The 144,179-nt window shown below is 46.4% G+C and overlaps 1 protein-coding gene across 1 annotated transcript; it reads right to left on the minus strand.

The window, feature by feature from the left end:
- Positions 1-53,814: 53,814 nt before the first annotated feature.
- Positions 53,815-54,207, minus strand: LOC129712227 (60S ribosomal protein L37-like). The gene has a single exon (XM_055660482.1). The coding sequence runs from the start codon at positions 54,150-54,152 to the stop codon at positions 53,859-53,861; it is 294 nt and encodes a 97-aa protein (XP_055516457.1). The 5' UTR covers positions 54,153-54,207; the 3' UTR covers positions 53,815-53,858.
- Positions 54,208-144,179: the final 89,972 nt, after the last annotated feature.

A 144,179-nucleotide genomic window follows, 5' to 3' on the forward strand; every position in this document is an offset into this window, starting at 1 on the left:
GGATCTTATAGAAACTAACAAAATTCTTAAGTGGTTGGACAGGCTAGATGCAGGAAGATTATTCCCGATGTTGGGGAAGGCCAGAACTAGGGGTCACAGTTTAAGGATAAAAGGGAAGTCTTTTAGGACCGAGATGAGAAAATCATTTTTTACACAGAGAGTGGTGAATTATTATCTAAATGGTGGCCGACTAGGAAAAGGGGAGATGCAGCGAGACTTGGGTGTCATGGTACACCAGTCATTGAAAGTAGGCATGCAGGTGCAGCAGGCAGTGAAGAAAGTGAATGGTATGTTAGCTTTCATAGCAAAAGGATTTGAGTATAGGAGCAGGGAGGTTCTACAGCAGTTGTACAGGGTCTTGGTGAGACCACACCTGGAGTATTGCGTACAGTTTTGGTCTCCAAATCTGAGGAAGGACATTATTGCCATAGAGGGAGTGCAGAGAAGGTTCACCAGTCTGATTCCTGGGATGTTAGGACTGTCTTATGAAGAAAGACTGGATAGACTTGGTTTATACTCTCTAGAATTTAGGAGATTGAGAGGGGATCTTATAGAAACTTACAAAATTGTTAAGGGGTTGGACAGGCTAGATGCAGTAAGATTGCTCCCGATGTTGGGGAAGTCCAGGACAAGGGGTCACAGCTTAAGGATAAGGGGGAAATCTTTTAAAACCGAGATGAGAAGAACTTTTTTCACACAGAGAGTGGTGAATCTCTGGAACTCTCTGCCGCAGAGGGTAGTCGAGGCCAGTTCATTGGCTATATTTAAGAGGGAGTTAGATGTGGCCCTTGTGGCTAAGGGGATCAGAGGGTATGGAGAGAAGGCAGATATGGGATACTGAGTTGGATGATCAGCCATGATCATATTGAATGGCGGTGCAGGCTCGAAGGGCCGAATGGCCTACTCCTGCACCTAGTTTCTATGTTTCTATGTTTCTAATCTGTGGAATTCTCTGCCACAGAATGTAGTTGAGGCCAGTTAATTGGCTATATTTAAGAGGGTTAGATGTGGCCCTTGTGGCTAAAGGGATCAGGGGGTATGGAGAGAAGGCAGGGATGGGATATTGAGTTGGATGATCAGCCATGATCATATCGAATGGCGGTGCTGGCTCGAAGGGCCGAATGGCCTACTCCTGGACCTATTTTCCATGTTTTCTATGTTCTCTATGTTTCTATGTTTCTATGTCATAGTAGGGGATTTTAACTTTCCTGATATAGGCTGGCACTGCCATACTATAAAGTGCTTAGATGGGATGGAATTGTCAAATGTGTACCTTCACCAATATATAGAGGGGAAGGGTAAAGTTTGATCTACTCTTAGGAAATTGAGAAGGACAAGTGATAGAAAATCTGTGGGTGAGCCATTTAGGACCAGCGATCACTGTTGTTTTTGCTTTAAAATAGTTGAGGATGAGGATGGGGCTGGTCCACAAGTTAAAGTTCTCTATTGGGGCAAGGCCAACTTGGATGGTATTAAACGGGAACTTGCAAAGGATGATTGTAGTAGATTGTTTGTGGGCAAAGGAAGGTCCGGAAAGTGGGTTGCTTTTATGAGTGTGATGATGAAAGTTCAAAGCGTGCATTTTCCGGCTGAGGTGAAGGACAAGGCTGATGGTAGTAAAGGGGTTGTCCCACTACGGCAACCTAATCTGCGAGTTTAGATGAGTATGCCCTCGGCTCAAACTCGCAGCGTGGTCAACACATGGTCCTAGGAGGTCCTATGAGTTCACTGGAACTCTTCTTCATGCTCAAGGGAAGTTTCTGAATACTCGCGGCCTCAGCTAGGTCACGGAAACATTTTCAGCAAGTTGAAAAATGTTTCCGCTAGTAAAAGTTGGTCAGCATGGTTCTTTTTAACTCGTAGTGCACTGGAGTGTGGTCACTATTTAGTTACAGGCAGTCAAGAGCAGCCATAGGCAATGCCCTTCGCTGACCGGGCATTTTGATTGGCTCATTGGAGTTTTCAGGACCCAGGAAAACCGACCAGTAGGTAAGATGACCGCTAAACTTTATTATCTATCTATCTATCTATCTATCTATCTATCTATCTATCTATCTATCTATCTATCTATCTATCTATCTATCTATCTATCTATCTATCTATCTATCTATCTATCTATCTATCTATCAATATATAAAACTCTCGTGCCATCCGACTGGCTGCCGTCCGGCTGCCTTTCTGCCTTTTGATCCGTTGACGGCTGCTCCTTCCTATCAGCTTCCAACACGCTTCGAAACAAAGTTGCAAGACAGAAACACTCTGAACTTTTCACTGCAGCAGCAGGCTGGGTAGGTGCAATTGGATTTTTTTTTTAATCCACTGCTGAGGGAGGCAGGGGAGTGCTGGAATCTTACATTTGGGAACAGCTTCAGTTCCGTTGGAGGAGACGGGTGCATGGTGGAATATTGGGTTGGGGGATCACACCATTGGGGGAGCAGACCCAATGGGTCTGCACTTGGTCTAGTTATTATATAAAAGTCTGTGGCTGCCGACTGCCGTTCGTCCGTCCGGCTACCGGCTGCCTTTCTGCCTTTTGATTCGCTTCCATCGTGTGATGTCACAATGCCCAATGCTCGCAGATGTCCAATCAGAATGGATCCATTTACATGGACGGCTGCTGGCTGCCTTTCTTCCTTTGATTCCCTGCAACTCCGAAACCAGACGCAGAATCGCCGACATCTCTTCCAATTCGGTAGAGATTTCACTTTTCTTTCTAAGTATCCGCTCCTCATTACATTTCGTCGTGTTTAAGTACACGTTTTTAATCCAATCCTTCTCCCCCCCCCAATATTTCAAAAATAAACTGGCTTCTAACCCATAGAGGCAGCACCAGCCCCAGCCCATGGTGAACGTTCCATCGTGTGATGTCACAATGCCTGTTGCTCACAGATGTCCAATCGGAATGGATCCATTTACATATGCCTTTGCAGGAGCCCCAGCCCATGGTGCACGTTCCATCGCTCAAAGGCATTGTTGCCATAGAGGGAGTACAGAGAAGGTTCACTGGGATGTCAGGACTTTCATATGAAGAAAGACTGGATAGACTCGGCTTGTACACGCTAGATTTTAGAAGATTGAGGGCGGATCTTATAGAAAAGTACAAAATTCTTAAGGGGTTGTACAGGCTAAATGCAGGAAGATTGTTCCAGATGTTGGGGAAGTCCAGAACAAGGGGTCAGATTCAGATTCAGATTCAGATTCAATTTTAATTGTCATTGTCAGTGTACAGTACAGAGACAACGAAATGCATTTAGCATCTCCCTTGAAGAGCGACATAGCAAACGATTTGAATAAAAAATAAATAATAAATAATAAGTGTCCGGGGTGGGGGGGTGATTGGCAGTCACCGAGGTACGTTGTTTAGTAGAGTGACAGCCGCCGGAAAGAAGCTGTTCCTCGACCTGCTGGTTCGGCAACGGAGAGACCTGTAGCGCCTCCCGGATGGTAGGAGGGTAAACAGTCCATGGTTGGGGTGAGAGCAGTCCTTGGCGATGCTGAGCGCCCTCCACAGACAGCGCTTGCTTTGGACAGACTCAATGGAGGGGAGCAAGGAACCGGTGATGCGTTGGGCAATTTTCACCACCCTCTGCAATGCCTTCCGGTCGGAGACAGAGCAGTTGCCATACCATACTGTGATGCAGTTGGTAAGGATGCTCTCGATGGTGTAGCGGTAGAAGTTCACCAGGATCTGAGGAGACAGATGGACCTTCTTCAGTCTCCTCAGGAAGAAGAGACGCTGATGAGCCTTCTTGATCAGAGTAGAGGTATTGTGGGTCCAAGAGAGGTCATCGGAGATGTTGACTCCCAGGAACCTGAAGCTAGAAACACGTTCCACCTTCGTCCCGTTAATGTGGATGGGGGTGTGCGTGCCGCCTCTGGACTTCCTGAAGTCTACAATGAGCTCCTTGGTCTTCTTGGAGTTAAGGGCCAGGTTGCTGTCAGCGCACCATGCTGCTAAGTGTTGGATCTCCTCCCTGTAGGCCAGCTCATCGTTGTTGCTGATGAGGCCAATCACCGTTGTATCATCTGCATACTTGATGATGGTGTTAGTACCATGTACAGGTGTGCAGTCATAGGTGAAGAGGGAGTAGAGGAGGGGGCTCAGCACACAGCCCTGTGGAACGCAGGTGTTCGGGGTGAGGGTTGAAGAGGTGTGCTTGTCTAACCTCACAGACTGGGGTCTGTTGGTTAGAAAGTCCAGTATCCAGTTGCAGAGGGAGGGGTCGATGCCCAGGTTACCGAGTTTGGTGATCAGTTTTGATGGAATAATGGTGTTGAATGCTGAGCTGTAATCGATGAACAGCATTCTTACATAAGTGTCTCTGTTGTCAAGGTGGGAGAGGGCGGAGTGAAGTGCCGTTGAGATGGCATCCTCCGTACTCCTGTTCTTGCGGTAGGCAAACTGATAGGGATCCAGTGTGGGGGGTAGGCAGCTTTTGAGGTGTGCCAGGACCAGCCTCTCGAAGCACTTGGTGATGATGGGGGTAAGTGCAACTGGGCGGAAGTCACAGTTTAAAGATAGGGGGAAATCCTTTAGGACAGAGATGAGAAAAACATTTTTTCACACAGAGAGTGGTGAATCTCTGGAATTCTCTGCCACAGAAGGTAGTTGAAGCCAGTTCATTGGTTATATTTAAGAGGGAGTTAGATGTGGCCCTTGTGGCTAAAGGGATCAGGGGGTATGGAGAGAAAGCAGGTACAGGATACTTAGTTGGATGATCAGCCACGATCTTATTGAATGGTGGTGCAGGCTCGAAGGGCCGAATGGCCTACTCCTGCACTTAATTTCTATGGTTCTATGTTTCCCTCTCCTCACTCCTCTCCCTCTCCCACCCATCCCTCTCTCCCCCACCCCCTTTCCCTCTCTATGCCACCCCCTTCCCTCTCTCCACCCACCCCCTTCCTCCTACCCCTCTGTACCTCTTCCATCACTTCCCCTACCCCTCTCCTCCTCCCTCCCCACTCTTCCACCTCTCCCCCTTCCCCCTCCACTCCTCCTGCCCACTCTTTCCCCCTCTTTCCCCCACCCCTCTCCCCCCTCCCTCCCTCCTCCCCTACCACCCCATTCTCCCCCTCCCCCGCATCTCTCTCCCCATCCCCCTCTCTCACCCCCTACCCCACTCTCCTTTCCCATCCAAATCTGTCCCGTTTCCACCTCCTCCTCTCCCCTCTTCTCACCCCCCCCCACCTGTGTGTTTGGGGGGTGGTTAATGTGAGTTTGATGCTGCAGCCCCCCTCCCCCCCCCCCCCCCCCCCCCCCCCCCCCCCCAGCAAACGCCATTGGGGAAACATTTAACTTGGTCTAGTACTTCTTAAAAGTGGCTCCACTCCTTCTCTCCCCCTCTCTCCCCTTCTCTCCCCTCCCCCCCTCCGCACGCTCTAAAGGACTTACCATACACTGTGCAGCCATGTTTCCTTCCTTTTCATTGCGGGTCTGAATTTCAGACAGCGCTCCCCCGCTTTCCCTGGCTTCCGCCTTGCGATGTGTTTGTGCGTGTCGGTCGATCCAGTTCGTGGTCTCAACGCTGACAGTCGATCCAGCTCCCAGGCAAATGCCCTCAAGCTTGATGGTCGACGACGTTCTTCCTAACTCGTGGATTAGGTCCCCACAGTGGGACAGCCCCTTAAGAAAGCCTGGACAATGGATGTGGGACGAGCCCACGGTTGGTGCCGGAGTTCAGGCAAGCCGCGCGTTTGCTGGAGGTTGGTGAGGATGCACCATCGAGAGAACAAAGTCGGACCCGATATGGCGAGGGGGGGGGGGGGGGGGGGGAGGGGGGGAGAGAGAACAAAGAACTACCATTGGAACCACATTGAACACTTTGCAACGTTGCCGGCGCCCTTTAGATGGTGACTCTTTACATACCCTGTGTACGGTGGCAAAACAAAAACCTTTCCCTGTGACATGTCACATGTGATAATAAAGTATCAATCATTCATGATGAGAGAAATTGGTGCTCTGGTTAGGAGAAATAAGGAAGTATGGGCCAGGTGTCGGCAGCTGGAATCCCTGGAGGAGTATTGGGCACTGAGGTGCACACTTAAGAAGGAAATTAGGAGGGAAAAAAGAGGGCAGGCTATCATTCTGGCAGATGAGATTAATGAGAATCCAAAGGAATGTTAGAAGTACATTAAGAGAAAGAGGGTAACTAGAAATAGAGTAGGAATCCTCAGTAGACAGAGTGGTAAGGATCTGCAGAAGATGAGCACAGTTCTCAATGAGTATTTTCCCTCTGTTTTTACCGTGGAGAAAGATATGAAGACTGGAAAACTTGGGACTATTAATGGAGATCTTGATGACAGTCCCTATTATGGTCGAGGAGATGCCGGTCGTTCTAAGGCACATGAAGTGAGATAAATCTACCAGCCTGATCAAGTGTACCTGAGGACACTGTGGGAAGATAGCGAAGAAACCGCAAGAGCTCTGTGGGAGATTTATGAATCATCATTAGACATGGGTGAGATGCGAGGTGACTGGAGGGTGGTTAATGTTGTGCCTCTATTTTAGAATGATTGCAAGGAAAAGTATGGGAACTATAGACCAGTGAGCCTGACATCTGTGGTAGATAGTTTACTGGAGAGGATTCTGAGGGATAAGATATATGTGCATTTGGAGACTGATTAAAGATATCCAACATGGTTTTTTTTTTGTGTGGGCGATTATGTCTCATGAATTTGATTGAATTTTTTGAAGAAATCAATGAAGACAACGCTGTCGATGGTATTTATATGGACCAATTTGATAAGGTTCTGCAAAGCCTTACATCCAGGAAGAGCTTGTTGCCAGAAGCTGGCAGTATGCCACCAGTGGCAGAGATACTGTTTGTATTGCACTGTGATGCTCAAAAAACAACTGGTTGAAGTTCCAGTTGCAAGGGGAAGTGGTCTTCTCCAATCCTCCTCTGTCCACAGAACAGAAAGACTCACAGTGGGCTCACAGTGGGCATTGAATATCAGGATTTTCAAACTGATGTGTTTTACTCTTTCTAGAACTCTATGAAACAGGATTAGCAAGGTTGCCAGAAAGCAGTGCAGATAAATGTTGAAGCCAGTGTCTGATAGTAACATCTAATGGAGATTTCCGCCAATATCCTATCCCCGATGCCCTGTTGGGAATCTTCCAGAACAACTGAACAGCATCACTATGCTGGTTCAATCCATCAACAAAGGTTACATTCCAAAGGTGAAGTGAGAGAGACTGCCCTTGATGTCAAGGCAATAATTGCTAGAGTGTGGTATCAAGAGTCACTGACAAAACAAATATCAATGAACATCGAGGGGGAAACATTACAGAGATTGGGTTTATAAATGAAGTAGGAGGTTGTGGTTGTTGAAGGTCGATTATCACAGCCCCCGGACTCTCTAAGGTTTCACCTTAAACCTACAATCTCTAGTTTAGTTGAGTTTAGTTTAGAGATACAGCACAGAATCAGGCCCTTTGGCTCACCGAGTCCACACTGACCAGCGATCCCTGCACATTGACACACTTTCCTACACACACTAGGGATAATTTTTAAAACATTTTTTTACATTTATACCAAGTCAATACAAACCTCTATATCTTTGGAGTACGGGAAGAAACCAAAGGTCTTGGAGACAACACAGGTCAGGGGAGAACCTACAACCTCTGTACAGACAGCTCCTGTAGTCGTGTTCAAAACCAGGTTTCTGCGCTGTAATGGGCCTGACCCACTCATGCGATTTTTTTCGGCGACTGCCGACACCCGTCATAGGTCGTTGCAGGTCGCCGAATATTTTCAACATGTTGAAAATCCAGCGGTGACCAGAACAAGGTACGACTGTTTGGGCGACTACTCACGACCTTCCTCCCGCGACATGTCGCCAGGGTGTCGCCTGTATGGCCGTGAGTCGTCTCCTCAGTCGCCCAAAGAGTCGTAACGTCTCTTTCTGGTCGCTGCTGGATTTTCAAAATGTTGAACATTTTCGGCGACCTGCAACGACCTATGACAGGTGCTGATAGTTGTTGAAAAAGTTGCATAAGTCTGACACGCCCATCAGGCAGTAGCTTTACCGCCACACCACTGTGCCACCCTAAAGTTTGTTATTAAACCTACCTTGGGAAAGAAAGTCTGTACATTCACCCTACCTTTTCCCTTCATGATTTTATATACATCTACAGTATAAGATCACCCTTCAGCCCCCTGTGCTCCAAGGAATAAAGACCTAGCCTGCCCAACCTCTCCCTATAGCTCAGGCCCTTGAGTCCTGCCAACTTCATCGTAAATCTTCATTGCACTCTAACCAGCTAAATGGCATCTTTCGCAGCAGGGTGACTAAAACTGAGCATGCTTCTCCAAGATCCGACCTCACCAATATCTTGTAAAATTGTAACGTAACATCCCAACTTCTATCCTCAGTTCCCTGACTGATGAAAGCCAGTGTTCCAAAAGCCTTCTGCATCCACCTATGATGCAACTTTCAGTGAACTATGTACGTGTACTCCTAGATCCCTCTGCTCTACAACATTCCCAATCAGTGGTAATCTCATCTAATACTCAAGAATTTAGTTCAAAATGTCTTATTTGGCTTTGAGGAGACAAAAGAGACGGCAAATGCTGAAATCCTGAGCTAAAAACAGACTACTGGAGAACTGAGTGGAACAGGCAGCATCTGCGGAAGGAAGTGGACAGAAAGTGCCATCTTCACCATCTCTCTTCATCTTCTGTCACCCTCATGCTTGTCTTTGTGCATTTCAGTGGATTTAGTGAACCAGTACGTTTAGTTTAGTTTAGAGATCCAGCGCGGAAACAGGCCCTACACCCACTGAGTCTGTGCCGACCAGTGATCCCTGCACATTAACACTATCCTACACACACACTAGGGACAATTTAGACATACACCAAGTGAAATAACCCTCAAACCTGTACGTCTTTGGAATGTGGGAGGGAACCGAACATCTCTGAGAAAACCCACACAGGTCACAGGGAGAACGTACAAATCCGTACAGACAGCACCCGTTGTCAGGATCGAACCTGGATCTCGGGCACTGTAAAGGGCCTGTCCCACTTTCAATAGGTAATTCACAAATTCACCCGAGTTTTCCCCTGATTCAAACTCGCAGAATGTTCGTAACGAGACCGTAGGAGGTGGTAGGATTTCGTAGATTTATTGTAGCGGCTCGTTATGCTAGCCGTAGGTACTTGGGGCATCAGGTAAGTCGGGACGTTTTTCCAGCCCAATAAAAAATGTCCATGAGTAAAAAAATAGTCGGGATGAAAGAATTAAGTTGTGAAAGTGGGACAGGCCCTTTAGGCAATAATTCTACCGCTGCACCACCGTGCCACCGTTATTATGCATTTGAATCTTGCCATTATTACAGCAATGATGTTTTGATGGGAAATGGTCTCAGTTCAACAGCTTCCTCTAAGGATAGTGAATCTGTTTTATTCCGGTGATAACTTCCATGTTGAACACGTACAAAAGCTGTTGTGGACAGAGCCAGACTGAGTGGAACCATGGTGGGGCTATCATTCTTGCTGACAGGAGTCTCGAGCAGAAACGGGCAGATAGGTTCCAACATGGAGACACAAGAAACTGCTAATCTTGGAATCTTGAGACAAAGACAAAGTGCTGGAGAAATGTATTGGAATAGGCAGCATCCATGGAGGGCGGGCACAGACAACGTTCCAGGTCGAGATCCTAATTCTACAAAGGGAGAGAAAGCTGGTGGAGAGGTGGGATGGGAGGATGGGACAAAGCCTTGCAAGTGATTGGTGGGTACAGGAGAAGAGGGAATGGCTGACTGATGGATGGAGTAAGTGACAAAGGTTAGAGTTGAAAAGGTGACAAAAGGTTGTCAGATAAGAAGAAGAGGTGGAGTGAAATGTAAAGCCAGTGGAAGGGATATGGGTGAACGGTACGGGGGGAAGGGTGAGAGCAGAGAATAAGGAAATGGGCACTCGGGATTGGGAGATTGTAAGAGTCCCAAGCAGAATATGAGCTGCTGTTCCTCCACTTTGCATTTGGCCTGACTCTGACAATGGAAGAGACCCAGGAGAGAAAGGTCAGTGTGGGAATGGGAAGGGGAATTAAAATGTTTGGTAACCGGGAGATCCGGGCTGAGGCAGATTGAGTGAAGATGTTCAGAGAAACGGTCGCCCAGTCTGCGTTTGGTCACGCCGATGTATAAGAGTCCACATCTTGAACAACGGATACAGTAGATGAGGTTGGAGGAGGTGCAAATAAACCTCTGCCTAACCTGAAAGGACTGTCGGGGTCCCTGGACAGAGTCAAGGGAGGAGGTATAGGGATTGGTGTTGCACCTCTCATTTCTTTTTCCCCTGACTCTCAGTCTGAAGACCCGAAACGTCACCTATTCCTTTTCTCCAGAGATGCTGCCTGACCCGATGAGTTACTCTAACTGTTTGTGTCTATCTTCAGTTTAAACCAGCATCTGCAGTTCCTTCCCATACACAAGGTCAGTATGGGAATGGGAAGGGGAACTAAAATGGTTAGCAACCAAGAGATAAAGCAGGCCATGCCTGGCCGAGCACGTGTTCGGCAAGATTGATAATTGCTCGTTCTAAGCATCCCCCCAGTCTAGTTTCAGTCAAAACACTGAATCAAGCACTTGAAACAACTAATCTTTATTTTTACAAAGCGCATTATAGTTCAAACTACTGTTCCTATCCCACCGCCGGTTCGATCCTCGCATCTGCCTGTTCAAGCCGCCTAAGCCTCGCTCAGACAGAGACACTCCAGAAGGTCACGCAGTCCCAAGCACTCTCCCAGAAGATCGACGCTGGACCTTGTGGTAGCGGACTTTTACATGTCCCGGGACCTCAAGGGGCCAAACCACATGGTCTGTTAATAACCCAATTACAGATATCGATTAACCTCATAATAACTGACATTTCCCTAACCCAATAATACAGCATCACAATACATTGTATTCAAAACGGACTTCGCAAGGAAGCCAACTTGGGAACATTTACCCTGATCTGCAAGAAACCCAGACAAGGCTCAATACCTCATCCAATCAACACTCGGCAAAGTAATAATAATAATAATAATAAATTTTATTTTCGGGCGCCTTTCAAAGTCTCAAGGACACCTTACAGAAATTAACAGAAGAGAAAAAACATATAGTCGGAGAAAAATAAATAATAAGGACATCACCAGTACACAAATTAAAGACAGAAATCGCTCCAAAGACAAAAAATCAAAAAACACAATGTGAAAGAGAGGGCAGCGGCATATAACGTGCGCCAGCGCCCACTCTCCCTTCCGACAGCCATCTTGGACTCTGCAACATTATTTACAAGGTGGATGTCTGGTTTGCAGCCATCCAATCCATTCTATGCATTTTGCACCTAATTACAGGGTCTGCAGATGTACTTATTATTTTCTTACAACGTCGTATCTAGGCTCTAGACACACTGGCACCACTCCGCAGCTTGGCCCAGCTCTGCAGAGAGCAATTCCAAATTGACCAATTCTCCCAGCAGCCCTGAAGCTTTTATCCCATTTTAAAGTCCTAGCCTCTCCAATTTGGCCAGGATTAACAAAATGGTGGTGCATTGTTCATTTGATCTCACTAATGTAAAGAAGGCCGGATTGGGAGCAATGAATGCAGTAGATGTGGTTTGAAGAGATGCATGTGAACCTCTGTCTCAGCTGGAAGGGTTAGTGAGGGAGTCAGTGGGTTCTTAGTACATGTCTTTCGATAGTGTGTTCCCTATGATGGTGACAGAGAGATCAAGAGATAAATGTGTCAGGGATAGTCCTGGTGAATTAGAGAGCAGGGTGGAAGTTAATGTTAAAGTAAAGGGCCTGTCCCACTTGCCGATTTTTATTGGCGTCATATCAGTGTCGCCAAAAGATTTTGAACATTTCAAAATCCAGCAGCGACAAAAAAATGTTGCGACACTTGAAAAAACCGCGTGTCATATGTCAACACGGTGCATCACCGCCGCTTCACGCTGCGATGTTTCGGTGACCTGATATTTCAATCAATGATGCCGGCAGTTGCCAAAAAAATCGGCAAGTGGGTCAAGCCATTAAATGAAATCAATGAGTTCTGAAGACAGTCCTGAGGCAGTCAGCGATATGGTAGAGAATGTGCTCTTTGAAGAAGGGTCTCAATCCAAAACATCGCCCATTTCTTCTATCCAGAGATGCTACCTGTCCCGCTGAGTTACTTCAGCATTGTGTGTCTATTTTTGGTGGAAAATGAGTCGGGCAGTTGGACCGGAATACTCATGGAACCATGAGTGTTCAATGTAAGCAACAAAAAGAGAGGCATAGCAGGGGCCCATGTGAATGTCCATGGCTACATCTTCGACTTGAAGAAAGAGCGGTGTCAAAAGTGAAGTTATTGAGGGTAAGGAGAGGTTCCGCCGGGTGTAGGAGTCGGTTAGTTGAGGGAACGAAGACACAATCTCTTTCCCCTTTCTTGATCTCTCTGTCTCCTTCACTGGGAACAGACTATTTAATGACGACGCCTCTAAAACCCACTTATTCCCACAATTACCTTCACTACACCTCCACCCACCCTCCCTCTTGCAGGAATGCCTTCTCTTACTTTCAGTTGTTCCATCTCCCGCACATCTGACACTCCAAGGCAGCACAGTGGCACAGCGGTAGAGTTGTTGCCTTACAACGTCAGAGACCAGGGTTCGATCCTGACTATTGGTGCCAAGTGCGGCACGGTTATGAAATGGTAGAGCTGCCTTACAGCGCCAGAGACCCAGGTTCGATCCTGTTCAATGCGGATCATCTGCTCCTAAGATGAAAGGTTCCACTCTAGGACATCCGAGATATGAATTACCTTTGTTGTAGATGGTTTCTCCCCCACTGTTGTGGATGGAGCACTCACTTGGACCTCCTCTGTATCCCATATTTCTGTGCTCATTCCTCCTCCCCTCTGATGGAACAAGGAAAGGGTTCCCCTAGAACTCACCTTACACCCCTGGAGCCTCGACATCCAACATATCATTTTTTGCCATTAAGGACGACATAGTGGTGCAGCGGTAGAGTTGCTGCCTTCCAGTGCCAGAGATCCGGCGCTGTCTGTAGGGAGTTAGTACATTCTCGCCATGACCGTGTGGGTTTTCTCCAGGATCTTCTGTTTCCTCCCACACTCCAAGGACGTACAGGTTTGCAGGTTAATTGGCTTGGTGTAGTTGTAAACTGTCCCTTGTGTGTGTAGGATACTGCAAGTGTGCGGGGTCGCTGGTCAGTGCAGACTCGGTGGGCCGAAGGGCCTATTTCCGTGCTATATCTCAAAACCTGAGTTTGATCCTGACTACGTTTGCTGTCTGTGCAGAGTTTGTGCTTTCTCCCTGTGACCATTTAGGTTTTCTCCAGGTTCTCTGACATGTCCTCCCACATTATGAAGACATGCGGTTTTGTAGGTTAATTGGCTTCTGTAAATTGGTCCTTGTGTGTAGGACATTGCTCGTGTACTGGCTGATCACTGGCCGGCGTGGTATTTGGTGGGTTGTCATGCTGTATCTCTAAAGTGAACTAAACTAAACTAATCTGCTCCCAAAATGAGGCTTTCCACTATAGGATATCCGAGATGTCCATTAGGTTTCCACCCCACTGTTGTGGATGGCACCCTAACATGGGTCTCCTCTGTATCCAGCAGTTCCGCACGCATTCCTTCTCCCCTCAGATGGAACCAGGATAGGGTTCCCCTGGAACTAACCTTGCACCCCTGGAGCCTCGGCATCCAACACATCATTCTCTGACATTAAGAGGGCAACACGGTGGCCCGGTGGTGCGGCGGCGGTAGAATTACTGACTTACAGCACCAGAGACACAGGTTCGATTCTGACTACGGCTGCTGCCTGTGTGGAACTTGGATGTTCTCCCTGTGACCGTGTGGGTTATCTCAGGTGCTCCGGCTTCATCCCACAATCCAATGACGTATGGGTTTGTAGGATAATTGCCTTCTATAAAATTGGAAATAGTTCCCAGTGTGTAGAATAGTGCTAATGTACGGGGTGATCGCTGGTCGGACTGGACACGGTGGGCCGAAGGCCCTGTTTCTGCATCTCTAAAGTTTAAATTTCCATCACATTTCCATCTTTCTCCTCCCTACTCCAATCAATCCTCCATTGCCAGAGTGAGAACAGCGGAAATTGGAGGAACAGCACCTCATATTCCACCTGGGGACCTTGCGTCCGGATGGCATTAACATTGAATTCTCCCAATTTTGCTAGCCCTTGCTGTCTCCTCCCCTTCCTTAACCCTCTAGCCGTCTCCTCCCACCCTCCCATCCGCTCGTCCTCGGGCTCCTCCTCCTCCCCTTTTCCTTCCTTCTCCCCCCCCACCCCCCATCAGTCTGAAGAAGGGTTTCAGCCCGAAACGTCGCCTATTTCCTTCGCTCCATAGATGCTGCTGCACCCGCTGAGTTTCTCCAGCAATTTTGTGTACCTTCGATCTTCCAGCATCTGCAGTTCCTTCTTGAACAATCTGAAGGCGGTCTCCATCTGAAACATCGCCTGTCCATTCCCTCCGCAGTTGTTGCTTTATCCATTGAGTTCCTCCACCACTGTGTATTTAGCAGTTAAATCCCAACATCGCCGTGTTTGTGCCAACATTAATATTTCCTCCCACATTGCCCTCAGCACACCATCTGTTGATGATTACTGATCATTTGGATCCTCACAGCGTTCTGGGAAATTTAAGATGATCCGTTTACATGTGTGACGGCAACTGACTGCTATTACCATATAGAAAAAGGCACAAAGTGCTGGAGTAACTCAGCGGGTAGGGAGCATCCCTGGAGAAGATGGACACGCGATATATTGAGCACTGATCCTTTTAATTTGGGTTTTGTTAAACGTGTTAGTTTATTTTAGAGATACAGCGCAGAAACAGGCCCTTTGCCCCACCGAGTCCGCACCGATCAGCAATCCCTGCACATTAACACTACCCTACTTACTAGGGCCAATTTTACATTAATACATTGATACCAACCCAATTAACCTACAGATCTGTATGTCTTTGCAATATTCAGGGAAAACAACGATCTTGGAGAAAACACATGCAGGTTATATCCATACAGGCAGCACCCTTAGTCAGGATCGAACCTGAGTCTATGGCGCTGTATGGCGGTAGCTCTACCACTGCGCCACCGTGCGGACCCTGTTAATGCTGCAGCATTGGTCACATCCTCCTTAGGAACAGTGACGCAGTGGTAGAGTTGCCGCCTTACAGCGCCGCAGACCCGAGTTTGATCCTGTGAAAGCTTTTCATCATATCACACTGTACCTTGGTACACGTGACAATAAACTAAACTGAAACTGACTACGGGTGCTCTCTGTTTGGTGTTTGTGAGAAAACCCCCGTGATCACGGGGGTTTTCTCTGGGTGCTCCAGTTTCCACCCACACTCCAAAGACATGGAGGTTTGCAGGTTAATTGGCTTCTATAAAATTGCAAATTGTCGCTAGTGTGTAGGATAGTGCTAGTGTACAGGGATCGCTGGTCAGCGCAGACCCAGAGGGCAGAAGGGCCTGTTTCCATGCTGTATGATTAAGGCTAAAGTCTAAAGAAGCAATAAGACCTGTTTAAACATCTGGACATGTGCAGGAGCCAGGGTTCTGGCTAGAACACAGCTGGAATAGTGTAAGCTGGTCTGACCTTTCTACCTGACACAGCATACAGTTGTCATGGAGAGAGACCACGTTACAGTAGCAGCACGGTGACACAGCTGCTTCAGAGTAGAGTAGCGGATACTACCTTACAGCACTTACAGCGCCGGAGACCCGGGATCGATCCCGACTATGGGTGCTGTCTGTGTGAAGTTTGTACATTTTCCCAGTGAACTTCGTTGGTTTTCTCCAAGGGCTCCGGTTTCCTACAGGTTTGTAGGCTAATTGGCGTGGTATAATTGAAAATTGTCCCTAATGTGTGTAGAATAGTGTTAATGTTTGGGAATCACTGGTCGGCATGGATTTTGTGGGCCGAAGGGCCTGTTTCCACGGTGTATCTCTAAATGAACTTAAACTAAACTAAACTCTATAATATAATTATTACTTTGGACTGAAGAACCATGGGCTGGGTAATGGGGTTGTCCCACTGTTCGAGCTAATTCAAGAGCTCTCCTGAGTTAAAAAAAAAAGAAACTCGTGGTAAGCACGTAGAATGTGTGTTGAGGGTACATCGGAGCTCGGGATGTTTCTTAGCGGCTCGTAACGCTAATGGCAGGTAGTTGGGAAATGCGGTAAGGTCGTGAAGACTCGTGAAGATGTTTCAACATGTTGAAAAATGTCCATGAGAGCCCCGAGTACCTACGAGCGGCGGAAATGCCGACGCTGCCCAAGCAGCTGCGGCTCACCTGCAGTCCGTCTGTCTTTCCTTTTTTGTTTGTTTTCTTTTGTCCTGTTGTTTAGTTTTGTTTATTTTGTTTACTTTAGATGTGTTTGTGTGTGGGGGGAGAAACTGTTTTTAGTCTCCTCCTTTGGGGGGGATGCGACCTTTTCTTGTCATATCCCCGTTTCCGTCTCCTTCTGCGCCGAGGCCTAATCGCGGAGCTGGCGGCTTCCAACTGGGACCGACCTCAAGGCTCCGGAGGCAGAGCCAGGACTTACCAATGCAGGGCTGGCTGACCTCAGGGCTTTGGTGGCGTTGCGGCTGCGGCGACCCAACTTCAGAGCATTGGAGGCTCGGCCGCGGGCCCAGTGGACTCGGCCGCGGACCCAGTGGACTCGGCCGCGGGCCCAGTGGACTCGGCCGCGGGCCTAGTGGATGACAACGTTTTCTGGAGCTTCCGCAACTACAGCTTCGTCCGTTGGACTGGAGGGTGACCTCTTCCACCACCCCCGGGCCGCGAAGTTTGAGCCAGCCCGTTCGTGGAGCTCGGATGTGGCTGCTGGACTGACCATCACCCGGCAGGGTCCCTATATCGAAAGCTGGATCGCCTCAACGCAGAGGGAGACGAGGAGGGAAGAGACAAGGACTTTAAGACTTTTCCCATTCCATCACAGTGAGGAGGTGCCTGGTATACTCACTGTGGTGGATGTTAAACTGTGTTAAGTGTGTGTTTTGTTATTTTATTCTATGTTATGACTGCAAGGTATACAATTTCGTTCAGACTGAAATGTCTGAATGACAATAAAGGATACTTAAACCTAAACTTAAATTACTGTAATTCTCTGAGTTTGAATCAGGGGAAACCCGGGAGAACTCTTGAATTAGCTTGTACAGTGGGACAGCCCCATAAGGCTGTCTCTGTTAATTAGTGCAGGAGCAGCTTGCTTGTCGCTACCTGCTCTGCATGAGTGACATAGCTCGGGGGTCACACTGATGCTCATTTGTTTGCGCAGGAGACGTGAAAACATGCATTACATGCGCCTGCTGCCAATTCACTTATCCAGCAGCCCCTGTGCATGAAATGCCTGTGCACAGAGTGTCCAGAAAGATTTCGTCAACTGTGTGACACTCAGAGAAATCAAAATATCAGGGTTTAAAATAAATGGATTTGCGCAATGCTCAGAAGCCTTGTTATGCACCAATGAATCTCTAGACTTTTATTGTGTAGCTTAAGTTTCAAATGATTAGAATGGCCCCACTTTTTGAAAGCAGTAAACTGCTGCATGAGATATTGCTTTAGTTAACATTCCGAGAATTGTGAAACAATGTATAAGTTAATAAGTGAATTGTGTAACAGTGATCTATGATTATAATATTTACAGTATAACATCAATCATCTTTTCCTATTACAGTTCTCTGAAGCGCCATATTACTTTATGACTAGGAGACCATCTTGGCCCATTAAGTCTATGCTGGCTGACATTATCATTCTATTCCCCCACTAATTTCCTATTCTCCTCACATTGTTATCATCTGGACTATTTTACAATGACAAATTAAACGACAACCCCACTTGTCTATAGGCTGCAACACACAGAACAGCCGTACGATCACAGAGAGAACATGCAAACACCGTACCAACAGCTCTGCTGATGGGACCCAGCTTGCAAACATCTACAGTTCGAGCGGCACAGTGGTGCAGCGGTAGAGTTGCTGCCTCACAGCGCCAGAGGCTCAGGTTTGATCCAGACCACTGGTGCTTGGCTGCACGGAGTTTGTACTTTCTCCCCATGAACTGCGTGTGTTTTACCCGCGGTCCCCGGTTTCCTCCCACACTCAAAATATTGTACCTACTGGTTTGAAGGTTAATAGGCATAGTATAATTGTAAATTGTCCCAAGTTTGTGTAAGATTGCAGGGCGCAGGGACCGCTCGTTGGCACACACTCGATGGGCCGAGGGGCCTGTTTCCACGTTGTATCTCTAAACTAAGCTAAACTAAACTAAAGGTCAGTATGTCTTTAAAATGGACCTCTTTAGTGAAATCCCCACCATCTCAGCAATTCAAAGATGTGGTTACGTTAGAGAGAGTGCAGAAGAGATTCACCAGGGTGGTGTCTGAATTGAAGGGTTGTTGTTATGGGCATAGATTGGAAAGGCTGGACGTGCTTCCCTGCAGTGAAGGAGACTGAGGGGCTAATAGAAGTATATAAGATCATGAGAAGCAATGATAGAAAAGCTAATCAGAATCTTTCTTCCCTGACAGAGGTATTACAAACAGGACTGCGCTGGTTTAACGTGAGAGGAAGGGGTTTTAAAAGGGATTTGAGGGGTATGTTTTTATACAGAGAGTTGTTGATACCTAGAAACCACTGCCAGATGAGGTGGTGGAATCAGATATAATTACCATGTACAAGTGATATTTAGACAGACACTTAAGTAGGTATCGGAAGGAACTGCAGATGCTTGTTTACACCTAAACTAATCTAATTTTCCCTCATTAAGATTACTTACATCAAGGCATCACTTATTTAGGTGAAGATCACACAAAATACCGGAGTAACTCAGTGGGTCAGGCAGCATCTCTAAAGAAAAGGAACAGGTGACGCTTTGGGTCGAGACCGATAATGGAAGAAGGGTCTTTACCCTATTCCTTTTCTCCAGAGATGCTGCCTGATCCGCTGAGTTGCTCCAGCATTTTGTGTGTATATTCGCCTAAGTAGGTGACGCTTTCATGTAAAAGGCCTGTCCCACTGTACGAGGTAATTCAAGAGTTCTCCCAAGTTTTCCCCTGATTCGATCTCGGAGAATGTCCGTAGCTGGTCCGTAGGAGTTCACGGATGTCTCGTAGCGGCTCGTACGAGTAAAAAGTAATAATGTTTTTCATCATGAGTATTTTTTCACTCATGGACATTTTTCACAGTGTTGAAAAAACGTCACGAGTTTACCGGATTTCCATAGTACCTTCCGTTACTCGTACGAGCCGCTACGAGACATCCACGAACTCCTACGGACCCGCTACGGACATTCTCCGAGTTCGAATCAGGGGAAAACACGGGAGAACTGTTGCATTACGTCGTACAGTGGGACAGGCCCTTAGGTAATCTTAATGAGGGAAAATTAGATTAGTTTAGTCTGGATTATTTTTGTCCCATGCACAGATACAGTGAAATGTTTTTCTCCATGCTATCCAGTCAAATCAAACTACACATGAGCACAAAAGGCCCTCTTCTGGAACAGCACGCAGAGAGTCGCCACGTTTTGCCACCATCTTGCAACTTCCATGACTCTGAAAAGTCTGATCTTGGCGCAAAGTGTTTGGAAGTTTGATATAGTCGTCTCACTTTAAGGTCCAATGTCCTGGTGGTGCTGAATCAATGAAATTGGGGTCGGCCTGGCTATTGCCTTGCCTTTAGCCCCTTCCTCACCAACTTGGAGAAGTTACCGCAGGCTTCACTCGATCGACTCACTCAGCCAGGGGCACTAAGGTCAATTCAGATTAGGGCAGATGGGCAGCATGGATGGTGTGGGCCGAAGGACCTCTTTCTGCACTGCAAAACTCTATTAATCAGGAAACAATCTTCCGCCAATCTGATTCACTCCATTTAGTATCAAAAAAAGAATCTGGAGACTGGTTTGCTCAGACCACAATGACATCCAAGGTGAAGATTTCTGCTCCATAATCAAAGGTGCCCCAAATGAAATCAAGTTTTATCGATTACCCACCTTTTGATGAGATCTCTTCTCATCGTTTCAATTGGTAGCCAATATGTGGGTTTGTGGGTTAACTCAATGTAACTCACCTATCCATGTCCTCCAGAGAAGTTCCTGGTCTGTTGAGCTATTCCACTTTACAGCGGCACAGTGGTGCAGCGGTAGAGTTGCTGCCTTAACGCACCAGGGACCAGTGTTTGATCTTGACTATGGGTGCTGTCTATATGTAATTTATATGTTCTTCCTGTGACCATGTGGGTTTTCTCCAAAGACGTGCAGGTTTGTGGGTTAACTGGCTTCAGTAGATTGTCCCTCATGTGTAGGATAGATCTAGTGTAGAGGGGGGTCATTGGTCGGCACAGACTTGATGGGCCGAAAGGCCTGTTTCCACGCTGTACCTCTCAACTAAACTAAATTAAGCACCTATTTATTTTTATATTCGTGACTGGTCTGCTTACATTTCTGGTCAGAGGCTGTTAAGAGCTAGATATTCTTTGAGTATCGTTCAACATACAGCTTGAGTGTACCTTGAATGCAGCCTAGTCCACTTGGACCTGGTCCATGGTAAGAGTAAGTTCTAACCTTTGGCGACAGAGACTTCTTCAAGGTTGTGGAGGATAAACAGTGGAGCACAAGGCTCATCCTTCTCCCTCACGTTGATGTTTCCATTCTCAATTACTTGGGTAACTCAGCAGGACAGGCAGCATCTCTGGATAGAAGGAATGGGTGACGTTTCAGGTCAAGACCCTTCTTAAGACCTTCTTCAGGTCTGAAGATAGGTCTCGACCCAAAACGTCACCTATTCCTTCTATCCAAAGATGCTGCCTGTCCTGCTGAGTTACTCAGAAGAAGTTACCTGAAGAAGGGTCTCGGCCTGAAATGTCACCCATTCCTTCTATCCAGAGATGCTGCCTGTCTCGCTGAGTTGCTCCAGCATTTTGTGTCTATCGACCTGGTTCTGAATATGTTCATATAATTAACGGCCAGCTCTAGCACCTCATCGCCGACATGAATGTCTTCACATCCATCCAGTTGCTACATATTTCTGTCTGGCCTGTGTGATGAGCTGCTACATTTGCACTGTTGCCCTGAGGACAATGACGGAGAAAGACCTGTAGTGAAGATGAATGAACAAGAGATTTGATTCACTGCTGGTGCTTTCTGCATAAACTGAAAGGACTATCACAATAAAAACTTCTGACTATCCATCCAAAATGATTGCATTGAACTTTCGAAACAGCAACTGAATGTGACCCAAGGACATTTACACATGGTATGATGCACTCAAATGCATATTACCGCAATATACTTTGCACCACATGTGATGATAATAGCTGAGAATGTAATGTCTATCCGTAATGGAGCATGAGTTTATTTCAGTAAGAGAACACTCACCATTGTCCCTGAATTCAGAGCACGTTTATGCCACAGGGCAGAATGGCATGGTGATGCTTTGTGCTTCCCACAATGACATTCTATCCTCAGCATGTTAATGTGTTCCAGAGACATTACCAAAGGGAGTTCCTCTTTTCTCGGGTCAGGATCTGACTCCCTCGGGTTACATAGCAGTGGAAATTTTTATCACCTTCCCATTTTGCAGCATTTCCCACTTAAACTCGATGTCCGCAGAGGTGAGCATTAATTTATGTTACATTATCCGCAGAGGGTTTTGGAGTCAAAGCTGACGGTATAGATTCACTGCATTCCTCTTGATTCCAGTCATCGTTGTCAGACTGTGAGGCCGACCTTCGTTGAACTTACATGCAACATCCCTGTTTGCCGAGATGGCACTTATGCAATATTAAAAACCTGGTCTTAATCTTGATACATTTGCAATGAACACAAATGGCATGGGAACTAACAGCGAGAGGGCATGTGGCTAGAATTTCAATATAAGGATCATAGCCTCCAATCTGTATGCACATTCGTGTCTGTTTTTTATCATGAAGAATTTTATTCTTTTCTAGTTCCAGTCATCAAGAGTATTTTTTTGGGCCCTGAATCAAATATTTGCTGTGCGGTGATCAGGCATTATGTGTAACAAGAGACTGTACACGGCTGGTATCTATTTGGAGGCAATGGAATATTCTCAAGACTCCCGAATGAACCTTTGAGATATATTCATTTTATGTCACTGGATCACTCAAGAATTAAGAATTGGGTGGCACGGTGGCGCAGTGGTAGAGTTGTTGTCTGCAGTGCCGGAGACCCGGGTGTGATCCCGACTACTGGTGCTGCCTGTATGGACTTTGTACGTTCTCCCTGATCTCCGACATCTTCAGTTTCCTCCCACACTCCAAAGACGTATGATATGAAGGTAAATTGGTGTTAGATAGTGTTAATGTGCGGGGATCGCTGGTCGATATGGACTCGGTGCGCTGAAGGGCTTGTTTTTGAGCTGTATCTCTAAACTAAACTAAACTAAGGTTCAAGAGTATTTAATTTACAAAAAAATGTCACTAAGTGCGGGAGTAATTCATCAGGTCAGGCAACATCCCTGGAGAACGTGGATAGGCAGCTGGCTGATGTTTTGGGTCAAGACTCTTCACACTGTTGACCAGTCTGAAGAAGTGCCCCAATCTAAAACTTTACCTATTCTTCAGAGATGATGCCTGACTTGCTGAGTTGCTGAAGCACTTTGTCCCATTTCTTGTAAACTGGCACCTTTTATATACACAATACCCAATACACAATACACAATACAATTTATTTGTCACTTGGACCTCATAGAGGCTCAAATGTAATGTTGTTTCTACAGTCACACACACAAGAAAAAAAGACCCAAGACACGACACAATTTACACAGACATCCATCACAGCGCATCTCCTCCTCGCTGTGATGGAAGGCAAAAAAACTTACCTCTCCCCTGCATTGCCCATTCCCCTCCCGATGTCAGAGTCAAAGCCCCCGGTGGGCGATGACAATTGTCCCGCGGCTGGGTGATGCAAGGCCGCGCTCCGGGTCTTGCAGTGGATAGACAGCCAATGTTGGAGTAACTCAGCAGGACAGGCGGCATCTCTGCATAGAAGGTTGTTTTGGGCTGAGTCCATTCTTCAGACTCAGGGGAGAGGGAGACATGGAGATATGGATGGGTAAGGTGTGAAAATTAGACATCAAAGTGGACAATGGTCAAGGAAAAAGCAGAATAGATTGTTAGTTATGGGAAGTTGACAATGAAGCATAAAAAGATAAAATATAATCTGGAAGTAGGATGAGGGAGGGATGGAGAGGGGGGAAAGCAAGGGTTCAAGTAGTCAATATTCATACCACTGCCCAAGCAAAATATAATGTGCTGTTCCGTTAAATTTGCATTGGGCCTCAATTGGACAGTGGAATGTTTATCTAGCATTGTATCTAGTCCGGTATCTAGTGTTTGACTATCATATGAACCAAGAACGGAACAATTAAATTCTTATTTGCTGCAAAGTACACAGGCCTGTAAACCCGACAAATATAGATAATACATTTTTTTTAAAATCAACAGATTAATAACCACAGTACCAGTACAAAAAAACCCAAAGTCCTTGTGCAACAGAGGCAGCACATGGTTGAGATTAGTTTTGTGTAGTGTTCAAAATCCGAATGGTTGTTGGAAAGAATGTTTTCTTGAACCGGGCTTTAATGGTTTTCAGGCTCCTGTACCTTCTCACTCAGGGCTGGACTAGAAAAGAGAGTGTGGCCAAAGTGATGGGATCCTCCATCCACTTCCTGGCTTTTCCAAGTTTCACCTCCCAATTTCAACCAATATTTGTGATGTGATGTTGCACTTATTTGGTGGGGAATTCATGGGGCATAAGCCATAAGGAGTAGGAGTAGAATTAGGCCATTCAGTCCATTAAGTCTACTCTGCCATTCAAACATGGCTGATCTATCTCTCCCTCCTAATCACATTCTCCTGCCTTCTCCCCATAACCTCTGATACCTGTACTAATCAAGAATCTATCTATCTCTGCCTCAAAAATATCTACTAACTTGGCCTCGACAGCCATCTGTGGAAAATAATTCCGCAGATTCACCACCCTCTGACTAAAGACATTTCTCCTCATCTCCTTAACAAATGAAAGTCCTGGGGTGGGTTTCATTGTTGAAATTTGTTGCCGATTACACTTGGATATTCCGCTAGGTTTGTCAGGCAACTAATAAAAGGTCTCACCAAAGGAACAAAGAGATCCGACAGTGATCCAAAGAAAGTTGAGATTGTTGGCCAAAGATCTGTTTGAAGAAGCAGAGAAGAGAAAGATAGCAGTAGGGAGATTAGTTTAGTTTAGGTTGGAGATACAGCGGGAAAAAGACCCTTAGGCCAATTGAGTCCGCACTGAACAATGATCCCTGCACATTAACACTATCCTACACACACTAAGGACAAATGTTTACAGTTATACCGTCAATAGGTCTACAAACCTGTGCATCTTTGGAGTGTGGGGGGAAACCGAAGTTCGAAGAAAACCAAACTCTGTCTAGACAGCACCCAGAGCCAGGATCGAACCCAGGTCTCTGGCGCTGTAAGCACTGTAAGGCAGCAACTCTACCGCTGCGCCACCGTGTCACCCACCCGAGATGTAGGGAGGGAGCTTTGGATCTGGAATTGATGGGAAGAAGAAATCAGTGGTGAGATGTTTGGTTTAAGGGAGGATTACAGACAATTAGACTCAGTTGGGAAAAGGCAAAACCAATGGTCAGAATGGGCAAGGGGACTTGTAGGTGTGGCCTTGGCCAACTACTGATGAGGTTTGAATGGAGATATCCACAGGAGTCAGTAGCAACGTGGGGGTGAATGGTCAGAGGGTTGGGAGTGAATCGTGAGCAAGAACGGGGATTGGAGTTGAATATGTAGGGTATCTTCCATAAAAACGCCTCACTCTCCAACTGTGAACCTTGGCTGAACCCTATACAAAGTTTCTGGAAGCTTTTATTGCTCAATACAAAACTTGGGTGATATTTTTATATTGAAACTGGGAGAAAACTGGGAGAAAGGGCACAAGTCAGGTGATCTTACAGAGATGTACAAGATCATGAGCGGAATAGATGGGGTTAATGCCCAGAGTTTTTTACCCAGAGTAGGGGAATCAAGAATCAGAGAACATAGATTTGAGGTGAGGGAGAAAAGATGTGGTAGGAACCAGAGGGGCAAGTATTTTGCACAGTGTGTGGTAGGTGTATTTAAGGAGCTGCTGGAGGAGATAATTGAGGCAGGTGCTTTCACCAAGTTTAGGAAATATTTATACAGGTAGATGGAGAGGTTAGGTTTAGAGGGATATGGGCCAAATGCAGGCAGGTGGGGCTAGTGGAGATGGTTCATGTTGTTTGGTGTGGGCAAGTTGGGTCTGTCTCCAAACTGCATGTGAATCTATGACACTATGAAAAATTCAAATCTTAAAAATTTGAAAAAAATTTCAGAAAAAAACTAAGCTAATCTTAGTTGAAGTCAGTGAAAGGATTGAGAAAAGACAGTCAGCCGTGGTTATGGTCCACGTTGTTTTCTGTGAATCTCAGTACCAAGTGGACAAGCAACACAACAAAGTATTTTGTTCATTTGCGTCAAACTGAGGCATTAGTAAGATTCCCCTTGACCTTGGTTCCAACTGAGTACTCCTGGTAGCACTGAACGAGTGAACCATTGGTGATTCAGTTTCAGTTTAGTCTATTGTCACGTGTACTGAGGTACAGTGAAAAGATGTTGTTGCATGCTAACCAGTCAGCAGAAAGACAATATATGATTACAATCGATCCATTTACAGTGTATGGATACATGCTAAGGGATTAATGTTTAGTGTAAGGTTAAACTAGGCAAAGTCCAATCAAGGATTGTCCAAGGGTCACCAATGAGGTAGAAAGTAGTTCAACACTGCTCTCTACTTATAGTAGGATGATTCAGTTGCCTGATAACAGCCGCTGAAGCGGGTTCAATAGAAACCCTCACACAGAACGTGATGGGTGTACAGAATGAACTGCCAGAGGAGGTAGTTGAGGCAGGGACTATTGCAACGTCTAAGAAACAGTTAAAGCCCTGTCCCACGGTACAAATTCATTCCAAGAGCTCTCCCGAGTTTGCCCTGATTCAAACTCGGAGATTTACGGTAATGGCCACTCGTCGGTACTCAGGGCTCTCATGGACATTTTTCAACATGTTGAAAAATCTCAAAGAGTCTTCCCATGCTTACCTGCCGTTAGCGAGTCTTCGCGAGTACCTCCTGTTAGCGTTACGAGTCGCTAAGAGACGTCTCCGAGCTCCGACCAACCCATTACGTTCATTCTCCATGCTAACCACAAGTTTGATCTTTATTAAACCCGGGAGAGCTCTTGGAATGAACTCGTACCGTGGAACAGGGCTTTAAGACAAGTTCTTGTACAGGACAGGTTTGGAGGGATATGGGCCAAACGCAGGCAGGTGGGACTAGTGTAGATGGGACATGTTGGTCAGTGTAGGCAAGTTGGGCTGAAGGCCCTGTTTCCATGCTGTATGACTATGACTCTTTTAGCTCTATTTGGCAAAATGAGTCCACGTGACCTCCACACACTAGCACTATCCTACGCACTAGGAACAATTGACAAATTTTTACTGAAGCCAATTAACCTACAAACCTGTGCGTCCTTGGAGTGTGGGAGGAAACAGGAGCACCCGGAGAAAACCCACGGGCTCACGGGAAGAATGTACATACTCCGTACAGACAAGCACCCGTAGTGAGGATCAAACTCGGCTCTCTGGGTGAATACACAACAGCCAAGGCAACTGTGACACTGCAGTGAGTGAGTTTTCAATTACTGGTTAAATGCAACCCTTTACTTCAAGGAGCTGCTGCTTGAAACAACAAACCATTCAAAGGAAGAGAGGAAATAAGGGCGTGAATGTTGGAATAAAAAGGAGATGCCAAAAGAGACATCAAATAATTAAATGAAACAACCAGAATGTCCGTGTTCCTACACCGATGTCTTGTTTAACCTCAGTGCCATCTTTCAATAGTATCTCCATGTGCCTTGATTCCTATTACATCTGAAAATCTCTCCAGCTCTGTCTTAATTATGCATGTATTTGTGGAGAGAACAGTCTGACGGTTTACCACTCCAAGTCTAGGAGTTGTTTCTCATCTCGGTTCTGGATGGCTGATCCTTATCGTGCCACCATCTTGCCGAGACATCGCATCCAGCGGAAACATCAAACTGAGATCATCCAATACAGAACAACAAGATTTTTACATGGTTAAATGAAATCACCCCTAACTCTTCTCTCAAGACAGAGTCTGCTTCATCTCTCTACATATGACCAACCTGCCATCCCAGGAATCAAACAAATAAACCTTAGATAGGCACAAAATGCTGGGGTAATTCAATGGGTCAGGCGGCATCTCTGGAGAAAATGGATAGATAACATTTCGGGTCAAGACCCTTCTTCAGATTGATGGAGTGATTTGCAGCGTGTGCAGTGTAGAAGGGATTGGTTTAAGTTGGCTTCATGTTGGGCACAAACATTGCGAGCCCAAGGGCTTGTCCCTGGGCTGCAGGGAGCTCTTTGTTCTATGTTTTAATAAATACACAACCTACTTAGAAAAAAAACAGTCTAAGACTGCAGCATGAAGTGCCCAGAATATATCTCACAGTGGTACTGAGTGGACTGAAGAACTTCAACGTTACGTTCCATCCTGGGAAACAATGCTTTCTGAACATGTAGCTCGGAAAAGGAAAACAGATTAGGGGGCACGATGGTGTAGCGGTAATGCCACTACCTTATAGTGCCAGGGACTCATGTTCAAACCTGACCAGCGGTGCTGATCTGTACGGATTTTGTACATGTTTCCCCGTGACCCGTGTGGGTTTTCTCCGAGATGCTGGGTTTCCTCCCACATTCTAAAGACGTACAGGTTTGTAGGTTAATTGGCTTGGTATTAATGAAAAATTGTCCCTAGTGTGTGTAGGATAGTGATAGTGTTAGTGTGCAGGGATCGCTGGTCGGTGCGGACTCGGTGGGCCTGTTTGGGCCTGTTTCCACACTGTATCTCTAAACTAAACTAAACTAAACTAAACTAAGATTGGGATTGAATTTCGAAACAAATATGCGAAACAAAAACTGCCTTCAATAAAGGTCTCCCTGTCTCCAACATCAGAGCACTCCCCCATGTAGCTCCATTTAGCAATCATTTATGTTGTATTTTTGAAATGGAAATGGGAAAGAAAATCAAAATGGGAAGTGGTGCAAAAGCCATTCCTCTATGAGGGAGCTGAGTAACTAACATTAGGCTTTTCATCTTTCCCCTTTGCCCGACCATCTGACAATCAAATGCACCCTCATCTCCATTCATCTATTGCTTGCCAGGCCATGTCCTACTCACAAATCGCTTCCAGCTTTCTCCCTGCCCCTACAATCAGTCTGAAGGAGGGTCCTGACCTGAAGCGTCACCCATCCATATGTTGCCTTCGTCAGAGAGTGGTGAATTTTAGTTTAGTTTAGACAATAGACAATAGACAATAGGTGCAGGAGTAGGGCATTTGGCCCTTCGAGCCAGCACCACCATTCAATGTGATCATGGCTGATCATCCACAATCAGGACCCCGTTCCTGCCTTCTCCTCATATCCTCTGACTCCGCTAACTTTAAGAGCTCTATATAACCCTCTCTTGAAAGCATCTAGAGAATTGGCCTCCACCGCCCTCTGAGACAGAGAATTCCACAGACTCACAACTCTCTGTGTGAAAAAGTGTTTCCTCATCTCCGTTCTAAATGTCTTACCCCTTATTGTTAAACTATGGCCCCTGGTTCTGGACTCCCCCAACATCCAGAACATGTTTCCTGCTTCTAGCGTGTACAAACCCTTAATAACCTTATATGTTTCAATAAGATCTCCTCTCATCCTTCTAAATTCCAAAGTATACTTGCCCAGTCGCTCCATTCTATCAACATATGGCAATCCCGCCATCCCGGGAATTAACCATGAACCCACTCTGCACTCCCTCAATAGCAAGAATGTCCTTCCTCAAACTTGGAGACCAAAACTGCACACAATACTCCAGGTGTGGGCTCATTAGGGCCATGTACAACTGCGGAAGGACCTCTTTGCACTTATACTCAACTCCTCTTGTTATGAAGGCCAACATGCCATTCGCTTTCTTCACTGCCTGCTATACCTGCATGCTTGCTTTCAGTGACTGATGAACAAGGACCCCCAGATCTCGTTGTCCTTCCCCTTTTCCCAACTTGACACCATTTAGATAATAATCTTGAAGAAATACGATTCCTCCTAACAGACAAAATAGACCAATTCCAAAGGACTTGGTCTCCATTTGTCGATTTCTTGGAAGCATCTGGTGCAATACAAACATAGAAACAAGTTGTTTCAGGACTGGGTGAATGGTGGTCAAGAATAACAAATAGCTATCTCTCCTTTATTCTTCTGCTTTCTACCTCTGCTTCTTTTCTCTTCATTTTCTTTCTTTTCTAATTTTCCTTTTCTCACTTTCTGATATCATACACTTTTCTATTTATTTTCTATTCTTTTTCTGTCTCCTTTTTATTGTTAAAATAAAAATAAGAAGAAGCTGTACATGAATTGTAACATGCCAATATATACTAGGTACCTATGGTACCATATTATTGTACTTACTTCTAATAAAAATAAAAATAAAAAAAAGATAATTATCTGCCTTCCTGTTTTTGCCACCAAAATGGATAACTTCGCATTTATCCACATTAAACTGCATCTGTCATGCATCTGCCCACTCACCCAACCTGTCCAAGTCACCCTGCATCCTCATAGCATCCTCCTCGCAGTTCACATTGTAGTAGCCATTTAGCTTAACCCAGTAACACTTAGCTTAACACTGCCATCCAGCTTTGTGTCATCTCCAAATTTGCTAATGTTACTTAAGTTTAGAGATCCAGCACGGAGACAGGCCCTTCGGCCCACCGAGTAAGCACCAACCTGCGATCCCCGCACACTAGCACTATCTTACACACTAGAGACAATTTACATTTATACCAAGACAAATAGCCTGCAAACCTGTATGTCGTTGGATTGTGAAAATGGGGTTTGGAGGGAAATAATAATTAGCCATGAACCAATGGTGGAGTAGACTCGTTGGGCTGAATGGCCTAATTCTGCTCCTATATCTTATGGTTCATCCATGTTCTCCAGAGATGCTGCCTGACCCACTAAGTTACTCCAGCACATTGTGTTCCAGGCAAGACTCCAGCATCTACATGCCCTTGTGTCTGAATTGAGAGGGAGTTTCTGTATGAAAATCCAGCTAACAGGAACACAGCAACAATCTCACTAAGATGGAAGTGACCTAGTACTTTTTCTAGGAGGAGAAGCAGACAGGTTATCCATTCCAGCATGTGACCTCCTTTTTATGAATCATTTTAAGTGTCCTGGGAGATGCAGTCAATTGTGTAGTCTGAGGGTTGAGTTATGTTTGTTTGTTGTTCCATTTGCTCCACTGCACAAGACAATCGCTCTTTATCCCGCACTGGCAGTCACACACAAGAAGGTTTCAAATACGATTATGTATTTTTTTAATAAACAGTATAAAATTCAGTGTAGGTAGCACAGAGTTATAGTGGCACAATGGCTTAGTGGTGGTGCTATTTCTATTCTTTCCCACTTTTGCAACCACTCCCGACACACTAGGGGCAATTTTACAATGACCCAGGCTCGATCCTGACTTTGAGCACTGTCTGAGTGGAGTTTCCATGTTCACTCTGTGACCACATGGGTTTCCTCCGGGTGCTCCAGTTTCCTCCCACCACCCTAAGACATGCAGGTGTGTAAGTTAAACGGCCTCTGTAAAATTGCTCCACAATGTTTGCGAAAGTGGAACAACATAGAAACATCGATGGTCAGCATTGACTTGGTGGGCTGAAGGGCCTGTTTTCATGCTACACCTCTAAACTCTAAACTAAACTGCAAACTAAATAATTTCCAGAAATTCGGGCCCTCGAACCATTACATTCATAACTTCTGACACTTTGTTAAAGTTACTCAAAGTTTCTTGATTCAGTTTTTGTATGTTTTGGAGATGGCATTTATTTGCAGCACAGTCACATACAGCCGCCTCCCATCAAACTCCCATTGTCAATAAGACTGAGATCTCCCACTCCCTGGAAGTCAGGCTTCACCACTGATGTGTGTGCGGCTGCTCCCTGCATGAGCTGAAGATCACTCCCTTTGCCACCTTCATAACTGGCTGGAGGTTTAGCTGCATCGTCAGTGGTCCGCTGTTGCGGCTGTCAGGATATAACACTGCGGCTTACTCATGCCAGCTGCCTATATTTATTTATATGACATTCACTTGAGAACTGAGTTCCTTTCACTGTGCATTGCATAATGCTGACTTTCTGACAGTAACCTTTCGGAGTGTGTTTTCCCGAGATTGTAGAATAGAGATAAGACATGCCTTAATTTGTTAGCATCTAATCTAATCATATGTGGGTGGCAGGGTGGCACAGCAGTAGACGTGCTGCCTTACCGCGCCAGAGAATCGGATTTGATCCTGAATATGGGTGCTGTCCATACGGAGTTTGTACGTTCTCCCCGTAACTGCATGGGCTTTCTCCAGATGCTCTGCTCTAATTAGCTTAGTAAAATTGTAAAATTGTTCCGAGTGTGTGTATGATAGTGTCAAGCCCCTGCCCCACTTAGGAGACCTAAACAGCAACTTCTGGTGACCTTGCCCGCCACCCAAGGTTTCCATGAGGTCACCGGAGGTTTCGGTCACTCTCCCTAATGGTCAAAAGTGGTTTCCGCGTGGTCGAGGCCTCATCTAGGTTGCTGCTATTTTTGCATCATGATTGAAACCGGCCTCGACTAAAAATAGGTTGCCGTTTTAAAAATCGATCATTTTTTAGTGGCAGGTCTAGTCAAAGCCGGTTTTCTTCATAGTCGAGGAAGGTTTTCAACATATGTGTGGGAGGTGGTAGGAGGTTGTAGGTCACCTTGACCTTGATTTTTTTTTGGGTGGCGGCAAAGTCACCAGAGGTCTCCTAAGTGGGACAGGGGCTTAAGTGTGCGGGGATCGGCGCGGACTCGGTGGGCTTGTTTCTGCTCTGTATCTCTAAACTTACCTCAATCTTTTAGCTCTGTCTCTGGCATCGCTGCAGCACTTTTAATGTAGAACTCAGGGCTTATTACAGGACAGTTTAAGACTTTAGACTTTAGAGATACTGCGCAGAAACAGGCCCTTCAGCCCATTGAGTCCGGGCCAACCAGCAATCACCCCATACACTAGCACTATCCTACACTCCAGGGGCAACTTAAAATATTGTTATCAAAGCCAATTGACCAACAACCCTGCACATCTTTGGAGTGTGGGAGGAAACCGGAGAACCTGGAGAAAATCCCACTCAGGTCACGGGGAGAACGTATAAACTCTGTAGAGACATCACCCATAGTCTGGATCGAACAGGCAGCATCTCTGGAGAGAAGATTGAGTGATGTTTCGGGTCGAGACCCTTCTTCAGACTAGTCAGGGGAAAGGAAAATGAGCGATATAGATGGTGATATTACTGGAGGGACTCCCGATCCAGGTAAACCTTAAGCTGCTTGACCTATATCCCTCCAAAACTTAATATCCGTGCATTTTAAATGCTGTTATAGCACTTGCTTCTACTGCCTCCTCTGACAGTTCGTGAATGCAAATGAACTTGGGATCAGGGTACTGGGATAGCTGCTTGAGGACAAGAATAGTCATTGAGTGGCCTCATCTGCAAAGTTTGTTTACCTGGCAATAAATAGTCTAGTTAATCAGGAATTGGTGCACTCAATGCTTGCCCTTTATCAGCCCAGTAACCCTCGGTGCTAGCCTTGAAAAGTGTTTTGGTTTAGTTATAACTTAGAAATACTGCAAGGAAACAGGCCCTTCGGCCCACAGAGTCCGCACTGACCAGCGATCCTCGAACACTAACAATATCCTACACAAACCAGCGACAATGTACGCTTGTACAAAGCCAATTAACCCACAAACGTGTATGTCTTTGGAGTGTGGGAGGAAACCGAAGATCTCAGAGAAATCCCACGCGGTCACGGGGAGAATGTACAAACTCGGTACAGACAGCACCCATAGACCTGATCGAACCCGGGACTCTGGCACTGCAAGCGCTGTAAGGCTGTAGTATAAATACGGAGAATAGTGCAAAAGAAATACAAAGCCCAAAGCCTTTAATGCAACCCAAGCAGTTTATAGATGGAGGTTTAGTTCTTAGGAGTTTGTGGTATTCAAGAGCCTGATGTTAGTTGGGGAGAAGCTGCTCCTGAACCTGGGCATGGTTTTCAGATTCCTGTACCTTCTTCCCAATGGTAGGAGTGAAATTAAAGGGTAGTGCCAGTGATGTGTGGGTTCTTGGTGACGTCAGCTGTGTTTTGAAGACATTACCTCCTATAGATCTCTTCAATGGTGGGGAGATCAGATCCCGTGATGAACCGGGCAGTGTGCACCACTTTTTGAAATCTCCATCGTTCCTGGGCGTTGGAGATGCTGAACCAGGACGTGATTCAACCACTCAGTATGCTCTCTACTATACACCTGTAGGAGCTTAAAGGGCCTGTCCCACTTAGGCAATTTTTAGACAACTGCCGACGACTGTTATTAACGTAGCAGGTCGCCGAAAAAACCGGCGACTGGATCCCCCTTCGACATAAAATTTGAAATAGAATCATTACTTAAACAACAAAAAAAAACTGAAGTCAGCACCGACAACAACCTACGTCACCTGGCGACAACTACGACAGCACCTACGTCAGGAGAGGTCAAGCTACGCTCATTGGCGTCAAACCCACTGTCGCCAACTGTCTCTGAAAACGTTTCAATTGTTGAAAATCCAGCGGCGACCAGAAAGAAGCAACAACTCTTTGGGCGACTGAGGAGACTAGTCATGACCGTACAGGCGACTGCCTGGTGACCATGTGGCGACAGCCTACTCACCTATAGTTGCCTAAGAAAATCGGCTATGTGGGACAGACCCATAAGAGAGTATTTGTCAACGTACAATCTAAGGCAGGGGTCAGCAAGCTATGGCCCAGGGGCCAGATACGGCCCGTAACCTGAAATAATCCGGCCCGCAGACATACACCCATAGGATCGAACCCGAGTCTCCGGCTCTGTAAGGCAGCTACTCTACTGCTGCGCCACTGTGCTGCATTTTTACCACAGAAGATTCCACAATCTCAGAACATTTACAAATGCTTTGTAGCCAGCATGTAAACTGCACTCACTTGCAATGTGAGAAACTGTGTTAAGCATTGTGTAGCAAGCAGAATGTTGGAATCATTGAGTTTAGAGTGCCAAATCAAAATTTAGATTCACTTTTCCAACTGGTGAAAATCCAGATTCCAGATTCAGGGACAGTTTCTTCCCAGCTGTTATCAGGCAATGGAACCGTCAACTATCTACCTCATTGGAGACCCTCAGATAGAGCTCTAGGGGCTAGTGGAGTCAAGGGATATGGGGAAAAGGCAGGCATGGGTTATTGATAGGGGACGATCAGCCGTGATCACAATGAATGGTGGGGGTGGCTCGAAGGGCCGAATGGCCTCCTCCTGCACCTATTTTCTATGTTTCTATGTTTCTATCTTTGATCAGATATTACTGGACTATATCTTGCGCCATGCTTTATTCATGTTATTCCCCCTATCATGGCTCGATTGTAATGATGTATTATCTTTTTGCTGTCTGGTTAGCACGCAACTAAATATGTTCACTCTACCTCGGCCCACATGTAACAATAAAGTAAACTCAACCTCAAAAATGTCACACTAGCTTTCAGAACAATGTTTCCAGCCTGTAGATAGACATAAAAAGCTGGAGCAGCACAGCGAGACAGGCAGCCTCTCTGGAGAAACGTCACCCATTCCTTTTTGCCTGGGATGCTGCCTGACCTGCTGCGTTACTCCAGCTTTTTGTGTCTATCTTCGGTGTAAACCAGAATCTGCAGTTCCTTCCTCCTTAGTGCCGGGCAGGCTCCAGTCCTGCTTTTTCTCCACAGCATGGCCGGAGTGTGTGAAGTCAGCATGCCTGAGTAACCAGGCCCCAGGTAGCCCTGAGCTCATTACTCACATATGAGTTAAAAACAGTTAGTCTGCAGCCTTACCTCACAAACTATGCAATTGCCACAACCTTTGTATCCTTTAGATTTATATGCTGTGTTCACTCCGTTTTGTTTCACTTCCATGAGAGGAATAGATCGGGTAGATGCACACAGTCTCTCGCCCAGAGGAGGTGAATCGAGGACCAGACGACATAGGTTTAAGGTGAAGGGGGAAAGATTTAATAGGAATCTGAGGGGTAACTTTTTCACACAAAGGGTGTATGGAACAAGCTGCCAGATGAGGTAGTTGAGGCAGGGACTATCCCAACTTTTAAGAAACAGTACATGGATGGGACAGGTTTGAAGGGATGTGGACCGGACGCGGGCAGCTGGGACACATTGCTCAGTATGGGCAGATAGGGCCGAAGGGCTTGTTTCCGTGCTGTGTCACTCTATGACTGTATGACTCCATATTTATTGGCTCAAATGTGTTTTTGTTCAACCCAGCCTCTCTGTCACAGAACACAAAGTACTGGAGTAACTCAGCAGGTCAGGCAGCATCGATGGAGAGCATGAATAGGCGACACAGGCTAGTTAGCTCGAAATGTCACCGGAGCACATGGAGAAAATTCACAGGATTCAGAGTCAACAACTGAGCTCAGGATTGAACCAGGGTCTCTCGCGCTCTGAGGCAGCAGCTTTACCCGATGCGCCACTATGCTACACATTGTGTTCTTCACAATATTCCAGCTTCCTCAGTTTCTAGTGAGCTGCAGGCACAGAAGCACAGCAGTGAAGTTGCTGGCTTACAACGCCAGAGATCCGGGTTTGATCCTGACTACGGGTGCTGTCTGTAGGGAATTTGTATGTTCTCCCTGAGACCTGCGTGGGTTTTCTCCGAGTGCTCCAGTTTCCTCCCACACTCCAAAGCCGTACAGGTATGCAGGTTAATTGGCTTGGTATAATTGTAGATTGTCCCTAGTGTGTAGGATAGTGATAGCGTACGCGGTGGGTCGAGGTGCCTGTTTCCGCGCTGTATCTCTGCTGCACCTCTAGTCCTATACATCAGCCCTATCCAATGTACACAAAAATGCTGGAGAAACTCAGCGGGTGCAGCAGCATCTATGGAGCGAAGGAAATAGGCAACGTTTCAGGCCAAAATCCTCCTTCACACTGATGGGGGGTCCTTTGCTTATTTTCTTTGCTCCATACATGCTGCTGCACCCACTGAGTTTCTCCAGCATTTTTGTGTACCTTCGATTTTCCAGCATCTGCAGTTCCTTCTTAAAGCCTTATCCAAAGGATGCCTAAAATGGTTATTCCCTGAATTTTCTCGGTAACATACTTGTTGACCTGGACACTACAGCCAGTCCCAGGTCTGCTCGCTTGTCCCAGGTCTGGCTTTAACGCCCAAGTTGCCTGCATGACCCGGGACTGGCTGCAGTTCTCAGGTCGCGAAAACTAATTGAAAAAAAATCCGACAGAGGGCCGGATGATTTCGGGTTACGGGCAGAATCCGCTCCGCGCGCCGTAGGTCGCCGGCCCCTGTCCTATATGTTAAGCCTCATTGTGTCCCTCCCCACGTGTTTCCACCTATTAACACACTAGGGCCAATTTTACAATTTTACTGAAGTCAGTTAACCTGCAAACCTGTACGTCTTTGGAGTGTTGGAGGAAACTGAGACACTGGGAGAACATCCATGCGGTCACAGAGACAATGTACAAACTCTGTACAGACAGCACACGTAGCCAGGATCGAACCCGGGTCTCAGGCGCTCTAAGGCAGCAACTCTCCCACAAGGCCCAAGCTCCTAAGTGTCACTCTCAATCTCTGCTGATCAATGAGAGTTGAGGAACTTCACTGCCCTTGGCTGACACATCGTATTCCTGCTGGCACTTTCTCCTCACAGTTATTACCGAGTTTATAGTGAGTGGGCTGACAGTTGCCGTAGAAAAATTAAATGATGCAAGCATGGCTGGGCACTCGTGCCTCACTACGCTTTCCCTCATCTAATTATGGACTGGTAAAAGGTGGCATACATTTTTAATAAGCACTTTGCAAAAAAAGTATCTCACAGATAATTTCTTTGTCGTGTGAAGCAGCTGTTTCAGGCAAAGCTCTCTGAGATAGACAAACCACCCAGCCTCAAAAAAACCTAAAGCTCTTGACAAAAGTCTTTTGAACACTTCGTCGACCAGAGAAATGTTCAACAACAACAACGCTACTTTTGATTCCAGTCAGCTATTTTAATTTACTTTAGGTCTGTGCATTGAAATAAAACATTGCCCTGAATCCTGACTTGCTGAGTAGGCAGTTACTACCAGTGCTGGCTGCTTAATTGGTTGGCTATGTTCATTTTCAGTTTGAAAGATCATTGTGCTTAGCTTGTTGTATCTGAATTCTAAATTGCCCCATTAACCTCCCTACTTTCTGACCCCTTGTCTTATTCCAGGTGTTTACATAATTTAACAAAGGCCACGAACATCGACATTGAGGATAGAATTCTTTAACACAATTCAGTCGAGTCTTTCAAGATTACAGGAGGATTTAGTAACACGTTGGGCATGGAGAGGCACGGTGGCGCAGCGGTAGAGTTGCTGCCTTACAGCGCCAGATACCCAGGTTTGATCCTGACTACAGATGCTGGCTGTATGGACTTTGCATGCTCTTCTCATAACCTGCATTGGTTTTCTCCGGATGCTCCAGTTCCCTCCCACACGTACAGGTTTGTAGGTTATTTGGTTTGGTGAAATTGTAAAATTGGCCCTCGTGTGTTAATGTGCGGGGATCGCTGGTCGGTGTGAACTCGATGGGACAAAGGCCCTGTTTCCACGCAGTATCTCTGTGTGTGAAAGATACATTGTCTAGATACGCTGGGACGCATCCTCAGTGATGTGACCTGGGGTCATCGGGTGTTTCGGGCCTCACAACATCAGACACCCTCGCCCAGGCGACCCAGCCGGGGTTGATCAGGCCCCGACTTGCATCCCAGCAGCAACTGCCCACGGATCAGCCCTCTTAATCCAAAGCCACCTAGTGGTTTTCTCTGCGGCTTCGCTTTCGGATTTGTAATCAGGAATATGTCAACTGGACAATCATCTGGACCGAAAGGTCTGAATGACAATAAAGGATCTATCTATCTATCTATCTATCTATCTATCTATCTATCTATCTATCTATCTATCTATCTATCTATCTATCTATCTATCTATCTATCTATCTATCTATCTATCTATCTATCTATCTATCTATCTATCTATCTATCTATCTATCTATCTATCTATCTATCTATCCCAGGAGCAGAGTTCACTGTATGGAAGAGATTCTTGCCTCTGCCTCCCTTCATCTTAAATGTATTCCACTCCTCCCTGCTGGGCTGCCTTGGCTAAGTATCACAGAGATGTTGAATTCAACTTCTTCAGTTATTATCTGAAGCAGCTCAGCATCATCTAGTTCGTTCCACAATATCCAAATGCCTGATTTTTTCACCTCATACATTTATGCAAGAGTTAAAGGGCCTGTCCCACTTACGTGTCCTTGGCACGCAAATTACACAACCTCATGGTCGCGTTGAGCCAAGACTGTCGAGCGAAGGTCGGGCACGATTACATGCGTACACACAGCCGTCTGGAGCACGTGACGTCATTTGCAGATGGACACAAAGCTGGAGTAACTCAGCGGGACCGGCAGCATCTCCGGCGAGAAGCAATGGGTGACGTTTCGTATAGAGACCCTCTTCAGTCTGAAAAGTTACTCCAGCATTTTGTGTCTATCTTCAATTTTCTTGGCCCCGCTATTTTTTTTTTTTTCCGTAAATGTTTTTTATTAGATTTTTAAACAAATGTACAATTTACAAGGGAAGGTAGAAAGCTCACACAATTTAAAAAATACTTAAACAAAATTATCAAATTAAAATATTAACATTTTTATCTATGATATGTTCAACCTCCTGTGGTGACCAGCGTTCACAGAAGGCCTCCACAGTCCCCGTTGTCACCGCGCGTTCCGTCTCTAGGGACACGCGGGCACGGACGTAACCCCGGAAAAGGGGCAGGCAGCCGACCGCTGTGCGGCCATCGACTGCCCGCTGCCTGGACCCACGAATGGCCATCTTGGCCAGGCCCAGGAGCAGACCGACAGGGAGACCTCCTCCTCCCTCCCGACCCTCCCCCCTCTGTACCGGGTGCCCATAAATTAATAGCGTTGGACTAAAATGTAGCCAAAACTTGAGGAGCAGCCCCTTCAGATACTCGAACAGTGGCTGCAACCTCTCACACTCTATGTACACATGGAACACGGTCTCTTCCTCACCGCAGAAATGACAAGCAGGGGAAGAGTCCGTGAACCGGCTCAAGTACCTATTACAGGCCACGGCTTTGTGCAACACTCTCCACCCCAGGTCCCCGATGTAAAGGGGGAGGACTCCCTTGTAGAGGGACCTCCACTCAGGACCGCTCCCCTCGTCAGGTGGTAACACAGACCGCCAGGATGTGTCTGGACGGAAGATGAGGGCGAGGAAGTGGAGAGTGTGCAAGAGCAGCCTGTACAGTACGCGCCTCTCCACGTCACAGAACGGCATGCTGGGCATCTCGGAAAGGCGGCTCATGTTGCATGGGGCCGGCTCTCGGGGAGGGACCCAGGCCGTGGGCCCTATGAACGATTCCGACTGAGCGGGGGTAAGCTCGTCCGGAATCGTTCCATGCACACGCCTCTCCTCAACACCCGCCGTCACAGCCACGACACCCCCCTCCCCCTGAGGAGCAGGGCCCTGGCTGAAGGTGACCAAATTCCTGGCCTTCAGGAGGTCACGGTAAAACCCAGGCAACTCCCGCCTATCCCGCCTAGCGCGTCGACTCATGCCCGCTACCGGGAGCCGTGAGCCCTCCTGAAGGCAGCGCCCCTGGCGGAAAAAATACGTCGCCAGCACGTGCCATTTAGGAGGGTAGTCTGAGTAGACGTACCTCCGCAGGGTCCTGAGTCGGAGAGCCGCCACCTGGGTACGAATACAGACCAGCGCCTGACCACCCTCCTCCAACGGGAGACTCAGAACCCCAGCAGAGACCCAGTGGTTCCTCTCACCCCAGAAGAAGTTGACCAATCTCCTCTGTAACATGGTTATAAAATAAGAGGACCGGACCATAGTGGCCATCCAGTACCACAGCAGAGAGGCCACCAGCTGGTTTATAACTACAGTCCTGCCCCGGTAAGAGATCACATCAAGTAGGCCTGACCAACGTCCCAGCCGGGCCACCCCCCCTCAACGGGACTCAAGTAAACCCCCAGATAGAGGAGTTGCGTGGTACTCCACGCAAAACCTGCCATCTCCTCCGGCAGGGAGTCCACCTGCCACCCACCCACCAAGAGACCAGAACACTTCCCCCAGATGATCTTGGCGGAGGAAGCAGCCGAGAAAACCTGCTGGCACTCACGCATCCTCCGCAGGTCAACAGGGTCGGTGAACATCAAAATGACATCATCGGCGTAGGCCGAGAGGACCACCTCCATCCCCGGCCCCGGTAAAGCCAGGCCTGTCAACCGCCTCCGGAGAAGGCACAGGAAAGGCTCGACACAGATGGAAAACAGCTGTCCGGACATGGGACATCCCTGACGAACCCCCATCCCAAAGGGAAAGAGGGCCAACAAAGAGCCGTTGACCTTAACAAGGCATTCTGCAGCAGTGTATAAAAGTCAGACCCAGGCCACAAAGTGTGGTCCAAATCCGAACGCCTGCAGAGCCCCCAGAAGGTAGTCGTGCTCCACCCTGTCGAACGCTTTCTCCTGGTCGAGGGAGAGAAAGACGACTGACAGACCAGCCCCCTGGGTCAGATGGATCAGGTCCCGGACCAGATGGATATTGTCTTGGATGGACCGGCCCGGGACTGTGTACGACTGGTCAGGGTGGATCACCTGGGACAGCACGGGGCCCAGGCGATTCTCCAATGCCCGTGCAAAAACATTATAGTCCGTGCTGAGGAGAGAGACCGGGCGCCAGTTCTTCAAAAGGCGGAGATCGCCTTCTTGGGCAGCAGGACAACAACTGCCCTGCGCCACGAGACGGGCATCTCCCCAGTCGCCAGGCTCTCCCCCAGGACCTTCATATAGTCACCCCCCGGGACATCCCAGAAGGCTCTAAGGTACTCCACAGTCAGCCCATCCAGCCCTGGAGACTTGCCCCCCTTGAGATACAAGATACAAGATACAAGATACATTTAATTGTCATTTGGACCCCTTGAGGTCCAAACAAAATGCCGTTTCTGCAGCCATACATTACAAACAAATAGACCCAAGACACAACAACACAACATAATTTACATAAACATCCATCACATCATTGTGCTGGAAGGCCAAAAACACGTATCTCTCCACTGCACTCTCCCCCCCCACGATGTCAGAGTCAAAGTCAAAGCCCCCGGCTGGCGATGGCGATTGTCCCGCGGCCATTAAAGCCACGCCGGGTGATGCGAGGTCGCACACCGGGTCTTGCTGTTAGAGCCCCCGGCGTGCGCTCGCAGAGTCCCGAGGCCATTCCAAGCCTCGCGGGGTGGTGCTGTAAAGGCCCCGCTCCAGGAGTTCTTCAACCCCGCAACTCGGGCGGGGGAAGTCGCCGTTGCGAGAGCCCTGAAAAGCGGTCTCCCTCCAGGGACCCGCGGGCACCTGGTGCCACCGTCCACAGACCTGCCGTTGGAGCCTCCGACTCTCCGGTAGCAGCAGCAGCAGCAGCAGCATCAGCGCTCCTCCACCGCTCCACCCGCTCCGGACTCGGCCAGCCCCGCGACGGCGACGGTGAGTCGTAGCACCAGAGTCCCCGGCTTCTTCCTGTTGGAGGCCGCTCCTCGTTGCGGCCCCAACGACAACGGAAACCCGACGAAAAAAGGTCGGGTCTCCAGTGCAGGGAGAGATTTAAAAAGTTTCCCCCCCCCCCCCACCCCACCCCCACCCACACACACCCCAAAAAAAAAAAAACAAAAACTACATTAAAACACAGACAAAAAAAAAAACCGCGGGACAGACTGCAGAGGCCGCTGCTGACGAGAGTCGCGCCGCCCACTCGGAACCACCGAGCTGGTGCAGGGCACCAGTCAACTCCTCCAGAGTTAGGGGATCATCCAGGTGTTCAGCCACATCATTGCACACAGCAGGTAAGCCCTCCCACAGGACCTCTTGCGCCTCCCCACTCGATGTGCCGGCCGAGAACAGAGTCTTGTAGAAAGACCGAACCGAGGCACCAATGCTCTCTGGATCTGTGACAGAGGAGCCATCATCTGCAAGCAACTCTGCAAGCTGCCTGCGGGCTCCTCGCCCCTTCTCCAGAGAAAAGAAAAACGGGGAGGCGTGGACCAGATCGTGCACCATCTGGACTCGCGACCTCACATACGCACCCCGTGACCTCCTAAGCTGCAAGTCCCTCAGTGCTCCCTTCTTCTCCTGGTATTCCTGCCACTCACACGAAGCCCCACCAGTCTGATCCAGACGTGCCGAGTCGAGCAGCTCTCTCTCAAGCCGTCTGATCTCGGAGTCCCGCCCCTTGGTCGACCCCCTCGCGTAGTCCTGGCAAAACAGACGGACGTAGACCTTCCCCACGTCCCACCACTGCCTTAGGGAAAGGAAACGCCCCTGCCTCTTTCTCCGCTTCGCCCAGAACTGCCTGAATGAATACCGGAATCTGCGATCCTCCAACAGCTGGCTATTAAAATACCAGTACGCGGACCCAGCCCGTGTGCGTGTTGGGATAAAATCCACTCGCACCAGGCAATGGTCCGAGCATGGTGCCGGCTGCATGGAGGCTGCCGAAACACAGGAGACATAGGCCTTGGACACGTATAAATGATCAATACGGGAACCACCACCCTCAAACCTGTACGAGAAGTCAGGATGGAAATTCCGCCATCTAACAGCTCAAAAGAGTCCACCATCTCCCTTAAAATCTTTACTGCACCCGGGTCACGCTGAACGCCAGAGCGATCTCTTGCCTCGAGGGCACAATTAAAATCTCCCCCAAGGAAAACACACTCCCCACGGTCGATAGTATTCAACAATGTGGTCACTTCCCTTGTTAAGCGCGTCTGCATTACGCCGATCTTGGGGGCTCTGAACCGGCCCTGCTGAGTGCCCCCACCCCCCATGGACTGTGTCCCTCGGATGGTCACGACACACAGCTTGTTTATTTATTTTACTTTTCTTTTTCATCGGTTGGAGCTGCATACTAAATCTCGTTGCACTGACGTGCAATGACAATAAAAGATATTATTATTATTAACGAAGTGTAATGGCACACCATCCAAGCACACGGCCAGATACAGCAAATGGCCTGGTACAATGTCCTGCACTTTGAGGATCTCTGGCTGGAAAGACGGGGCCAACATGAAGGCCACTCCACTGGAATTGGAGCTGAGATGACTCATGTAGACCCCCCCCTTCTCACTCCAGGAGCCAGGTGGGTTCATCACTAGCCACAGTGTGTGTTTCCTGCAGGAAGCTCACCGCATACCTCCCGTCCCTGAGCACTGAGAGATGGTGAAACCTACTACAGAGAGACCCCCTGCCCCCATTGATATTCAGGCTGGCTATAGTGAGCTTCATTTTGAAAGTACACTGGATCTTTTACCCACCCCCGGTGAAGGATTGGAGCCGCCCCTAACCTTCTGCCCTCTCTTTAGGGCCTTAAAAAGCTCTTGGAGCTGGCGCCTCTCATTTCTTATTAGCCCCGCCTCATTCCCCTTCTTCTGAAGGATGGCATAAATGGACTGCATGGGCGCACTCAGACCAGACCAGCGGTCGACAGCCAAATCCATCTTGTTCCTACTCCCTCTAGTGTCCTTTAAGAACTTCCGAAGTTCCCAGACTTCGACAAGTCGAGACACGGGGCCGCGGGTGGAGCAGTCCGTCAACTCACTGTCGGTGGACTCCGCGTACCCCTCCTCCTCGCACTCAATGTCCGAGCCCGAGTCTGTAAGGTTACTACTCTCAGCCGCCTCGCTCACCCCTCCCTGTGAGGTGGGCATTTCAGCCACATCACACAGTCCCTCCTCTGTCACCATCCCACCCCCAGGATCAGTGACAGGGGCAGGTACCAGTGCCTCTGACCGCGGCAAGCTATCTGACAATTGGCCAGTCTCCTGCACGCTCCCACCGCCCTCTGTAACCGGATTGGGAACAGTGAAGTCGGAGCAAGTCTCCGGGCCTTGCTGTAAGCGGGCCTGTCTGGTGTCTGACCGAAGGACACGATCCGAAACGCTCTTCCCCTCCTCCTCACCCAGGGTACCCGCCCCTGCACCATCACCCAGAGAGTCCCCGTCCCCCTCCACCAGGTGAATCACCTCACTGTGGCCCTCAGGGGGCGATGTTACTGGAGTCTCCCCTGCTCCCTCAACCAGTGGGGCATCACACCCCTCAACTGGGCTTGTAGCCTCAACAGGGAGCTCATGTTGGGGACCCACCCCCTCACCCAAGTCCTCCCCTTCAGGCTGCCCCTGGTCATCCACTAAGCTAGCAGACGCATTCTCTGGGGGAACAGCCCCCAAGAGTAATATATCGCCACTCTCTGGTGGTCCCTGACCTACAGAGGCATCCTCCCCCTCAGAGGAAGCGTGCCCTGGGTACTCCACCTCAACAGGAGAGGAAGGCTCCCCTTCAGGTTGCCCCTGACCTTCAGGGCCCTTCTCTGTATCAGAGGACCCATGCGTCCTCCTCTTCCAACCACTGGCGTGCGGTGGTATGGTGAGCTCCATTGCACAAGCCTCTACCTCCGCACTACCGTCTATCTCAGAGGTGAGCACAAAATGATCTGCTGCCAGGGGTCCCGCTTGGAGGTGATCATCTTCTAGGGGACCCGCCTGGAGATGTTTCTTCTTTTTCTTGACTTTCCTCCCCCGCTGTTGCTCCCAAACCTTCCCATCCACCCCATACACTTCTCCGGCATCCACCGCCACAGGTCCGGGACATGGGGATGGTGGGGGGATGGGGGTTGGGGTTAGGGGAGTAAAGCCTTCACGGGCCATTGTGGTAAAACCAGCAGCCCCAGATGGGCCAGTAGTGCTTTCCCGGGGCCATCATGGTGGAACTGGCAGCCCGGGTCCTGGGACAATTCCTGCGTAAATGCCCCACCTTTTTGCAAGCGTGACAACGCACTTGGCCCGCGTTCCAGAACACGCGATAGGAGAACTCATCCACCTCCACCTCAAAACTCCCCTCCGCGGCCGTCCCCTGTGCCAACTGTATTTACACGTGACGCTTGAACGTATATATATTATGCATCTCAGGATCGTCAAACCTGTACAACAGTTTGGTGAGCCCTGACCGCACCTCCCCCAGCTTCCTTACATGTGGGATCGGGAGCGCATCCGGAACAAAAGTGGGAACGTTGGACAGAATGACCGGCAAAACGGGACCCCCCCATGGGTCCACCGCCGCGAAATTCCCACCTGCTGTTACCTCCCTTTCCAGAGCCAGAGCCACCGCCTGTTCAGTCTTTAGTAGAACAACAACCTTCCCACTGACCACCGCGCCCGAGACTATGGCTTTCTTGCCAACAGCCTCACCCAGCGCTTCTAGAAAGGCCTTGAAGGGCAGGTTTCTCTGCATGTACATTTTTACACCATGTGTGCGCCCCATCAACTCGTGACCCTCAGTCTCGGAGACTGCCGACCGTGCGACAGCTGCGTAACTCTGAGGGGCCGCCATCTTTAGGGCGTGGCACAACACACAAAGTATCAGTACTTTATAATCCAAGCAGCCTTTCTGCTGTTGCTGCACCTCCACACTTTTGCAGCAGTTAAATAGTCCTGTGAAGGCTTTCTTGGCAAGCAACAGAAGCAGTCTCCTCCTGATAAGATAGGAATGTCCGTGTCAATCCTCCCCATTGTTAAAAATGGAGCTTCCGGAGGCTTCTTCTCCAGGTCTCCGTCGCCTCCCCGGCTCCAACGAAATCCAAGGCACTGTTGCCATTCTTACCCAGCACACCTGGACCGGGCAAGTCGGTGTAGGAGGGAGCTTTCCGATGTTACTGACCACAAACACCGCTCCAGGCTCAACTCCCACTTGTACAAGTGTAACTTGGCCTTCCGCCAACCACAGGGCGCTCCTACGACTTTCCAGATACACGGACAAATCCTCACTAATTAGAGGAATCTTTGAACAAAGAAAGTCTCTGCAGATCGACAAAGCTCTGAACTGCAAAGTCTGACTGCTTTTGTTTCTCTCCACTAAACAAATCCTTCCGAAAAGTTCATCAAATCCTCCCCGCCAGCAGAACAGCTCCTCTCCTGGCCCCACTCTGGGAGTAGAAGTGGGGGCGGATCCGGACCCCAACGGCCATAAACCCCTGGCCGAGATCAGCGATCATTTGCCTGCTTCTGCTGCTGTTGAAGGTGAGACGTTGCAATTCACCATGGTCTTGGGCCTGTCCCACTTTGACCGTCATAGTGGGACAGGCCCTTAAGAATACAAACAGTGACAGTATAAGGCATGTTTAGTTTAGTTTAGTTTAGTTTAGTTTAGTTTAGTTTAGTTTAGTTTAGTTTAGTTTAGTTTAGTTTAGCTTAGTTTAGTTTAGTTTAGTTTAGTTTAGTTTAGCTTAGTTTAGCTTAGCTTAGCTTAGTTTAGTTTAGTTTAGAGATGCAGCGTGGAAACAATCCCTCAGCCCACAGAGTCCTCACCGACCAGCAATCACCATGCACCAGTTCCATCCCACACACTAGGGACAATTTACGGGAGCCAATTAACCTACAAACCTGCAATGTGGGAGGAAACCGGAGCACTCGGATAAAACCCACGTGGTCTCAGGGAGAGCGTGCATTCTCTGTATAGATAGCATCCATAATCAGGATTGAAACAGGTCTCTGGCACTAAGTCAGCAACTCCACCGCTGTGCCATTGTGCTGCAAAATTCAAACAGATTAATTAATTGCATGTTGTTTAGTTTAGTTTAGTTTAGTTTATTGACACATGTACAGTGAAAAAGCCTTTTTGTTGCATACTATCCAGTCTTAGAACGGACTGTACATAATGACAATAAGGCCACCCAGTGTGTACAGAGACTGGATAAAGTTTAGTGCAAAATAAAGTCCAGTAACATCCGTTTAAAGATAGTCTGAGGGTCTCCATTCAGGTAGATGGCAGCTCATGATTGCTCCATAGTTGGTGATAGAATGGTTCAGTTGCCTAATATCAGCTGGGAAGAAACAGTCGTTCCCTTTAACCTCATATTCCTTCTGCAAATAAGCTACATTGATTTTCTCAGAAATTTAAAGGTTCAATTCACAATTCAAAGAAGAATACTGGAAAAGGTAAAGCATTATATGGAACTGCCCATATTGAAGAAACCATTCTTACATCTTTGTATATTCCTAACATCAACTGTAATATTTTACTGCCTCCTAAACTACATATATAATACCAAAGCTAATAAATCACATTCAAGCTGAAATCTATTTTGGCCTCTCTGATAGATTTGAAAATTCATCCAAGATTCTATTAATGTTCTCTCTGACTCATGTAACTGTGTTAGATTGGGGTGGCTATGTATGAAAACACATTTGAGTCAACCTTTTAGAATTAAGACAATAACCTGTCTGAAGAAAGAATCAACATCATGATAAAAACGATTATTGTGCAATGGAGTCAGTATATTTCTATTTTGGGTCTTAACACAGAAAAATTAGCTCAATCTGTGGGCGGTGAATCTGTGGAATTCATTGCCGCAGAAGGCTGTGAAGGCCATCAGATGGAGATAGGTTCTTAAGGGCCTGTCCCACTTTCACAACCTAATTAGCGACCTCTGCCGAGTTGGCAAAATTAGGGCACATGGTATTGGGGGTAGAGTGCTGATATGGATAGAGAAGTGGTTGGCAGACAAGAAACAAAGAGTCGGGATTAACGGGTCTCTTTCAGAATGGCAGGCAGTGACTAGTGTATTACCGCAAGACTCGGTGCTGGGACCACAGCTATTTACAATATACATTAATGATTTGGATGAAGGGATACAAAGCAACATTAGCAAATTTGCAGATGACACAAAGCTGGGTGGCAGTGTGAATTGTGAGGAGGATGCTATGAAAATACAGGGTGACTTGGACAGGTTGGGGGACTGGGCAGATGCATGGCAGGAATGTGAGGTTATCCACTTTGGTAGCAAAAACAGGAAGGCTGATTACTATCTAAATGGCATCGTTGGGAAAAGGAGAAGTACAACGGGATCTGGGGGTCCTTGTACATCAGTCTATGAAAGTAAGCATGCAGGTACAGCAGACGGTGAATAAAGCAAATGACATGTTGGCCTTTATAACAAGAGGAATCGAATATAGGAGCAAAGAGGTCCTTCTGCAGTTGTACAGAGCCCTAGTGAGACCACACCTTGAGTTTTGTGTGCAGTTTTGGTCTCCTAATTTGAGGAAAGACATTCTTGCTATTGAGGGAGTGCAGCGTAGGTTTACAAGGTTAATTCCCGGGATGGCGGGACTGTCATATGCTGAGAGAATGGCGCAGCTGGGCTTGTATACTCTAGAATTTAGGATGAGAGGATATCTTATTGAAACATATAAGATTGTAAAGGGCTTGGACACACTTGAGGCAGGAAACATGTTCCCGATGTTGGGGGAGTCCAGACCAGGGGACACAGTTAAAGAATAAGTAGTAAGCCGTTTAGAACGGAGACGAGGAAACACTTTTACTCACAGAGAGTGGTGAGCCTGTGGAATTCTCTGCCTCAGAGGGCGGTGGAGGCAGGTTCGCTGGATGCTTTCAAGAGAGAGTTAGGTAGGGCTCTTAAAGATAGCGGTGTCAGGGGAAATAGGGAAAGGCAGGAACGGGGTACTGATTGGGGATGATCAGCCATGATCACATTAAATGGCGGTGCTGGCTCGAAGGGCCAAGTGGCCTACTCCTGCACCTATTGTCTATTGTCTATTGCCCTCGACACATGGTTGTCACAAGGTTGTAGGAGGTTGTTGGAGGTCATAGGTAGGTCGTGATTCTAGTGGTAGCTACTCGTGGCATCAAGTAGGTTGGGCCGTTTTCCTAACCTGATGAAAAATGGCCAGGAGTAAAAAAGTTGTGAATTAGGTCGTGAAAGTGGGACAGGCCCTATAATTAGCACTGGTGTCAGGGGGTTATAGGGAGAAGGCAGGAGAATGGGGTTAGGGGGGAGAGGTAGATCAGCCACGATTGAATGATGGAGAAGACTTGATGGGTTGAATGGCCTAATTCTGCTCCTATCACTTATGAACATGAACTTATGAACTTTCACTCCATGGATGTGGCCTGACCTGCTGCTTATTTCTAGTGTTTCCAGCAGCCACAGATTGTTTAAACATTTTTGACAGGTATCGGGTATCCCCTGCAGACAGAAGATGATTCAGGAGGATGAAACGTTATTCTCAGGATTCACTCACAAGAGCAAACAGTGACCTAGGCCTTTGTTTTATAAAGCAAAACATCCTATACATTGGCAGCAAGCGTTATTTTTGGGTCACATCGAACATCGCTATGAGCACTTTTGATGGTATTTCCACAAGTCTGTCTCTGAGATTGATGGGTCGAGCAGAGAAATGGCAAAGAGTACTCTCTTCTTGTCTGATCAGAAGTTCCCTCAAACCTTATCATGTGAAAAGCCTGGCAGGTGGCAAAGGCCAGAAACACTGAAACTTATTGTACCAGGAGGAATGAAGCTTGTCAATGCTAAAATTCAATGGTTCCATGATTATTTATGATCGCATCCACAGACATACAGTGAAATATTTTATTTGTTTACAAATCAGAAAAGTATCCATCCCTCAGCCCAATTAGTGGGCGGCATGGTGGCACAGCAATATAGTTGCTGCCTTATAGTGCTTGCAGCGCCAGAAACCCGGGTTTGATCCCTCTAACAGCCTTGCTATTAACAACTCCATACAGAGACAGAGAAGCTTAACTCACTTGTTCATGCATCTTTTAATGTATAGTCCCTCACAGAGCCCACCTATTTCAGATGTGAGATGAATAAATCATCCACTTTGGATTGATCACTCAGGCAGTTAACTCTCAGAAGCTAATGGTGATCTCTTGAACAGAACCCATGTCACAGAAGTAGATACGTTGGAGGCCTTAAAACATTTGGCCGTTCGCACCGTGACCACGTGAAATTTTCCCGAGATCTTCCGTGCCTTCCCACAATCCAAAGACGTACAGGTTTGTAGGTTAATTGGCTTGGTAAATGTAAAAAAACGTCTCTAGTGTGTGTAGAATAGTATTAATATGTGGGGATCGCTGATCGGCACAGACCCGGTGGGCCAAAGGGCCTGACTCCACGCTGTATCTCTAAACTGTACTAAACTAAACCTTGAACCCCATTGAACCCCTGCCTTTGCCCCATAACCTCTGATCCCTGCACTAATCAAGAATCTAACTACAGTATCTCTGCCTTAAACATATCCATTGACTTGGACTCCTTAACTTCTGTGGTAAACAATTCTGCAGAGTCACCACCCTCTGACTAAAGAAGTCAGATGCTCTTCAGAGTATCAATTCGTGTCTTGAATACACCCCGGGATTCAGTCTCCACAGCCCGTTTGATCCACCACCAGGTGAACTACAGATAGGTGACCCAGTCTTTACCTCTGCTATTGATTTTTTGATTCAATTGCAGCTGGCAATGGAGCTCAAAGCAGGGATCAGCCTGTTCTACTGGTGATGCTGACAATTGTTCACAGTCAACACCTCCTGCGTTTAATTTCTCCTCTGATCCTCTTCACAACAGTGTCTTGCGGTCTTTCTACCTCAACTGCGCTCCTCTTTGAAAATGACAATGATCTCTCCGACTTGAACAGCTGGCACAGTTTGATAATCTTTTCAAGGGCTTTCTGCTGGGGTTGTTTTGACATGATTTCTTCAATGATCTGCAGTAACAGTTCTTGCTCAAGTTCAGGGAAGTCAGATCTCGCAGTGTTTTCTCAGATGTGTGCCGTGTTCGTCATTGTTTTCCTCGTGGCCTTTGCCCAGTGCAACTTTACACGTAGCCTCATGTCTCGCAGTCTGCTGGGGAGTGAGTATACCGTTGCTTCAGCTCCTGTGCTGCAGGTGATAATGTTTCAAGAATACCCTGTGGCTCATCACCTCCATAATGTAAGGGAGTGTCTTCTCCTATGTGTTATCTGTGATTCCGAACCCCGCCATTGTCTCTTCAAACTTGCAAACCCACGTCTCCCAAAGGGATAGAATCGCGGAGTGATGGTGAATAGACATCAAACGGCATGAGCTTAGTCATGGCTGCTAATGTCTTAACCAGATGTGACTGCACCATTTAAACACTGAATGCACTGGGCATTGGCATTTATTTATTTATTTATTTGTTGCTTTGGTTGGCCTGCACAGATTTGCATTAATTTATAATCTCTTCAACTGAGGTGGAGTAAAATGCAAAGTGACTCAGTTACAGACACAGCTTCACAGAAAAGCGGAGGCTGGGTGATCATTTTACCTGAACACCTTCGCTCAGTCCGCCTTGGCCTACGCAATCTCCCAGTTTCCATACACTTTAACTCCCCCTCCCATTCCCACACTGACCTTTCTGTCTTGGGCCTCCTCCAAGGCCAGAGTGAGGCCCAACGCAAATTGTAGGAACAGCAGCTCATATTTCACTTGGGCTGCTTGCACCCCAGTGCAATGAACATTTTCTCTAACCTTGTACCCCTGGCATCCCCTCTCCCTTCGTCCCTCACCCACTGCAGCCACCATTCTAGTTTCACTGTTGTCCTGCTGCATTACTCTGTTTGTGTCACTCATTATCACCTTCCCCACAGCCAACAATGGACCATTATGGGCTCCACATTCCCTTAATCTTCGTTTCTTTTTGCTTATCTTTCATTCATTTGTCCAATGTACCTTCTAAATCTCCCATTTCCCTCAGTCTGAAGAAGGGTCTCGACCCGAAACATCACCTATTCCTTTTCTCCAGAAATGCTGCCTGACCCACTGAGTTACTTCAGCTTTTTGTGTTTGTCACACATCAATAGTCAGACTTCACTTTGCAACCCAGCGGTATGAATATCTTTAACTTCAAGTAACCCCTGTATTTCCTCTCTATCCGTTCCCCTCCCAGCCAAGTCGTTATACCAGCTTCAAAGCCTCCTTGTTGAGTCTCATTGTCTGTAACTCATTTTCACCCAGCCCACAGCTAACAATGGCCTGTTCCCTTTATCAATGTTACTTCTCTACATATCTTTCATTCATTTGCTCAATATCTCACTATATCACCGTCAATATCTATAGTTTCTCTTTCTCCTGACTCTCAGTCTGAAGAAGGGTCTTGACCCAAAACATCACCTATTTCTTTTCTCCAGAGATGCGATCTGACCCGCTGAGTTGCTCCAGCTTTCTGTGTTCATCCCCCATGTACATTGTTCCCACCTGCCTGCGTTTGACCCATATCTTTCTAAACCTTTCCTATCCATGTACCTATTCAAATGCCTTATAAATTTTGTGATAGTACCTGTACCTGCATCAACTACCTCCTTTTGCAACCCATTCCATACACTCACCAACCTCTGTGTGAAAAATCCCCTCACAATCTCACACACTAATGGTTGTCATTAGTTTTTCCTCACACCATGCATTTCCGGTGTCTGCTATTACACTCTCTTTCTTAATCATCCGTTTGATGAGCCACATCAGGAAGACACATAATGCTGGAGTAACTCAGTGAGACAGGCAGCATCTCTGGAGAGAAGGAACAGGTGACGTTTTGGATTGAGACCCTTCGTCAGATATCGACCTGAAACACCACCCGTTCCTTCTCTCCAGAAATGCTGCCTGTCCCGCTGAGTTATGCCCCTGTCTCACTTAGGAAACCTGAACGGAAACCTCTGGAGACTGCGCCCACCCAAGGTTTCCGTGCGGTTCCCGGAGGTTATTTTCAGTCTCCCTACCTGCTTCCACTACCTGCAACCTCCGGCAACCACCTGCAACCTCCGGGAACCGCACGGAAACCTTGGGTGGGGCGCAAAGTCTCCAGAGGTTTCGGTTCAGGTTTCCTAAGTGGGACAGGGGCAGCATTTTTGGGTCGATCTTTGGTTAAAACCAGCATCTGCAGTTCCTTCCTGCACACAATGAGACACATCAGTTGGAACATAAATATCATGTTTTGAAAAGATTGGGACCCAAACTGATAGGACATAAGTGAACTCACGGACCATTCAGAACAATATTGGAGAATTAGAATCATTAATAACGTGCTGATGTTACACAGCAATAAAACACATGTGGCTCAAGTTGATCTGGGGAATAAATTGTAGAAGATGACAGATGTGAGAACAGAATAATTTGGAAACAATGATCACAACACAAGGCTAGGTTCAATATAAAACCAGTAAATGTCAATGAAAAACAAGGATAATTGTATTATATTGGGAAAAACATAAAAATAACATTCTCTGAAATGAAAGGGACCCAGAACGGCTACTTCCCCTCTGTTATCAGGCTTCTGAATGGTCTTTCCATATGCTGTAGTACTGTCCAATTCATGCGTAGGAAGGAACTGCAGATGCTGGTTTCAACCGAAGATAGACACAAAATGCTGGAGTAAATCAGCGGGACAGGCAGCATCTCTGGATAGAACAAATGGGTGACGTTTCGGGTCTAGACTTTTCTTCAGAATGTCCGATTCACCTCCACCCCGTTGCAGATATTGTGCGGAGGAGAAAAGAGTTAACATCTCAGGCCGACAACAATGCTGGAGAAACTAACATCTCGGGTCAGTGACACTGCATCAGAATGTTAGCAGCCATAGTTAGTTGCTGGAGTTACTCAGTGGAGTTTTTTTGTTGTTTTTTTTAACTTTCCAAATGATAGCTTTATTTGTTACATTAGTACACCAACAGTTTATGCAGTGCTGGAAGAAGCCATTCCAGCAGGTCTGGGCTTTGGGGTAGTGCCTTCACGGAATCCATTTCTGAACCTCCGAAACACCACCTTCAGGTGCCTCATGCAACCTGTGCCTGTTGTGTTTCTCCTTTTGGCTTTTGCACTCCAGTTATACTTTCTCTTTCTCTTGGCAGGGTAGGCACATTTACCACAGGTGGATTTCTGCCGGTGAAATGCTTTAGCTCCACACCGCCGGCAAAGAGTGTGTGTCTTGTTCCGCCTCTTACCAAATGACGATGTTCCCTTCATCATTTTCACAGCGCGCTCGAAAGCGTTACTCAGTGGAGTTACTCAGTGGGTCAGCAGCATCTCTGGAGAACATGGATAGGTGACTTTTCAGGTTGGGTCCCTTCTTCAGACACAGATGTTTGGCAGATGCAGTATAATGTGGATAAATGTGAGGTTATCCATTTTGGTGGCAAAAACGGGAAAGCAGATTATTATCTGGGGAGGTTCGGCGCCCAAGTCGGGGCGGCCCGGTCCGGGGGGAGAAACGACGCCCAAGTCGGGGCAGCCCGGTCCGGGGGAGAAGCGACGCCCATGTCGGGGCGGCCCGGTCCGGGGGAGGTTCGGCGCCCAAGTCGGGGCGGCCCGGTCCGGGGGGAGAAACGACGCCCAAGTCGGGGCGGCCCAGCCCGAGGCTGAAGACGGCACAGTACTCACGTGAGGGTGGCTGGGACGGTGTTCTGGTGGCGGTGGCCTGAGTCCGGGGTTCGGCCGCGGGCCAGCGGCTGTTTCTGCAGGACTGGTGGGCGGCAGCTTCAACCACCCCGGGCCGCGGTGTTTGAGCCGCGGGACTGTTCTTAACATCGCCCGGGGGGGGGGGGGGGGTATCGCCCCAGCGCAGAGTGAGAAGAGGAAGGAAGAGACTGCGACCTAAGACTTTTGCCTCCATCACAGTGAGGAGATGCTGGGTGGACTCACTGTGGTGGATGTTAATGTGTGTTTATTGTTGTTTTATTGTATTGTATTATATGTATGACTGCTGCAATTTCATTCAGACTTCGGTCTGAATGACAATAAAAGGCTATCTATCTATCTATCTAAGAGACCCAGCTAGAGCACACAGTATTGTGGACAACATATTGGCATGGGATGCAACTTGGTTGATGTATGGAGATCAAATTGCAGGAAGGACGGGCCAATTTGGGGTGGGATGGTTGTAATTATAGGTGCCACCAGAATCCATGCTGATCACCATCTACAGTGGGTGGCACAATGGTGTATGGAGCTTGTACGTTCTCCCCGTGACCACATGGGTTTGCTTCAGGTGCTATGGTTTCCACCACACACCAAAGACGTGCATATTTGTAGGTTAATTAGCTTCGGTAAAAATTGTAAATTGTCCCTAGTATGTAGGATGCCATTTGTGTACGGGAATCGCTGGTCGGCCCAGACTCGGTGGGGCAAAGGGCCCGTTTCCAAATCCATGGAGGTCACGGAGAGAATATACAAACTCCATACAGCCAACACCTGTAGTCAGGATCGAATCTGGGTCTCTGGTGCGGTAAGGCAACTTTACCTCTGTGCCATTGAGCCAGAAAAAGACTATATATAGAAGGACCTAGAAGGTGGCCTTGTACTGTACGTGGATCACAGATAGTTAATTGAAGAAACCAGAGTTTTCAAGAATATGTAAAAACAACAGTTGATCAGGGAATGAATGTGCAAGAATGTGGGAGACAGTTTCAGTGTGAAAGTGAGACAAACTAGGTGAAGAGAACACATCGCTGCAAGTGACAAGGATGTGGCAATGTGGGTGTGTTGGAAGAGCTGTCGAACTGGTGTTTGGAAGAATATCAGGAAACAAGTGAATTCCCATTAAATGCTCAAATTCCTGGTGATGAGACACTGAATGCTGAACTTAATCATGCTCCAAACAGATCTCTTTACACAGTGGCACAGCTGGTAGAGCCGCAGACTCACAATGCCAAAGACCCAGGTCCCTGACCACGGGTGCCATCTATGTAGAGTTTGCACGTTCTCCCTTTGATCATGTAGGCTTTCTCTGGGTGCTTCCATTTCCTATCACACCCTAAAGACATGCGGGTTTGTAGGTTAATTGTCCCAAGTGTGTAGGGAGTGCATGAGAAATTGAAATAGTATAGATAAGCGGGTGATCAATGGGCGGCCTGGACTCGATGGGCTGAAGGGCCTGTTTCCATTCTGTATCACTAGCATCATAGTGTCATAGAGTGATGCAGTGTGACAGAGAGGCTGGTTAAACTAAAACATGTATATGGACTTGTCTTTGTGATGATAATTATGTCTTTGAGACAAGCAAAGGTAGACAGACTCATAGCATTGTAGAGAGTGTCATGGAATCATAGAGTGATACAACGTGAAAACAGGCCCTTCAGCCCATCAGCCCAAGGAATAGAGACCCAGCCTGCTCAACCTTTCCCTGTAGCTCAGACCCTCTAGTCCTGGCAACATCCTCGTAAATCTTCTCCGTACCCTCTCCTGCTAAACTAAACTAAACTAAAGTAAAGTAAACACATCTAAACTAAGGATGGGTGGTGATAAACGTCTCTTCAGATTTAAGAAGGAACTGCAGATGCTGGAAAATCAAAGGTAGGCAAAAATGCTGGATACTCAACGGGTGAGGCAGCATCTATGGAGCGAAGGAAATAGGCAACGTTTCGGGTTGAGACCCTTCTTCAGACCGAAGTGACGGTGGGGGGGGGGGGGGGGGGGGGGGGGGAAGAAGAAAGGAAGAGGTGGAGTGAGTGGGCTGATGGAGAGCTGAGAAGGGAGAAGGGGAGGAGAAAGTGAGCACTACCTGAAATTAAAGAAGTCAATGTTCATACCGTTGAGGTGCAAACTGCCCAAGCGGAATATGAGGTGCTGCTCCTCCAATTTCCGGTGGTCCTTACTCCGGCCATGGAGGAGGCCCAGGACAGAAAGGTCGAATTCAGAATGGGAGTGGGAGTTAAAGTGCTGAGCCACCGGGAGATCAGATTGGTTATTGCGAACCGAGTGGAGGTGTGGGGCAAAGTGATCGTCAAGCCTACACTTGGTCTCATCGACGTGGAGCAGCTGACACCTAGAGCAGTGGATGCAATAGATGAGGCTGGAGGAGGTGCAGGTGAACCTCTGCCACACCTGGAAAGACTGCTTGGGTCCTTGAATGGAGTCAAGGGGGGAGGTAAAGCAACAAGTGTAGCATTTCCTGCGGTTGCAAGGGAAAGTGACTGGAGAGGGGGTGGTTCGGGAGGGAATGGACGAATTGACCAGGCAGTTATGGAGGGAGCGGTCTCTGCGGAAAGCAGACAGTTGAGGAGATGGGGAGGACATGGTAAGATGTGGCAAGTGGAGGGATCACGTTGTATGTGACAGCTGGTTAGGTGGAAGGTTAGGACAAGGTGGACTCTGCCCTTGTTACGAGCGGGGGGGGGGGGGGGGGGGGGGGGGGGGAGTGAGTCACGGGGTATAGAAGAGACCCTGGTGAGAGCCTCATCTATAGTAGAAGAGGGGAACCCCTTTTCCGTGAAGAGTGAGAACATCTCCGATGCCCTGGTGTGGAACACCTCATCCTGGATGCAGATATAACCATATAACCATATAACAATTACAGCACGGAAACAGGCCATCTCGACCCTTCTAGTCCGTGCTGAACACGTATTCTCCCCTAGTCCCATATACCTGGGCTCAGACCATAACCCTCCATTCCTTTCCCGTCCATATAACTATCCAAATTATTTTTAAATTATAAAAACGAACCTGCCTCCACCACCTTCACTGGAAGCTCATTCCACACAGCCACCACCCTCTGAGTAAAGAAGTTCCCCCTCATGTTACCCCTAAACTTCTGTCCCTTAATTCTCAAGTCATGTCCCGTTGCGGCGTAGACAGAGGAATTGGGAGTAGGGGATGGAGTCCTTACAGGAAGCAGGGTGGGAAGAAGTGTAGTCCAGATAGCCATGGGATTTAGTGGGTCCTTGCAGGAAGCAGGGTGGGAAAACATCCAACATCCACTATAACAATGGAGAAAACCCATGTGGTCACAGGAAAAATGAACAGGCAACAGCAACTCTATGTGAAATCTTGAAGTACCCTCTTTTTTTGTGATGAAAATCTCACTGCGTGTGAATGCAGAAATAAATCCTGCCTCAGATGATCTGGTGTGAAGCATTTGGCAAAAATATTTGGGAGACAGAGCATCTATTGCAAAGTTCCCATCCTGAAGCTGGTTTATTTTAGTTTAGTTTAGAGATACGGCACCAAAACAGGCCCTTCGTCCCACCAAGTCCATGCCAACCAGCGATCCCCGCACACTAACACTATCCTACACACACTGGGGACAATTTACAATTTTACCAAAGCCAATCAGCCTACAACCCTGAAGTTTGGGAGGAAACCAGAGCACCCAGAGAAAACCCACGCGGTCACAGGGCAAATGTACAAACTGCGGCCAGACAGCACCCATAGTCGGGATGAAACCTTGATCTCCAGCGCTATAAGGTAGCAACTCTGCTGCTGTGCCACGCAGAGGGTTGGAGGCGGGTACAATTACGCTCTTTAGAGAGGTATTCGTGCAGGGGATTAGGTAGGAAAAGCACTGAGAGATACAGGCCTAGTGCAGGCAAACATGATTCAACATAGGCACCACAGTTAACTTGGATGAGGTTGAGCAGATTTCTGTGCTGTGTGGTTCCCTGTAAAGACAATTGTGCTGTTTCCACACTGAACATATGTAGGAAGTTTAGATACCTTGAATGTAATAATTAGTTGCTAAGATTGATCATTTTTCCTGAAAACTCTCCTGTGACTCATTTGATAGCACTCTTGACTATGAGTCAGATGCCTGTGAGTTCAAGAACTGAATTTTTTTTTTTAAAGCTGCCAGAAAACTGAAATTAAAAAACGGAAAGTTCTGGAAGAACGAAGCGGGTCAGGCACAATCTGTCGAGAGAAACGGAGATAACATTTCAGGTTAATGGTCCATTACCCCTGAGTCAGAATCTTGTGAGTTTAAGTTCCATTCCAGATTCATGGGCTCATAAATATAGGCTGGCTTGTCGGATGCTGTACCGAGGCAGAGTTACTGTATAGTGTTGAAGGTGTCACCTTACTTCTGTGGTATGAACCATAAAATCTCTTCCCACCAACCTTTCACAACAGATAAAGGGTCCTGCAGCATAATTTGACTCAAAAAACGTGAAGGTATGTAGGTTAATTGGCTTGGCTATGTGTAAATTGTCCGTAGTGTGGGTAGGATAGTGTCAATGTGGATGGATTGCTGTTCGGTGCGGATGTGGTAGGTCGAAGGACATGTTTCCACACTGTATATCTAAACTAAATTAAATTAAACTAAAGAGGGATTCTCGCTCTCTGCTGTCCAGGTCAACTGTGCCAAAGAAAAACAAGGTAGTGTGCCTTAAGGATTACTTTTTGGTGGCCCTGGCATCTGCCATCATTAAGTGCTTTGAGAAACTGGTCATAGTGGATACAACTGCTGCTATCAGGCAACTGAACCTTTCTACTAACCATGGGCGGAAATCCTGGGGGGGAGGGGGGGGGGGTGGAACCAATGTTCGCCCCCTGCTTTGAGAGGTGGGCGACAATCCCCCCCCATGTTTTGTAATCTGGACTTGATCAGACACTTTCTAAGGGGTGAATCGGCCCATTCACGGAGCCTTTCATCGCCCGGAGCGGCTTAAAATCAAACTGCTGCATCAAGGCGATCGAGGCTCCCAATATTCAAGCCCCCACCGGCTGCGAACGGGCCGATTCAAGCCCCACGAATCGCAGGGGACGAAGCTGCTGTTGCTGGAGTTCGGAGTTGGTCACCAACCAGGTCAGCTCCTGATGTTACCGTCCACAGGGCCCACGGCCGAAGCCTCGCGTGTGTGTGCATGCGCGCGTGCAGCCGCCAAGAAATTGTGTGTCCCCCATGTTTTGATAGTGGCCCCCGCTCACCTCTGGCAGCTCTCAGGCTAAAAACATCTTTCCTGCCGCAAATCCTTAAATTCTGACAGCGCGATTGAGGTTACTCGGCTGTGGGAATTTAAGGATTTGAAGGAAGCGGCTGACATGAGCGAGCGGCAGGTGAGAGGTGTTCAGACGGAGAGCACTGCCAGAGGTTGGCGGGCCGGCAGAAGGCGCTGAAGTGGTGGCCAGTTCTGCTGTCGGGTCCGGGGGCCGCTCGCAGCTATCCGAGCTGCTTCTATCCCCGGCTACAATGCGGTGGCTGCACGCCCGGAGCGCCGCAGCAGCGGTGAGTGAGTGAGTTACTGGCATTATCCCCGACCCCCCTCCTTTTCAACACTCCTGCTCTCCCCGCAACTTTACCCCTGGCACAGACTCTCCACACGCTGTGAAAGAAACTCTCCCCCCAATTGGTCCCTTGAACAAGTGTTGTCATTCAATTAGATGACAACTGATTCAACTTTTCCCTGTGCTCCCGTTTTTCCCATCATCTCTCCACCTGCCATCACCCTTCACCCCCTCCACCCATTCAGTAATTCAGAATAAAGGTGACTAGGTAGCTTTGAGCAAATTGAATTGTTATTGTTTTTGTTTTTAGTTTTTATTTTTACGGAGAGAACAATCTGCGCATGTGCAGTTTACATTTATTTTAAAGCCGACTGACTGCCTACCCTGAGTAATTACTCATGGCACGTGCCTGCTACGGGTGCTGTCTGTCAGGAGTTTGTACATTTTCCCCGTGCCCAGCGTGGGTTTTCCATGAGATCTTCGGTTTCCTCCCACACTTCATAGACGTACAGGTTTGTAGGGTAATTGGCTTGGTATAAATGTAAATTGTCCCCAGTGTGTGTAGGATAGTGTTAGTGTGTGGAGATCGCAGGTCGGTGCGGACATGGTGGGTCGCAGGAGCTGTTTTCACACTGTTTCTCTAAACTAAACTAAACTAAAAATGCTCAACACGGTTGTTCAAAGTGGGGTAGCAACAGGCAGGATGTGAGGTAGCAACAGGCAGGATATGAGGTAGCATCAGGCAGGATGATACTGAGAACCTCATCCATTTGCCAGATGCACACAGAAGTTGTGGAAGGACCATTAGACCTCCTGGATGACCTGCTCACCCCACAATTCCTGCCCGACCTGTGACACAGTGTGTGGGCCGCCTGCACCAGCCTCTGTGGCCAACTGTGGCCTCCTGTGACAGAAAGTTGCCAACAGTGTGATGGGAACTATGGCCTGTGGGCGGCCTGTGACTATCATAGACCCTGTAACAGCCTGTGACATCTCTGTGATGGAACCCACACACCCCCTGATATAGACCCTGTGACACAGCCGGTGAAAGACCTGGGGACACACGTGGTGACACACCCTGTGACATACTCTACAGCCGTCTGTGACGGACACAGCGACAGAATCTGTAACTGTCTGTGATTGCCTCTGTGCCTGTGTGACTGAGTCTGTGACTGTGACTGACCCTGTGTCTGTGACTGAAGGGCCTGTCCCACGTGCATGCGACTGCATGCGGCAAGCGCAACCTAACATGGTCACTTGAGCCGTATGGCCTCGCGGGGCCGGTCCCACTTTGATCGCCGGAGCCGTATGCAGTTGTGCGGGGCTGGTCCCGACATCGCATGAGGCTCGAAAAACTGACACTGTCCAAAAAATTCCACGCAACAACGGCCTGCCGGCCCGCAGCCACATTGAGGCCGTACGCACCGCATCGACGGGCGTGTGCAGCATCTCAATGCCGAACGCAGCGTCTTGACGCCGTATGCAGCGTCTTGATGGCATAGCCTAGCGCAAACTTCCCGCGGACTTCGCTCAAACTTCACCTCAATTCGTACGGGATCACTCTACCTCCGCACGGCCCACGCTTCCGGTTTGGTCATGCTTGCCATATTCAGGCATATGCTCGTGGGTCAAGCCTTTAACTCTGTGACTAGCTCTGTGATGGACCCAGTGACAGAGACTGTGGCAGACTCACATAAAGAGTGTTGGGTGTATGGAACAAGCTGCCAGAGGAGGTAGTTGAGGCAGGGACTATAGCAACATTTAAGTAACAATTAAACAGGTACATAGATATCAGTCTGAAGAAGGGTTTCGGCCCGAAACGTCACCTATCTCCTTCGCTCCATAGATGCTGCTGCACCCGCTGAGTTTCTCCAGCATTTTTGTGTACCTTCGATCTACCAGCATCTGCAGTTCCTTCTTGAACACATGGATAGGATAGGTTTGGAGGGATACAGACCATCGCTGGCAGGTGAGACTAGTGTAGCTGGGACATGTCGTCCGGTGTGGGCAAGTTGGGCCGAAGGGCCACTTTCCACACTGTATCACTCTATGACTATGACTTTGAGTCTGTGTCTGAAGAAGGGTCTCAACTCGAAACGTCACCCATTCCTTCTTTCCAGAGATGCTGCCTGTCCCACTGAGTTACTCCAGCATTTTGTGTCTATCTTCTGTGAGTGCCTGTGTGTGCTGCCTGTGACAGACCGTGTGATGGAATCTGTGAGCCACCCTGGTCCGCAGAGGAGAGGGCGGTGAGGCAGGACAGAGAGTGAGGAGAAGACAGAGAACCAGTCACCCACCATCCCCGGGAGCAGCCAGTACGAAGCGCAGTGGTTTTGACAGAGGCCACACAGCAGGACACTTGCATTACTCTCCCTTATTGGCATGGACAGGGACTATAAGAGCAGGGAAATCTCACCAGAGTAGGATAAAAGACTCATCAGGCACTAGCCAGAGATACGTGTATTGTTTTGTCATGACGTTCCACGATGGATCAGATGGATCGGGGAGGCTGCAGACTAGACTTACCATGACACTGCCCGGCTGAAATATTATTGTTACAGTAAAACACTGGGGAGATAGTTTGTAGGAAGAGACTGCAGATGCTGATAAAAAATGCTGGAGTAACTCAGCGGGACAGGCGGCATCTCTGGAGAGAAGGAATAGGTGACGTATGGGGCCAGAACCATTCTTCAGACTCCAGTCTTCGGTCTGTTGAAGGGTTCCAAAGCAAAACCTCAGGACGTTCCTTTATGAAGGAGATGAGCAGGAATTAATTTAGTTAGAGGGTGGTGAATCTGTGGGGTTGACTGCCACAGATGGCTGTGGAGGCCAAGTCAATGGATATTTTTAAGTCGGAGATTGACAGATTCTTGATTAGCATGAATGTCAGGGGTTATTGGGAGAAGGCAGGAGAATTGGGTTGAGAGAGAATGAAAGAACAACCATGATTGAATGGCGGAGTTGCCTTGATGGGCTGAATGGTTTAATGCTGCTCCTAGAATTTATGAACGTTTGAACATTGCTCTCCATCAACATGCTGGGACAGAGATTGCTATGGAGCGTTGAAATACTGTGGCTACAAAATGGTGTAGATGTGAGTAGCCTGTGGCATGTGCTTCACCTCCTGATACCCAAAGCCCAAACAAACCATCCCATGGGGTGGCACCCATTCAATCCCCTTAAACATCCAGCCCCCACAACCACCAATGCACGCTGGTTCTAGATGGGACTGTCAACTGATTGCACTGCAGTTATCTGCCTTGGTGACTGCAACAGCACCTTCCAACCATGCAACCTCTACACACTGCCAGTGGGGGAGGTGAAGCCAGGTACCATTGAGACTTTATATTGTGACGTCCTTAGATAGGAACAGAATGTGCAAGGAATGGAGGGGTTATGGAATAGTGTGTCTTGATAACATGTTTGGCATGGACATTGTGGGCCGAAGGGCCTGGTCCCATGCTGTACTGTGCTTTGTTCTCCAAGAATGACAATGTCATCACAAGTGTGGGAACATCACCATTGAAGTCAAGTCACTTTTATTTCTATAGCACATTTAAAAAAACAACTCTCGTTGACCAAAGTGCTTTACATTGGTGGAGGTACTAACGTTATACAACAGTGGTTCATAGATTAAGTACTTACATAAATACACATACATATCGTCCTCCCTCAGAGGATGTCAAGAAAGGCTTGAAAGTAAAGATGAAGGCCATCTTGATCATTTACCATTACCTCCATTGAAGGCACGGTCAGGTCATTGACATAAATTGATGGTGTTCCCTGATCATTGCTAAATCCCGGATCTCCCCACTCAGCTGTGCTGTGCAGGTACCTTCACCAGAAGAACTGTAGTGGTTTAAGAAGGCAGTTCACCACCGTCGTATTTTCAAGCACAGGTATGGCACAGTGGTGCAGCATTAGATCTACTGCCTCACAGAGCCAGGGACCTGGGTTCAATCCTAACCTTGGGTGCTGTCTGTGTGGGGTTTGCACTCTGCGACCACATATCTCCTGGTGCTCCGGTTTCCACACAAATCCTAAAGGCATGCATGCAGCTTTGTAGGTTAATGACCTCTGTAATTTGCTCCTAGTATGTAGTGGGATGACTAGTGTGAATGGGGGATCAATGGTCGGCATGGACTTGGTGGGCCAATCAGCCTCTAAACTAAATAAGACACTTGGGTTGAAACAACAAACACCGACATTGCTGAAAACGCATAGACCATGGAACCTAAATGAAGCTTTACAGTCCAGTCTCTTCACCCATCTTATTTGTCAGGGGAGCTCTTAGTTTTTAGTCAAAATGACACAAAGTACAGGAGTAACTCTGCAGGTAAGGAGGCAGCATCTCTGGAAATCATGGATAGGTAACTTTTTGTGTCGAGATCCTTCATCTTCTCCAGGGATACTGCCTGACCCGCTGAGTTACTCCAGCACTTTGTGTCATATTATGTAAACCAACATTTGCAGTTCTTTGTTTCTACCTGGTTACTTTTTGTTTTTAAGTCTGGAGATACAGCATAGAAACAGGCCCTTCGGCCCATCGAGCCAATGCCGATCATTGATCACCCTTTCACACTAGTTCTATGTTATCCCACTTTCCCACCCATCACCTACACGTTAGGAGGAGGAATTTAGGTTTACAATCAATCTACAACCCCGCACATCTTTAGGATGTGGGAGGAAAATGGAGCACCCGGAGAAAACCCACGTGGTCACAGGGAGAACGAGCAAACTCCACACAGACAGTGCCCGAGTTCAGGATCGAACCTGTGTCTCCAACACTGTGAGGCAGCGGCTCTACAAGCTGCACCCTTACAAACAGGATAATGACCCAAGGAAGAAGAAGTACGATTGATCCAAATAGTTTTTTTGTCGGAATAGGCTGGATGGGCTGAATGTATGTATTGCTATGAATGCTGATGGTTCTCTGGTCTATATTCTAATCTCTCTTCCTTGTGGGGTGGGGGTTGGGTGACAAGCTGAAGATTTAAAGAAAATACATTCTCAAAACAAGAAAAATAAATTAAACTCAACTTTAAAATTAGCTTTGCACAAGTGTCTGTAAAAATAATTACATGCTCGAGAAACACCCACTCACTGTCAGCAGGAAGACAGCATTTATTCATAAAATGAACTGTTATATCTATCAAGTCCCAAATAATTGATGGAAATGATCAAGATCCTCCCATTTTTGCAACCCCAGCAATGCCTCCTACAAATCTCTTCACAACCTGGGAAGCATAATCAGTTGGCAGCGTTCTACGCCGTCACTGTCAGAGTTGAGTGTGTGAGACATTAATGAGGGAAGTTGGGGAAAGTTTATACAAGCAGCATCTTACACTGGAAGAGTCGCACTCTGATAGACACACTGGTTGTTACACACTGGCTCAATTACACACTGGCTCAGTTACATACTGGATCAGTTCAGCAGGTCAGGCAGCATTTCTGTAGAAAAGGGATAGGTGTCATGTTGTGTGTGCCATTTAGAAAGTCATCTATTTAATTACTTAGTATCCCCTCTCTCTGCGATTATAAACAAACGTGTTTTTTTTCCATTTTGCAGTTTGATGAAGAACTGATAAAGTCTTAAGACTTTACACTTTAGATTTTAGAGATACAGTCTCTTAAGGGGTTGGGCAAGCTAGATGCAGGAAGATTGCTCCCGATGTTGGGGAAGTCCAGGACAAGGGGTCACAGCTTAAGGATAAGGGGGAAATCCTTTAAAACCGAGATGAGAAGAACTTTTTTCACACAGAGAGTGGTGAATCTCTGGAACTCTCTGCCGCAGAGGGTAGTCGAGGCCAGTTCATTGGCTATATTTAAGAGGGAGTTAGATGTGACCCTTGTGGCTAAGGGGATTAGAGGGTATGGAGAGAAGGCAGGTACGGGATACTGAGTTGGATGATCAGCCATGATCATATTGAATGGCGGTGCAGGCGCGAAGGGCCGAATGGCCTACTCCTGCACCTAATTTCTATGTTTCTATGGTTCTATGTAACAGGTCCATCGGCCTACCAAATCTGTGGCAACCTGCCATCACTACAAGCTAAGGACAAGTTACAAATCTTACCAAAGCCAATTACCCTACAAACCTCTAAGTCTTTGAGGTGTGAAAGGAAATGGGAGCACACGGAGAAAACACACGAGCGTGTTCCACAAAAACAATGATCTGATCAAAATTTCGAGGAGATCACATTCTGAGGACCGCCTGCATTGTACTCCATTGGAAGAGGTGCTTCAGGTGGAATACCAATCATCACGGCAAGGAATGAGGTCAAAGGGCAGGAATTGGAGCTTCTGTAACTACGAGGAAGAGGGACATTAGAAGGGGAGTAGCCAGTAACAATGGAGGAGTGAAACATGGAGTTGCAGAATGTGGCCTTTTCAGAATCCTGAAAGGGGAGAGGAAGGTGTGGGTGGTGGTGGCATCCCGTTGAAAGTGGTGGAAATGACAGAGGATTATTTGTTTAGTATATGCCACCACGTGATATTATCAATTTATAACGAACATGCTGAATGGTGCACTGTTGAACAATATGCTTTTAACCCATAGAACGCACCTAACATTTCCAAGTAGGTTTTATGTCCAGTGTCTGTAGAAACATAGAAAATAGGTGCAGGAGTAGGCCATTCGGCCCTTCGAGCCTGCACCGCCATTCAATATGATCATGGCTGATCATCCAACTCAGTATCCTGTACCTGCCTTCTCTCCATACCCCCTGATCCCTTTTGTACAAATGCAGTAGAACCTCCCTGCTCCTATACTCAAATCCTTTTGCTATGATGATGACTCCAGATTAGTCCATTTACCACCTGTTCTGGATATTGTTTATTTTGCTTAAACACTAGCACCTTAGCTCTAATGGGAAGGTTCAAGTTAAGTAGCTGGTAATGCTGCTACTAATTTCCCAATTACTCTTGCCACTTTGCCGAATGGTTGGTTGATTGTTAACCATTAATTTGTTACAAGTTTGTGCCAGATACACTGACTCTACGTTTGGCAACGTTATAGACAAGTGGATTCAGTTAATTGAATACCAGTGAGTCCATAGTTGTGGATGGTGTCAACATCGATTTATCTGGATAGTATGACGGAGCCCAGGCTAAATAAGATTTTAGCTATTTCCCATGGTTTTGTCTGTCGTTAAATATCGTTGAGACATGCCATGACAATATGTTTCCTTAATAGTGTCAGGACTGGTTTGAATAGTTTGAAAACCGTTTTGGCTCATGTTTGATACATTAGTCAATAATTTATACTGCCATAGTTACCCCATCCAGGTACATTTTTGGTATCTCCGAAGATCTTATGAATGGGTACTGAATAGTATGCATCTTTTAAGTCGATGCCTACCATAAAGTATCCTAAGGAAATCCACGTTTGGCAGTTACAAAGTTTTCCATTAAAGTGTGTATACCTGGTGAAAAATATTCAAGTGGTCAAGTCAATGATGGTGTGATATTCACCATCTTTGGGTTTTTTGCTAAATTTTAATATGGTTCCAAAGGTTCATATTATGACTTCTTTATGACCCCTTTGTATGTCTTCTCTAGTTCAGCTTGTCCCTCATGTTTCCTTTTTAGTGGGAGGGAAAAATCCCTTTGGGGTGCATGCTGAACTGGTGGCAAGCTTTCTTAATTCAATTTCTGTCCTTGAATACTTTTGGTATAACTACCAAGTGTGATAGTTCTTCATGCTTCCAAAACCAGGTGCGCCCCCCCCCCCCCCCAGATAGCAGGATCTGTGGTTGTGTTCTCACAGTCCTGTGAATTTTTTAGGTTGAGGGCAGGTTCTATGACTTCCTTCGAGAGGTTGCAGATCGCATACTGTGTTGAACAGTAGGGTCAGGTGTTTTGCCATACTACCCTGCCCCTCTGGAATGAGCATGCGAAATGATAACCGACGTCAGGAGTATCAATATTGCAAATTAAGATTTTGGGTTTTTAAAAGCCCTGCTCAATGTACCCACAACAATGGTAGGCACTTCGAGCAGATGTAATTTTGGCGAGGCGTGATAAAGTCCAACGCCTCATGACTACCTGTCTTGGAGAGGTTTTTAGAAAGACAGGTAGTAAGCTGGCCGCCAGTTTAGGCTGTAATGGCCATCTCGCTCGTGGTGTAGTTACATAGCGGTACTCACACCCAGCAGCTCTTCCAGGTCCTGTACCTCAAGCATACTCCCAATGTTGTTCAGCCAGTGACCCCTCTTCTTGACCAGCCCAGCCCTGATCGCCATCGATCTCCTCGGATGAGGGAGATGTCCAGTGCTGTTAGTGCACTGGAGCGGGAGTGTTTGTGCTCCCTTGGCGAGCTGGCCCCAGCTCCCGAGGCAAGTCTCACTGGAGTTTTTTCCTCCATGACCTTTGTCTAAGGCTTGGAGACAGACACTTTCTCGCTTTCGGGCGGTAGTTTGAAGTGCCGGCTCTCTGAATGAGCCGGGCTGTCCGTCTTCCGTGTGTCTGTCTCCAGCCCGACGAATGGTTTCGAACTTTGCTCAAGCAGCTGCCTGTTCTCGGGCGGCGAGTCTCCTTGTCGGAGTTGCAGGGATTACCGGCCGATTTGATGTTGATTTCCCTCCAGTCCGCTGCTGTTGGTCAGGCAACTCTAGCGGCCTGGGCTGCGGCTCGGTGCCCGTGTCTGTGGACCGCAGCGTGTGCGGTCCAGGTGCCGCCTCTCGCCCCCTCCACTGATGGGACGCTCCTTCCCTGGAGTCGAACGGGGCTGTTTTTCCTCGGTGCTGCTTTGCTCTCCCCAGTTTTCCCCTGGAGCACAAAGAAGAGCAAAGTTTGGCAACTCGAACCTGTGGGTAAGTACTTACCTAACGGTCCGTTCTTTCAACTTGTAGCGGGAGCGCCCGTACTCCCGTTCGTCGCTGTTGCACTGCGTGAACGCTCATGTTGCGCATGCGTGCTGGACGGGTTCTTCACGTAGGCACTCACGTGACTCCGAAGTAAAATAGTAAGATTAAATGAGAACTTACCAGTTTGAAGTTTGATCTTTATTTTATGAGGAGTTACGATGAGGGATTACGTGCCCTCTGCTCCCGCCCTCTATTATAAAGGCCAACTGGTATATTAGTTATTTTATCTTACTATGTTTATTTCAATTACTATTACTGTGATTCCACACCGCTGCTTTGAAGAATGTCGCGCACACGTGCTGGCTGGGTCTTCACGTAATCCCTCATCGTAACTCCTCATAAAATAAAGATCAAACTTCAAATTGGTAAGTTCTCATTTAATCTTACTATTAAAAAGGACTGTGGACAAAATCCCCCCTTGTCTAACACCATTGTTAACCCCAAATGGGGCTGAGACCTATTGCCCCATTTTACTTGCATAATTCATTTAGTTTCGATTAGTTTAGATTTACAGCTCGGAAACAGGCCTTTCGGCCCACCGAGTCTGCGCCAACCAGCAATACCCACACTATCCTACACATTCTAGGGACAATTTACATTTATACCAAGTCAATTCACCTACACACCTGTACGTCTTTGGAGTGTGGGAGGAAACCAAAGATCTCAGAGAAAACCCACGCGGTCACATACAAACTCCTTACAGACAGCACCCGTAGTCAGGATGGATCCCGAGTCTCCAGCACTACAAGCGCTATAATGCCCCTGTCCCACTTAGGAAACCTGAACGTAAACTTCTGGAGACTTTCCGCCTCACCCAAGGTTTCTGTGCGGTTCCCGGAGGTTTTTCTTAGTCTCCCTACCTGCTTCCACTACCTGCAACCTCCGGCAACCACTTGCAACCTCCGGGAACCGCACGGAAACCTTGGGTGGGGCGCAAAGTCTCCAGAGGTTTCAGCTCAGGTTTCCTAAGTGGGACAGGGGCATAATTAAGGCAGCAACTCTACTGCTGCGTCACCATGCCACCCTGATGATTTAATAATTAAAACCCCTTTTAAGAGAGTCATCTCATGATGGTATTTACTGTAAATCACAATTAATCATTGCACCTATCCCTTTTTCTCCCTTCCTCAAATAACAATGCTTTCATCCCAGAGCTTATTGAATCGACTTTAGTTTACTGTAGGTTGCATAATTTATTTTGTTGCAGAAGCTAAGAATAAAATTCCCTTGCATTCAGCCCAAGAAATAGAACATCAAATTAACGTGGTGGGATATAGCTTTAATATTGAAAGGTGATAACACCCCAACAGGTTAAGATGTGTAACATATTCTATCCGAAGCAGGAAAACTATCCATTAAATTGTAATGTTGAGGTTTGAATTTAATTCACTGCCATGCACATTATTTATTTATTGGTAGAAACTAAGAGCAAACCTTAGTGCAACTCAGATCAGTGTGAGTAAGATTAGATGTCAGAAGGAGAAACTGCTGTGAGAGTCACTGGATGCTGTGCTGACTTCTGGAGCGCTGGGATCAAGGAAATGTGAGCTAGTGTTCGACTAATGATGAAACACCTCTGTAATCTGCCCATTGCCGTAGGAATCAGACGTGAGGAGATACCAGAGGGAAATCTTAGGACCCAGAGCCCACAGGTTAGGTCATCAGGTCATAAGGAATAGGAGTAGAATTAGGCCATTCGGCCCATCAAGTGTACTCTGCTATACAATCACGGCTGATCTATCTCTCCCTGCTAACCCCATTCTCCTGCCTTCTGCCCATAACATCTGACACCTGTTGATGCTTGCTGATGGTTAGAAACATGCGGCCCTTCGAGCCAGGGATTAATATGATCATGGCTGATCATCCAAAATCAGTACACCATTCCCGCTTTCTCCCCATATCCCTCGATTCCGTTTGCCCGAAGAGCTAAATCTAACTCTCTCCCCCAATTCCTTTGTCTACGTGGGAAGGATGTGCTGGCTCTGGAACGGGTCCAGAGGAGGTTTTCAAGAACGATCCCAGAAATGAGTGGGTTCACATATGCTGAGCAATGGGCCTGCACTTGCTGGAGTTTAGAAGAATGAGGGGACCTCATTGAAACGTGCAGAATAGTGAAAGGCATGGATAGAGTGGATGTGGAGAGGATGTTTCCACTTGTGGGAAAGTCTAGGACTAGAGGTCATAACCTCAGAATTAAAGGACGTTCTTTTAGGAAGGAGGTGAGGAGGAGTTTCTTTAGTCAGAGGGTGGTGAATCTGTGGAATTCTTTGCCACTAAAGACTGTGGAGGCTGTCAGTGGATATATTTAAGGCCGAGATAGATATATTCTTGATTAGTACGGGCGTCAGAGGTTATGGGGAAAAGGCAGGAGAATGGGGTTAGAAACATTGAAACATAGAAAAATAGGTGCAGGAGTAGACCATTTGGCCCTTCGAGCCAGCACCGCCATCCAACATGATCATGGCTGATCATCTAAAATAAGTATCCCTGCTTTTTCCGCATATCCCTTGATTCCTTTAGACCTAAGAGCTAAATCTAACTCTATCTTGGAAACATCCAGTGAATTGTCCTCCACTGCCTTCTGGAGGGAAAGGTAGATCAGCCATGAATGAATGGCGGAGTAGACTTGATGGCCCAAATGGCCTAATTCTGCTCCTATAATTTATGAATTTATGATCTTATGAAGGCCTGTTGCAGCTGTCACCTCCCCCTGAATTGTCCAGTGAACAGTCGCCCTCAAATAAGTTTGTAAACCTTATTGAGATATATAAGACTCTTAGAGGGAGGGACTGCATAACCGCTGTTTTGTTTCTCCCATGAAAGAGTGCATATCCAAGGGATCTTATGATCTTATAATTCTATGTAGATAGGAAAATGGGCAACCTTGCAGATCCATGCAGTTTCTTCAGTAGGTTTTTTTATGGAACTCACTTCCTCTCATCAGAAGGAAACCCTATCTTCAAGTCAAGAGTCAGTTGTATAGGGCTCTGGTAAGACCACATCTGGAGTATTGTGTACAGTTTTGGTCTCCTAATTTGAGGAAGGATATCCTTGTGATTGAGGCAGTGCAGAGTAGGTTCACGAGATTAATCCCTGGGATGGCAGGACTCTCATACGAGGAAAGATTGAAAAGACTAGGCTTGGATTCACTGGAGGTTATAAGGATGAGGGGGTATCTTATGGAAATATATAAAATTATAAAAGGACTGGACAAGCTAGATGCAGGAAAAATGTTCCCAATGTTGGGCAAGTCCAGAATCAGGGGTCACAGCCTTAAAGCCCTGTCCCACTGTACGAGTTCATTCAAGAGCTCTCCCGAGTTTAAAAAAAAATCAAACTCGTCGTAAGCATGTAGAATGAACGTAGCAGGTACGTCGGAGCTCGGGGACATCTCTTAGCAGCTCATAACGTTGATGGCAGGTACTTGGGAAACGTGGTAAGCTCGGGAAGACATGTTGAAAAATCTTCACGGGAGCCCCGAGTACCTGCGAGCGGCCATTACCGTAAATCTCCGAGTTTGAATCGGGCAAACTTGGGAGAACTCTTGAATGAACTCGTACAATGGGACAGGACTATTAGAATAAAGGGGAGGACATTTAAGACTGAGGTGAGAAAAAACTTTTTCACCCAGACAGTTGTGAATTTGTGGAATTCTCTGCCACAGAGGGCAGTGGAGGCCAAATCAATGGATGGATTTAAGAGAGAGTTAGATAGAGCTCTAGGGGCTAGTGGAATCAAGGGATATGGGGAGAAGGCAGGGGACGATCAGCCATGACGATTGATTGGGGACGATCAGCCATGATCACAATGAATGGCGGTGCTGGCTCGAAAGGCCGAATGGCCTCCTCCTGCACCTATTTTCTATGTCTATGTCTATGAAATTTCCTATGTCTATGTCTATGTCTAAGAGTCAAGAGTGATTTATCGTCCTATGTCCCAGATAGAACAATGAAATTCATACTTGCGGCAGCACAACAGAATATGTGAACATCGTACACTATAATCAATATGATAAATGAGAATGTATATACACAGACACAAACACGCACACACATAAAAAACAAACAAACCACAATAGTGCAATAATAACAATAACTAGACCCAGTGCAGACCCGTTGGGTCTGTTCCTCCAATGCCCGTTTGTGTGCGGGGGGGTGCCATGCGACGTCACATGCACTCTATTAAGTTCAAACTCAGGTCCATGGTGCTGTATAGAAGCAACTGTACCGCTGTGTTACCACATATGTAATGCCAAGGAAGGGTGAAAGTATGAGACGCTGGATAGGGCAGAGATGGGTGGGTGGATGGACAGAGGAAAGTGTTGATGGTTGATGGAATGTGTGGACAGGGTTGGGCGGGTCAATGTTTAGATGCTTGAGGAAGGGATGGAGATGTGGGTGGATGGGTGGGTGGGAGTGAGGGATGAATGCTGGATGGGTGGATTGATTGTTAGATGGATGATTGGTGACATGGTGGAACATGTGGGGAATTAGACGGATAGGAGGTTAGATGGACGGCGGGATCGGACTATGGTTAGACTATGTCATGTGATAGAAGCAGAATTAGGCCAATCGGCCCATCGAGTCTACTCCGCCATCCAATCGTGGTTGATCTATCTCTCCCTCCTAACCCCATAACCTCTGACACCAGTACTAATCACAAATCTATCTATCCCTGCCTTAAAAATATCCACTGATTTGGCCTCCACAGGCATCTGTGGCAAAGAATTCCACAGATTCACCACCCTCTGACTATGTGTTGTATGCAACGGAAGTTGAGGACTAGGGGAACTCTGTCCCTGTGGCGACTGTGGGGGAGGGGGAGTAAGAGCGGAGCTGCGGGGTATCTAGGACATCCTAGTGAGGGCCTCATCTATGATGGGAGAGGGGAAGCCCCAGTTCCCTAAAGAATGAGGACATCTCTGATGTCCTGGTATGGAACACCTCATCTTGGGCACAAATGCTGCATAGACGAAGGAATTTGGAGATGGGGATTGAGTCATTACATGACGCAGAGTGGGAAGAAGTGTAATCTAGATACCTGTTGGAGTCCTTGGTTTATAATAAATGTCAGTTGATCGTCTGTCTCCTGTGATGGAGATGGTGAGATCAAGAAACGGTAGGGAAATGTCAGAGATGCGCCAAGTGAATTTGAGCGCAGGATGGAAATTAGTATTAAAGTTAATCAAGTCAGTGAGTTCTGCATAGGTGCAGGAGGTAGCACCGAAGCAGTCGTCAATGTAGCGGAGGTAGAGGTTGTGGATATGGCCAGTATATGCTTGGAACAGGGAATGTTCGATGTACCCTAGGGGCATAGCTGGGGCCCATGCGAGTGCCCATAGCTGCGCATTGGACTTGGAGGAAGTGGAAGGAGTCGAAGGAGAAATTGTTAAGGGTGAGGACCAGTTCTGCGCTGTGGAGGAGAGTGTTGGTAGAGAGAAATTGGCTGTCTTTATTGTCACATCTTCCAGAACGAAATAATGAAATGCTCGCTCCTAGCAGCAGCACGACAGGTGTCACATAAACTGTGCTCAGTAGATAATATAACAGACAAACAAAAACACGTTACATAAATTTAAAAAAAAACAACACAGTTCAAAAACCAAAAAACATAGAGGTTTGCCAGGGCCCTGCAGAAACAGGCCCTTCGGCCCACCTAGTCCACGCTGTCTAGCGATCGCCGTACACTAGCATTATCCTGAGTTTGAGTTCAGTTTATTGTCATGTGTACTGAGGTACAGCGTAAAGGGCCTGTCCCACTTACATGTCCTTGGCACGCAAATTACCCGACCTCGTGGTCACGTTGAGGCGCATGGGCATCGAATGGCCGTGAGGGGCACGTCCCACTGAGAAGCGCTGAGGGGTATGTTGTTGTGCGCGACATCGCGCGGGGCTCCAAAATTTTTGCATCGAATGAAAAATGTGCGCGCCAACGGCCTGTCACGTAACTGACGGCCAAAGTGCGACAGGCCCAAGACCCTGGCGCGACGCAAGTCTCACCTCCAACAGCATCAGAAGCAGGCAAACGATCGCCGAGCACGGCCTGGGGCTCAAGGCAATTGCGGTCCGGGTCCGGATCTGCCCCCGACTTCTACTCCCACAGCGGGACCAAAAAATTTGAAGATGGACGCAAAAAGCAGGAGTAACTCAGTGGGACCGGCAGCATCTCTAGAGAGAAGCAATGGGTGATGTTTGGGCTCAAGACCATTCTTTTCAGACTGAACAAGAGTCTCCTGCAACCTTAACCTGCAAACCTGTACATCTTTGGAGTGCTGGAGGTAACTGGAGCACCCGGGGAAAACCCATGCGGTCACGAGAAGAATGTACAAAGAAAAGTACAGTATCGAACCGGGTGTCTGGCACTGTAAGACAGCAACTCTACCGCTGCACCACTGTAGCCCATGAGAGATTCCTTTGATGGTGGGCAGGTCAGGATCTGTGATGTACTGGGCAATGTTGATACATCTCCTACAAGCCTTCCTTGGAGAATGTTGGCTTGGGATCTTATGATTAGAGTAAGGTGGCGGAATGAGTAGTCGATCCATGAGCTATGTTGCCACCGAGCTACTCATTATATTTGATTAGATTCTTCACCTTTAAACTATTCCAGCTATGCGCCCCTGCTGAATACGTTTCAGCGGGGTCCGATTCCTGCACAGAATTGTGGCTTTCCACTGATTCCTCATTCTAGGCCATTTGTTTGTTTTTTTTCCCCCAGTTGCATTCACATGATTTGGAAAGCATGAATGTAAATATTTAAAACATTGAGCTGAGACCCGATCATGCTTATAATGCTGCAAATCACATTATAATCCCTTTGGAAGCCCCATACCAATGGATTCCGCTTTAATGGATTAGAAAAATTGTGCATCTCTCGGCATTCATCCTTTCTACATGAAGCTGATTGAAACATCTGCCCGGTTTAAATAAACACAAAATCTTAATCCGGCATGACAAAGAAAAAAACGACAGCTTTCCCTGATTAAATCTGCTCGGTTCAAATATCCATTATGCTCAGTATCCACTCACTTAGCACAGTTTAAATATTAACAGGGTGCGCTGAGCATGATTGGGTTAACAGCGGGAAAATCTGTGCACATTCACAGTGCCTCACGTCTGTCTTTCTCGAGGCCCATTTATTCAATGCGATGAAAAATATTTCAGATCAATTGAAACTGGCAAGGCTCCTTAACATCGGCTTAATAACTAAAAGCACTTGTGATGAATGTTCCATCGAAAAATGGATTTGAAATAAATAATTTGTATTAAAATAATTTGGTTTTCAACAGGAAGTATTAACCCAAACTTCTGCTCCCTGGCAAAGTTTAGGGGTTTAAGGAGTTTAGTTCAGGATTAGAGCAGGATCATCACAAGCTGATTAATTTTGTCATTCTAATATTTACATGCTTCATTTGCATTACGCTGTATGGTTAGAAATATCCTTCTATTTAAAAATGTACTCGGGTCACCCGAGGCCAAAGGGCCCGCACTTGTTGGATATCAACAAAGAGCCAGCACTGGATATACGCAGCGGGTCGGGCAGCATAGAAACATAGAAATTAGGTGCAGGAGTAGGCCATTCGGCCCTTCGAGCCTGCACCGCCATTCAATATGATCATGGCTGATCATCCAACTCAGTATCCCGTACCTGCCTTCTCGCCATACCCTCTGATCCCCTTAGCCACAAGGGCCACATCTAACTCCCTCTTAAATATAGCCAATGAACTGGCCTCAACTACCCTCTGTGGCAGAGAGTTCCAGAGATTCACCACTCTCTGTGTGAAAAAAGTTCTTCTCATCTCCTATCCTTAAGCTGTGACCCCTTGTCCTGGGCTTCCCCAACATCGGGAACAATCTTCCTGCATCTAGCCTGTCCAACCCCTTAAGAATTTTGTACGTTTCTATAAGCATCTGTAGCAAGAGTATAGAAGTATTGAGTGTTAAGTGTAGAGGTTAGGAGGCCATGTTGCACTCATATAAGATGTTGGGGAGGCTGCATTTAGAGTATTGTGTTTAGTTCTGGGCACCATGTTATATGAAAGATGTTGGCAAACTGGAAAGAGTACAGAGAAGATTTACAAGGATGTTGCCAGGACTAGAAGGTCTGAGCTATTGGGTGAGGTTGAGTAGGCCGGGACTCTATTCCTTGGAGCACAGGAGGATGAGGGGTGATCTTATAGAGGTGTATAAAATCATGAGGGGAATAGATCGGGTAGAGTCTGAGGAAGGGTCTCATCCCGAAACGTCACCCATTCCTTCTCTCCAGAGATGCTGCCTGTCCCAGAGAGTTACTCCAGCTTTTTGTGTCTAGATCGGGTAGATTCACAGAGTCTCTTGTCCAGAGTAGGTGAATTGAGGACCAGAGGACAAATGTTTAAAGTGAAGGGGAAAAAATGTAATAGGAACCTGAGGTGTAATTTTTTCACACAAAGGGTGGTGGGTGTACGGAACAAGTTGCCAGAGGAAGTCGTTGAGGCAGGGACTATCCCAACATTTAAAAAACAATTAGACAGGTACATGGATAGGATGGGTTTGGAGGGAAATGGATCAAACGCAGGCAGGTGGGACTAGTGTAGCTGGGACATGTTGACCGGTGTGGGCAAGTTGGTCCAAAGGGCTTGTTTCCACGCTCCATCATTCTATGACGATGACTCTAAGAGGAATAGAGTTCATGTTAACACTGTTGGAGAAACCTAGTAGGTAAGGCAGTATCTATGGAGGGAAATGGATATTTGATGATTCGGGTCGGGACCCTTCCTCTATATTGAAAGAGGAGAGGGGAGATAGCGAGTGGATGGGGGTGGGGGCATGGGGCAAAACCCGGCACATATTAGGCTCGGCAGTCTACATCCCGATGGCATGAACATGAATCTACTAATTTCAGGTAACCTGTCCCATAAATTATTGTGGCAGAAATAGACCATTCGGCCCATCAAGTTTACCATTCAATCATGGCTGATCTATCTTTCCCTCTCAACCCAATTCTCCTCCCCATAACCCCTGACACCCGTACTATTTCTTTCACCTGGCTCCTTTCACCTGACCTCTTCCCCCTCCATCCACTCTCTTCACCCCCCCCCCCCCCCCCCCATCTTGTTAACCCAATGCACCTCCTTCCTTTACCATCTGAAACCATTATCCGTAGACCCTGGTTACCTCCACTAAATACATCCCAGCCTCTCTATGCCACCCCCTCTCTCCTGACTCCACCCATCAATCCATCCTACCTCTCCTAGATACACCAGCTTTTGCTCTTCTCCCCCCCATTCCTGAAGAAGGGTCCCGACCCACAACTTCTGTCTTCACTAAAGAAGACATAAATAATCTGCCGGAAATAGCAGGGGACCGCGGGTCAAAGGAGATGGAGAAACAGAGTGAAATCCAGGTTAGTCGGGAAGTGGTGTTGGATAAATTGAATGGATTAAAGGCCGATAAATCCCCAGGGCCAGATAGGCTGCATCCCAGAGTACTTAAGGAAGTAGCTCCAGAAATAGTGGATGCATTAGTGATAATTTTTCAAAACTCTTTAGATTCTGGAGTAGTTCCTGTGGATTGGAGGGTAGCTAACGAAACCCCACTTTTTAAGAAGGGAGGGAGAGAGAAAACGGGGAATTACAGACCAGTTAGTTTAACATCGGTAGTGGGGAAACTGCTAGAGTCAGCTATTAAAGATGGGGTAGCAACACATTTGGAAAGTGGTGAAATCATTGGACAAAGTCAGCATGGATTTACGAAAGGTAAATCATGTCTGACGAATCTTATAGAATTTTTTGCGGATGTAACTAGTAGAGTGGATAGGGGAGAACCAGTGGATGTGTTGTAACTGGACTTTCAGAAGGCTTTCGACAAGGTCCCACATAAGAGATTAGTATACAAACTTAAAGCACATGATATTGGGGGTTCAGTATTGATGTGGATAGAGAACTGGCTGGCAAACAGGAAGCAAAGAGTAGGAGTAAACGAGTCCATTTCACAATGGCAGGCAGTGACTGGTGGGGTACCGCAAGGCTCAGTGCTGGGACCCCAGCTATTTACAATATATATTAATGATCTGGATGAGGGAATTGAAGGCAACATCTCCAAGTTTGCGGATGACACTAAGCTGGGGGGCAGTGTTAGCTGTGAGGAGGATGCTAGGAGACTGCAAGGTGACTTAGATAGGCTGGGTGAGTGGGAAAATGTTTGGCAGATGCAGTATAATGTGGATCAATGTGAGGTTATCCACTTTGGTGGCAAAAACAGGAAAGCAGACTATTATCTAAATGGTGGCCGATTAGGAAAAGGGGAGATGCAACGAGACCTGGGTGTCATGGTACACCAGTTATTGAAAGTAGGCATGCAGGTGCAGCAGGCAGTGAAGAAAGCGAATGGTATGTTAGCTTTCATAGGAAAAGGATTTGAGTATAGGAGCAGGGAGGTTCTACTTCAGTTGTACAGGGTCTTGGTGAGACCACACCTGGAGTATTGCATACAGTTTTGGTCTCCAAATCTGAGGAAGGACATTATTGCCATAGAGGGAGTGCAGAGAAGGTTCACCAGACTGATTCCTGAGATGTCAGGACTTTCATATGAAGAAAGACTGGATAGACTCGGCTTATTCTCGCTACAATTTAGGAGATTGAGGTGGGATCTTATAGAAACTTACAAAATTCTTAAGGGGTTGGACAGGCTAGATGCAGGAAGATTGTTCCCGATGTTGGGGAAGTCCAGGACAAGGGGTCACAGCTTAAGGATAGGGGGGAAATCCTTTAAGACCGAGATGGGAAAAACATTTTTCACACAGAGAGTGGTGAATCTCTGGAATTCTCTGCCACAGAGGGTAGTCGAGGCCAGTTCATTGGCTATATTTAAGAGGGAGTTAGATGTGGCCCTTGTGGCTAAAGGGATCAGGGGGTATGGAGAGAAGGCAGGTACGGGATACTGAGTAGGATGATCAGCCATGATCATATTGAATGGCGGTGCAGGCTCGAAGGGCCGAATGGCCTACTCCTGCACCTATTTTCTATTTATCCATGTATTCCAGAACTGCTGTCTGACCCGCTGAATAACTTGAGCACTTTGGGTCTTTTTTTATAAACCAGCATCGGCAGTTCCTTGTTTTACTGTTTGTTTTCATTGCACTGGGGCTGCACAGTGATGCAGCAGTAGAGATACTGCCAGAGACCAGGGTTCGATCCTGACTTCGGGTGCTGTCTGTATGGAGTTTGTACGTTCCATCTGTGACCGTGTGGGTTTTTCTCCTGGTGGTCCGGTTTCCTCCCACACTCCAAAGACGTGCAGGGTTGTAGGTTAAGTGGCTTCAATAAAATTGTGAATCTTCCCCAGTGTGTAGGATAGTGTTAGTGTACGGGGTGATCACTGGTCAGCACGGACACAGCGGGCCGAAGGGCCTGTTCCCCCATAACCTTTCACTGTAACATTTTCTCCCCACAAGTTCACAAACACCCCCACTGATTTTACAACTTACCCACACCTTCACAGTTGTCAGTTAAGCTGCCAACCCATAGTATTTTGGAATGAGAGAGGAAACTGGAACTGCCAGGAGAACATGCAAACTCCACACAAGCAGCACCCAAGGTCAGGATTGAAGGTGAGTTACTAGAGTGGTGATGCAGTAGGTCTTCTGGCACCTTCAGATGATGCCTGATCAGCTGGGAGCTGCTTCTGTGCTTCAGTTCCCAGCCTCACTATCCAGTGTTTCACTTCATGACATCTAAGGGCATCAGCGGTTATGGGGAGAAGGAAAGATAGATCAGCTATGATAGAATGGCAGAGTAGACTCGATGGACCAAATGGCCAACCTCTGCTCACATCGCAGTGATAGAGTTGCTGCCTTACAGCGCTGGCAGTGCCAGAGACCCTGGTTTGATCCTGACTACGGGTGCTGTCTGTACGGACTTTGTATGTTCTCCCCATGACCACGTGGGTTTTTTCCGAGATCTTCAGTTTCCTCCCACCCTCCAAAGACGTACAGGTATGTAGGTTAATTGGCTCGGCATAAGTGTAAATTGTCCCTAGTGTGTGTGGAGATGGTGTTAATGTGTGGGGATCGCTGGTCGGTGCGGACTCAGGGGTCTGTTTCCGCACTGTATCTCTAAACTAAACTAAAAAACTGAATGATGATTTATGAAAAGACCAGCGGTAAAATTAATTTCTTGTATTTATCATTAAAGCAATACGATGGTATTGGTCTGGTGGACAATGTTCTCCTTGGACGAGATGGACATTGAGTGTGAGATTATGCTTACAGCACATTAACTTAATATGTGTGCTACCTACCAGATCTGGAACCAAAACTAAAAAACTCACTTGCATGAACTGAGGAAGACCTTCCATAATTAGATTTAGATTTAAAATTTAGATTTGAGAGATATTGCGAGGAAACAGGCCCTTCAGCCCACTAGGTCAGCACTGACCAGCAATCACGCTGGGACGAAAGGCAGGTCCCTCACTTTGCCATTCCTACTGTGGATATCTGACCTGCATTGCCTTGTAGCGAGCACCTTCCACCTCCATCATGCACAACAATGACCTTGTTACTAGGTAACACAGTAAGCACACAGCAGTATCAACAGCACCCTGCCTCATTGATGTGTCCTAGACACAAACAGCTGGTGGACTGTAAAGGGCCTGTCCCACTTGGTCTTCATTTGCGCCTCATTTACGAGTCATATGTAAAATAGGTTGACACATCATTACGTGTGACTTTGCATGCAAATCATGCGTCATCATGCCGTTTGGTGTGGGTGACATCATTAGAATACCCTGTGGCGCGCGGCAATGCATGGTCACGCACGGTGACGTAACCATGAGTCACCACGCGATACACGTGAGACGTCGGGGCGCCAATACATCAGCATGCGTACCCAATGCGTCTGCGTGCGTACACGATGCGTGACGCAATGCGTGACGCATGTGGCGCAACCATTTTGTGCAACACGTAATCCTGGATCGCCACGCGATACCGCGCGCAACTCCACACTCCCCCACATCTCTCCATGCGCCCGGCCCGCGCTACCCACATGCTACCCGTGCACCACAACGCGACGGCCACACTTTTGGAGGTCGCGTAAATGGTGTGCAAATGACGGCCTAGTTGGACAGGTCCTTAACTTAGCGGACCAGATAGCATCGCTGGGGAGAAGGATTATGTGACATTTCGGTTCTGTTTAAACCAGCCTCTACAGTTCCTTCCTACACATCTCATCTGCTCCACTATAAATTCTCTTCAAAGTATGCCAACTTTGAAGAAGATCTCCTCCCGAGATGTTGTCTGGCCTGTTGAGTTAATGGCCTGTCCCACCAGCATGCGACTGCATGTGGTGAGCTTGAGCCGTACGGCCCCGCAGGGCCTGTCCCACTTCGATCGCCGGAGCCGTATGGAGTTGTGCGGGGCTGGTCCCAACATCGCGCGGGGCTTCGAAAAACTGACACTGTCCAAAAATTCTGCGCGGCAATGGCCTGTCGGCCCGCAGCCGCATTGAGGCTGTACGCAGCGTTTCAACGTCGTAGGCAGCGTCTTGATGCTGTACACCTAGCACGTGGCATTGCGCGATGACGTCACCGCCCGGCGTGCCGTTGCATGATGACCTATCCGCCCGATGCCGTGCGACATCCAAATTCAGTCGGCCCGCCTCCTGCCGAGCTGATTGGTGAGTATGATGTCGTGACTGCCCCGCACAACTCCAGACGGCTCCGCGGTTGGAAGTGGGACCGGCCCCGCGAGGCCGTACGCCTCAAGCCACCACGTTTGGTTGCGCTAGACGCATGCAATCGCATGCTGGTGGGACAGACCCTTTACTCCAGTTTTTTGTGCCAATCTTCAGTTTAAACAGCATCTGCAGTTCCTTCCTACTTATTGATGCTGGCCTCATTGATATCAGGACAGACTGTCACATTTTTTTTGTTACTTTTTGCATTGACTTAATGAAACTACGTTTAAGCCTCCCAATTCAGATTTAATAGAAATTCTGTCACCAACACATTGGAAATTATGTTATCACTGCATATCTCCACTTCACAGTACGAGCTCCTGGCTGCATTGCTACAGCCGCTGATCAGATTACATCTCTTTCTCCACAATTGACTGGACTTGCATTACAATGGGGAATGAGTATAAAGGTTTTTAAGAAGGAACTGCAGATGCTGGAAAATCGTCACATACAACAAATAGTCCTCTGTCATTTTCGACACATCCAACATGACCCCACAACTCGCCACATCTTCCCATCTCCCCCCCTGTCTGCTTTCCGCAAAGGCCGCTCCCTCCGTAACTCCCTGGTCAATTCTTCCTTTCCCTCCTGCACCATCCCCTCCCCAGGCACTTTCTCTTGCAACCGCAAGAGGTGCTACACCTGTCGCTTCACCTCCCACCCTCGACTCCATTCAAGGACCCAAGCAGTTGTTCCAGGTGCGACAGAGGTTCACCTGCATCTCCTCCAACCTCATCTGTTGCATCTGCTGCTCTAGATGTCAGCTGATCTACATCGGTGAGACCAAGCGTAGGTTTGGCGATCGCATCGCCCAACACCTTCGCTCACTCTGCATTAACTAAACTGACCTCCCGGTGGCTCAGCACTTACACTCCCCCTCCCATTCCGAATCTGACCTCTCTTTCCTGGGCCTCCTCCATGGCTAGAGTGAGCACCACTGGAAATTGGAGGAGCAGGACCTCATATTCCGCTTGGGCAGTCTGCACCCTAGTGGCATAAACATTGAATTCACCAATTTCCAGTAGCCATTGCTGTCTCCTTCCCTTCTCAGCTCTCCCTCAGCCCTCGGGCTCCTCCTCTTCCTTTTTCCTTCCTTCCCCCCATCCCCCCCCCCCACATCAGTCTGAAGAAGGGTTTCGGCCTGAAACGTTGCCTATTTCCATCGCTCCATAGATGCTGCTGCACCCGCTGAGTTTCTTCAGCACTTTTGTCTACCGAGTATTAAAAGCTTATCCTTTAACCAGCTTTTTTCCTTGCTGCATCACATGGAGAGGTGGTCCATGTATTCAGAGCACTGGGAGAGATTTTGTTGTTTGTTCTCCATTTACTTCCGCTTCAGGGTCTATGAGCCGGGAGCTAGTATTTAAAGCCTGAAGTAGGGTCTGGAACTGAAACGTCACCCATTCCTACTTTCCAGAGATGCTGCCTGTCCCGTTGAGTTACTCCAACATGTTGTGTCTATCTTCGGTTTAAACCAGCATCTGCAGTTCCTTCCTTCACAGCTGGTATTTAAAGCTCCCTTCAGTGTTCACCCTCCAGCTCTGAGGAAGGGAGGCCATTAACCGTGGCTCCGGTTTTCTAGTTCTGATGGGTCCAGGGTGTTAAAAAAAAGGACGGAGTGGTGTCGCAGCGGAAAGTGTGGCATGGTGGCGCAATCATGGAGCCTTACAGCGCCAGAGACACAGGTTCAATCCTGACTTCAGATGCTGTCTGTACGGAGATTGTGCGTTGTCCTCGTGACCTGGGTGGATCGCTCCAGGATCTCCGGTTTCTTCCCACGCTCCAAAGACCTTCAGGGTTGTAGGTTAATTGGCTTTGATAAAATTGTAAATTGGCCCTTGTGTGAGTAGGATAGTGTTGGTGTCAGGGGATCGCTGGTCAGCGCAGACCTAGTGGGCTGAAGGGCCGATTTTCACACTATATCTCTAATCTAAACTAAACTAAACTAAAAAAATTAAGACTGTTAATTGTTTTGCTACCTCGAGAATGTGGAAATAAGGGAGAGGGAGGACTAGCATTGACATCCCAAGAGTGGGGTTTGGTTGAGAGTCAGAGACCTCTTGTCTTGGTCAATGGTTCAATTGTGTTTTATTGCCACATGTGAAATTCTTTGTTTTACAAATATTGCAGCAAGATCATACGACACATACAGTACATGCACTATTCTGAGAGCATTATGAAGAGATGGTGGGATACTCTAAAGTTGTTCTCTTTCCACCAGCAATACTCATGAATAGTTAACAACATAGACTGATAATTGTCAATTATTGCCCATGGCTGAATTGTTCATAGAAACCACTGTGTTCTGACAGTCTGACAGACTCTTTCATCAGGAATTTCTCCTCGCATGGTCATATCGACTTTCTCTATCTGTACTTCTGAAGTCTGAATGATAATTGGTCCAGAACAACAGGAATCAATCCAATTGATCCAGGCGGCAGTGACTCCAAGGCCAGCACTTCCACCATTAGTTAGGGGGCCTTAACATCACATTAGGTTCCAAACGCCATCAAATCCACAGTCAAAAAGGCACAAAAGAGGATGTACTTCCTGCGGCAGCTGAGGAAGCACAATCTTCCACAGGCAATGATGGTCCAATTCTATACGGCCATCATAGAGTCTGTCCTCACCTTCTCCATTATGGTCTGGTTTGGCTATCTCTGCTTGGATCTTTGGATGGAGGAGTTGATTCTTAGCTGAATACACTGCTGATGCCATTGTGGCTGATGTTGAACAGGCCCAGCATGCGAGTCCAGGCCAGCCACTACAGTGGTGTGATAAATAGCCCTCAGCGCAAAGAAAAGGGAAAAAAAGGACTCAAGGAGATGCTTTTGTCATCTGGAATTAGTGTGGCCTTACAGCTAGTGATGAATCCACAGATCAAGAAGCTTGATCCTGTTCCTACTTCAGTTGTTGCTTCTTTGGGATAAATAATGAGCAAAAGTGACAATTGGACGGTTTCAGTTTAAATCTCAAAACACCAGAAGCCTTCCTGGTTTATTGAGCAAAGCTTATGCAAATGGTGGCAGCAATTCAATATTTCTATAGGTTGCGGTGAGTGTCTGTAATGTGTTGCCAGGGGTGGTGGTGGAAGTAGTAAGATTGCAGCGTTTAGGAAGCTTTCAGGTAGGCACCTGGATATGTAGGTAATGGAAATGTATGGATGCATACAGACAGAGGAGATTATTTTAACAGGCAGCATGCTGAGCACAGACATGGTGGGCTGAAGAGCCTGTTGCTCAGCTGTACACTTCTATGTTTTATGTTCTTAACGATCAGACACTAGCCCTTACCATCACATTCCCCTAGGCAGTTCAGTAACAGCAACAAAGACCAGGGCATGGGGGAAGAGAGCCGAGGTAGCAGTGATTAGCAGGAAGGAACTACAGATGCTGGTTTAAACCAAAGATAGGCACACAAAGCTGGAGTAACTCAGCAGGTCAGGCAGCATCTCTGGAGAACAGAAATAGGTGATGTTTCGGGTCTATATCCTTCTTCAGACAGTGGAAAGGGAAATTAGAGATATAGACGGTGATATAGAGAGATACAGAACAAATGAACGAAAAATATGCAAAAAAGTATGAAACTAGTACAAGTTGTCCTGTTGAATCTCATTGTCTGCAACTTGTTTTCACCTAGCTCATAGCTAACAATTGCCTGTTTCCTTTAGCATAATTACATTTTTGCATATCTTTCATTCAGTTGTTCTTTAGTCAGAGGGTAGTGAATCCATACAATTCTTTGCCACAGAAGATTGTGGAGGCCGTCAATGGATATTTTTAAGGCAAAGATTGACATATTCTAGGTTAGTACGGGTGTCAGATGTCATGGGGAGAAGGCAGGAGAATAGGGTTAGGTGGGAGGGAAAGATCTGCCATGATTGAATGGTGGAGTACACGTGATGGGCCGAATGGCTTCATTCTGCTTCTTGAACTGATAAACCTACTCTCCATGGAATTGTAGAATCGTACAGCACCAAACCAGGCCTTTCGGCCCATTTTTTCCATGCTGACCACGGAGGCTCTCTGATTTAATCCCAATTGCCTGCATTAGGCCTATTTCCCTCTATTCCAGGAACAAACTAACAGTGTGTATCAACAGCTTGGGGTTGTCCAACACAGGGGAGAGGCCACACTTCAGCAGGTTGCTCTCCATTGTGAGCGGGGAGATCCAAAGTGAGCAGATTATTCTCCTACAGGGGCGGGGATTTGTCACGTGAGAAATCTGTTTTCTGGAGGTGCAAAGAAATAGAGCCCCTTCCCATTCCTCCTCTTTGCCATGGAAGCATTGATCCAGAGGCGAAGAGGCCATTCAGGGTCCATCAGATACCTCAACACTATTTCTGTGGGTGAAGTAATGGAGGAGCAGCGGGCATGTTAACCATGACACAAGGGACTGCAGATGCTGAAATCTTGTGCAATATCTTGCGAGGCGGCACGGTGGCGCAAAGGTAGAGAGGCAACCTTACAGCGCCAGAGACCCAGGTTCGATCCTGACCACGGGTGCTGTCTGTACAGAGTGAGTACATTCTCCCAGTGAACGCATGGTTTTTCGCTGGGTGCTCCCTTTCCATCCATATTGCAAAGACGTGCACATTTGTAGATTAATTGTCTTCTGCTCACACACTTCGCCGCAGGCCATTGCTACTGGGAAAAGATTAAGCACTCGGTGGTACAGCGGTCGAGCTACTGCCTTTACACCACAAGAGACAGGTTTGATCTTGATCATGAGTGCTGGCTGTACGGAGTTTGTACGTTCTCCCCTTGACCTGTGCGGGTTTTCTCCGAGATCTTCGCTTTCCTCTCACACTCCAAAGACGTACAGGTTCGTAGGTTAATTGGCTTGCTGTAAATGAAAATTGTCCGTCGTGTGTGTGGGATTGTGTTAAGATACAAGAGATACAAGATAGATTTATTCATCACATGTGCCAGATGGCACAGTGAAATTAAATTCCCATACAGCCATACAATTAAAAACAAGGACACAACACACTATAGGGTTTGACATAAAACATCCCCACACAGCAGAATCAAAGTTTCCCACTGTGTGGGAAGGACCAAAGTCGGTCTCTTCCTAATGTGCGGGGATCACTGGTCTGTCCAGACTCGGTGGGCCGAAGGTCCTTTATCTCTCGAAACTAAACTAAACTAATGTGAAATGCACATTGAAATTACTTGGCCAATGTAATGGATGTGGATTGACTCTGAAATGATCACGAACGAGAACTACCTCGGGTCAAATCAGTTTTTGCTCAATTTGCACATAAACAATGGCCACTAATGGACCCAATTTCCAGGCTAATATATTTGCTTTTCTTTTCCTTTAGCTTCAGACGCCTGATTATTCATTGCATTCATTTTCCATTTGTTAAATTAAGATACATTAAAATTATGTCTGTAATTACTGGTGCAAGGGAAGGCATATTTCACTTGGCCAAGGAATAACACATTCATTGCACACATTTTTTTGCCGAGAAAATTGATTACAATTTTTAAGATTAATAGTTAATTAAGACGACTGCATTCGGAGGCATATTTTTAAAATCTGGTATGATGGATATGTTTTGATTTGTTCTAGTAGGAACTGACCACGCAGACTGATGAAGACCTGAAGATTCTTGCCCCCAGTGTCAGTCTTCGATTTAGTGTGATTGGTTATTGCCTCTGTAGTTACATTAGTCCACAGCAGGGTCTGAAGAAAGGTTCACTTCAATGGCTATCTCTTATTCACCCAGAGAGTTGTGAATCTGTGGAATTCTCTGCCACAGAAGGCAGTGGAGGCCAATTCACTGGACGTTTTAAAAAGAGAGTTAGATTTAGCTCCTCGGGCTAAATAAAATCAAGGGATATGGGGAAATACCTGGAACGGGGTACTAATTTTAGATGGTAGACAAAAATGCTGGATAAACTCAGTAGGTGAGGCAGCATCTATGGAGCAAAGGAAATAGGCAACGTTTCTGGTCGAAACCTTTCTTCAGTCTGGCGAAGGGTTTCGACCCGAAATGGTGCCTTTTTCCTTCACTCCATAGATGCTGCCTCACCCTCTGAGTTTCTCCAGCATTTTTGTCTACCATCGATTTTCCAGCATCTGCAGTTCCTTCTTAAACATACTGATTTTAGATGATCAGCCATGACCATATTGAATGGCGGTGCTGGCCTGAAGGACCAAATGGCCTACTCCTGTACCTAATTTTCTATGTTTCTATGTCTCAACCCGAAACAGCACACATTCCTTCTCTCCAGAGATGCTGACTGTTCTGCCGAGTTACTCCAGCTTTACGTGTCTATCTGCAATCTAACTAACATTGTGATCGAAGGACTGTGGTACAGTGTGTGGAGATGAGCTGCAACCTCATAGCACTGCAGCTACAGCTCCAGCAACCAAGGTTCATTCCTGACCTCTGACGCAGTCTTTAGACTTTACTTCAGACTTTAGACTTCAGAGATACAGTGCAGAAATGGGGCCTTTAGCCCACCATGTCCACGCCGACCAGCGATCACCCTGTACGATCACTATCTTGCACAGTAGGGACAATTTACTATTTTGCCAAAGCTAATTAACCTGCAAACCTTTGGAGTATGTCTTTGGAGCACCCGAAAAAAGCCACGTGGTCACAGGCAGAATGTACAAACTCTGTGCAGACAGCAACGATAGTCAGGATCAAACTCGGTTGTCTGGTGCTGTAAGGCAGCAGCTCTACCACCTCTAGGGCCTATTTCTATGCTGTATCTCTCAAAAGTCATCTTCTGTTTTTACTGGGTGACACATCGGGCCTAAGACCTAGGCTTCATGCATTGCCCATCAGCAGGTGCAGAAGCCTGAAGTCCCCACACTACCATGTTCAGCAACAGCTACTTTCCTGCAGTTATCCGGTTCTTGAACCGACGTTGACAACCTAATCAAAAAGCAAAATGCTAGAGAAACTCAGTAGGTCAGGCATCATCCGTGGAGGGAATGGATAAGCGATGATTTGGGTCGAAACCCTTCTTCTGACCAAGTGTAAGAGTGCAAGACCAAATTAGAGTCAGCACACAAGTTACCACATTTTAGGCACCATCTTGAGCCCCTCAGGTCCAAAATGTAAAATAAAATGTTGTAGAGTATTAACTTGGGCATTAAGGCTCGTTGTCCTGGTGCCAGCACAGGGTCGAAGTTTCAGGGAATGGCCTGGTCAGGCGATGTGCCTCCATCACTGCTCCTCCACTACCCGCCGCTGCAGGCCGCGTCCACTCCTCATGCATGGCCACTTGCAACGAAGCCTGATCTAATGGAGCCCCAGGCTTCTGCAGGGCCTCCAGTGGCACCCAGTCTAATGGAGCCCCAGGCTTCTGCAGGGCCTCCAGTGGCCCACTCCATCGACTCGATCCATTCAGAAATCTCCTCAACATCAGCTCATTAACGCACCATCATTCACCTCTGATGGAGATGTTTCCTCTCAGAGCTGACTCGGAGCTGGCTCCAAGGGCAGGGTGGACAAGTACCCAGACCGTTCACGAGCACCGATCTTCCCTACTGTTCATCCCCATCCACGTCCATCCATTTCACCAGCATTTCGTATTTTGCTCGACAATCAAGTATTTGCAGTTAGGGCGATGTCTATTATAGTCACGTGCACTGAGGTGCACTGAAAAGCTGTGTTTTGCATGCTATCCAAACAGAAGAAATGGGTGACGTTTTGATTCGAGTCTGAAGAGGGGTCACGACCAGAAACGTCACCCATTCCTTCTCGCCAGAGATGCTGCCTGTCCCGCTGAGTTACTCCAGCTTTTTGTGTCAAACTTTCATTTAAACCAGCATCTGCAGTTAATTCCTACACAGATCAGATAACCATATATAGATACAATCAAATCAAACTCATGTTCAATAGAACACAACTCTCATTGTAACTCAGCACCAGACCATTGAGAACCAACTCTCGCAGTTCATTTGCTCGTGTGTCAGACGACGTGTAGCTCGCCGTTGGCTTCTGTTGTCGTCCAACATGTTGACAGAATTGGTCACCTGACACATCTCAGAGTGTACCGTGTCATCATTTCCGGGGATTGCCACAAGGAGGCTTCTGTCATGATCCCCACTCTCACAGTAGCATAACTTTATTTAGAGATACAGCTTAGAAACAGCCCTTTTGCCCACTGAGTTCCAATTGACCATTGACCAGACTGAAGAAGGATCTTGACCCGAAACGTCACCCATTCCTTCTGTCCGGAGAGACTGCTTGTCACGCTGAGTTACTCCAGCGTTTTGAGTCTACAGACCATCGATCACCTGTTCACACTAGTTCTGATATCCTAATTTCCCATTCACTTCCTGAGCATCAGAGCCAATTTCACAGGGGCCAAATTGAAGAACTACAAGCCTGCATATCATTAGGGATGTAGGAGAAAACCAGAGCATTCGCAGGAAACTCACGTGGTCACAGGAAGAACATGCAAACTCCACACAGACAGCACCCAAGGTCAGGATCAAACCTGGATCTTGGGCACTGTGAGGCAGCAGCAAGTCTGCACCACTATGATTTCCTTTAATAAGCATATTTTGCAGTAATATTTTTTCTTTTTCTGTTTACTCGCACATTCTTTTACTTTTTACTTTTTTTACAGATTTATGTGTAGTTTACATAATTTTCAAGTTCAAGTTCGCATTTATTATCAATTAATCAGTTAATGTACAGTGAAATTTGAGTTACCATGCAGCCATACTAAGTGAAAAGGACACAATACACACATGAAATAAAATTTAACATAAACATCCACCACAGTGGAATAAACATTCCTCACTGTGATGGAAGGCAATAAAGTTCAATCATCTTCCTGCTTTGTTCACCCATGATCGGGGCCTTTGAACTCTCCGCAGTTCGTTGCTACAGATGGACCGATTTTCGGGCCCTCTCGTCGGGATGACCGAAACTCCAACGTCGGGATGGATCGCAACACTCCGCGGCATGGAGCTCCCAAGTCAGCCACATATTTCCTGAGACCGCAGCCTCATGCTGTTAAATTCCTCAGGCCCCGCGTTCGGAGCACTTCTTCTGGAGATCCTCCGCAAAGGATCGCAGCTTTGCGATGTTAAAGTCCGCGCCGCGCCTGCGGCTTGAAGCTCCATGCCTGTCTCCAGGAAAGGCCACACCGGTCTCCAGTTGTTAGGCCGCGGTGGGGGTGGGGGGGAGACGGAGATGAGACACTGAGAAAGTCGCATCTCCGTCGAGGTAAGTGACCTCTGAGTCTCTATGCCAGTGATATTGCTGCAAGCCAGATTTTCATTGTCCCTGTATCTCAACATTTGACAATAAGCTCAACTTAACTTGACTAGAAGATAGACACAAAGTGCTGGAGTAACTCAGCGGGCCAGGCAGCATCTCTTTAGATCAGAACCCTTCTTCAGACTGAATATTGGCGGGGGGTTGGGGGAGGGATGAACTGGAGGTAAGAAAAGTCCAGAACAAATCAGGGCTGGCAATATATGACCAAGGTAGGGTGGAGCCCATAATGGCCCATTGTTGGCTGTGGAAGAGATCATCATGAAGGGATGCGAACAGTGGAACTAGTAGGATGACTAGGGTGGGGGATTAGGATGGGGGGTGGTGGGAGAGAGTGGTTACTTGAAATGAGAGAAATCAGCGTACATGCCGCATAGCTTGACTTGACTTTTTCTTCCTCCCCAATGGAGTTACCTATGTTTGAAGCTCAAATAGACCCCAAGAAGGGGCCGTCAGGGACAGAGCCCAATGATGGTGGGGGAGGGAGTGAAGAGAGGATAGGTGAACACATATGATCCTGCTTGGTTGATGGACTTCATTGAAAAATACAGCTGGAATGCCACTTTCTACATATCAACCCATTCATAGATGTTCAGGAGGGAACTGCAGATGCAGGTTTACATTCGAAATTAGACACAAAATACCGAATTAACTCAGTGGGTCAGGCAGCATCTCTGGAGAAAAGGAATGGGTGACATTTCGGGTCGAGACCCTTCTTCTGATTGAGAGTCGACTCGAAACATCACATTTTCTGCAGATGCCCACCTGAACCACTGAGTTACTCCAGCATTTTGTGTCTATCCCTATATGTTGTCTGGATCTTGCTGTATTCAAGCATGGATGTGTTCAATTATTGTGCAACTGCAAATGGAATTTAACTTTGTGCAATCAACAAACATCCCTACTTGAAAAAAATTAATTGATAAAGATAAAGCATGGCAGCAGGCCCTTTGGCCCACTGTCTCCATGGCAACAGGCCCTTTGGCCCACTGTCTCCATGGCAACAGGCCATTTGGCCCACTGTCTCCACTTAACCACTGATCACCCATTCACACTAGTTCTATGCTTTCCCAAGTTTGCATCCACTCCCTACACACCAGGGGTATTTACAGAGTCCAATTGACATATGAATCTGCACTATTATCTGAATGGTGGCCGATTAGGAAAGGGGGAGATGCAACGAGACCTGGGTGTCATGGCACACCAGTCATTAAAGTAGGCATGCAGGTGCAGCAGGCAGTATAGAATGGGATGTTAGCATTCATAGCAAGAGGATTTGCGTATAGGAGCAGGGTGGTTCTACTGCAGTTGTACCACACCTGGAGTATTGCGTACAGTTTTGGTCTCCTAATCTGAGGAAAGACATTCTTGCCGTAGAGGGAGTACAGAGAAGGTTCACCAGACTGATTCCTGGGATGTCAGGACTTTCATATGAAGAAAGACTGGTTAGACTCGGTTTGTACGCGCTAGAATTTAGAAGATTGAGGGGGGATCTTATAGAAACTTACAAAAATCTTAAGGGGTTGGACAGGCTAGATGCAGGAAGATTGTTCCCGATGTTGGGGAAGTCCTGAACAAGGGGTCACAGTTTAAGGATAAGGGGGAAATCTTTTAGGACCGAGATGAGGAAAACATTTTTCACACAGAGAGTGGTGAATCTCTGGAATTCTCTGCCACAGAAGATAGTTGAGGCCAGATCATTGGCTATATTTAAGAGGGAGTTAGATGTGGCCCTTGTGGCTAAAGGGATCAGGGGGTATGAAGAGAAAGCAGGTACAGGATACTGAGTTGGATGATCAGGCATGATCATATTGAATGGGGGTGCAGGCTCAAAGGGCCGAATGGCCTACTCCTATTTTTTATGTTTCTATGTTTCTATGAATCTGCACATCTTTGGGATGTATAGTATTGAAGTTGAGACGTCATGTTGCAGTTGTATAAGATGTTGGTGCAGCCGCATTTACAGTATTGTGTTCAGCTCTGGGCACTAGGTTATAGAAAAGATGTTGTCAGGGCTTGAGGGTCTGAGCTATAGGGAGAGGTTGAGTAGGCTGGGTCTCTATTCGTTGGAGCGCAGGAGGATGAGGGGTGATCTTCCAGAGCTGCATAAAATCATGAGAGGAATAGTTCGAGTGGATCCACAGAGTTTCTTGCCCAGAGTAGGTGAATGGTGGACCAGAGGACATGGCTTTAAGGTGAAGGCAAAAAGATTTAATAGGAATCTGAGGGGTAGTGGTTGTAAGGAACAAGCTGCCAGAGGAGATAGTTGAGGCTGGGACTATCTCAACATTTAAGAAACAGTTAGACAGGTATATGGATAGGACAGGTTTGGAGGGATATGAACCAAACGCAGGTGGGATTAGGGTAGCTGGGACATGTTGGCCGGTGTGGGCAAGTTGGGCCGAAGGGCCTGTTTCCATGCTGTATCACTCTATTTCTCTTTGACTGTATGACTCGATGTGAAAGGAAACCGGAGCACGTGGAGGAAACCAACACAGTCATAGTGGGGTGGATTGTAGGTTAATTGGCTTCGGTAGAAGATTGCACATTTCCTCTAGCATGTAGGATAGTGCTAGGTTATGGGGTGATCACTGGTTACCATGGACTCGGTGGGCCAATGGGCCTATTTCCGCACTGTACCTCTAAAATCTCTAAAACTGCAGATGCTGGTTTATACTGAAGATAACACAGAATGCTGGAATAACTCAGCGGGTCAGACAGCATCTTTAAAGAAAAATAATCGGTGAAGATTCAGGTCGGAACCTTCAGTCTGAAACGTCACCTATTATTTTTCTCCAGAGCTGCTGACTGCAAGCCAAGATACCCAGCACCAACACTCAAACTATTTGCCTTGTTTGATCTATACCCCTCTAAAACGTCCTGATCCATGGACCTGTCCTAATATAATTTTAACCTCACTGTGACCATTGAGTCAAGTCAATGAGATGAGTCCTCAGCCTGTAACTGGGGCCCACTGAGGTAGGGCCCCTTTAAGCAATGCTTGAACATGTCTAGCATGTGATGGGAAAGCCCATATATGTGCGAAAGACCCTGGGATTGAACAGGAGATGAATGAGGAAAGGAAACAGTATGAGGTGGTCCTCAAACACAGGGAGGGTTTGGAAGGACCTTAGATACGGCCTAACCATGTTCTCCAGAGATGCTGCCTGACGCACTGTTACTCCAGCACTTTGTGTCTATCTTCATATGCCTTTGCTATAGGGACAGAAATTGGCCATTCAAATCTACTCAATCATTCAATAAGGGATGATCTATCATTCCCTCTCAACACCAATCTTCTGCATTCTCCCCATAACCCCTGAGACCCATACTACTCAAGAATCTCTGCCTTAAAAATATCCATTGACTTGGTCTCCACAACGTCTGTGGCAATGAATTCCACAGATTCTCCACCCTCGGGCTAAAGAAATTCCTCCTCTTGTCCTTTCTACGTTCTTTTATTCTAAGGCTGTGGCCTCTGGTCCTACGCTCTCCCACGAGTGGAAACATCCTCTCCACATCCAGTCTATGCCTTTCAGTATTCGGTAAGTTTCAATGAGGTCCCCCCTCAACCTTCTAAACTCCAGCGAGCACAGGCCCAGTGCCGTCAAACGCTCATCATGCGTTACCCAATCATCCCTGGGATCATTCAGGTAAACCTCCTCTGGAGCCTTTCCAATGCCAGCACATCTTTCTTTCGTAAATCAGCATCTGCAGTTCTTTATGTCTTCCAGTCTCTAAAGGGCCTGTCCCACTTTCGCGATCTTTACAGGCGACTGCCAGCACCCGTGATACGTCACCGAAATTTTCAACATGTTGAAAATTCAGCGGCGACCAGAAAGACGCTACAACCCTTTGGAGACCTCTCACGACCATAGGAGACCTTTCACGACCATTCAGGCGACCCCTGGCAACATGTCGCAGGTGACCTCTCACGACCAAAGGAGACCTCTCATGACCGTGAAGAGTGGTAGAGTCTTTCTGATCGCCGGGTGACGACAGACGCCTGTACAGGTCGCGTAAGTGGGACAGGCCCTTAACTCTCTGTCTCCACCAAATGTACTCTGCAAAATTGTGGTGGACAGACTGCTGTGTTAGTTCTCCTGTATTAGATCAATTCCGCCCTTCTGGTGAACATGTTTCACTGTGTTGCCCATGCAGTAGTCCCAACATTTCGATTTGGTAATGATTGTAACTGGAGGGCTACATGAGCAGCTGGTACTTCCACACTGACTCCAGGCATGTCGGAGTTGCTGGAGTCAGTAATTGTTATAAATATAAATGCTTTCGTACAAATGGGTCCAGCATGTGATTACTAAAGAGATAACTGAAACATTTGCAGCCTTCTTTATCCAGGAGCTCCAAATGAGAGGATGATCTTTAGTTAGCTAGTTTATTGTCACGTGTACTGAGGTACAGTGAAAAGCTTTTTTTTGCGTGCCAACCAGTCAGCGGAAAGACTATGCATGACTATTGTGCTGAACTACTATCTACTTCTTTAGTGATCCTTGGACTATCCTTGATCCTTGTCTGAAGAAGGGTCTCTACCCGAAATGTCACCCATTCCTTCTCTCCAGAGATGCTGCCAGTCCCGCTGAGTTACTTCAGCATTTTGTCTCTATCTTCAATTTACACCTGCATGTGCAGTTCTTTCCTACACACTTGATCGGACTTTGCTGGCTTTACCTTGCACTAAAAGTTATTCCATTACACTGTAAATTGATTAATTGTAATCATGTATTGTCTTCCTGCTGACTGTAGCAATGTTACAAAATTTTGAGATTTTAAAAATCAAGTCTGCAATTTATCCCATCAGATAAAGCATAACAACAAGTTTAATTTGACACCAAATTCACTTTCACATCTCAAGTATTAAAAAAGGTATGGCCATTTTCATACTCGGAAATTAGCATCTTGTTCCCTATTGATTTTCAATGGACATTACAAAAAAGCTGTGATCTTGGATAGTCAAAAGCCCGTAACTTTCTTAAGAATTAAGAGAACTGAATGAAATTTTCACCTATCATAGATTGAAGCATTCTGAAAAAAATATAAAACAATCTTACTTGGATGACATGAAATTAAAGCATATAATTAGCTAATTACCTAATTGTAGCTAATTACAAAATTGACCGATGTGACAGAAATGGTAATAAACAACCAGAATGCCTTGAAAATTCAAAAATGTGATATTCTCAAGATCAGAACTTTAATATTATTGTATAATATGCTGTAAGTCAGTTATGGATAGGTAAATAAATTACAATTTCTAGCAAAAGACCAAGTCTTTATGGAGAAGATCAGCTGCTAGCTGGTACATTGGCATATCATAATCAGTAGCACCATCATACTCCTCAGACTGCAACCAATAAGCAACTCTGTACACGTTGTTTTCCCTCAATTTTTCAATTTTAGAAAAAAAGGTAGAGATTATAAAGTTAAACGCTAAAACAAATAGTAAATACTAAAAAAGAAAATCATGTTTAATCAAAATTCAATTACTAGATATAAACATCTATCCATTTCTTAAATAGCCTAAGTGTCCAAAGATTATTCACAAATAATTCACAATGTAACATGATTTTTATATCTAATTTACATTAATTTATAGGCCAAATGGAAGGAATTTAGTGTTCAATTGCTGTAAATAAATGCCCATTTAAATCGGCTTTCTAGTGGGTTCCTGTGAACGCGCTGGTTTAGAACGTTCACATCGCGCTGGATTAGTGCCCTCAAATGCCGAGGAAAATACTGCGGGATATAAAAAGCCCAAAATGAGCTACTCACTCTAGAAAACTTCATAAACAGGGTTATATACACGCCCCATTTAATGTAAAAATAAGGTACATACCTTTAATTGTTTGCTTTATAAAACCCTGGGGCTGCGAGAGGTTGCGAAGTGAGAGAGTGATTTTAAAATTATTATAACTATATTATTCGAGGCCTATAAAACTAATAATACCTTTTGCAACCGGGTCTTGCAGCGATTTTTCGTTAATGATTTACTAGCCTGAACATCTGCGATTAGAACAGCCTAGTAAAAATCGCGTTTTAAACCCACCCCCTCCAAACAGCGCCAAAATCGCGGACATGGCTTTGGGCAGATTCCCAATGACGATTCAGGTAGGTTTTGTAACATACCTACTGACTGGATAGCACACAACAAAAGCATTTAACTGTACCTCAGTACACATTTACAATAAACTAAACTGATTACAATCAACCCATCCACAGTGTACAGTTACAGGATCAAGGGAATAATGTTTAGTGTAAAATAAAATCCAATAAAGTCTGACTAAAGATAGCCCGAGGGTCTCCAATGAGGTGGATGGTAGGTTAAGAACTAGATGATGATAGGATGATTCAGTTGCCCAATAACAGCTGGGAAGACACTGTCCCTGAATCTGGAGTTGTGTGTTTTCACACTTCTATACCTCTTGCCCGATGGGAGAGGGGAGAAGAGGGAGAGGTGGCAGTGAGACTCGTTCTTGATTATATTCGATTGACATCCTACTGATGTTCTTTCCATCACTCATAAAACCATAAGCTCATAAGATCATAAGACAAAGGGGCAGAATTAGGCCATTCAGCCCATTGACTCTGCTCTGCTATTCAATCAAGTCTGATCTATCTTTTCCTCTCAACCCCATTCTCCTGCCTTCTCCCCGTAATCTTTGATGCCTTCACTAATCAAGTGCCAATTCTGCTTTAAAAATACCCAATGACTTGGTCTCCAGCGCGCCCGTGGCAATGAATTCCACAGATTCACAACCCTCTGGCTAAAGAAATTCCTTCTCATATTCTTTCTAAAAATACGTCCTTTTATTCTGAGGCTGTGCCCCTTGGTCCCAGACACACCCACCACTAGAAACATCCTCTTCACGTCCACTCTAAGTAGGCCTTTCACTATTCGGTAAGTTTCAATGAGATTTTCCCCTCATCCATCTGAACTCCAGCAAGTACAGGACCAGAGCCATCAAACGTTCATTGCATGATTTCCCAATCATCCCTGGGATCAAGTAGATAAACCTCCTCTGCACCCACTCCAATGCCATCACATCCTTCCTCAGATATGGGGCCCAAACTCCAGCTGACACCAGGAAATAACTGCGAGCACTTGAATACTGTGATGGCCACGGGCCAGAGAACATCTCAATTATTGCAGTGTTCATCCTTATTGAACTGGATATAACAATGCCCCTTGCCAATTCTGGAGTGTCCTACTAGGGCTATTTTCCACCTTAAATATTATAATCAATAGTTATAATAGGCAAGTATGGCTTGTTCATCAAGAGCAGTACAAACCTAATGCAGCTAATTCCTGTTCCCATCAATCTATATTCAATCGTCAGCAAAATGATAGAAGTTATCAGTTAAGTAGCAGCTCACCAATCCATTGCTCACCTACGCTCAGTTTAGGTTCCATCAGGATCACTTACATCTGTAGCCCTGAGGGGGACACAGCAGTGCAGCGGTAGAATTGATGCCCTGCATTGCCAGAGACCCTGGTTTGATCCTGACTACGGGTGCCATCTGTACAGAGTTTGTACATTCACCCTGTAACCGCGTGGTTTTTTTTCCGGGTGTACCATTATCCTTGATTCCAAAGGCGTACAGATTTTTAGGTTAATTGGCTTCAGTAAATTGTAAAATTGTCGCAAGTGTGTCGGACAGCACTAGTGTTTGGGGCGATCCCTGGTCGGCGTGGAGTCGGTGGGCTGAAGGGTTTGTTTCAGCGCTGTATCTTAAAAATACAGAGTTTCTTCCCGACTTTCCATGGGCTGGTGAAGGAAAGTGATGTGTGTGTGTGTTCCACTCTGACAGTCGCCGTTTTTTCGCCTAAGTGGGACAGGCCCATTACAGCGCCCACAGCGCCGGTGTGTTCATGGTTTGAACCCGACTGCAGGTGCTGTCTGTATGAAGTATGCACGTTCTCCCCGTGACTGTGTGGGTTTTCTCCGAGATCTTTGTTTCCTCCACAGCCGCACTGGCTTCTAAGGTTAATTGCCTTGGTATAATTGTAAATTGTCCCCAGTGTGCAGAACAGTCTCAAACAGTGTTAATGTGCAGGGATCGCTGGTCGGTTCCAAAGGGCCTGTTTCCGCACTGTATCTCTAAACTAAACTAAACTAAACTAAACTAAACTAAACTATTCACACCGTCCCTAGCCAACAGTTGGCCTATCAGGGAACATCCCTGCCTGATGTCATCTCTTTCCAGCCAGAATTTTATCTGGTCTTTTTCTTGCTTCCAGTCCCCCCCTCCTCCCCCCCCCCCCCTCCCCCCCCCCCCCCCCCCCCTCCTCTCTCTCCCCCCACATTACAACCAGCCTGAAGAAAGGGCCCATCTTGATACATCACCTATCCATTTCACCCAGAGATGTTGCCTGACCCGTTGAGTTACTCCAGCATTTTGTGGCAATTATTGGTTCAAACCATCATCTGCAGTTCATTTTTTATTGCAATATAACAATCAACAGATTTAGTTACAATGCTGTGGAAAACAGACATTTACCTGGGGAAAAGGTAACAGGGATGGTACCTGGAATTGATGGATGCCAGAGCAGGAAGGATAGGTTAGAGAGATTAAGTTCAGTTTTCAAATGATGATGATTAATATTTTCAAAATGCATTAAATGTTCAGAGGGTGACAAGGTAGATTCAGTGAGATTGGAAACTCTGACCAAAAGAACATTAGTTAATTAAAAAGTAAGTTAAAAACAAACTTAAGACCTCTGTATTGAATGAGTGAGAAGTGATTGAATTAATTCATCAGGGAAAAGACAAGAGGTAAAATATCAGGGATCTTGATGAAAGCAGAATTGCTGTGGTGTCTTGTCCATCAGACACAGTTCCCATCAATTCCTAGTCAGGTAATCAAGGTCCCTTCATTGGCCATTTAAAGCCAGGTCCACTGGTGCAGATTTAACTCGTATCTAAGCTAGACATAAAATGACAGAGTAACTTAGCGGGGCAGGCAGCGTCTCTGGATAGAAGGAACTTGTGATGTTTCAGGTCGAGACCCTTCTTCCAACTGAGAGTCAGTGGAGAGGGAGACAAAGAGATATCGAAGGGATGGTATGAAAACGAGACATCAAAGAGGATGAAGTTAAAGAAAAATGTAGAATAGATCATTGTTAGTGAGGGAAAATTGACAACGAGGCATATAAATATAAAACTTAAATAGGAGAACAGTCAGATTGGTCGGAGAACTAAGATGGGGAAGGGATGGAGAAAGCGGGAAAGCAAGGATTACAGGTTTGCAAATGTGTAACTAGTGTGATGACTAGGGTGGAGGAGGGGGGAGAGAAGGGTGGAACAAATCCAGCAGAAATGAGATAAATCAATATTCATACCGTTGGGGTGTAAGCTGCCCAAGCAAAATATTAGGTGCTCTTCTTCCAATTTGTGTTGGGCCTCACTGTGACAGTGGAGGAGGCCCAGGCCAGGTAGGTCCTGTAACTCATATCTCACCAATGAGCAGAGGCTGGGAGAAGCCCAAGTGGATTTTCCATTGTGGAGAATGGAGAGGACATTAATACTGGTGTAGGTGTTTCATGTATAGCTTCATGCTCTCCTCAACTTAAAAAGCCATCAGCAAGTAGATATCCATAACGACTAAATATGATGTTTTAAACCACAGGCCCTTCGAGCCTGCACCACCATTCAATATGATCATGGCTGATCATCCAACTCAGTATCCCATACCTGCCTTCTCTCCATACCCCCTGATCCCCTTAGCCACAAGGTCCACATCTAACTCCCTCTTAAATATAGCCAATAAACTGGCCTCAACTACCTTCTGTGGCAGAGAATTCCACAGATTCACCACTCTCTGTGTAAAAAATGTTTTTCTCATCTTCGGTCCTAAAAGATTTCCCCTTTATCCTTAAACTGTGACCCCTTCTTCTGGACTTCCCCAACATCGGGAACAATCTTCCCGCATCTAGCCTGTCCAACCCCTTAAGAATTTTATAAGTTTCTATAAGATCCCCCCTCAATCTTCTAAATTCTCGTGAGTACAAACCAAGTCTATCCAGCCTTTCTTCATATGAAAGTCCTGACATCCCAGGAATCAGTCAGGTGAACCTTCTCTGCACTCCCTCTATGGCAAGAATGTCTTTCCTCAGATTAGGAGACCAAAACTGTACGCAATACTCCAGGTATGGTCTCACCAAGACCCTGTACAACTGCAGTAGAACCTCCCTGTTCCTATACTCAAATCCTTTTGGCTAATTAGCAAAAGGTAAAGATAGACACATAATGCCGGAGTAACTCAGCCGGCCAGGTAGCATATCTGGAGAGAAGGAATGGGTGAAATTTCGAATCGAGACCCTTCTTCGGATCTATCTTTGGTTTCAACAAGCATCACCAGTGACCTTCCTACACGCTTCACAAGCCAACCTGTTCTGGAAGTACTGACGTTTACCTAACATCCACCTGTGGACAATTGCCTATGTTTCTCCTATTCAGGAAAAGGATAACGGGTCCAATCTGGCTAACCACCCCCGAATCACCACCCATTGAAGAACGCTTCAATGCGGGCACAGACCCCCGCCACTCCTTGCACAATCACCAACATGCCAAGTTGAAGAGTCGGAACAGTTTCATGTAACTAGAGCCAACCGTGCCAGGCACCAAAACCATACAACAGATGGCACCAGGACACCACCTGCCTCATACTACCTGGAAAGCCCTAAACCACCTCTGCACTGTAGTGGGACGTTGCAGACTCAACCTGAAGAAGTGGGGCCTCTCGAACTCTGACAAGTGCAACTGTAGAGAGGTACAGATGGGTTATCCAAGATGGTGATTGTGCTTGTGCTGGCCTGTTTACCACTGTCTGCTGAGGCTTGGTTCCTTCCTTTGTGTATCCAAGATAATCTCGTTATCTCCGTCTCAGCCTTTCCTGTCCACATCATTCGCAAAGTTGTGTGATGCCCAAATCCACAGGCCAGACAGGTTTGAAACTTGAAACTGCTTCTTTCTGTGGATTGGGGTTTTTTTCCGTTGCAGTCAGCAAATCCTGTCCTTTTAAAATATCCATGTCCTTATCCGAGTTCTTCCATAATTTTGGAGGATTTGCCCCAATAACTTACACCCTCCAAACCCGTTCTATCCATGTTCCTGTCTAACTGTTTCTTAAATGTTGGGATAGTCTTTGCCCCAACTACCTCCGCTGGCAGCTTGTTCCATACACCCACCAGGCTTTGTGTAAAAAAGTTACCCCTCAGATTCCTATTAAATCTTTTCCCCTTCACATTAAACTTATGTCCTCTGGTCCACAATCCACCTACTCTGGGCAAGAGACTCTGTGCATCTACCTGACCTGTTCCACTCATGATTTTATACTCCTCTATAAGATCGCCCGTCAGCCTCTTGCACTCCAATGAATAAAGTCTCTCAACACCTCCGTATAGCTCAGGGCCTCAAGCCCTGGCAAATCTTTATAAATCTCTGCACCCGTTCCAGCTTTATTGGCAACCTTCCTACAGCAGGATGGCCAAAAACTGAACACAATACTCCAAATGCAACCTCACATTTTTCTTGTACATCTGTAATGTAATGTTCCAGTTGATGAGTATATGGTGAATTAGTTTGGTCTGTAAGATGTCCAACACAACACATTAATCCGCCAGACATCTGAAATGATCTTTCTGTTGTCGATCCTACCCCCGAGCCAATTAATCTGGTCAGGAAACATTCTTCAAAGTGTCTCCTTTTGATCTTCCATTTACCTGGCAAACATAGCTAACCACAGAAAAATCTGCAATGCCAGAAGTTTGGCAGCTGAATAAAGATTGTCACACTCACATCTTATCTGCATGCAATGTGTGAAGGTTTATGTATCCCAAGGATGGAAATTATAATATCATCAAATCCATACCAGAAATATTGACTTCCCTCTTTGAGCTTGGATCTCTGAAAACAGCTCTGTGGGTTTGATGCCAACCAATTTCAGCAAAGCTCTGATCCTCAATGAAGCATGAAAGATTCTGGCTGTTCCCTGCATCAGAATGCTATTTTGACTAGCAGTTGATGCGCTCCATGCACCCACCACTTTGACAGGAGCACTTGGGGGCGAGGACAGAAGGGAGGGATAATCAACTTTCTGAAAATGATGATTGACACTAAAGTGCTGGAATAGCTCAGTGGCTCAGGCAGCATCCATCATCCCGGTGAGTGGGCCTGAAACATCGTGCCGCCGTTGCAGCGACTGCGGAGGCCTCAATAGGCATCGACCACGGTGAACAAGAGGAAGAGGACTGGACTTTGCTGCCATCCCTCACAGTGGGAAACGTTGATTCTGCTGTGCGGGATGTTTTTATGTTTTATGTTAAATTCTATAGTGTTGGGTTTATCTTAATTATGTGCTGCACAATAACTCAAATTTCACTGCACCAATGTGTGTATGTGACAATAAATGTCCTTTGTCCTTTGTCCCTTTCCAGTCAACTGTAGTCACATTTGCTCAGCTGCAATACTGACACATCTGATTTCACCTTCTCCCTCTCAAATTGCAGATTTAAACTTATTATTGTGTCACCACCGTGACAAAATGGTCCCTTTATCTTGAGTTCCCTTACAGAATCCGGTTTGTTACACCACAGTTGTAGGTAGTTGAGGCCAGTTCATTGGTTATATTTAAGAGGGTGTTAGATGTGGCCCTTGTGGCTAAGGGGATCAGGGGATATGGAGAGAAGGCAGGTCCATCCCAGAGATCACCCATGATCACTCTAATGGCGGTGCAAATCTAAGGGCCAATTGGCCTAACTGCACTCTAAGAATTTCTAACACTCTAAGAATCCACAAATCTAAGGAGGCAACTCTACAAAATTGTCCTCTTTTCTTGGAGGCACTCTACGTTACAGTACTAAAATATGAAAGGTTGTATGTTACATTATTTACGCAAAGGCAGCACAGTGGCGCGGTGAATGACACGGTGGCACAGTGGTAGACTTGCTGCCTTACAGTGCCAGAGAACCAAGTTCAATCCTGACCTCAGGCGCTGTCTGTACGGAGTTTGTACATTCTCCCAGTGACCCAAAGGGTTTTGCCCGGGTGCTTCAATTTTCTCCAACACTCCAAAGACGTGCAGGTTTGTAGGTTACACAAAAAAGCTGGAGATTTGTAGGTTAATTGGCTTTGGTTAATGTTGTAAAATGGTCCCTAGTGTGTTGGATAGTCCTAGTGTACGGGGTGACCACTGGTTGGTGTGGACTTGGTGAGCCAAAGGGTGTGTTTCCACTCTATATTTTTTAAGTCGAAAGTCTAAAGATAAAAACTAACGGCTGTATTACATTATCAAATCGAGTATCATTGTACAATTGTCAATGGAAGTGATTCCTTGTCCATTTCCAAAGTAACTCATGTAAATGGTAAAAACAGTGGAATGGCAACATGTGTTCTCAAGAGACTGTGGTGTCTGATCATTGCAGGGCTGGACCCAGCTCAAAATCATGCTGTAACCAATTGGGCTCATGTAATACGAATAGTGTTCCATAATTTATCGATCACAGTGGATCCAATTTGTGTTGTGTACACAACACGTAGCGTGGATTATGCGTTGTGCAGCAGCACAGAGTGGCGGAGCAACGATGGAGGACAACGACAACATTGTGGGGCCAGTTCAATCCCTGCAACACCCACCCAGTGCCGCTGCCAGTACAACAAGACTTTAAGTGTGTAGAAAGGAACTGCAGATGCCAGTATATACCAAAGATAGGCACAAAGTGCTGGAGTAACTCAGCAGGCCAGGCATCATCTCAGGAGAAAAAGGATGGGTGACATTTCTGTAAGTAGAGCAGCATTCTGGCATAACGATGGTGTTACTGCCTTACAATGCCAGAGACACAGGTTCGATCCTGACTACGGGTGCATGAATGTAGGGAGTTTGTATGTTCTCCCCGTGACCTGCATGGGTTTTCGCCTAGATCTTCGGATTCCTCCCACATTTCAAAGATGTATCGGTTTGTAGGTTAATTGGCTTGGTATCAATGTAAAATGGTCCCTAGTGTGGGTAGGACAGTGTTAGTGTGTGGGGAGGTGAGGCAGCATCTATGGAGCGAAGGAAATAGGCGCAGTTTCGGGTCATAGAAACATAGAAACATAGAAAATAGGTGCAGGAGGAGGCCATTCGCCCCTTCAAGCTAGCACCGCCATTCATTGTGATCATGGCTGATCGTCCCCAATCACTATCCCGTGCCTACTTTCTCCCCATATCCCTTGACTCCACTAGTCCCTAGAGCTCTATCTAACTCTCTCTTAAATACATCCAGTGATTTGGCCTCCACTGCCCTCTGTGGCAGGGAATTCCACAAATTCACAAATCTCTGGGTGAAAACTTTTTTTCTCATATCAGTCTTAAATGACCTCCCCTTTATTTTAAGACTGTGGCCCTTTGTTCTGGACTCGCCCAACATTCGGAAATTTTTTCCTGCTTCTAGCTTGTCCAGTCCTTTTATAATTTTGTATGTTTCTATAAGAGACCCTCTCATCCTTCCAAACTCCTGTGAATACAAGCCTAGTCTTTTCAATCTTTCCTCATATGACAGTCCCGCCATCCCAGGGATCAATCTCATGAACCTATGCTGCACTGCCTCAATCACAAGGATGTCCTTCTGCAAATTAGGAGACCAAAACTGTACACAATAATCCAGATGTGGTCTTACCAGAGCCCTATACAACTGCAGAAGAACCTCTCTACTCCTATACTGAAATCCTCTTGTTATGAAGGCCAACATTCCATTCGCTTTCTTCACTGCCTGCTGTACCTGCACACCAACTTTCCGTGACTGGTGTACAAGGACCCTTCAGGTTAGTGTGTGAGGATCACCAGGCGGACTGAGCGAAGGTGTTCATTAAAACGATCGCCCAGTATATGTTTTGTCTCACTGATGTATAAGAATCAACGCCTTGAACAACGGTTGCTCTCTCGCTGCTCCCCCCTCTGATCCCTCCTGTTCTCTGATCCTCTCTCCATGACTATAAAGTGTAATTGAATTGAATTGCTGCTACACTCATGTTGAAGAGACTACATTGCGCACATTGAATGCAGTAGATGAGGTTGAAGCACGCTCATGAAAGCTCTGCCTCACCAGAAAGCTTCCTGGATGGTGGTGAAGGAAGAGATGCGGGGACAGGTGTTGCACTTCCTGTGGTTGAAGGGGACAGGGATTATATTTGGAATAATAGGAGACGATACCAATTTAAATAAAGACCAAAATGTTTTTTTAATTATGGGTTAATAATTCGAAAGAAATTGATACTTAAATTTTGGAAAAATACAACCATACCAACTGTTAAAATGTGGATTAGGAATATGATGGGCATAGCACGCCTTGAAGAAATGAGACTCCGACTAATAGATAAATATGATCAATTCTTAAGGAGTTGGTCTCCTTTCATCGACTTTTTGGAATCATGTGATGCAGCGGTACCGTAAAGATTACTGATTTCAGTTCATGACGCGGATAGATCTACATCTCCGAATACAGATTTGAAAAATTCTCTTTTAAGGGGCCATCTCTTCTATTTCTACTTTCCACTTTTTCTTTTTATTTTTTTATTTTTTATATACACACTTCACGTTTTTCTACTCTCTACCATCTATTTTTCCACTTTTTCTTCTTTCTATTGTTTTCTTTTTCTTGTTTTGCTTACTTCCTTGTCATAACATAAAACTAGAGGTTGTACATAGAATGGATTACGGTATGACATAGTTGGCACCTAAAATTAGGTTCCACTGTACTGTTTTGTACTGTATTAACTTCTAATAAATAAAAAAATAGAAGGGGACAGGGAGTTAGGGGTGAGGAGGAATGAGTGGTCCAGCATATCGCGGAGGGAGTCCCCATGGAAAGGGGAAAAGGGTGGGGAGATTTCTCAGAGTATTATGCAACTTCGATGAACCATATAACAGGCATTGCTCTATATTAAGAATCCAATAAAGATTTATTTTTTTTACTCTTTTTTTAGTTCATTTTCATCAACTTCAAGCTTTCTTGATGTTATTCAGTGAGCGTTGTATACATATAGACTTTGGCAGTCATGTGGCGCAGCGGTAGAGTTGCTGCCTTACAGCGCATACAGCACCAGCGGGTCAGTCTGCAGAAGGGCCTCCACCTGAAACGTCATCCATTCCTGCTGCCTGCCCCTCTGAGTTACACCAGCAATTTGTGTCTATCCTCAGAGAACATGGATAGGTGATGTTTCGGGTTGGGACATATCTTCAGACCCGTATTAACCAGCATCTGCATTTCTTTGTTTCCACAAACCAAAGCAGCATTTAAATACACAAATATCATACTTTGTAATTCTCAGAAAAAAACTTGCTTTGCTTTTTACTCAGCAGAGAAGGTGGTGTGAACATTAACTCTAGTCTTAAATAAGCATGTTCATGGAAGATAATTGGCCTATTTTCTTGATATTTTTATTTTCATAAATTCATGTCATAGGAGCAGAATTAGGCCATTCAACCATCATATCCATTCGGCGCATTATGACTATGACTCTAGGAATAGATTGGGTAAATGCACAGGGTCTTTTGTCCAGAGTAGGGAAATCGAGAACCAGAGGACATAAGTTTAAGGTGAAGAGAGGGGAAAGATTTAATAGGAACCTGAAGGTAACCTTTTCACACAAAGGGTGGTGGGTGTAAGGAATGAGATGTCGGAGGAGGTAGTTGAGGCAGGGACTATCACAACCTTTAAGAAACAGGTTCATGGACAGGACAGGTTTAGAGGGATATGGGCCAAATGCAGGCAGGTGGGACTAGTGTTGATGGGGCATGTTGGTCAGCATGGGTAAGTTGGGCCGAAGGGCCTGTTTCCATGCTGTACAACTCTAAGTCTATGCCGGCATTCAATCATGGCCAATCTATCTTTCCCTCTCACTCCCATTCTCCTGCCTTCTCCCAATTATTTTTTTGACTTTGATTCTTTCAAATATGAAAATACTTTAAAGCTGCTGAATACAGTCTGGTGATTCAGTACCATGCCCACACTCACAGTGAAGTCTCGAGTGGAACAGGACAGCTGAAAGAAAAGACATGAAAAGACTTTCACCGCACGTACCTCCATGGGAACTCACACAGGGACGGAGCATCTAAGTGAAAGCCACAGTGTCCCTCAAGGGCAGCGAGTCAGCTGGAAATGAAGTATTTCACGACTGAAGTGACACAGAATGAGAGAAGGGACATGAGAACAAACCAAAGCACCACATCAACTATAAATGGGTCACGGCTACCTGACATGGGTTATGATAAGCTACCTATGCAGATTGTCGGAGCTGCAGGAATTGAACGAGCAGCCAGTGGAAGCAGATAGCAGGTGCAATAACTACATTGAAAAGAGTGTTGGACAGTTACATGATCAGAAATGTTTTTGCGGGATATGGTCAAATACACGCAAATGGAACTCGCATAGATGGGCACAAAAGACTGGAGTAATTCAGCGGGTCAGGCAGCATCTCTAGCGTAAAGGAATAGGTGATCGAAACCCTTCTTCAGACTGATGATCTGCTGAGTTATTCCAGCTTTTTGTGTCTATTTTCATTGTAAACCAGCATCTGCAGTTCCTTCATTCACATAGATGGGCACTTGGTTGGCATGGACTAGTTGGGCCGAAAAGCCTGTGTCTCTGCTGTATGACTCTATGACTTTACTGGGCATTAATTAGGCACATTGCAGCATTTACCATTTAAATGAGCATTTGAAGTCACATGAGGTTCTAGATTGTCGTAAATATCCCTTCTAGGACACCTTAAAGTTCATAATTTCATGTGATAGGAGTAGAATTAGGCCATTCGGCCATCAAATCTACTCCGCCGTTCAATCATGGCTGCTCTATCACTCCCTCCTAACCCCATTCTCCTGCCTTCTCCCTATAACCCCTGACACCTGTACTAAGCAAGAATTTGTAATAAGCAGTCTGACTTGGATGCGAGAGAACTCGGTTACTTGGAGGGGGAGTGGGCAAATGTTTGGAGATGCAGACAGGCAAGGGTGGCAAAACATAAGCCGACTAGTATCAAATGTTGGCCCGATTGTGAAAGGGGAGGGAATGCTAGCGAGACCTGGGTGTTTGGTAGTCAAACTCTGCCTTAAAAATATCCATTGACTTGGCCTCCACAGCCTGCTATGGCAATGAATTCCATAGATTAGGTTGGGTATGTGATTGTGTGATAGTGCATGGCTAGGTGTAACGTGAAAAAAAGAGTGAGGGTCATGTAGAGGACAGGGAAAGCTGAGTTGGCCATATAATCCTGTGTCAAGGATCCCAACAGTTACTGGGCTACATCGAGATATCCTCCACTTCGATCAACTTCCTCATGCAGGGCAAATATAGAAACTACAGTCAAATAACGTTCCTTTCAGCCAAAGATAGACACAAAAAGCTGGAGTAACTCAGCGGGACAGGCAGCATCTCTGGAGAGAAGAAATGGGTGACGCTTCGGGTCGAGACCCTTCTTCAAACTTTCAGCCAGTCACGAACATGCCGACTTTCCTTTCAGCCAGTCACATATATCAGTAAAGAACTAGACAGGGCGGCATGGTAGCGCAGCGATAGAGTTGCTGCCTTACAGCGCTTACAGCGCCAGAGACCCGGCTTTGATCCCGACTACGGGCGCTGTCTGTACGGAGTTTGTACGTTCCACCCCGTGACCGCGTGGGTTTGCTCCGAGATCTTCAATTCCGCCCACACTCCTAGTGTGTGTAGTGTTGGCCAAAATGGCCGTTCGCGGGGCCAGGCAGCGGGCATTCGACGACCACACAGCGGTCGGCTGCCTGCCCCTTTTTCGGGTTTACGCCCGTGCCCGCGTGTCCCTAGAGAGGGAACACGCTGTATCCACGGGGACTCTGGAGGCCTTCTGTGAACGCTGGTCACCGCAGGAGGTCGAATGTATTATTGATAAAAAATATTTTAAATTGATAACTTTCTTTGTAAAATGCCAGTAGAGGCATTCTTTGATCGTGTTATTACTTTGTATATCTGTTTGTTCTGAATAAAAGCATTTTGTATGGAAAAAAAAGAAAAAAAAAGTGTGTGTAGTGTAGTGATAATGTAAGGGGATCGCTGGTCGGCACGGACTCGGTGGGCCGAAGGGCCTGTTCCCGTGCTGTATCTCTAAACTAAACTAAGATTCTTTCCATTTGTCATCTCTGTGGCCCCCTGAAGCTATCAGCTTGGCAAAGCATTCCATTAAAGCTGTATTTTTTATTATATCCTGATACGAGTGAGCCAGGAAGATTGCAGGAGACACTCACACCAGGGAGTACTGGCGAGCTTTCTACTAACTGTCTGTGTCAAGGGTTATTGTGGCTTCTCTGGGGAAATTCAAGACATTGATTACTTAGTGATGGCAAAGACACAACAAGGGGAAAGTGGGATTGGATTTGAAGGAGAACATTGTAGTGATGTTCTCACAACGAGTCCTTAAGATAGGAACTTGTCCTTTCAGTATTATAATTTAAAAGCATGAAAGAGGCTGTTGAAGTAACTTTGCTAACTTGTTTCAATGTTTCACAAAGGTTGGACCAGAGCACAATGGGGACATTGATTGTGAGCATGTACTCAGTGGTGTACACCCCATAGGGTAGATGGAAAAATATTGGAGGCAGTGACTGTGGTCATTAAATTCAGTGGCATTAGACTTTAGACTGTAGAGATACAGCACGGAAACTGGCCGGGACAGGCAGCATCTCTGGAGAGAAGGAATGGGTGTCGTTTTGGGTCGAGACCCTTTTTCAGGCTGAACATTTTAAACCCAAGACTTGAAACCCAAGCTTGAAGAAGGGTCTCGACCCAAACGTCACCCATTCTATCTATCAAGAGATGCTGCCTGACCCGCTGACCTGCCTGACCTGTCTATCTTCAGTGTAAACCAGCATCGTCAGTTCCTTCCTACACGAGACCAGGCCCTTCAGCCCATCGTGTCCTCGCCGACCAGCGATCACCCACTAGTTCTATCCCACACACTAGAGACAATTTATTTGCAGAACCAATTAACTTACAAACCTGCTTGACTCTGGAATGTGGGAGGAAGCCAGAGCACCTGGAGATAACCCACACAGGTCACAGGGAGAACGTACAAACTCCATACAGACAGCACCTGTAGTCAGAATCAAACCCGGGTCACTGGCGCTGTGAGGCAGCAACTCTAGCACTACGCCACTGTGCTGCCCTAGAGTTGAGGGGCACTAGCAACCAAGCCACTCTGCCATGGAGACTAACCATGTGTTTCACATTACAATAACTTCACTGGGAAAAACCATGTCATAGAAACAGTCTGAAGAAGGGTCTCGACCCGAAACATTATCCATTCCTTCTCTCCAGAGATGCTGCCTGTCCTGCTGAGTTCCTCCAGCATTTTGTGTTTATCCTTGATTTAAACCAGCATCTGCAGTTCCATCCTACACAAAATAGTAACTGGAAAATAATGCAGATCACCTTTCCACCTGGCCAAACATGTCCAAGTTTCAGCAGGTGGTCAATATCAGATCGCCATGTTTGGCATCATCTGACTCTAAAGAACATAATTCCTTGAAGGAGAACCATCCTCAACCATTGACCGATTTATTTTAATTTTAATGTTGCCTTATTTTATCAGTCAACTAAATCATCCTACTATAACCAGAGAGCAGTGCCAAAACGACAATCTACCTCATTGGTGGCCCTCTGACTATCCTTGATTCAACTGATCCTGTGCTGGCTTTACCTTGCACTGAATGTTATTCCCTCATCATGTATCTATACACTGTAAATGGCTCGAATGTAGTCAAGGATAGTCTTTCGCTGAGTGGATAGCACACAACAAAAGCTTTTCACTGTACCTCGGTACACGTGACAATAAACTAAACTAACTATTTAAGTACACTCTTGATGTCTTATTCACAGTGGACTGCTGCACATTGCTAGATCAGGACATGAGCCACCCATCATCGATGTCACACTTTGCCCTGCCCCCGGTGATGATGTGTTATTTTTATCAACGACTCCCTGGTGTTCAGTTCAGTTCAGTTCAGTTTAGTTTATTGTCACCTGTCCCGAGGTACAGTGAAAAGCTTTTGTTGCATGCTCTAGAAATACAATACATGATTACAATCAAGCCATTCACAGTGTATAGATACATGAAAAGGGAATAACGTTGAGTGCAAGGTAAAGCCAGCAAAGTCCGATCAAGGATAGACCGAGGGTCGCCAGTGAGGGAGATAGTAGTTCAGCATTGCTCTCTGGTTGTGGTGACACCCAATCTATTGAAGGCAATGACTCAGCGTGGCCACTGGGGATCATTAAACAGTGACTGGTCTTCCTCTTGTGCAGGTTTATCATCTGGTGTGAACGTTACTTCAGCCTGATGACAGAGAGAACGTCATTGATGGAGCAGCTGGAGTCAAGGATGTTACCACAAGGAACTCCTGCATTGACTCCTGAAGCTCTGACCATTTTACTCTGACAATGGCAATCCACAAGATTGATTTCAATGCCTGGAAACGAAAATATGATCTAAGATTAATTGGCTGTACTCAGACCAATCAGAAAGTCAATTAGACTCTCTGAAGTTCAACCATATCTCAAGGGCATATCCAAAGGTAAATCAAACGATATTCAAGCTATTAGAGTCATAGTGTCATAGTTATCCTATTGCTCAGTAAACCAAGTGAAGGCCCTAATATAGTTACCATCAATACACTCATTGCAGCCCAGAGCTTTCAGTCCCATTTACATTTCTGTTTAGTTTAGTTTAGTTTACCTATACAGCATAGAAACAGGCCCTTTGGCCCACCGAGTCCACACTGACCAGCGATCCCCGCACACTGACATTATCCTACATACAAGAGGAACAATTTTTCATTTATACATTCATACCAAGCTGATTAACGTACAATCCTATACGTCTATGGAGTGTAGGAGGAAACCAAAGGTCTCGGAGAAAGCCCATGCAGGTCACGGGGATAATGTACAAACTTCGTACAGACAGCACCCATATTTAGGATCGAACCTAGGTATCTGGTACTGTAAGGCAGCAACTCTACTACTGCACCACCATGCTGCCCACTGTTTCATATTTTCTGGCCATTATTCATGAGATTTTATGTGCCTAGATGCATGAAAAAAAATTGCTTTATCTGCCCTATGATTGCTGCATTAACCCTGAATTAGAATCCCATTTGTAACTAGAGATTGTGTGCACACAAATGATTCAAACATTCAGAGAGGGAATTCCATGATATCATACCTTCCAGCAGAGGGAAAGGGGGTTAAAAGTAGATTTCACTTTTTGAGGGAGCATTTGGGAATTCAGCAAAATAATGAGCCAGAAGAAGGGTTCCGACCCGAAAAGTCACTCATACGTTTGCCCCAGAGATGCTTCCTGACCTGTTGTGTTTCTCCAGAACGTTGTGTTTATCTTCATGAGCATGGACTACTTGAATTGAGAATATGAGAACAGTTGGACAAACAGATTGTTTTCTCTGGAGACCCAATAGAAGTATATAAAGTTAGGAGAGGCATAGATAGGGTAGACAGTCAGGATCTTTTTCCCAGGGTGGAAATGTCTAAGACCAGAGGACATAGCAGTAGGTGTGAGGGGCTAAGTTTAAAGGAGATTCGTGGGGCAAATGTTTTACACAGAGGGTGGTGGGTGCCTAAAATGAGCTACAGGGGTGGTGGTGGAGGCAGATTCGAGAGTAGCGTTTGAGAGAGTTCTTGATATATAGAAATGTAGAGAATAGAGAGATATGGAGCACACACAGACAGAGGAGATTAAGTTAACTTGGCACCGTGTTTGACATTGACATTGTGGGCCAAAGGGCCTGTTCCTGGGCTATATTGTTCTGTGTTCTATGCATTCTCTTGTCCCGAATCACTGTAGAGACGGTGAAAGCCAGGAAGCAGACTCCTCTTTGTGACCATTTGGAAACACCTGAAATAACCAATTATCACCACCATATCAGACTCATAATGTCATTAGTGATAGGAGCAGAATTAGGCCATTCAACCCATCAAGTCAGCTCCTTCATTCCATCATGGCTGATCTATCTCTCACTATCCCCATTTTCCTGCCTTCTCCTCGTAACCCCTAACACACGTACTAATCAAGAATCTGTCTATCTCTGCCTTACTAATATCCATTGACTTGGTGTCGGCAGCCTTCTGTGGCAATGAATTCCACAAATTCTCCACCCTCTGACTAAAGAAATTCCTCCTCATCTTCCTAAAGAGCGTCCTTTAATTCTGAGGTGAGAGTCTTAGACACTCCCAATGGAGGAAACATCCACTCCTCATCCACACTATCCAAACATTCACACTCATACACTCATAGAGTTGTACATCCCTTCCTATCCCCAGCCCTGTTCCCTCTCCCTCACCCCCCCCCACTTCCATGTCCATACTGCCTGTTTATTCCATCTATATTAACCCCATTCTTCTGCATTAGATCCATATCTTTCAATGCCTCACCCAAGCAAGTGTCTCTCAATGTCTCTTATGCATAGCAATTGCATCTGATCCCATCACCTTCTCTGGCACTCAAGATATCATCTCCTCTGCAAAGAAATACCCTTAACATCCCCTTTTAATCTCATAGCTCTCATTTTAAACCTACCTCATCTTATACCATTATCTAAGCAAAGGGATTTTGATCAGCTGCCTCTCATGAGTCAAGAGTGTTTTACATATCCAAAACACAACCATAACATTCTTGTAGCAGCACAACAGAATAGGTAAACAATATAATAAGCAAAAAGAAGTTCAGTACATACATGCACACATACATACATACATACATACATACATACACATACATACATACATACATACATACATACATACATACATACACACACACACACACACACACATATATACATACATACATACACACACACATACATACATACACATACATACATCCATACACATACATACATACATACATACATACATACATACATACACATACATACATACATACATACATACATACATACATACATACATACATACATACATACATAAATCAAACACAAACAGACAAACAATAATATTGTAAACAGACAAAACCAATGCCCCCAAGTCTATGTAGTTTAGAGCTTATTTGGAGGTTGGTGAGTTTAATACTAAGATTAAACGAGAACTTACCAGTTTGAAGTTTGATCTTTATTTTATGAGGAGTTATGATGAGTGATTACGTGATGAAGACTATCAGAATGCAGGCACAACAATCTTCAAAGCAGTGGTGTGAAATCACAGATAACAGTAGTTGAACTGAACATAGTAAGATTAGAGAGAACTACAACATTCCAGATAACCTTTATAATTGAGGGTGGGAGCGGTGGGCACGTAATCGCTCAGCGTAACTCCTCATCAAATAAAGATCAAACTTCAAACTGGTAAGTTCTCGTTTAATCTTACTATTTTACTTCAGTCGTGTGAGTGACTACGTGAAGATTTTAAAGCTCTGTGATTTCATACCGTGGAAACGAGTCCACACAAGCACAACTGCATCAGTTGACCATAGATAAGGGACACATTCATAATGCATACAGACATGACATAGATTTAAAACAAGCTGATGCTTTTAAAATGAACAAATAATAATGATAGTAACCTCGTTCATCCGATAGGAAACTATAAAATAGAACCTAAGATAGAGTTCGCAAATACCCCCGGTCTGGCAATGGGTTACTTATAAAATGTTTGGAAGTCCGTTTGTTAGACCATCCTGCAGCCGCTAGGATGTGGTCCAGCGGAACATAAATAGCCCTTGCTGCTGATGTTGTAGCAGCCTGGTGGAGTGAGATTAGAAATATTAGAATCTACTCCTGCCTGAGACAAAACTCCGTTTTAACCACCTGGACATGGTCTGAGCAGATACCTTCCTATGAGGTTTTTTGTAACTAACAAGCATTGCTAGTATCAGAGCCCCTAATGCTCTAGGTGACCTAACATATTGTTGTAAATGTGTGACCACACATAACCGTAGGTCCATGGGGTACGCCGTGAGAATTAGTTTGAGACCTGACGCCCCTGGGCTGGTCTGCTTTAACTAAATCATAAACATAAAATATTATATTATTTGCAGATGCAACCATCCTGTCCAGTCACAATTTATGTAGTGATTGGACCCATTGCGCTAAGACCAGCGCCATGAGGATACCTACCTTTAGAGAGCCCGGCCAAAGATGAGGATGCAGCTGGAGCCCCCTGGGGCAGAAGTGTTAACACAAAGTCAATATCCCAATCTTCTGTGTACTTGGGCCTGGGAGAACTTGTGTTAAAGATATCCTTTATAAACTGGATATCAATGGGTCCCACTCGCTGCAGCAAATATGATGAGAAGGCACGTTTGGCACAGTAAATGGCACTATAACTTAATTTATTGTCAAAGACCCATTTGAAAATGGACTCCAAGGCGTCAGTTGTCCGTTCCGAATTATATGTAATACTAACATTTAAACAAAATGCTTCCCATCTCCTGAAAGGGAAATGTGCTGCTTTTTTGGTGCTATCCCTGCACTCTGCAGGAACATGGATCGGTCTGACAAACCGAACCGCAGGTGCAGTCTACTCAGAATCTGCAAGTCAATAATTTGATTTTACTTCGGAGTCACGTGAGTGATTCCGTGAAGAAGCCCGTCCCAGGACGCGTAGCGGCATTACGTTTTCGGCATGCAAAGCGGCAGCCGGGAGTCAGGGCTCCCGAAGAAAACGAGAGAGAATCTAAGTTTAGGTAAGTACTTACCTTTTCCTTTTACAGCCCCTTTGCGTCTGCTTGTTTTTTCCCGCAGGGACGTGCAAGCGGCCCCCTTGGACTCTGGCAGGAGTTTCCCGTTCGAGGGAGGGGAGGAAAGACGCTAGCAGGGAGACAGAGCGCCGGCGGACCATGAATGGGACCTGTGCCGGTGCCGAGAAAATCTCCCCAGGGGCTACAGCTGACAGCTGGAAGACGGCGCTAGCGCTCCGTTGGGGGTTCCCCTTAGTCCTCGCTCGCTCTCCACGCACTGTCCAGGTGAGGCAGGCAGGCAGGCGGGCGGGAGGAGGCTTCCGACATTTACGGAGCCGTTAGGGGAACCCACTGTGCAGAGCTGGCGTGAAGTACGCTGCAGCCCGAGTGCAGGTGAGCAGCAGCCCGAGTACAGGGAGAGCGAGGTCCGCTAATCAGCGGCCCGCTCCCGACTCTGCACCAAGCCCGCCAGCATCAGCTGGGGGCTGAGGGGGGAAATATGCTGCACCTGCCCGCTCAAGAGAGAGTCAGGGCAGCAACAGGCGGTAGGACCGCTTAGCGGGCGGTCCGCAAACCCGACATCGGGACCGAGCCAGCCCGCTAGCCCTGACCACGTCAACGGCAAAAGGGAGCGGGCTGGATGTGTGGAAAACCCGGCAGTGGAACGACATTGGACTGGGAAGTCTCTCCACCCAGGAGGGGGAGAGACAGCTGCCTGAGCTGCAGGAACGACTCTTGGGCATTGGAAAGGTGAGTTTGCAGTTGTGTTTTATTACAGAGTTCAGGAACACAACGCAGAACTCGCAAAGAGGAACTGCCCCGCTCCAACTCTACCAGCGGGGCAGCAACCGGTGGCAGCGTCGCTCGCAGCGCGGTTTTTCGCTATCCCTGAGACCGAGCCAAGCCAGTCTCGCCAGAGCCTACACGGCGGACTGGGAAAGGGGCTAGGAAGCCAAACGGCCGGTCGTCTCCGATTCGTCGGAGGGAGGGGAAATGTCCACCCCAAAGCGGGGGAGAGACAGCCGCCTAAGCTGCATCCAGCAGCTATTGGAGGGGATGGTCTACCAAGAGCAGCAGCGCTCTCGGACAGACAGGACAGGCGCCCCCTCCATGGTGCTGAGTCCGGCACCTCCCTTTGCGACCTCGGACCAGGAATGGGAGGTTAGCATCGGTGACCAGGGGCAGGCTGGTCTGAGTATGGGGCAGGCGGAAGGAGCCGAAAGAGAGCAGGGTGTGCAGGAAGAGCTGCTGGGGGTCGTAAGCCGATTCGTCGCTACCCCACGGGTTGGAGCAACACTGGAGCCAAGGATGGCTGCCAGCATAAACCATCTCTCCAACAAACCACTGCAGGAGAAGGTGCTCGCCCAAGTGCTTGAGGAGCACACAGCCCCGGATAATTGTGAGGCTCTCAAGGTCAAGAGCCTCAATCCTCAAATATGGGGCAACGTGGGGCGACCGATTCGGACACAGGAGGTCAAACTCCAGCGCATTCTTCGCCTCCTCACGGCGGCTATAACAGCCTATGCGCGGGGTGTCGAGACCGTAGATGACATCTCACCAACAGGATGTCCTGGCACTCATGTGCACGACACAATATGAGCTGAATAACCTGAGAAGAGACAACATCAGGCCGGCCCTCAATCCTAAATTTGCAGGATTATGCAAAACTCCATCAGTAGAGACCGACTCATTTTTTATTTGGGAAGGACTTGAACAAACAGCTCAAAGAGATGGAGGAGGCGTCTAAGACCTTTAGCCTCATGAGGGCACCACCGGCAGCGAACATACCAAAGCTCTTCATTCCACCCAGGCGGCAGCACACCACTGTATCTACCAGTCGGCGTCCCGAATATGCGACTGGTCAAAGCTTGGGGCCGCACTATCCCCAAAAACCTTTTTAGGTCAGGGCCTGCAGCGGACCCCCTGGAAAATGCGCCTCCCCCCAACATCGCCAGCACATCGACAGGGAAGAACACTCAAAAAGGAAAAACACAACCCCGCCAATAACCATGGAGGTAGGTGGGTCTGGTTCCTACCAGCAAATAGAGCGCTTTCTTGGACTATCTTGGCTTTCATATTAATTCAGTCCACGTAACTTTAATGTTGCCAAGAGACAACATAGTTGAATTGGCACAAACAAAGAACAAATTAATGGTCAAACTACCAACTACTCGACAAATAACAGAGTAATTGGGGGAAAATGGTACCATTTTCTGTCTACATGATTCAGATGTTAGTATCAAAATCAACATATAGGTTGTCATTGAGCATCTCATGAAGTTACCCACTGAAATAATATCAGAAAGACAGTGGTGGGGTTACCACTTATACTGGGGCTCGGGTGAAAATTATGAGTTTAAGCACTTGCATGTATGGGTATAAATAAGACTACACTATGGAGGTGGCCTATATTAACCATATGGCAGCATAAAGTCGGTATCATATGACAAGTTGGTCAAAACAATTTGGCAATGGTATATCCATAGAGGTATTGGACTATCAACAACTTACCTGCCTGGTAAGCAAAATAAGGTGACAGACACCAGGTCACATAAAAGTAAGGACAACATCAATTAGATGTTTTCATATAAAGTTTAACAAAACTATCAAGCTATATGATGCAACAGATATTAATGCATTTTCATTGTCGCTGTACTGTACACTGACAATGATAATTAAAATGGAATGTGAAACTGATATCGATTATTTGCATTAACGCTATATCACCAGGTGTTTGGGGATGTCCTATGTATGTCGCGGGGGGAAACCAGACCCTGGGCCAGTGGAATCCTCATTAAAACATTTCTCTGGGACAGATAGTTCCAGCAGAAAGATCGTCAGCTATATATATTAACTTTTCTGGCCTATAGGTCATGTTGTCATTCAAGAATGTATTTATAATATTGATAGACAAATGCGTTCACGCAGCATTGGTGAAATTAATTTTATGTATTTTTCCGTTCTGCCTCACCAATCGAGAACAACGCACAGTACAAAAGGATTCTGCTTCAGGTATTTGATAGTACCTGACGGACTTACGCAGACCTTGTTTCACTTCACGCCATGATATGGTTGTTGGAACTTGGATGGTGTTTTTCCAGTACCCAGAATTATTAATATCGGAGCCGGGCACAAATCTACTGTGCCATGAGAAATAAGCTCCTGAGCTGCAGATTCTGCGCAAACCTCTGGAACTGGGATTGTTATACTGAATAATCGACACCATGTCAGCATCCTTTTGAACATCCACTGGACTACAACACTTGTCCAGCATCAAGAGAAGTACTGCAAGGATAAAGGGGAAAACCTACTCATCCGAATCAGGTACTACGAACTGGAATTCCTGGAGAACCTTCATCATGATGAAGGATTCGGCTACAGTGCCATCAACACAGCTAGAATTGCCCTGCCTGTTCTTTTTCAAAACAGCTACAGGACAACAGGCCATGGGGTCACTGGCTGGTGGTAATGAAGGGTATTAAAACTCTAAACCCCTAGACAATGTACACCTATATATGGGATGTCACAGTGGTTAAACCACACTTCAGGGGATCCCACCAGCCAGAGTCCAAAACCTGAACCTTCTATGCACTAAAACATATGTTAAAGGCACATGGAGCAGCACAGAGGGTCCAGTCACTACTCCTATTTCAACTGGACACCATGCTCACAGCTTCAGACCAGATCTCTATCATTTGTCCAGGGAATGGTCAAACCAGACCAGGAATACTTTATCCAGTCATAAAATCCGGGCTTACCCGCCAGAGAACACGGTAATGTACCAAGACCCTTTTTTACCTTACATAGACACAACCTAATTATGCGAGGGAGATGAAAAGCCTTTTGGGTTGGTTACAAAAAACCCTGTGGTCGGATAACAAGCCTTTTTTTGAAAATGGCTCAAGCAGGTTAAAGCTCTTGGGATAAAACTAACATGTCAAAGTTGTCATCCCACAGGAGAAGCTTCCACGTCAACGGCAAAAGAATGGACGTACCTATAAACCACATCCTGGCTCCAGCAGAATAGTGGGGGTAAAACGTTCAGAGAGAAATAATTTATTATAAACTGTTGACAAAACCTGTTTTTCATTTGCAGGAAAGATTCCAATCTGCAAATATTCAGATTAGCCAAAGGGAGCATTACATTTCTTCAGTGTCTATTGTAAAATACCATTGGGTTTTCTATAACAGAATCATTGGTTGGTTACGATACACACTTCCTCCCTCAAAGACTTCGGCAGTGAGTGTAGTAAAACTGTTACACGGTTTGAAATCACAGAGCTTTGAAATCTTCACGGAATCACTCACGTGACTCCGAAGTAAAATAGTAAGATTAAACGAGAACTTACCAGTTTGAAGTTTGATCTGTATTTTATGAGGAGTTACGATGAGGGATTACGTGCCCTCCGCCCCCACCCTCATTACATGGATCAAACTGATAATGGATGTCTCTTTGTTCTTTACTATGTTACTTCAAATACTTGTGTCTTTCTGTGATTCCACACCGCTGCTTTGAAGTATGCCGCTACGCGTCCTGGGACGGGCTTCTTCACGTAATCCCTCATCGTAACTCCTCATAAAATACAGATCAAACTTCAAACTGGTAAGTTCTCGTTTAATCTCACTATTTTATCATACAGAGGCTGGTTTCCCGAGCCACAGGCTGAACCAACAAAGTTTTATGTTTAGAATAACCATATAAGGTTGTATTATGACCAAAACTACTGGAGCAATGCTGAATACTGTTCGTCCACCATTACGACTTTGGTAACTTCAGCTGGTAATAGCATAGGTCTGTTAACAATGGCCTACATGGCAATTGAGAGGTTTCTACTTTGCACAATGTAAGTTCTGATCATGCAAAAGTCCCACTTGCACAGCTGAATCACAGCTACTATATTGCCAATTGCACGATGAATAGAAAGCTGTTTTATAACAACAAGGTTGTTACAGGCTTCTATTAATTCCAATCTCTTGCCCCAGAACAGTCACATGCAAATTAATAGTTAAAGGTAAATCCCAATAATCAATAAGTCTAGTTTGTATCAACTTAAATTTATCTGGATGGATGAGGAACCCCAATTTCTCAAATATAGTTTGAGGCTGAAACTGTTAATTTTTGCAAAATACGGCATTAAAATATCATCCAGACAAGACATAACAAGTGGTTTGAGCTCTGAGCAGTCCAAGAACCGATTTTAGTAATTTGATAAATAACTTGGGAGCTGAAGTTAGTCCATTTTGCAATGCTTTAACTGCTATCATTGCGTGAGGGGAACTCTGGCCCCTTCCGGGCATTCTGCCAATGGCTGGTAACCAACTCTTCTGGCAGCAACACCTTAGTTTGCGAGGATTCCCTTGAAGCCATACGCATGTGCTCCAGTATGTTCCACTGACATAATTTAGAATTTGAAGTCAGTAACACACTGACCACTTGCACTCCCCTCCACAGAGAGGGAGATTCGTAGGCAGCCCTGAAACAGTTGCTGCTGCAGGCCCCTGAGGATACCTGCACTGATATGGCCCCGCCTACGGACCTATACCAGGATGGAATGTCACATTTGTGGGACAAACTCCAGAGGGCGCTATCCATGCTCCATTTTTTCCATTGCTCATGAGTCAGAAAACTGATCCCAAATGCTCCCCTCCTCAGAGAGGGAGGCATTGTGCAGCCCTGTAACAGGTGCCGCTACCGCGGGCTCCCGAGGAGACCCGGGCTGATAGCTCCCTCCTTTGGAGCATATCATTGTGGAGCAACCTCTCCATCAGGTGCTCCATGTGGATTAGACGTCCGAAGACACTACCCATTAAAGGAGGGACCATTCCTGGCCTGACTCGCCCGAGTCCAAAGGCCTGATCGACTTATTGCTGGTTTTACCCCCTTTCATGGGCACCACAGTGGTCTGGGAGACCCTGACCGCACTGTCAGCAAATCTGGTGGCGATACCGACTTCTCCTGGATTTACCCCCTTCACGGGAACCACAGTGATCTGGGAGCCACTGACCGCATGTCAGCGACTGGGGTAGCGAACCCGACTACCGCCAGCTACCCGCGCTTCCACGGTCCGGACCGGAGTCTCCCCACGGCCCATAACCAGTTTCCTCGTGGCCCGTCCAGACTTCGCCCCGAAAATATCCAGATGAAAACATCTGTGAAAAGAGGTTCCTGCAAGAAAAAAACAGAACCTGGTAAGAAATACAAAACTTACCTGCAGGTTTAAACTTACCGCTGGCAGGAGCGACGCGCCTGCCAGTCAGTCGTTGCGCAATGCGTCTGCGTAAAATGTCGTGCATGCGTTCTGATGGCCTTCTTCACGTAGTCACTCATGTGACTCCGAAATGAAATAGCCTAATGGCTGTAGGGAAGAAGCTCTTCCTGAACCTGGATGTTACCGTTTTCAGGCTCCTGTATCTTCTTCCTCAAGGCTGGAGTGAAATGAGTGTGTGGCCAGGGTGTTGTGGGTTTCTAATGATGCTGGCTGTCTTTTTGAGGCAGTGACTCCTGTAAATCCCTTCGCTGCTGGGGAGGTCAGTTAAGTGCCTGTCCCACCAGCATGCGATTGCATTCGTATAGCGCGACCAAACGTGGTGGCTTGAGGCGTACGGCCTCGCGGGGCCGGTCCCACTTCCAACTGTGAAGCCGTCTGGAGTTGTGCGGGACTGGTCCCGACATCATACTCACCAATCAGCTGGGCAGGAGGCGGGCCAACTGAATTTGGACGTCGCACGGCGTCGGGCGGTTACGTCATCACGCAATGGCCCTCCGGGCGGCGACGACACCGCACAATGCCACGTGCTAGGCATACGCCATCAAGACGCTGCGTACGGCATTAAGATGCTGCGTACGGCGTCAAGACGCTGTGTACGCCCGTCGAGGCGCTGCGTACGGCCTCAATGTGGCTGTGGGCCGACAGGCCGTTGCCGCGCAGAATCTTTGGACAGTGTCAGTTTTACGGAGCCAGGATGTCAGGACCAGCCCCGCACAACTCCACGCGATTGAAGTGGGACCAGCCCCGCTGGTGGGACAGGCCCTTAACCGTGATGGACGTTCACCAGTGTTTGTGGTCTCCTTTGTACCCGGGCGTTCAAGTAGCCAAACCAGGCCATGATGTAACCAGTCATTAAGCTCTCTACTGAGCATGATGCCTCGGTGTCTCTCAGAAACTTACACGTCACCCCTCAGCCTCCTTGACTCCAAAAGAAGCCGACCCTATCCAATCTCTCTCCTTAAATCAAATCCTCCAAATCCCTCGTTACACAGAAAAGCTGGAGAAACTCAGCGGGTGCAGCAGCATCTAAAAATGCTGCTGCACCCGCTGAGTTTCTCCAGCTTTTCTGTGTAACCTTCGATTCTCCAGCATCTGCAGTTCCCTCTTTAACCCTCCAAATCCCTCGCCTTAAACCAAGTCCTCCAATCCAGACGATATTCTAATAGATTTCCTCCACACTCTCTCCAGCACGATCACTTTCCTTCTACAGTGTACTGACCAGAACTGCACACAATAATCCAAGTGTGGCCTATCTAGTACTTTGTAAATTTGAGGCACAATGTCCCAGCACTTAGTGTTATTCTCTGACCTACGAAGGTAAACGTGCCCCACATTCAGTGAACTAGGACCTGAAACCTAAGGCTCTCTGTCATGGATTTTCTTAGTTTCCTACCGTTTACTGTGCATACCCAAGCTCTACTTGACACACAGATGGTACCTGAGATGGAGATCATACACTGTTCACTGGAGCAGCGAGGTATCGGCCTACACTCCCTGTTGCATCATTGTACTGTTTGTACTTTTAGGCTCAAGGTGCTGTCCCACTGCGGCAACCTAATTGGCAAGTTTTGAAGTGTTTAGGAGAGTTTGAAAAAGTGTCAAGTTGAAGACCTCCTGGAGAGTGAAGACGACCTTCGACAATGTTGAAGACTATCTACGTCTACCTTTGACTACCATCGATTACCTTCGACTACCCTCAATTACCTACGAATAACACGCCTACCTACTACAACCTACTTCGACTAAACCTACGAGTAAAAAAAATATCGATTTATTTCTATGGCGACCATTTTTTACTCGCAGGAAAAATCAAGTTTCAAGTTTCAAGTGAGTTTATTGTCATGTATCCCTGTATAGGATAATGAAATTCTTGCTTTGCTTCAGCACACATAACATAGTAGGCATTTACTACAAAACAGATAAGTGTGTCCATATACCATAATATAAATATATACGCACAAGAATAAATAAACTGATCAAGTGGAAATAACAGATAATGGATTATTAATAATCAGAGTTTTGTCCGAGCCAGGTTTAATAGCCTGATGGCTGTTGGGAAGTAGCTATTCCTGAACCTGGTTGTTGCAGTCTTCAGGCTCCTGTACCTTCTACCTGAAGGTGGCAGGGAGATGAGTGTGTGGCCAGGATGGTGTGGATCTTTGATGATACTGCCAGCCTTTTTGAGGCAGCGACTGCAATAAATCCCCTCGATGGAAGGAAGGTCAGAGCCGATGATGGACTGGGCAGTGTTTACTACTTTTTGTAGTCTTTTCCTCTCCAGGGCGCTCAAATTGCCGAACCAAGCCACGATGCAACCGGTCAGCATGCTCTCTACTGTGCACCTGTAGAAGTTAGAGAGTCCTCCTTGACAAACCGACTCTCCGTAATCTTCTCAGGAAGTAGAGGCGCTGACGAGCTTTCTTGATAATTGCATAAGTGGTCTCGGACCAGGAAAGATCTTCAGAGATGTGCACGCCCAGGAATTTGTAGCTCTTGACCCTTTCAACCATCGACCCGTTGATATAAATGGGGCTGTGGGTCCTTCTACTCTTTCCAAAGTCCACAATTAGTTCCTTGGTTTTGCTGGTGTTGAGGGCCAGGTTATTGTGCTGGCACCATACGGACAGTTGCTCGATCTCTCTTCTATACTCTGACTCATCCCCATCAGTGATACGTCCCACAACAGTGGTGTCGTCAGCAAACTTCACGATTGAGTTCGCACTGTGACAGGCTACGCAGTCATGAGTATAGAGTGAGTACAGCAGGGGGCTGAGCACGCAGCCTTGAGGTGCTCCCGTGCTGATTGTTATCGAGGCTGACACATTTCCACCAATACGAACAGGTTGTGGTCTGTGAATGAGGAAGTCGAGGATCCAATTGCAGAGGGATGCACAGAGACCCAGTTCTGCAAGTTTGGTAACCAGCTTGGAGGGGGTGATTGTGTTAAATGCCGAGCTGTAATCGATGAATAACAGCCTGACATATGGATTTTTGTTGTCCAAGTGGTCCAGAGCGGAGTGGAGGGCCAGCGAGATCGCATCCACCGTTGATCTGTTGTGGCGGTAAGCGAACTGCAGTGGGTCCAGGTTTTTGTCGAGGTAGTAGTTGATTTGCTCCATGATCAACCTCTCAAAGTACTTCATCACCACCGGCGTTAGTGCCACTGGTCGATAGTCATTGAGGCACGTCACCTTACTCTTCTTGGGCCAATATAATTGATGCCCTTTGTTCCCAATGTTGGGGGAATAATGTTCCCAATGTTGGGGAATCCAGAACCAGGGGCCACAGTCTAAAAATAAAGGGGTGGCCATTTGAAACTGAGATGAGAAAAACCTTTTTCATGCAGAGAGTTGTGAAATTGTGGAATTCTCTGCCACAGAAGGCAGTGTAACACTACCCTGAGTTTGTAACGAAAACTGAATGGACACTGGTTGAGAAACGTTTTTTTGTTTCCTCTGAGTATGCGAATACTCAGGAAATGACAATAAAGATTTACAATTACAATTACAATTACAATTACAGTGGAGTCCAATTCACTGGATTAATTTAAAAGAGAGTTGGATAGAACTCTTGAGTCTAGTGGAATCAATGGGTATGGGGAGAAGGCATGCATGGGTTACTGATTGGGGATGATCAGCCATGATCACAATGAATGGCAGTGCTGGCTTGATGGGCCAAATGGCCTCTTCCTGCACCTATTTTCTATGTTTCTATGAAGTCCAATGTGCCAAAAGCCTTTTTGACCACCTTATGTACCTGCGTCTAGACCTGCCAAGAACTATGCACCTGCACTCTGCTCTATAACACTACCCTGAGGCCCACCTTTGCTCTGTAGGTCCTGCTCTTGACGTTACAAAATGCAACACTGCACACTTTTTTGTATTAAATTCCATCAACCATTCCTCCGCCCACCTGGCCAGTCGATCCAGATCCTGCTGCAATCTTTCAGAATGATCTTCATTGTCTGCAAAGCCACTCACTTTTGTATCATCATCAAAATTGCAAATCTTACCATGTATGTTCTCATCCAAATCATTGATGTAGATAACAAACAGTAACGGGCCCAGCACTGAACCCTGAGGCATATCACGAGTCACGGGCCTCGAGGATGAGAAGCAACCTTCCACCATCACCCTCTGCTTCCTTCCATGGAGCCACTTTGCTATTCATTCAGCTATCTCTCCTTGGTTTCTATGCAGTCTCCTTTCCAGAGCAGCCTACCATGCAGAACCTTGCTGAAGGCCTTACTGAAATCCATGTACACAACATCTACAACTCTGCCCTCATCGATGTTTTTGGTCACTTCTTCATAAAAATCAATCAGATTTGTGAGACACGACATCTCACGTACAAAACCATGCTGACTATCCCTCATCAGCCCTTGCCCATCCAAATGCCTGTATAACCTATGCCTCAGAATACCCTCCAGTAACTTTGTCCAACTATTCGCCTATCAAAAACCTCCCTCACCTGTGTTTACCTATTACCTGCCAGGCTTTGCCCTGCCCCTCCTCTCTTCCAGCTTTCTCCCCCACCCCCCATTACAATCAGTCTGAAGCAGAGTCCTGACCCAAAACGTCAGCTATCCATGTTCTCCAAAGATGCTGCCTGACCCGTTGAGTTACTCCAGCATTTTAGGCCTGTTTCTGTGCTGTGCAGCGTGATGACACTATAGCTCTATTTTTCTCTAGGATGCACTGAAAGGAATTGTGTCATTTTAACTATCTCGATCTCCGTCACATTTCAGTCCCCTGCTGGCTGGTGTTGCGGTGAAGTTCAAGGTCGTTCAAGTGAAGCAGTTCATTCTCTCTGCCCCACTCCATTTCTGTAACTTAACACATGTTTTTTTTCCACATTTGCAGTTCCGATGAAAAATGATTGATTATTATTGATTCTGTTTCCTTCCACAGCGTGCTTGACCTGCTGAGTACCTCCAGGAATGTCAGTTTATATTAGGGAAGTACAAACTTTAGTGTATCAAACACTTTATGCCTCGTTGTCAGCTTTACAATCTATCTAACATTCTGCATTTTCCTTGAACTTTGTCACCTTTTTCGCACCTTACCCTTCCATATCTCTAGTTTCCCTCTCCCCTGAAGACGGGTCTCGACCTCAAACCTCACCCATTCCTTCTCTCCAGAGATGCTGCCTGTCCCGCTGAGTTACTCCAGCATTTTGTGTTCATCTGCAAATGTTAGTGTGTTGGGTTTCATAATTTTGGATAAAACAGGAATGCTGAATCTTGGCGACTGCATTATTGTGTAATGAGGGCGCATTACATGCACCAAGTGTATAAAATCATGAGAGGAATAGTTCGGGTGGACGCCCAGTCTCTTGCCCAGAGACGGGGAATCGAGGACCAGGGGACATAGGTTCAAGGTAAAGGGGAAAAGATTTAATAGGCATCTGAGGGGTAACTTATTCACATAAAGAATGGTGGGTGTGTGGAACAAGCTGCCAGAGGAGGTGGTTGAGGCTGGGTCTGTCCCAGTGTTTAAGAAACAGTTAGACAGGTACATGGATAGGACAGGTTTGGAAGGATATGGACCAAGTGCAGGCAAGTGGGACGTGTAGCTGGGACATGTTAGCCGGTGTGTGCCTAAAGGCCTGTTTCCACATTCTATCACTCTATGACTCTATGAATCTTACGTGTTAGTCTCAAGTAGCATTGGTTTCCAGATGGTGGCGGATCATATTATCACAGACCTTAGTTTGTTTGGTTGTTTGTTTGTTTGTCTTTTTGCACAAAGTCCGCGAGCATCGCCACTTTTCATTTCACTGCACACCTCGTATGTGTATGTGACGAATAAACTTGACTTGACTACACTGGAAATTAGAAGGATGAGAGAGGATCTTATAGAAACATATAAAATTCTTAAGGGATTGGACATATTAGATGCAGGAAAAATGTTCCTGATGTTGGGTGAGTCCAGGACCAGAGGTCACAGTTTAAAAATAAGGGGTGGGCTGTTTAGGACTGAGATGAGGAAAAATGTTTTCACCCATAGAGTTGCGAATCTGTGGGAATTATTTTCCACAGCAGGCAGTGGAGGCCAATTCACTGGATGATTTCAAGGGAGAGTCATGGCCCTGTCCCACTGTATGAGCTCATTCAAGAGTTCTCCTGAGTTTAATAAAAAATCAAACTTGTGGAAGCACGTAGAATGTATGTAGCGGGTACGTCGGAGCTCGGGACGTCTCTTAGCGGCTCGTAACACTAACAGCAGGTATTCGGGAAACGCGGTAAGCTCGGGAAGACTCGTGAAGATTTTTCAACATGTTGAAAAATGTCCACGAGAGCCCCGAGTACCTACGAGCGGCCATTACTTTAAATCTCCGAGCTCGAATCAGAGCAAACTTGGGAGAACTCTTGAATGAACTTGAACAGTGGGACAGGGCCATTAGGTATAACTCTTGGGGCTAAGCTCTTGACTCATGACTTGACTCTTGAATCATGGGATGTGGGGAAAAAGCAGGAATGGGGTACTGATCAGCCATGATTGTATTGGCTCGAATGGCCGAATGGCCTCCTCCTGCACCTATTTTCTATGTTTCTATACTTACTTGTATGTTCATTATATGTTCATGGATATTCACTGCTGGTGCTGATCTTGACTGAATCCTCTGAAGAAGGGTCTCGACATGAAACGTCACCTATTCCTTCGCTCCATAGATGCTGCCTCACCCCCTGAGTTTCTCCAGCATTTTTGTCAACATTTGACTGAAACATCGTTCAGCTTGACTGCATTGTTGGCTTTGTTGGCTTGTTTGTGTGTTGTTTTACCTATTGAGTTACTGTGTTTACTGAGTCTGCTGTAAAGCTACTGCAAGCAAGAATTTAATTGTTTCATTTCGGGTCATATGACAATAAAACATCTTGATTCGTGACTCTTGATTACCATGGTCCAATTAGTTAATTGAAAAACTTTAATTCCTCATCCGTGCCAGGATGAAAAATGTCAGGTGTCTATTTTTTCATCGGCCTGAAGTTCATGTTCATAAGTGATTGGAGTGATTCGGCCCATCAAGTATACTCCACCATTCAATGATGGCTGATCTATCTTTCACTCTCAACCACATTCTCCTGCCTTCTCCCCATAACCTTTGATGCCCAACGTAATCAAGAATCTGTCAATCTCTGCTCTAAAAATACTCGATGATTTGGCCTCCATAGCCGTCTGTGGAGAAGGGTCCTGATCCAAACTTTGTATGCCATTATCTTGCACGATGCAGCCTGACCCATTGAGTTCCTCTACCAGTTTGTTTCTTGCTCCAGATTCCAACATCTATAATCTTGTTTGTATCTCTGTGAATCCATCTTTTTCTTTCACTCCACCACTAGTTTGTTGCACATTTCCCAACCATGTTATTTGACCCTTGCTTCAACTGGGCATCCAGAGAATGTAGATGTAGTGCTGGTTAAATTGCCATTCAGTGATTGGGCTGATCACCAACGGTGATGAAACAAAATACAGAGTGGATGTGCAGAACCTGGCGGACTGGTGCGCACGTAACAACTTGTCACTAAACACCTCCAAGACCAAGGAGCTGATTATTGACTTCAGAAGGTCCCATAATGGAGAATACGCCCCAATCTCCATTTACGGGGAAAGTGTGGAGAGAGTGTCCAGCTTTACGTTTCTGGGCACTCACATTTCAGAGGACCTCACATGGTCCACCAACACCGCTGTGCTGGTCAAGAAGACACAGCAACGACTGTTCTTCCTGAGGACATTAAAAAAGACTGGTCTGCCCCAACAGCTGCTGACAATGTTCTACAACTGCACCACAGAGAGCATATTAACGTATGGCATCTCTGTGTGGTATCTCAGCTGCACGGAGGCGGAGAGGAGAGCTCTTCAGCACGTCGTCCACAGAGCGCAGAGGATTATTGGGCCACAGCTACCAGCCTTGGAGGGCATCTACCACACATAGTGCCTCAGGAAGGCCGTCAGCATCCATAAAGACTCCTCACACCCTTGTAACGGACTGTTCGAACTACTTCCCTCTGGCAGACGTTACAAGGCCTTCTACGCCCGAACCTCCAGACTCAGAAACAGCTTTATTCCCAGAGCTATAGCGGCTCTGAACTGGCCCTGCTGAGTGCCCCCCATCCCCCCTGGACTGTCTCCCTCGGATGGTCACGTCACACAGCTTATTTATTTATTTTACTTTTCTTTTACATCGGTTGGAAGCTGCATACTAAATCTCGAAGCTGCATACTAAATCTCGTTAGTAATTATTATTATTATTATTATTATTATTACATGGATGGATTAACAATGGTGGCATGGTGGCGCAGTGGTAGAGTTGCTGCCTTACAGCACCAGAGACCCGGGTTCGATCCTGACAACGGGTGCTGTCTGTACGGCGTTTGTACCTTCTCCCCATGAATGTGTGATTTTTGTCCCGATTGCTCCGGTTTCCTCCCACACTCCAAATATGTATTGGGTTTTAGATTAATTGGTTTGGTAAAAATTGTAAATTGTTCCTGGTGTGTGTAGGATAGTGTTAGTGTATGGGGATCGCTGGTCGGCGCGGATTCAGTGGGCCGAAGGGTCTATTTCCACACTGTAGATCTAAACTAAGCTAAAACAACTAACAATTTTGAGGTCTTAATTCACATTCTACCGTGGCAATTTAGTCTGATTTGAAAGAACGTAATTTGTTAGAAATGCAATATTTTACATTTCATTTAGTGTATTCAAACTTTGGGACATATGCAGCGAATGTTGGAAAGAACTCTAGTGCGATAATAGTTAATGCGTCATGAATGCACTAAACTGGTTGTTATAGTGATTTGTCATGTAACAGGAAATTAATGTCAGTTTCCTCCCACGCTCCAAATACATACAGGGTTTTGTAGGTTAATTGGCTTTGGTAAAAATTGTAAATTGTCCCTAGTGTGTAGGATATTGCTTGTGTACGGGGAGATCGCTGGTCAGCACGGACTTGTTGGGCCGAAGGCCCTGTTTCCGCTCTGCATCTTTAAAGTCCCTGAAGGAGATTGTTCGACGTGTGTGTGTGTAAAAGATGGAGATTGTGCTGTAGATGTAGAGAACCTCTTTGAACCAGAGTTGTGAGTGGTGCCAAAAACCACAAACAGAGCAGATGCACTTTCATTAAGTGTCACCAGGGAGTTGAAAGAGCAGAAGGGACGTGAGAGAACTTTTTTTATTTCCTCGACAATTGTTTATTTGCGAGACTGATAGAGAAGACTTTGCCTTCACACTCAACTGCTGGCGGTGGTGTCAGGGGCTCTTACATTTGCTATTGCGAGGAACAGCCCTAGGATGTGATCATAAACTGATTTGTTTTTGTTTGTTTTTTTTAATTGCACAATAAAGCTATTTTTCTTGAACATATTGATTGCACAAGGACCCAGACCACAATAAATCAATGATTTGCAACTGGCAGCGGGGGAATTTAAATTTAATGAATAACCTAGAATTTGATAGAAACAATGAATCTGAGCAATGCTGACCACAAAAAAAAACTTCTCTATAAAAACCCATTTGGCCCACTAATGTTGTTCAGGCAGAAAATCTGTCAACCTAACTCATACAGTGACTCTAGACTCCATCAATGTGATTGTTCCCTAAATGCCTTCTGAAATGGCCGAGCAAGTCAGTCTGAAGAAAGTTCTCGACCTGAAACGTCACCCAGTCCATCTCTCCAGAGATGCTGCCTGTCCCACTCAGTTACTCCAGTATTTTTGTGCCAGTCTTGAGCTATTCATTCAATTGTATCATTGCTGATACATTCAAGCAGAGAGAGAGAGAGAGAGAAAGAGAGAAAGAGAGAGAGAGAGAGAGAGAGAGGCTCCTCCAGGCAGGGCAGACTCACCACAGTGGCAAATGCCATGCAATACAGGGGGGAGGGACTCAATCTCACAGTCCTCAACATTAACTCCACACTATGTGAAGTCTCATGCTTTTAAATCAAACCTCTGCCTGATAACCACTTCTCCAATTGATGAATCAATTCTCTCCCAAGATGAGCAGCATATGGAGGAAGCACTGAAGATAACATCCTGGTAACACCAGCGCCAATGATGTTGGCTGAGTCCTGAAGGACATATGTTCCAGATTAATTCAATGACGATTAGTGAATGAATGAAGATGAGGGAGAAACTTACTCATTGGCTTCTTTCATACCAACATACCTTTGGTGGATACGTCTATCCATAAAAATATTGGACAAAGTATCGACTGCACAGTCCTTGTGGTGATAACACATCAGCTCCACACTGAGATCATTATCTCCCCATAACTGTTCACACTGTTACCCATGAACTGCATAGATGGTCTTGCCTTTTTGCACTATTATTGTTTGTTTTATGTGTGTGTGTGTGTGTGTGTGTGTGTGTGTGTGTGTGTGTGTGTGTGTGTGTGTGTGTGTGTGTGTGTGTGTATATATATATGTGTGTGTGTGTGTGTGTGTGTGTGTGTATGTATGTGTGTATGTATGTATATATGTCTGTGTATGTGTGTGTATGTATGTATGTGTGTATGTGTGTGTATGTATGTGTGTGTATGTATGTGTGTGCATATATGTATGTGATATGTATGTATGTGTGTGTGTATGTATGTGTGTGTATTTATGCATGTGTGTATGTATGTGTGTGTATGTATGTATGTTCATGTAAGCATGTACAGTATATATATATACTGAACTTTTTCATTTATGATATTGCTTACAGTGTATTATGTTTACATGGTGTGTTGTGCTGCAGCAAGTAAGAATGTCATTGTTCTATCTGGGACATATGACAATAAAACACTGTTTACTGTTGACTTGACACACTCCATTGTGTTATGTGCCTCTATAATCATAAATGACATTGGCAGTTCTGACAACACTAAGTGGGCATCTATGTGGATCCGTTGACTATCATCAGCAGCAGATATGTACCCCACTGTGATCTGTAAGCTCATGCTTTTGTTCATCCCTCCTCTAGCATTGCCATCAGGCCAAAGGATTTCACTCTTGGAGCCAAGAAGGCCAAACTAGGAGCAATGGCATGCATACCCAACAGTGCCTGAATAGAAAACTGCTAGCGACACAAATAGTGCAAGAAGCTGAGCTCAGTGATCTCACGACCAACACAACAGTTAGATGGTCTGGTGTCCCACCACATCTAGTTGCGATTGGAAGTGGACGATTAAACAGACAGAGGAGTCTCCAAGTCTTAGTGATGAAGTAGCCCAACATTTGACTGTAGAGATAAGGCTGAAGCCTTGGCGACCAGGTTCATCCAGAAGCTTTGAATGGCTTTGAAGGCAAAGGTAGATATTCTTAGGCTCCCTTCGTTCATGGCTCACTATAGGTGTCTCCAGGGTGTTATTCCCCGTATGAAGGACGCCTGTGCGTGACTTTGTTTAACGTGGGGAGACTGGTGCAAAGACAGCCACCTTGACCGATCTGGGTCAGGATCCAGTTCCATGGAGTCCAAGATGACTGGAGACACTTTTCTGCTGCAGCCTTCATCCGCCTTCCAAGCCGTTGTGACGCTCCACTAAGGTCAGCCATCGTCCTCCGCCTGTTCCGCCGTTGAGGTCTTGGTTGGATTGCTCTTTGTCAGAGACCTCCCCCTCGACCTTACCGCCATGAGTGGCCCTACCAGGAGCATAGCTCCAGATGGCATCGCTCTCAGGATCTCAGGACCACACAAGCTTCTCCACCACGACAAGGTGACAATCCACGGAGAAGTAGATAGATTCTTGATTAGTACCAGTGTCAGGGGTTATAGGGAGAAGGCAGAAGAATGGAGTTAGCAGGGAAAGATAGATCAGCCATGATTGAATGATGGAGTAAAATTGATGGGCCGAATGGCCTAATTCTGTTTCTAACACTTATGAACATTAACTATACTGGCTTCCTCCTGAGATCCTGTCATCACAAAAGCATATTGTCAGCCCATTTAATTCACAGTAATTGATGCCAAGCAACAGCTCAGCGCACTGGATGAGGCAAAGAATATGGGACCTGAAAACATCCCAGCTATGGAAATGATGACCGCTGTTCCTGAACTAACTACTCTCCCAAGAGGATTTTCCTCGACAGTTGCAACACTGGTGTGTATCCGTCTAACCGCATCAGTGCACTCTCAGTCATCACATCCAGTGTTATCACTGGGGTTTGTGCATTCTCTCTGTGGCTGCAAGGGTTTCCCGAGATATTTTTGTTTCCACACACATCTCCAAGAGTAGTTGTGCGCTGTGTGTTTTTTGTAACTCACTCCTCATGTACATCAGTTGATGGACCTGATAGGGACACTCAGTCTGAAGAAGTGTCTCAACCCAGAATGTCATCCATTCCTTCTCTCCAGAGATGCTGCCTGTCCTGCTGAGTTACTCCGGCGTTTTGTGTCTATCATCCATGTGAGAGGGAACTGGATAACGGATACAAGTTGAAGAATAGGATTGATGTCTTGACCATGAGAACTGGCATGGACTTAAGATGGCATGAGGATGAATTTCTTTAGTCAGAGGGTGGTGAATCTGTGGAATTCATTGCCACAGACAGCTGTTGGGTATTTTTAAGATGGAGATTGATAGGTTCTTGATTAGTAAGGGTGTCAGGAGCAAAAGCAGGAGAATGAGGTTCAGAGGGAAAGATAGATCAGCCATGATTGAGTGGAAGGATATACTTGATGGGCTGAGTGGCCTGATTAAGCTCCTAGAATTTATAAACTTATAACTGGAAAGGTGAAATCTCCACATGTCCATAAGAAGTATAAATGCAACTGTCTAAGGCGGCTCACCATGACTTTGCCAGGGGGAAAATAGGAATGGGCAGTAAATACTGGCCTTGCCTTTGATGCCCTGATTCCAAAGAAATGTATAACTGAGAAAAAGAGGATTGAGAATAGGGGAAAACAAGTATTGAGAATCTTTATCACAAAGGTACTGAAAGTACGCACATCAGACTTAGGAACAGGTTCTTATCCTCAGGTATCAGACTACTGAAAGTCCCATGACTGAGAGGCACAGACATAAAATAAAACATCTCGTAGACCAGTGGTGAGTCTCTCGAACAATTTGGTTTATTGAAGGCCTTAACAGTGCGCATTGTGCACTCTGAGCGAACCCAAAGTGTTTCAAAGATTCACAGCATCTACAGCATTTTTATATTCTGGTTACCTGTGGCTTCTACATTTTTGAAATAAGTCATCATGGATCAATGTCTCTGTAACCTGTTATCTTAGTCTTTCCCCAGATGTTGTCTTTAATGTTATGCTTGCTGTTACTTAGTTATAACAGTCATCCCATTTGTATAACAAATAGGTACCATAAATGTCAGTACTCCTGATTAGTTTTATTATCCTCAGCTGCTTACAAGCCGCAATGTTTATTTTAACCAAACAAAGTGTGCTGTTGAACCCAAGCACATTGAAAAATATATTCATTGCCTCACAAACATCGCTAGGTTCCCTATGTTGGCCATTTTGCCCATCACACATCCCCGGCTATGTAAACCGCAGGGTTGAAAAGATTATAAACTATCATCTGCTTTATCATTTTCAAACTGTTTCACTACAATGAAACTCTATTCTGCACTCTGGTATTTTTTCTCTTTGCTCTCCTTGTTCTTGTGTTCAGCTTGAGTGTATTCAATACAATACAATACAAATTTATTCGTGACATTCACCAACTAAGGCACAGGGAAATTAATTTGCCAGCAGTGATACAATTGAAAATAGAACCAACAGTATGCAATATAATTCAACACAAACATCTACCACAGCATTCTTCACTGTTGTGGAAGGCAACAAAGTTCAGTCAGACCTCATCCTTTGTTCACCCGTGGTCGGGGCTATGAACCTGCTATAGTCGCCGATACGGATGGCCCGATGTACAGGCCCTCTCGTCGGGATGATCCAAACTCCAACGTCAGGATGGCTCAACACACTCCGCGGCCTGGAGTGCCCGAATCGGCCACCCTCCCACTGGAGACCGAGGCTTCACGATGTTATAGGCCACACGCTGGTGTTTGGAGCTCTTCTTCGGCGATCCCCAGCAAGGGATTCCAGGCCCCGGATGCTAAGTCCATGCCACGCCCGCGGACCCACAGACCACAGCCCCACTATGCCAAAGTCACCAGGCCAGCGATAGGAGCACTCCTTTCTGGCGACCCCCGGCTTCCTGCACTGGGTCTAGCAATCACAGGTTAGACTGCATGGTGGCGCAGCGGCAGAGTTGCTGCCTTACAGAGACAGAGACCCGGGTTCGATCCTGGACCCGGGTTTGATCCTGACTACGCGTGCTGTCTGCATGGAGTTTGTACGTTCTCCCTGTGACCCACGTGGGTTTTCGCCGGCTGCTCCAGTTTCCTCCCACAATCCAAAGACGTGCGGGTTGGTAGGTTAATTGACTCCAGGTAAATTGTAAATTGTCCCTAGTGTGTGTAGGATAGCGTTAGTGTGCGGGGATCGCTGGTTGGCGTGGACTCAGTGGGCCAAAGGGCCTTTTTCCGCGCTGTATCTCTAAACTAAACTAGAGTCCAAAGTAATTCCAGTGAACTGTCTGCAGAGCTCCCAGCTTACTTTCCCAAAGGCAAACCTTTTTTGTTTCACACTGCCTTCGCACAAGGAGGAATCAAAGAATGAGGTGAATGAAAAGCGTGGCCCTCTGATCATCGGCCCAATTTAATTATGTGTTCATTAATGAGCTCAACGGGAACGTGTTTCTCATCAATGCAACCAGTTCCCTCAGCAAAGACACTGTTTGACACACATTCAATTAATTTCCAAAGATCAGGGCTGTACAATTACCAGTCCGTGCAGTGACAGACCACCCACAGAACCAGAGGGACAAGGAACACAGACCTCATTTTCATAAACTCGACATGGATTCTGCTTGCTTCCTATAATTAATGTAAAAAATCACCACTGTAATTGCTGTGCTCTCTGATGGAGAGTCTGCTCTTCTTTATCTGCAGCAGATGTTCTCTTTATCATAAGGTCACAAGGTCATAAGTGATTGGAGCAGGATTAGGCTATTCAGCCCATCAAGTCTACTCCGCCATTCAATCATAGCTGATCTATCTCTCCCTCCTAACCCCATTTTCCTGCCTTCTCTCCATAACCCTAGACACACGTACTAATCAATAATCCATCTACCTCTGCCGTAAAAATATCAATTGACTTAGACTCCACAGCCTTCTGTGGCAAACAATTCCACAGATTCACCACCCTCTGACTAAAGAAATTCCTCATCATCTCCTTCCTAAAGTAATATCCTATTATTCTGAGGCTATGGCCTCTGGTCCTAGATTCTCCCACTAGTGGAAACATCTTCTCCGCATCCACTCAATCCAAGCCTTTCACTGTTCTGTACATTTCAATCAGGTCCTCCCCTCATTCTACTAAACTCCAGTGAGTACAGGCTGAGTGCTGTCAAACGATCATCATATGTTAACACACTTATTCCTGGGATCATTCTTGTAAACCTCCTCTGGACCCTCTCCAGTTAGCACATCCTTCCTCAGATATGATGCCCAAAATTGCTCACAATATTCCAAATATGGCCTGACCAGCGCCTTGAAGAGCCTCAGCATTACATCGCTACACTACTTTACCAGCAACACAAAGAAACCTGAATTCAAAGCTCCAGGGACTTGAAGATATGAAGCACCTTTCCTGATCCCAGTACTACTGTGGAGGCCAAGTCAATGGATATTTTCAAGGTGGAGATTGATAGATTCTTGACTTCAGTATGGGTGTCAGGGGATTGATAGATTCTTGATCAGTATGGGTGTCAGGGGTTGTGTGGAGAAGGCAGGAGAATGGGTTTGAGAGGGAAAGAGTTGGTCTACTGTGCTGCCCATTTTCTACCTTCGTTGAATTCCCTGAATTTCCAAAAATGACGAATGGAATTATAACTTTAATACTTGGAAAACTACAACACAATAATGAGATCAAATAAAAATGAAGCCATGTCATGAAGTTGTCATGCCAGTTTACAAAGTAGTCTCCGACCCATCCTACCCTAGCTCCAAACCTCACTGGGCCTCTAATACCGCAGGGTATGGCTCTTCATTGATTCCCGGGATGGCGGGATTGACATATGATAGAATGGATTGACTGGGCTTTTATTCACTGGAATTTAGAAAGAGGAGAGGGGAGAAACATATAAGATTCTGAGGGGATTGGGCAGGCTAGATGCAGGAAAAATGTTAACAATGTTGGGGGGTGGGGGGGGGGCAGAACGAGGGGTCACAGTTTAAGAATAAGGGGCAGGCCATTTAGTTGTATGGCCATTTTGCAACACATTGGTTCACACGTCACTCACATCAAAACCACCCCCTCTCAAGGTACTTTCCCCATCAAATGCAGGAGGTGCAACACCTGTTGCTATATCTCCACTTGGGACGGGCAGCTTCATATTCCAGGGTCAGATGCTTCACTAGAGTCAGTCGGAGGAGTGGGGTGTAGGGTAAATAGAAGGTGTTGCCTTATTGATTAAGGACAAGGTCAGTTGTCAAAGATGATATTACTGATGGTTCATCCGGTGTGTCTGTATGGATGGAGACTAGTGTGAGGGATAAGATATCTATGCATTTGATTAGACAGGGACTGGTTCTGAATAGTGAGCATGGTTTTGTACGTGGGAGATCATGTCTCATGAATCTGATTGAGTTTTTTGAGGAGGTAACTAAAAAGGTTGATGCGGTTCTGCATGGTAGGATGCCCTGGAAGGTTAGATCGCATGGGATCCTGAGGCCATTACAAATAGCCGAGAACTATGAACTTGGGAAGAGGAGCCAGAATCAGCAGGATACAATTTGTGTAGAACATTGTTTCATTAAAAAACATTGAAGTCAACTCCTAGATTAAAATGAAGAGCATGACTGCCTTTGCCACTCTTTGCCATAGATACGGTAGACCGTCAGACCTTGTTTCCCCAGGGGGGAAATGTCAATGACTAGAGGGCATAGCTATGACAAGAGAGGGGCAAAGTTTAAAGATGTGTCGGTCAATATTTTAGTTTAGTTTGGTTTAGTTTAGTTTATTGTCACATGTACTGAGGTACAGTGAAAAGCTTTTGTTGTGTGCTATCCAGTCAGCGGAAAGACAATACATGATTTTACTTCGGAGTCACGTGAGCGATTCCGTGAAGAACCCGCTCAGCACGCATCCGCGGCATTAAGTTCAGCAGAGCAACAGCGGCACATCGGGAGTCAGGCGCTCCCGCTATGGAGGTGAAAGAACGGACCGTCAGGTAAGCTGACATCGGGTTTTTCTTTCACAGGGAGCCTTCTGCTTTCAGGCAGAGAAGAAAGGCTCTAGAACAAACCTGTCCCCCGCTCGACTCCACGGAGGAGCGTTCCATCTGGGGGGCAGCATCAAGGCAGTAGGATCACATACCCGGCGCTCCGCTATCCCGACACCGTGTCGAGCCCAGCCCGCTAGCGCCTGAGCAGCGGGCTGGAAGTAAAGCCATGGAAGAGGCATCCGGCCGGTGGCTCCGACTTGTCAGACGGGGACGTCTCTCCACCCAGGCGGGGGACAGACAGCCGCATGAGCCGTATGGAGCGGCTCTTGGAGCAGGAACTCCAGTGAGGTGCACCCCAGGAGGGGCGCTCTCGCAGAGGGGGGTCAGGCACCCCCTCCACAGTGCCTTGTGCACTGTCCATTGCTTCCTCCTTTCCAGAGGATAGCTTTGGTGACCAGGACTGGGCTGGTCAAGAACAGGGGCAATGGCTGAAGATCTTGGGAGTATGCAAGGGGTGCAGGAACAGGAAGAGCTGCTAGGTGTGGTGGACAGCTACGTGGAAACCCCACGTGCAGGAGGCTGTTAAAAGCCTGACGACAGCCATCACATCGTTTTTTCTCCTCGTTCCATGGACAAATACGGAGAGACGACAACCTTCGTAAACAAGTCATAAGACCTGCCATAAAATCCTACATTGCGGGGTTGTGCATACCCCAGCCACTGAGCCAGACCCACTGCTCTTTGGGGAAAAAACCTCACAAAGCATATGAAGGACATGCAAGAGGTTTTACAAAACTTTCGGCTCATGAGGACAGGGCCGGGACGAGTAACCAAAAACAGTAATTCCTACGCAGCAGCACCCTATCGCATCCATCAGTCAACGTCTACCATATCGAACTGATGAAAGCTCGGGGTCCGCATTTATCACCGAAAGTCATCTTTGGACCAGGGCCCAGAGCGGACCCCATGGAAAATGTGCCACCCCCCCCAACGTCACCGCCACGTCAGACGGCGTGCAACACTAGTTGGACCGGCAGGAAACCAAGAATACCCATTACCATGGAGGTAGGTGGGTCTGGTTCCTACCAGTATATAGAGTAATACTAACACATGGGAGCCTATCACGAGTGATCAGTATATACTCAATGGCATTAGTGAATACAATTCATACTAGAAAAATTGCCACCAGGTCAATGTTCACCCCAGAGGGTATTTTCCCTCTCCGTTAAAGAAACAAGAGGGGCAAGCTGAACTGGTGAGAATAATTACAAAGGGTATCATGGGAAAACCTGAACCCTTGCAATTCGTATCAAATATATTCACTAAACCCAAAAAAGATGGTGGATGTCGCATCATTTAAACTTCACTAAATATGTTTGTTAAGTATATACATTTCAAAATGGAACCGGTTGTTACTGCCAAACAACTAAATACCAAAGGATACTTCATAGCAAGCATTCATCTTAAAAATGTTTACTATTTAGTACCATTCACTTGGATCATCGCAGATACCTGAAATTGACCTGGATGGGGCAGCTATAGCAGTTTAAAGCGTTACCCAATGGGCTCACATCAGCCCAAGAGTGTTACCCAGACACTAAAACCAGCTCTGGCAATATTCAGAAGACAAAAACATATAGTCATGGCATATCTTGGTGATATCCTAAATGGTAGGCAAGACCATGAATTTGACTTTGTTAGCTGTTTAGCTACCAAACAGTTATTCGAAACCCTGGGATTGTCTTACATCCAGATAAATCTAAGTTGAAGCCATCCTCTATCATGGACTAGTTGGGCCTCATAATTAATTCAGTCTATGTGACTGTAACATTGCCAAGAGACAACATAGTTGAATTGGCACAATCATGCAACAATTTAATGGTCAACAAACTACCAACTCGACAAGTAACAGAGTAATTGGGAAAATGGTAGCAGCATTTCCGGCTACATAATTTGGACCTTTGTACCAAAAACGACATACAGGTCATTATGATTGTTTCATGAATTTACCCACTGAAGTAATATCAGAACTACAGTGGTGGGCAAGAAACGTTTGACATAGTTTCAGCCTATTATCATCACTAATCCTACGTCAGTTATCCAAACAGATGCCAGTGCTCAAGACTGGGGAGCAACTAACTGGTTGCGTAAATTTAATGACAACATCGAATGGATGTTAAAACTCGCAATTTTTTTTCACAAAAGTTATCAAGCAATACGGCACGCCAGATATCAATTTATTTGCATCGAGGCTAAATCACCAGGTACCTATGTAAGTCTCTTGGGAACCAGACCCTGAGGCAGCAGCGGTAGATGCGTATGCGCTGGATTGGGGAAATTCTTCTTCTGTGCATTTTCTCCCTTCTGCCTCATCAGTCGGGGACTACGCACAGTACAAATGGGCTCTGCTTCAGGTATTTTGATAGTACCCGACTGGCCTACACAGCCATGGTTCCCAATACTCCATGACATGGTTGTTGAAACTCCGATGGTATTCCCCAGTGACCCAGAGTTGTTAACACACATTGTCGGGCACAAGCCACCCGTGTCATGAAAAAATCAAACTCCTGGGTTGCAGATTCTGCACAAACCACTTCTGGGACTGGGATTATCATAACAAACCGTCGACACCATGTCAGCATCCCTCCGAACATCCACTGAAAAATAGCACTTCTCCAGCATCAAAAAATGGGAGAAGTACTGCTTGGATACAGGGACCACCTACTAAACCGCTACAGTTACCAATGTACTGGAATTCCTGGTGAACCTTCACCACGATGAAGGACTTCAGCTACAGAGCCATCAACACAGCTAGAACTGCCCTGCCTGTCTATTTCAAAACCAGCTCCAGGACAACAGGCCATGGGGTCCCACCAGCTGGTGGTAAAACTAATGAAGGGTATTTACAACTCTAAACCCCTAGACCAAGGTACACCCATATATGGAATGTCAGTGTGGTCCTGACATACCTCAGGGGATGGCCACCAGCCAGATCCCTCAACCTGGAACCA

The sequence above is a fragment of the Leucoraja erinacea genome, chromosome 32 (assembly GCF_028641065.1).
Source record: "Leucoraja erinacea ecotype New England chromosome 32, Leri_hhj_1, whole genome shotgun sequence".
NCBI lineage: Eukaryota > Metazoa > Chordata > Chondrichthyes > Rajiformes > Rajidae > Leucoraja > Leucoraja erinaceus.

Bases quoted from the DNA above. Each gene is read 5' to 3' on its own strand.
- LOC129712227 (XM_055660482.1), bottom strand. From the start codon at position 54,152: ATGATGAAGGGAACATCGTCATTTGGTAAGAGGCGGAACAAGACACAC.